The 114,720-nt window shown below is 48.5% G+C and overlaps 6 protein-coding genes across 6 annotated transcripts; 1 reads left to right on the top strand and 5 right to left on the bottom strand.

Moving 5' to 3' along the window:
- Positions 1-770: 770 nt before the first annotated feature.
- LOC306960394 (uncharacterized protein) lies at positions 771-8,499 on the bottom strand (the record flags this gene model as incomplete). Its single annotated transcript, XM_079552827.1, has 3 exons — positions 771-2,207; positions 5,293-5,364; positions 6,869-8,499. The coding sequence occupies 3 exons, from the start codon at positions 8,497-8,499 to the stop codon at positions 800-802; spliced, it is 3,111 nt and encodes a 1,036-aa protein (XP_079408953.1). The 3' UTR covers positions 771-799.
- A 6,208-nt stretch (positions 8,500-14,707) lies between these two features.
- Positions 14,708-44,469, bottom strand: ndufaf5 (NADH:ubiquinone oxidoreductase complex assembly factor 5). The gene is made up of 12 exons (XM_079554107.1): positions 44,320-44,469; positions 42,474-42,643; positions 38,936-38,976; positions 38,810-38,873; positions 38,689-38,736; positions 33,912-34,015; positions 32,967-33,006; positions 15,631-15,828; positions 15,437-15,497; positions 15,049-15,132; positions 14,885-14,967; positions 14,708-14,826 (listed from the first exon to the last, which is right to left on the bottom strand). The coding sequence occupies exons 1-12, from the start codon at positions 44,384-44,386 to the stop codon at positions 14,743-14,745; spliced, it is 1,044 nt and encodes a 347-aa protein (XP_079410233.1). The 5' UTR covers positions 44,387-44,469; the 3' UTR covers positions 14,708-14,742.
- A 3,472-nt stretch (positions 44,470-47,941) lies between these two features.
- On the top strand, positions 47,942-71,970 carry esf1 (ESF1, nucleolar pre-rRNA processing protein, homolog; the record flags this gene model as incomplete). The annotated part of the gene is made up of 13 exons (XM_079552825.1): positions 47,942-48,278; positions 50,682-50,977; positions 51,040-51,153; positions 54,009-54,118; positions 60,063-60,215; positions 60,291-60,405; positions 61,766-62,084; positions 62,194-62,324; positions 62,415-62,511; positions 62,605-62,699; positions 70,584-70,736; positions 71,607-71,748; positions 71,822-71,970. 13 exons carry the CDS (start codon positions 47,942-47,944, stop codon positions 71,968-71,970), a joined length of 2,211 nt encoding a protein of 736 aa, XP_079408951.1.
- Positions 60,419-60,574, bottom strand: LOC306960393 (uncharacterized protein; the record flags this gene model as incomplete). Its single annotated transcript, XM_079552826.1, has 1 exon — positions 60,419-60,574. A coding segment is annotated over one exon (156 nt), but the record flags the coding sequence as incomplete, so codon positions are not given.
- A 4,889-nt stretch (positions 71,971-76,859) lies between the features above and the next one.
- Positions 76,860-91,915, bottom strand: acaa1 (acetyl-CoA acyltransferase 1). The gene is made up of 12 exons (XM_079554090.1): positions 91,728-91,915; positions 89,522-89,615; positions 89,393-89,450; positions 86,894-86,973; positions 86,776-86,818; positions 86,590-86,688; positions 85,254-85,334; positions 83,127-83,317; positions 81,997-82,176; positions 81,199-81,254; positions 77,074-77,219; positions 76,860-77,012 (listed from the first exon to the last, which is right to left on the bottom strand). The coding sequence occupies exons 1-12, from the start codon at positions 91,902-91,904 to the stop codon at positions 76,937-76,939; spliced, it is 1,281 nt and encodes a 426-aa protein (XP_079410216.1). The 5' UTR covers positions 91,905-91,915; the 3' UTR covers positions 76,860-76,936.
- A 3,180-nt stretch (positions 91,916-95,095) lies between these two features.
- btbd3a (BTB (POZ) domain containing 3a) lies at positions 95,096-102,655 on the bottom strand (the record flags this gene model as incomplete). Its single annotated transcript, XM_079554086.1, has 6 exons — positions 102,411-102,655; positions 102,228-102,318; positions 101,907-102,025; positions 100,697-100,888; positions 97,381-97,704; positions 95,096-95,612 (listed from the first exon to the last, which is right to left on the bottom strand). Exons 1-6 carry the CDS (start codon positions 102,581-102,583, stop codon positions 95,096-95,098), a joined length of 1,416 nt encoding a protein of 471 aa, XP_079410212.1. The 5' UTR covers positions 102,584-102,655.
- Positions 102,656-114,720: the final 12,065 nt, after the last annotated feature.

Genomic DNA, 114,720 nt, shown 5'->3' with positions numbered 1-114,720 from the left:
TCACATAGTCTGCTGTAGATGGTGACAATGAAGCGACTGATTATGAATTAATAGCAACAATAATAATAAAATAATAGTATAATAAATTAATCAATAATGATATAATAGCATAAAATATAAAATAAATTACATTTATTAATCATATAATGTGGTCGTAATTAATATAATCAATAATATTGTGTCCATTAAAAGTACTTAACTAAAAACAAAAAAACAACAAGGAACAAATGTTCAACTTAAGATTGGTGACTCGTTGTTATTGGCAGTGATGGGTATTTGTAATTATTGAGTTTTCTTTCCCTGTCTTGGAATCAGCAGAATGTTGTAACATAAATATTGATGATTGTAAAGTCACTGGAATATGATAAAATGACTATATGTCATATCTTCTTTGTGCATAGTTAATGAATGTATCTATTTCTTAAGTACGAAAGGGGGAGGCTCTAACAAGCTGAAGCTTCTGCCTCCTCCTTTTGAGCATCATATCCACGTTATTTATTTATCTATTTGGCTATTCACCTATGCATGTATCTTTCTTTTGCTTGATTACTGTGCTGAACTCTGTTCCTATGAAGAACTTTGTGGAGCTCAGATGCTCAAATAAAAAAGATGAATTGAATTGAATTGAATTGAACCCTGATCCGTTTAAAGTGGACCAAACAGTGCAGGTCTGAATACACCCTAAGTGTTGGTATTGTAAACCAAGAGTTATTTAAGAAAAAATAATTTACGGTGCCAACCCTAACCATGGGCAGTGAGTGCAGTTTGGACACAGTGATCAGGAAGAGTTCGGTGTCGATTACTTTGTCTCCACAGCTGAGATGATCAGAGGAGCTGAGTTTGTTCCTCCGTCATTGGGTTCAGGACTGAAAAAAGGAAAGAGTTTCTCCCTGAAGCTGCAGCCAGTGAAGGAGTAGAGGAGATCTGCAGAATCTACGTCATAAAAGGAGACCAGACCTGCTCCATAGTCCACAAACACCCCGACCTTCTGAGGAGGCCTCAGTGGAGACAGACGGACAACAGGGCCGACACAAGCTTTGTACTGATCTCTGTTTCTCAAGATAATGGTCCAGAATCCGTTCTTTGGGCTCACAGTGATCTCTCCCTTCCTGTTCACAGACTCTCGAGTGACTCCTAAAGACCACTTCGTTTTCTCTTTGACCTGAACCTCAAAGTAGAACGTGCCTGAGGAGAAACTCTGTTTTCCTAAAACTATAGGACATTTATCAAACCTCTGAGGAGAGTCTGGGAGCTGCTTCTTCACATCACCACAATGAACCTGTTTTAGATCTTCAGACAGAACCAAACGAGGATGAGCAGAGTCTGGGTCCAGAGTGACGTCCACAGCAAACGTCTGAACTCTCCTCAGCTCAGCCTCATTAGAAAGTTGTTTAAAGATGTTGTTAAACTCCTGTGAGAGCCTTGTCTCCAGCTCAGACAGAGCTCGGGCCGCACTGCCCTCACACGTCTGCGGCTCAAAGCTCACGCTGCTCCAGTCCTTCAGGCCAGCAGGGGGCAGTGCAGGGCAGCGCTGTAGAAAGTGGAGGGGGTCTGTAGAGAGTGAGAGCTGCTGGGCCTCAGTGCTGCTCTTCTCCAGCTCACACATCTCCTGCTGCAGCTGTTGGATCAAGGCCTGAGCGCGCTCCTTATATTTAGAAAGACTTTGTTCCATGACCTCGAGGTGATGGTCCAAACATCTCTGCACAGACTCCATGATGTCACTGAAGACCTTCACCATCTGCTGTGTCTCTCTCTGAGCCTCTCTCTCACTGAGCTCCAGGGCAGCTGTGATCTCCTGGACCTTCAGCCTCCTCTGCTCCACCAGACGCTGGTTCTCAGCCACAGTCTGCTCCAAGGCTTCGTCCAGAGGAATCAGTGTGTGGTTCTCGTGCTCCAGAGCAGAACATACCACACAGATGGCCTTCTGATCAGTGCTGCAGTAGAGGTCGAGCGGCCGGTCGTGTGTGGGACACATCCTGTCACTCTTCTTCTTCAGTGTGGCATGTGAAACTACCTCAGAGAGTAAGGTGTTGACGCAGAGCTCAGGTCTGATGGAGAAGCTCTTGTTACACAGTGGACATTTACAGATGACTTTAGAGTCCCAGTGCTGAGAGATGCAGCGTTTGCAGAAGTTGTGTCCACATGGAGTGGAGACGGGCTCAGAGAACACCTCCAGACAGATGGAGCACAGGAACTGCTCCTCAGAGCTTCCAGCAGCAGACATGGCTCACCTGAGGACACACAGGGACAGAGTCAGAGACTTCCTGTCACTCAGAGAATAGAATTGGCAAAACATGGCACTCGAACACCCCCACTCACATTTTCTATAGCACTAGTTACCAAAAATGTTTTCAGTTGGACCGCGCACCAAAACAACTTTACCTGTAACACATTGGACCTGCTGACATGATACTGACTGTCCACATGTTTGCTTCTGTGACGGTTCACAGGGTTCTTTGCGAGGCATATTGTCCCCTGGTTATCCTCAAAAACGTTTGTCGGTTGCTTAAAACTGTGGTCCATGTCCTTTAACAGTTGAGTAAGATGGAGCTTCTGGAACAGTAGCTGCCAGAGCTGCATATTCCACTTCACATGTCGACAGCGCCACTGTTTGTTGTTTCTTTGTTTTCCAGGAAACAATAGCACCATCCTGACTTAGGCTAAAGCAGTAGCCTGTAGTACTCTTTCTGTCATTCGCCCAGTCAGCATCGGAATACCCTGGAGTACCCTGGAGTACCCTGGAGTACCCTGGAGTACCCTGGAGTACCCTGGCTATAACACAGTTCAGAGTCCTTAGTCCCTTGTAAGTACCTGTACACATGCTATAACGCTGTCATGTGTTTCTCTCTGGGATCCCACATGTTCTGTGACAGTCTCCTCACAATCACACTGATGTCAGGCCTAGTGCAGGTCAGGATGTAGACGAGGCTGCCCAACATCTCACTGTACTTTCTTTGATCAGCTTTATCCCCTTTATCACATTTGGTCTCACCGGGTGTGGCTCTGGCTTTACACTCGGCCAAACCAAACCTTTCCAGTGTTTTCTTAATGTACCTGGTTCATTTTGACAGTGCCTCTTTTTGTGTGAAATCAATCCCAATGAAGGGAGTGAGATGTCCGAGGTCATTCATTTCAAACTTGCTCTTTAGTTTCTCTTAAACACTACATCATCGACCCACAATAATAAAATCACTTTTTCTTTGTCCGACAGTTTAGTGTAGATACAGGGGTCCGCTTGGCTCTGCACAAGTTCATTCTCAATCAAACATTCATGGAGCTTCATGTTCCACTTCCTGCCAGACTGTTTAAGTCCGTAGATAGATTTGTTTAACTTGCACACAAGTTGTACACTGTTCTTTAACCTCCGGGTTGTTCCATGTATATTTTGCAGTCAATAGGCCTTAACGTCCATGTGGTTTAGTGTAAGGTGGTGCTGTAATGTCCAGCTGCATCAGTGCTCGTAGTGATGTTAGGTTTGCAGTCGGAGAGAATGTCTCACAGGAGTCACGTCCTTCTACCTGACTGTATCCCTTTTCTACATACCGAGCTCTGTATGTTTCATTCCCTTTGTCATCCTCTTTGAGAGCATATACCCACCTTCCCCCCACTGTCTGTCTACCCTCTGGTAACGGCACAAGTGAGAAGGTGTTGTTCTCTTTAAGTGCAGACATTTCATCTCTCATTGCGTTTTTCCACTTTTCAAATGTTGATGATGCCGTCGCCTCCTTAAAGGGATATTTCAGGATTTTTGACATAGGGCCTCATTTCCTAGTTATCCGGAGTGTTGCTGATACCTGGAGATAGAGGTAGCGCAGTGTTAGCGCCTCCGCTTCACAGCTAGAAGGTCCCGGGTTCGATTCCCACCAAGACGGGGCCTTTCTGTGTGGAGTTTGGATGTTCGCCTCGTGTCTGCGTAGGTTTCCTCCGGGTACTCCGGTTTCCCCTACCACTAAAACATGTACAATAGGTGAATCCTCCAGCCAGGTGATTCTGACCATCAGCCTGGCTCCACATCATGGAGATGGGTCCCCGGGCGCAGCACTGCCGTCGACCACTGCTCCTTACAGGTCGCCCCAGCGGCATCGAAGGATGGGTTAAATGCAGAGGACAAATTTCCCTACGGGGACAATAAAGTAAACAAACAAACAAATAAACAAACAAACAATAATTCATGCAGTTCTTATGTTTGAAGAGTTTCGTGGTGCTAGGCTAATGCAAGGCTAGTGCATGTCTATGGTATCAGCTAGCCTGCATTAAAAACAGTCTGACCCGCTCCACAGAGCACCTGAGGCAAATCACTTATAACACCAGACTAACCATATAAATGTCTGTGCCCATAGAGTCATTTTAACCATTTTGCATTTAAAATACCTTATATTTGAGCAGCATCAGCTTCGTGGCTGTTTAAGCTACGCGGCGGCGGAGTGATCTGCTAGAAAATAGTCCCTCAAAATGCGATCATTCATGTGATGCAGGTCAGTTATATTCCAAACATGATTCTATGGACACAGACATTTATATGGTCAGTCTGGTGTTATAAGTGATTTGCCTCAGGTGCACTGTGGAGCGGGTCACACTGTTTTTAATGCAGGCTAGCTGATACCATAGACATGCACTAGCCTAGCATCACGAAACTCTCCAAACATAAGAACTGCAAAAAATATCTCCAGAAATCAGCAACACTCTGGATAACTAGGAAATGAGGCCCTATGTCAAACATCCTGAAATATCCCTTTAAAGGTCTGTGGTCTGCTCTTGGTTTTGAAATGTTTTGGCAGTAGCCACACTGCCCCGGTGCTTGTGCTGAACTGAACAGCATGGGAAGTAGTGCCCATAAAATAACAGTGGCTAAACATGGCACTCTAACAAAGAAACACTCATGTGATCTCACAAATTAAAGAAACACAAAACAACAGATACAAACCTTCCATACTTTACTTAACCTCTAAACCCCCGCCTGAACCCAGCAGATTTTCTCCAGTTTGGCTTTACCCAAATCTAGAATTCTCTTGAAAAAAAAATAACAGAAATAAGACAAAAAACAAGGATCAAAAAAGAGCGTCGAAAAAAGCAATAAAGAAGGGACAAAAAAGTGTGACAAAAACAACAAGAAAAGATATGGAGAAAAAAAAGTCAAAGAAGTGACGACAATGTGGCAACGAAAGAGATTTGTTTTAATTGCTTTTGTCGGTCTTAGCTTTCAAATGAGGCGTCCCTCTGGTGTATCATCTGTAAACTCCAGCTTTAAGATTTGGGTAAAACAGAGGCTGTAACAGAAACACTTTGTCTCACCTGATGTGGAGTTTGGGAGTTTTCTCAGAACAATCTGTCGGCTCCAAGTCTCCGCAGACGACGTGACTTGATCTGGATGGAGTCAGAGAAACACAGGAACATAAACGTTTATGTCCCTGATCCGCCTGATCCGCCTGATCTGACCCAAGTCCACGTTTTACAGCCGTGATAAAGACGCTCACAGTTATACATTACTGAGGAGGAAACAAGACATTTAGAAAAGAACTAAACCAGGACAAAACCTGTTGGTAAATAATGAGTGAAGTGCAGAGGTGTCAGGGTCAGAAAGAAGGCGCTGTGGTGCCACAAATATCATGAAGAATGGTCTGGATTGTTGTTGGCACTCATGGAGGATGGGCGGGCCACTTACAAGCCACTTACAAGCCACTTACAAGCCACTTACAAGCCACTTACAAGCCACTTAAAAGACAATTTAAAGGCATTTTTGGCCATAGCGGCTGCCTGTGCACACCATTAGGTCCAGGTCGGGAATGAGCATGTGCGCCAGATTGGGTCCGGTCCAATCCGACAAAGGCTGAAAATTATGAGACTTTGAAATTTGCTAAAAATGGCCTCTCAGTTGCGGCCTTGTCATGAACACGCCCAATAATATGTAAAAAAGTAATTGATGATTTTGAAAGGCACATGGGTTTGGGACATGTTGGCCAAAATTTGAGGCTTTCCATTGATAACTCGGGGATCAGGGGCTAGAAGTTCAAGAGGTACGATTTTGAAGGTTTGAGGTTCGTGCCAAGAGGCTGACTTCCTGTAGCATTTAGGGCGGGGTCATAATATCATTTTTTTTACATGTCCTGACGTGGTCTATGTCCCTGGCCAATGTCACTTTTGTGCGATGATTTTTTGCGACCGGTCGTCCATTGAGTCAATGCAAACCGCCTGTTTGAGGGGGCGCCACAAAGCCAACTTTTATTATTTTCTCTCGCGAACTCCACCCAAAATTAGAGCTTGCAGAGCACTACGTTTTGACCCCTGTTACTTGCATATCGGTTCACTGCGTGTCCGTTGCTCGGGCCAAATAATGTCATAAACTTCATAGTTCAGAGTTTATTGATCTTTTATCTCCCGAACACAATCATTTACATTTACAGATTGTTCCATTAATAGTTTGTTTAAAGAACATAATAGTTCAAGATTTCTTATTCAACACAGACAATCCTCCTGTACCCGATCAGCATTTCAACTTCCTTCATTTAAAACAACTTTTAGAAAAGTAGAGCAAACGTGAATTACATATGATTTCTGTCTGATTACTGCAGTGAAACAATAATACACATAAACTCTTTCAGCAGAGACAATCAGGACTTCAAACTAAATGGGAGTCTGCACTAAACAAATGTCCCAGAAACCATCAGCAGTGAGTGCAGTTTGGACAAAGTGATCAGAAAGAGTTCAGTGAAGCTTCGTGGACTTTAAAACCACAGCTCCACCTCGTGACATCATCAGGTGGAGACAGACGGAATATGCAGATTAATCCAGAGAAAAGGACAGATTAATTAAACAGAACGTCGTGTGAAAATTGGCTTCAAGACCTTCACAAACTGTTGTTGTCGATTACTTTGTCTCCACAGCGGAGATGATCAGAGGAGCCGAGTTTGTTCCTTCTTCATTGACTTCAGGACTGAAAAATGGAAAGAGTTTCTCCTTGAAGCTGCAGCCAGTGAAGGAGTAGAGGAGATCTGCAGAATCTACATCATAAAAGGAGACTAGACCTGCTCCATAGTCCACAAACACCCCGACCTTCTGAGGAGGCCTCTGTGGAGTCAGACGGACAGTAGGGTCAGCACAAGCGCAGTACCTATCGCTGTTTCTCAACGCGATGGTCCAGAATCCGTCCTTTGGGCTCAGAAAGATCTCTCCCTTCCTGTTCACAGACTCTCGGGCGACTCCTAAAGTCCACTTAGTTTTCTCTTTGACCTGAACCTCAAAGTAGAACCTGCCTGAGGAGAAACTCTGTTTTCCTAAAACTATAGTATGATGCTTAAACCTCTGAGGAGAGTCTGGGAGCTTCTTCTTCACATCCGTGTGATAAACCTTTTTGAGATGTTTAGACAGAACCAGCTCAGGATGAGCAGAGTCTGGGTCCAGAGTGACGTCCACAGCAAACGTCTGAACTCTCCTCAGTTGATCCTTTGGAGGAACTTCTCTAAAGACTTTGTTGAACTCCTGTGAGAGACTCGTCTCCAGCTCAGACAGAGCTCGGGCCACACTGCCCTCACACGTCTGCGGCTCAAAGCTCACGCTGCTCCAGTCCTTCAGGCCAGCAGGGGGCAGTGCAGGGCAGCGCTGTAGAAAGTGGAGGGGGTCTGTAGAGAGTGAGAGCTGCTGGGCCTCAGTGCTGCTCTTCTCCAGCTCACACATCTCCTGCTGCAGCTGTTGGATCAAGGCCTGAGCGCGCTCCTTATGTTTAGAAAGACTTTGTTCCAGGACTTTGGTGTGATGGTCCAAACATCTCTGCACAGACTCCATGATGTCACTGAAGACCTTCACCATCTGCTGTATCTCTCTCTGAGCCTCTCTCTCACTGAGCTCCAGGGCAGCTGTGATCTCCTGGACCTTCAGCCTCCTCTGCTCCACCAGACGCTGGTTCTCAGCCACAGTCTGCTCGAACGCCTCCTTCAGAGGAATCAACGTGTGTTTCTTGTGCTTCAGGACAGAGCAAACCACACAGATGGCCTTCTGATCAGTGCTGCAGTAGAGCTCGAGCGGCCGGTCGTGTTTGGGACACATCCTGTCCTCCAGGTCGTCCACAGGCTCCATCAGCTGGTGTCTCTTCAGTCTGGGCGCGCTCAGATGAGGCTGGAGGTGGCTCTCACAGAACGAGGACAGACAGACCAGGCAGGACTTCACTGCCTTCAGTTTGGGCTCAGAGCAGACGTCACACTGGACTTCACTGAATGTGGGCATGTGGTTCGTAGAGTTATTTAAACTGGAGAGGAACCTCTTCTCCAGTTTCTTCAGTCTAGCCTGAGAGACCACCTCAGAGAGTAAGGTGTTCTTCTTGAGCTGTGGTCTGATGGTAAAGACCTCTTTACACAGGGGGCAGAAGCAGCGGCTGCTGGTGTTCCAGTGTTGAGAGATGCAGCGTTTGCAGAAGTTGTGTCCACATGGAGTGGAGACGGGCTCAGAGAACACCTCCAGACAGATGGAGCACAGGAACTGCTCCTCAGAGCTTCCAGCAGCAGACATGGCTCACCTGAGGACACACAGGGACAGAGTCAGAGATGAGTTTCAGGTTCAGAGGGAAACTCTCCTCCTGCTGCCTCAGAGTTACCTGATCCTTCTGTCCACCCTCGTCAAAGCCTCTCCCTGCCCTTTCCCCACTCTTTCAGATTCTGTCAGCAAAAGCAAATAATGAACCATACAGATGTTTTCACCTGTTGTCAACCCATCGACCACATTCAGGAGGGTCAGTGCTTTGTTAAAAGTCATTCATGAATGTACAGACTTTACTTAGATACAAATTAGCATCTAAACGTGTCCGCCGAGCTAAATGCTAAATCACGTTCATGTTTTTGCTTTTCATGGGTCGGATTCACAAACACACGTCCAACATTAAACATCACCTGATGGTCCATGATCAAGAAACCAGAGGTGGAGTAAGTCACTAAATGGAAGTCTTGAGTCAAGTCCAAGTCGTGAAGGTCATGGGGTCAAGTCAAGTCAAGTCTTGCTTTAGCCGACAAGTCACCTCAAGTCACAAACGCCAGCATGTCTACTTTTCAGAATGTGTTTAATCTTGAAAATAACAAGTGCTTTCTCAAGATATAGTAATTTTGAACATTTAGGCTAAAATCAAACTTTTTAAAATCTCATGGATTTGGATTTAAAGTATAATTAATATTTAATCGCCACAACATTCAAAATATATGTCTATGTACAACATATGTACACAATTACTGGGACAGCATTTTAAGGAAGGGGGCGACTTAAAAAAAAATGAAACAGAGTCTTTTAAACATGAGCTGCTTTCCCTGCAGTCTGAAACATAAATATAAAATAATATTTTTGTTTTTGTTAGTCTCTGGCCGTTTTTCTGTCAGTGGTTCCCCTGTGCTGCCCCAGCCCCTGTATACTCGGATTCACCCCTGCTCTGAGGCCTTCAGTCCTGCTGTCACTGGGCTCTGTGTGTGGATGTGTAAAATAACCTCTAAATGCTGTAAACTTTGTGTTAACGCCTTAAAACATCGAAAAGCCCCAAGATTCCTGTTGGTTAATCAGCTCTTACATGGTGGTTCTGGCGGCTCCGTCTGCGCTGTAGGTCCAGAACATTGTTTCAAACGTTTTCCTGTCTGTAAATCTCCTCCTCTTCACTGTCTTTAGAAAACTTTCAATGCACGTATTTCGACATCGTATTTCCTCTTGTCTTTTCGCGCTGTATTGATTGGAAGCGCTGTGTCGGGAAACCGAACACGCATGAGTCTAATTACCATAATGTAAACAAAGATGCGCCGCTTTTACGAAATGAATCCTGATCTTTCGACAGTTTCATTCAAATAAATAAATAACTATAAAGCAGGGGCGGACTGGGACTGAAAAACAGCCCTGGACTCTGACCAGCCTGGCCCAAATTAGCGTAATTGTGACACTTCCACAAATAAATATTTTAACCTCTTACCCCCCGCCTTAACCAAATGCATTCTGTCCTCTTTTGGCTGTGTAGCACCTCATTTGAAAGCTAAGACCCACAAAACTGACCTTTTTCCTCGTGTTGTTGCCGTGTTGTGTCACCTTTTGTATGTTTTTTTTGTCCGTGTTTTTCTCATGTTTTTGTTGACTTTTCATCCTCTTTTTCTCGCTATTTTGATGCTTTTCTTTTTAGCTTTTAGATTTGGGTAAAGCTGGGTTGAGGCGGGACCGGTGGCCCTGGAGCCAGTGGCCCTTCTGTGCGCCAGGTCACGTGTCAATCTATGCTCATTAAAACAACTGTTTTATGAATAACAGAGGCCAGGAAACTGTTTATGTGGAACACAACTTTTTTAAAGTGAGTTCAAACTAATAAAGTTTTGCGAGAAAATAAAAAAGAAACTATGCTGCAGTGCATCATGGGTAATTTCAGCTCTCCGAGGCAGCGGAGGATCCACTGCTGTATCCTTCGTGAATGAGCCAAACGGAGGAGTCGAGCTGCGAGGGGGCGAGTGGTCCAGGTGAAATGGAACCACTTGGCGGCGCCGTGACGACGCGAATGACGTCCGAAGTGGTCGAGACGCCGAGGATCCTGGACATTGGGAAACAGCCATTGTGTGCTGAACCCTTTGTTTGTTTTTAAATGTGACTGTGGAAGTCCTCGACAGCCATTGGTGGACTGTCTCTGAGCCTGGTTCCTGACTGGATAATGGTCCTACTGCTTCCCTGGCCTGTGATTGGTGCACCGCTCCAGAGTCAGGCCAACCCTGGGCTCCCACCTGAACGGCCACACCCTTAAAGGACCTGCCAACATGCCATTCGGGGCTGCTGGGATCTGACGTGAACAGCAGTGTTTTTGAACGTGTTGTAAAGACACTCGTCGTCCTTAAGACTTAGAGACTGGTTTTGCTTTTGCCTTTGGTTATTAGTTTGAGCTTTGTTTTGGAACCCTTTTTGAAAACTTTGTTCAATTTACCTTTGCATTCCTTTTTAAATATACCATTAGTTTTACCATTTCACATCTTGGTTTTGTTACTTCCCCTTCACCTTGGCTGAGCCGGGTCGTAACAGCCCATTAGTTCAAAAGTTCAAATATACGGAGCCCTGGAAGTGACATCAGACAAAAACTCATTTGAGGGGAAGAAATATTAAAAAATCCCCTAGTTCCGGCTCCGCTCGCAAGAGAATGAGAGCCTGAGTTGCGAGCTCCCCACACATCTGTGCTAACTTTAGCCGCAAAGGGCGTGAATTCACCTGAGCCCACGCTGCTTCTAAAAGAAAAGATAACAATGACCAATACTCAGACATCAAACACGAGCTAAAGAGGGTAAACGATCGAGTGGAAGAGGCAGAATGTCGAAATGAGGAGTATCAGGGCTAATCTGGAGGCTAACGGAACGCCAGGTTAGCCCAGAGGCAGGGGCGGACTGGCCATATGTCCATTCTGGAAGAGCACAGGGGGGGGGGGCACCGGCTCTAGGGTCAGTCCGGCCTCTCCATGTTCTCCTCTCATCCCCCGCCTTAACCGAGCTTTACCTAAATCTAAAAGCTTCAAAGAAAAGCATCAAAATAGCGACGAGGATGAAAACGGAACAAAAACGTGCCGGAAAAGCAGCAAAAAACGTGACAAAAAAGCAACGATAAAAAGCTGTGAAAAACCAACAAGAAATCCACAAAAACACAACAAAAATGTGACAAAAATGTGACAAAAAGTGACAAAAACTCAACAAAAATGTGACAAAAATGTGACAAAAACTCAACAAAAATGTGACAAAAATGTGACAAAAACTCAACAAAAATGTGACAAAAAGTGACAGGGTTAGGCTTCTATTGACGGAAGTGAGCGGGGGAAGTCTTTAGGAGTTACTGCGCGGACGTTTTACTCCTCGTATCATTACGCCTCACAATATAGTCCCCCTTTTTATTTGCTTATAAAATCCACATGCTACATTTCTGGGTAAATATACTTCGCATGAAAACACTTCATGTAACTTTATTTAAATAGGGAACACGTGGAAGAGCTTGGTAGCTTCTATCGTGAGCTTTTTCGGAGCTATGTGACATTTGGGAGAGGCTGCGTATGTGTGAGCGCACGGACAAAGACCAGACGGGGATATATTAACTCGACTAAGGTTAGGTAAGAGCATATCTCAGTATGTAAAAACGGTGGCCTATTCATTTAAAAAAGGTACTTTTGTCAAATTATGGAGCAAATGGGTTAGATATATTCAGCCCTTACGACCAGATTTTGTTGAGGTTAGAATGTAGAATTTTTTTTTAAATTTTATTATCATTTTTTTTATTTTATTTTATCCCCCTTCTGCATAGGCGTTTTTTTAATGTGTATATATATATATACACATATATACACACACATATATATACTCTTTATTTTCTTTTGTGAATAAAAGAAAAGAAAAGTGGATTATGTCTGGACATGTCTTACTGTTAACATATTGTTTTGCTCCACCTTTTGAAAAAAAAGAAAATAAAAAAAGATCCCCTGAGATAATTATCACGTTCCCCCGTGATCATTTGTTGGGGGGGGGGCTATTTTTTAGATTTTATCTCGTTCCCTCTCATTAACTTGTGGTGCAATTTATTATTATTTTTTTACGTTTTTATATTTCTTCCCAAACATTTTTTTTTTTTTCATCCCTCAAATTTTTTTTGTCTGATGTTATTTCCAGGGCTCCGTACAAAGATGATCTCAGCCTTTAAACCTTTGCCCCCCACCTGAACCGAGTGCATTTTCTCCAGGTCGGCTTTACCCAAATCTAAAAACTTCTTGACTGGAGGTTACAGTCTATAGGTCAGAGCAACACTTCACTTTAAAGCTACAAAACACATTTAAACAGTCACTTTTTAAGCACTTTTTTGTCCATTTTTTTAATCACATTTTGGTAATTTTTCTGTTATATTTTCATCACTTTTTTCATGTTTTCATCCTCGTTTTTGTCGCTAGCCTTTTCGTGAAGCTTTTAGATTTGGGTAAAGCCAAACTGGAGAACATGTGCTTGGTTCAGGTGGGGGTTAAGAGGTTAAACACTTCAGTTCTGCTGTAATGCTTCTCCACCACCAGCACAGACATGAGTTTCTAACATTATCTGGACACAAGTGAATGATTGACCTGGACTGAGCCGGCTCTGAACTCACGTGATCTCACAGTTTACTCACTTTGATTTTCATAAAAACATCAACTTATCAAAAACACGTTATCCCAAAGAACCTCTGATCCTCCATCGCCCACAGCAGCACATGAAGCATCAACACATTAAAGAAACACAACATAAACACAAAGACACAAAGACACAAAGACACAAAGACACAAAAACACCGACTACAGCCCAGAGTTAAAGCTAAAAACATGTAGAACAGAAACACTTTGTCTCACCTGATGTTTGGGAGTTTTCTCAGAACAATCTGTCGGCTCCGAGTCTCCGCAGACGACGTGACTTGATCTGGATGAAGCTGAACATTAAAAGCTTTATCGAGTCAGAGAAACACAGGAACATAAACGTTTATGTCCCTGATCCGCCTGATCCGCCTGATCCGACCCAAGTCCACGTTTTACAGTCGTCATAAAGACACAGTTAAATATTACTGAGGAGGAAATAAGACGTTTAGAAAAGAACTGAACCAGGACATTAGTGTGTATTGGTGACTCCGACCTGGAGGCAGGGAAGTTACAATTGTGGTTTTCTGGCCAGAGACACCAGATGAAAGACCCCCCACTCATCCCATTAACACCTGTATTACCCTCAGAGGGAGAAAGGATTTATTAACCTCTGACCTCCCGCCAAAAACAGATGCATTCTCTCTTCTTTGCCGTCACTTTTTATTTCCCTTTTGTGTTTTTGTCACTTTTTTAATGGCACTTTTGTTACTTTTTTTTGTTACTTTTTTGACGCATTTTTGTCACATTTTTTGCTGATTTTTGTCACATTTTTTGCTGATTTTTGTCTTTTTTTTGCTGGATTTTTATCTTTTTTTTTGCTGGATTTTTGTCTTTTTTGCTGGATTTTTTTCACTTTTTTGCTGGATTTTTTTCACTTTTTTGCTGGATTTTTGTCTTTTTGGTCAGTTTACATCCTCATTTTCTTCTCGCTTTTTGTTGCCATTTTGAAGAAGCTTTTAGATCTGGAGAGTTTGGAGAACAGGAGAAGACATGTTCAGGTGGGAGTTAAGAGGTAAATGCAGCCGAGTGGGGCTGATGCTGAAGAGTTTGTTGGAATAAGATGATGTTTCCACAAGGCCACACATGTTTTACTTGAGTTCTTGATTCAAAAGTTGATTCCGGAGCAGATTTACAGACAGAGAAGTGCTTTTAGCGCAACAGGACATACGCAACTACATAAACAAGTTACTTAGTGCAGCTTTCAAATAAAAATGACAAATCCAAACTTCTTCAGTCATTTATTTAAATAAAAAAGCATTTTAATATTTCACACAGACACAGGTTTATAGAGAGACCCTTATGTTATATTATATTATATAATATATATTATGAGAGACCAACAGGCCCGGTTAGAACCATGAGGCGCCACAACCCGGCAACGGACAAGTGGAAGAGGATGGATGGATGAAGTGTCCGGTCCAGGTCCAGTCCTGGTTTTATCTGGTCTCAGAGGGTTTGAGTCCGGTCCAGGTCCAGTCCTGGCTTTATCTGGTCTCAGAGGGTTTGAGTCCGGTCCAGGTCCAGTCCTGGTTTCAGCTGGTCTCAGAGGGTTTGAGTCCGGTCCAGGTCCAGTCCTGGTCTTAGCTGGTCTCAGAGGGTTTGAGTCCGGTCCAGGTCCAGTCCTGGTCTTAGCTGGTCTCAGAGGGTTTGGGGCTGATCTTGGATAAATCTCCGAAAGACACGTCTGCAGACCCGCGTTTGGCTGGTTTGGCCTGAGGACAGAAGTTCATCTGTGACGTCTGTGATCTGTGAACATGATCCTGTTTGTACCTGAGAGCCGTGCGGTTTCCAGCCGATCATGTACAGGATGTCAAAGGTGGCCGGGACTGACCCATCCGGGTTTCCGTACATCTCTGAAACAGAACACAGAGTCTGAACAAAGAGTCTAAACCAGGTCTAAACCAGGTCTGAACCAGGTCAGGAGCCGGTGGTACCTTTGTAGACAGCGGCAGCAGCGAGGATTGTGTCTCGATTCAGCAGAGATCGTCTGTTCCAGGCGCAGTTACTCTCCCCCATCGCTGAAACACAAGCAGGTCTAAACCAGGCCTAAACCAGGTCTAAACCAGGCCTAAACCAGGTCTAAACCAGGCCTAAACCAGGCCTAAACCAGGTCTAAACCAGGTCTAAACCAGGTCTGAACCAGGTCTAAACCAGGCCTAAACCAGGCCTAAACCAGGTCTAAACCAGGTCTAAACCAGGTCTAAACCAGGTCTGAACCAGGTCTGAACCAGGTCTAAACCAGGCCTAAACCAGGTCTAAACCAGGTCTGAACCAGGTCTAAACCAGGTCTGAACCAGGTCCACAGACAGTGTGTGTTTGTACCTTGTAAGTCGGTCATGAGCTCCATGATCCCAGGATAAAACACCTGCAGCTCATCTGTGTCCTGCAACAAACAGTCATCAGACTCTGCCCACACTGGTCATATTTTAGATAGAAACTCCCCACACTGGTCAGGTTAAAGCCTCTGCAGCCCACCCTGGTCATGTATCCGTAAACCCCTGAGTCCCGGGCCGTACCACGGTGAGCAGGCTGAAGCCGGCCCGGCCCAGCAGGTTGCCCAGGTCGGTGACGGCGGTGAGGGGGGACACGTGGGGGGAGAACCCGCCCTCTCGCTCCGTCTGAGCCAACTGAAGCGAACAGCGCAGCTCGAACAGGGAGTCTCCACCAGGGAGCGCCGCGATGAAGGCGCCGTCCGGCTTCAGCACTCGCCACACCTGAGGAAGAGGGGAAGTCAGACTCCTCCCACACTGTCAGACTCCTCCCACACTGTCAGACTCCTCCCACACTGTCAGACTCCTCCCACACTCCGTACGTCAGACTCCTCCCACACTGTCAGACTCCTCCCACATTCCGTACGTCAGACTCCTCCCACATTCCGTACGTCAGACTCCTCCCACACTGTCAGACTCCTCCCACACTGTCAGACTCCTCCCACACTGTCAGACTCCTCCCACACTCCGTACGTCAGACTCCTCCCACACTCCGTACGTCAGACTCCTCCCACACTCCGTACGTCAGACTCCTCCCACATTCCGTACGTCAGACTCCTCCCACACTCCGTACGTCAGACTCCTCCCACATTCCGTACGTCAGACTCCTCCCACACTCCGTACGTCAGACTCCTCCCACACTCCGTAAGTCAGACTCCTCCCACATTCCGTACGTCAGACTCCTCCCACATTCCGTACGTCAGACTCCTCCCACATTCCGTACGTCAGACTCCTCCCACACTGTCAGACTCCTCCCACACTGTCAGACTCCTCCCACACTGTCAGACTCCTCCCACACTCCGTACGTCAGACTCCTCCCACATTCCGTACGTCAGACTCCTCCCACACTCCGTACGTCAGACTCCTCCCACATTCCTTACGTCAGACTCCTCCCACATTCCGTACGTCAGACTCCTCCCACATTCCGTACGTCAGACTCCTCCCACATTCCGTACGTCAGACTCCTCCCACATTCCGTACGTCAGACTCCTCCCACACTCCGTACGTCAGACTCCTCCCACATTCCGTAAGTCAGACTCCTCCCACACTCCGTACCTCAGACTCCTCCCACACTCCGTACGTCAGACTCCTCCCACATTCCGTACGTCAGACTCCTCCCACATTCCGTACGTCAGGCTAATCCCACATTCCGTACGTCAGGCTAATCCCACATTCCGTACGTCAGACTCCTCCCACACTCCGTACGACAGACTCCTCCCACAATCCGTACGACAGACTCCTCCCACACTCCGTACGACAGACTCCTCCCACACTCCGTACGTCAGACTCCTCCCACACTCCGTACGTCAGACTCCTCCCACATTCCGTAAGTCAGACTCCTCCCACACTCCGTACGTCAGACTCCTCCCACATTCCGTAAGTCAGACTCCTCCCACACTCCGTACGTCAGACTCCTCCCACATTCCGTACGTCAGACTCCTCCCACACTCCGTACGTCAGACTCCTCCCACACTCCGTACGTCAGACTCCTCCCACATTCCGTACGTCAGACTCCTCCCACATTCCGTACGTCAGACTCCTCCCACACTCCGTACGTCAGACTCCTCCCACACTCCGTACGTCAGACTCCTCCCACACTCCGTACGTCAGACTCCTCCCACATTCCGTACGTCAGGCTCCTCCCACATTCCGTAAGTCAGACTCCTCCCACACTCCGTACGTCAGGCTCATCCCACACTCCGTACGTCAGACTCCTCCCACATTCCGTACGTCAGACTCCTCCCACACTCCGTACGTCAGACTCCTCCCACACTCCGTACGTCAGGCTCCTCCCACACTCCGTACGTCAGGCTCCTCCCACATTCCGTACGTCAGGCTCCTCCCACACTCCGTACGTCAGACTCCTCCCACACTCCGTACGTCAGACTCCTCCCACATTCCGTAAATCAGACTCCTCCCACACTCCGTACGTCAGACTCCTCCCACACTCCGTACGTCAGACTCCTCCCACACTCCGTACGTCAGGCTCCTCCCACACTCCGTACGTCAGGCTCCTCCCACACTCCGTACGTCAGACTCCTCCCACATTCCGTACGTCAGACTCCTCCCACACTCCGTACGTCAGACTCTTCCCACACTCCGTACGTCAGGCTCCTCCCACACTCCGTACGTCAGACTCCTCCCACACTCCGTACGTCAGACTCCTCCCACATTCCGTACGTCAGACTCCTCCCACACTCCGTAAGTCAGACTCCTCCCACACTCCGTACGTCAGACTCCTCCCACACTCCGTACGTCAGACTCTTCCCACACTCCGTACGTCAGACTCCTCCCACACTCCGTACGCCAGACTCCTCCCACACTCCGTACGTCAGACTCCTCCCACACTCCGTAAGTCAGACTCCTCCCACACTCCGTAAATCAGACTCCTCCCACACTCCGTACGTCAGACTCCTCCCACATTCCGTACGTCAGACTCCTCCCACACTCCGTACGTCAGACTCTTCCCACACTCCGTACGTCAGGCTCCTCCCACACTCCGTAAGTCAGACTCCTCCCACATTCCGTACGTCAGACTCCTCCCACACTCCGTACGTCAGACTCCTCCCACACTCCGTAAGTCAGACTCCTCCCACACTCCGTAAATCAGACTCCTCCCACACTCCGTACGTCAGACTCCTCCCACATTCCGTACGTCAGACTCCTCCCACACTCCGTACGTCAGACTCCTCCCACATTCCGTACGTCAGACTCCTCCCACACTCCGTAAGTCAGACTCCTCCCACACTCCGTACGTCAGACTCCTCCCACACTCCGTACGTCAGACTCCTCCCACACTCCGTGCGTCAGACTCCTCCCACATTCCGTACGTCAGACTCCTCCCACACTCCGTGCGTCAGACTCCTCCCACACTCCGTACGTCAGACTCCTCCCACACTCCGTGCGTCAGACTCCTCCCACACTCCGTACGTCAGACTCCTCCCACACTCCGTACGTCAGACTCCTCCCACACTCCGTGCGTCAGACTCCTCCCACATTCCGTAAGTCAGACTCCTCCCACATTCCGTACGTCAGACTCCTCCCACACTCCGTGCGTCAGACTCCTCCCACACTCCGTACGTCAGACTCCTCCCACATTCCGTACGTCAGACTCCTCCCACATTCCGTACGTCAGACTCCTCCCACACTCCGTACGTCAGACTCCTCCCACACTCCGTGCGTCAGACTCCTCCCACACTCCGTACGTCAGACTCCTCCCACATTCCGTAAGTCAGACTCCTCCCACACTCCGTACGTCAGACTCCTCCCACATTCCGTAAGTCAGACTCCTCCCACATTCCGTACGTCAGACTCCTCCCACATTCCGTAAGTCAGACTCCTCCCACATTCCGTACGTCAGACTCCTCCCACATTCCGTAAGTCAGACTCCTCCCACATTCCGTACGTCAGACTCCTCCCACATTCCGTACGTCAGACTCCTCCCACACTCCGTACGTCAGACTCCTCCCACATTCCGTACGCCAGACTCCTCCCACACCGTCAGACTCCTCCCACACTCCGTACGTCAGGCTCCTCCCACATTCCGTACGTCAGACTCCTCCCACATTCCGTACGTCAGGCTCCTCCCACACTCCGTACGTCAGACTCCTCCCACACTCCGTACGTCAGACTCCTCCCACATTCCGTGCGTCAGGCTCCTCCCACACTCCGTGCGTCAGACTCCTCCCACATTCCATACGTCAGACTCCTCCCACACTCCGTACGTCAGACTCCTCCCACACTCCGTACGTCAGACTCCTCCCACACTCCGTAAGTCAGACTCCTCCCACACTCCGTACGTCAGACTCCTCCCACACTCCGTACGTCAGACTCCTCCCACACTCCGTCTGTCAGACTCCTCCCACACTCCGTACGTCAGACTCCTCCCACACTCCGTCCGTCAGACTCCTCCCACACTCCGTACGTCAGACTCCTCCCACACTCCGTCTGTCAGGCTCCTCCCACACTCCGTCTGTCAGACTCCTCCCACACTCCGTACGTCAGACTCCTCCCACACTCCGTACGTCAGACTCCTCCCACACTCCGTACGTCAGACTCCTCCCACACTCCGTACGTCAGACTCCTCCCACATTCCGTACGACAGACTCCTCCCACACTCCGTACGTCAGACTCCTCCCACACTCCGTACGTCAGACTCCTCCCACACTCCGTACGTCAGACTCCTCCCACATTCCGTGCGTCAGACTCCTCCCACACTCCGTCTGTCAGACTCCTCCCACATTCCGTGCGTCAGACTCCTCCCACATTCCGTACGTCAGACTCCTCCCACACTCCGTACGTCAGACTCCTCCCACACTCCGTGCGTCAGACTCCTCCCACATTCCGTGCGTCAGACTCCTCCCACACTCCGTCTGTCAGACTCCTCCCACATTCCGTGCGTCAGGCTCCTCCCACACTCCGTACGTCAGACTCCTCCCACATTCCGTGCGTCAGACTCCTCCCACACTCCGTCTGTCAGACTCCTCCCACATTCCGTGCGTCAGACTCCTCCCACACTCCGTACGTCAGACTCCTCCCACACTCCGTACGTCAGACTCCTCCCACACTCCGTACGTCAGACTCCTCCCACATTCCGTACGTCAGACTCCTCCCACATTCCGTACGTCAGACTCCTCCCACATTCCGTACGTCAGGCTCCTCCCACACTCCGTACGTGAGGCTCCTCCCACACTCCGTACGTCAGACTCCTCCCACATTCCGTACGTCAGACTCCTCCCACATTCCGTACGTCAGACTCCTCCCACATTCCGTACGTCAGACTCCTCCCACACTCCGTACGTCAGACTCCTCCCACACTCCGTACGTCAGACTCCTCCCACACTCCGTACGTCAGACTCCTCCCACACTCCGTACGTCAGACTCCTCCCACATTCCGTGCGTCAGACTCCTCCCACATTCCGTACGTCAGGCTAATCCCACACTCCGTACGTCAGACTCCTCCCACATTCCGTACGTCAGACTCCTCCCACATTCCGTACGTCAGACTCCTCCCACACTCCGTACGTCAGACTCCTCCCACACTCCGTACGTCAGACTCCTCCCACATTCCGTACGTCAGACTCCTCCCACACTCCGTACGTCAGACTCCTCCCACACTCTGTACGTCAGGCTCCTCCCACATTCCGTACGTCAGGCTCCTCCCACACTCCGTACGTCAGACTCCTCCCACACTCCGTACGTCAGGCTCCTCCCACATTCCGTACGTCAGACTCCTCCCACACTCCGTACGTCAGGCTCCTCCCACACTCCGTACGTCAGACTCCTCCCACACTCCGTACGTCAGACTCCTCCCACATTCCGTACGTTAGGCTCCTCCCACACTCCGTACGTCAGACTCCTCCCACACTCCGTACGTCAGACTCATCCCACACTCCGTACGTCAGACTCCTCCCACACTCCGTACGTCAGACTCCTCCCACACTCCGTACGTCAGACTCCTCCCACACTCCGTACGTCAGGCTCCTCCCACACTCCGTACGTCAGGCTCCTCCCACACTCCGTACGTCAGACTCCTCCCACATTCCGTACGTCAGACTCCTCCCACACTCTGTACGTCAGACTCCTCCCACACTCCGTACGTCAGGCTCCTCCCACACTCCGTACGTCAGACTCCTCCCACACTCCGTACGTCAGGCTCCTCCCACACTCCGTACGTCAGACTCCTCCCACACTCCGTACGTCAGGCTAATCCCACATTCCGTAAATCAGACTCCTCCCACACTCCGTACGTCAGGCTCCTCCCACACTCCGTACGTCAGGCTAATCCCACATTCCGTACATCAGGCTCCTCCCACACTCCGTACGTCAGGCTCCTCCCACACTCCGTACGTCAGACTCCTCCCACATTCCGTACGTCAGACTCCTCCCACACTCCGTACGTCAGACTCCTCCCACACTCCGTACGTCAGGCTCCTCCCACACTCCGTACGTCAGACTCCTCCCACACTCCGTACGTCAGGCTCCTCCCACACTCCGTACGTCAGACTCCTCCCACATTCCGTACGTCAGACTCCTCCCACACTCCGTACGTCAGACTCTTCCCACACTCCGTACGTCAGGCTCCTCCCACACTCCGTACGTCAGACTCCTCCCACACTCCGTACGTCAGACTCCTCCCACATTCCGTACGTCAGACTCCTCCCACACTCCGTAAGTCAGACTCCTCCCACACTCCGTACGTCAGACTCCTCCCACACTCCGTACGTCAGACTCCTCCCACACTCCGTACGTCAGACTCCTCCCACACTCCGTACGTCAGACTCCTCCCACACTCCGTACGTCAGACTCCTCCCACATTCCGTACGTCAGACTCCTCCCACACTCCGTACGTCAGACTCCTCCCACACTCTGTACGTCAGACTCCTCCCACACTCTGTACGTCAGACTCCTCCCACACTCCGTACGTCAGACTCCTCCCACACTCTGTACGTCAGGCTCCTCCCACACTCTGTACGTCAGGCTCCTCCCACATTCCGTACGTCAGACTCCTCCCACATTCCGTAAGTCAGACTCCTCCCACACTCCGTACGTCAGACTCCTCCCACATTCCGTAAGTCAGACTCCTCCCACATTCCGTACGTCAGACTCCTCCCACATTCCGTAAGTCAGACTCCTCCCACATTCCGTACGTCAGACTCCTCCCACATTCCGTAAGTCAGACTCCTCCCACATTCCGTACGTCAGACTCCTCCCACATTCCGTACGTCAGACTCCTCCCACACTCCGTACGTCAGACTCCTCCCACATTCCGTACGCCAGACTCCTCCCACACCGTCAGACTCCTCCCACACTCCGTACGTCAGGCTCCTCCCACATTCCGTACGTCAGACTCATCCCACATTCCGTACGTCAGGCTCCTCCCACACTCCGTACGTCAGACTCCTCCCACACTCCGTACGTCAGACTCCTCCCACATTCCGTGCGTCAGGCTCCTCCCACACTCCGTGCGTCAGACTCCTCCCACATTCCGTACGTCAGACTCCTCCCACACTCCGTACGTCAGACTCCTCCCACACTTCGTACGTCAGGCTCCTCCCACACACCGTACGTCAGGCTCCTCCCACACTCCGTGCGTCAGACTCCTCCCACATTCCGTGCGTCAGGCTCCTCCCACACTCCGTACGTCAGGCTCCTCCCACACTCCGTACGTCAGGCTCCTCCCACATTCCGTACGTCAGGCTAATCCCACATTCCGTGCGTCAGGCTCCTCCCACACTCCGTACGTCAGACTCCTCCCACACTCCGTACGTCAGACTCCTCCCACATTCCGTCAGACTCCTCCCACACTCCGTACGTCAGACTCCTCCCACACTCCGTACGTCAGGCTAATCCCACATTCCGTACGTCAGGCTCCTCCCACACTCCGTACGTCAGACTCCTCCCACATTCCGTCAGACTCCTCCCACACTCCGTACGTCAGGCTAATCCCACATTCCGTACGTCAGACTCCTCCCACACTCCGTACGTCAGGCTAATCCCACACTCCGTACGTCAGACTCCTCCCACACTCCGTACGTCAGACTCCTCCCACACTCCGTACGTCAGACTCCTCCCACACTCCGTACGTCAGGCTAATCCCACACTCCGTACGTCAGACTCCTCCCACACTCCGTACGTCAGACTCCTCCCACACTCTGTACGTCAGACTCCTCCCACACTCCGTCTGTCAGACTCCTCCCACACTCCGTACGTCAGACTCCTCCCACACTCCGTACGTCAGACTCCTCCCACATTCCGTCTGTCAGACTCATCCCACACTCCGTACGTCAGACTCCTCCCACACTCCGTACGTCAGACTCCTCCCACACTCCGTACGTCAGACTCCTCCCACATTCTGTACGTCAGACTCCTCCCACACTCCGTACGTCAGACTCCTCCCACACTCCGTACGTCAGACTCCTCCCACACTCCGTAAGTCAGACTCCTCCCACATTCTGTACGTCAGACTCCTCCCAAACTCCGTACGTCAGACTCCTCCCACATTCCGTCTGTCAGACTCATCCCACACTCCGTAAGTCAGACTCCTCCCACACTCCGTACGTCAGACTCATCCCACACTCCGTACGTCAGACTCATCCCACACTCCGTACGTCAGACTCCTCCCACACTCCGTACGTCAGACTCCTCCCACACTCCGTACGTCAGACTCCTCCCACATTCCATACGTCAGGCTCCTCCCACATTCCGTCTGTCAGACTCATCCCACACTCCGTAAGTCAGACTCCTCCCACACTCCCTCAGACTCCTCCCACACTCCGTACGTCAGACTCCTCCCACACTGTCAGACTCCTCCCACACTCCGTACGTCAGACTCCTCCCACACTGTCAGACTCCTCCCACACTCCGTACGTCAGACTCCTCCCACACTGTCAGACTCCTCCCACATTCCGTACGTCAGACTCCTCCCACACTCCGTACGTCAGACTCCTCCCACATTCCGTACGTCAGACTCCTCCCACACTCCGTACTACAGACTCCTCCCACACTCCGTACGTCAGGCTCCTCCCACACTCCGTACGTCAGACTCCTCCCACACTCCGTACGTCAGGCTCCTCCCACACTCCGTACGTCAGACTCCTCCCACATTCCGTACGTCAGACTCCTCCCACATTCCGTACGTCAGACTCCTCCCACACTCCGTACGTCAGACTCCTCCCACACTCCGTACGTCAGACTCCTCCCACACTCCGTCAGACTCCTCCCACACTCCGTACGTCAGACTCCTCCCACACTCCGTACGTCAGACTCCTCCCACACTCCGTACGTCAGACTCCTCCCACACTCCGTACGTCAGACTCCTCCCACATTCCGTACGTCAGACTCCTCCCACACTCCGTACGTCAGACTCCTCCCACACTCCGTACGTCAGACTCCTCCCACACTCCGTAAGTCAGACTCCTCCCACACTCCGTACCTCAGACTCCTCCCACACTCCGTACGTCAAACTCCTCCCACACTCCGTACCTCAGACTCCTCCCACACTCCGTACGTCAAACTCCTCCCACACTCCGTACGTCAGGCTCCTCCCACACTCTGTAGGTCAGACTCCTCCCACACTCCGTACGTCAGACTCCTCCCACACTCCGTCAGACTCCTCCCACACTCCGTACGTCAAACTCCTCCCACACTCCGTACGTCAGACTCCTCCCACACTCTGTAGGTCAGACTCCTCCCACACTCCGTACGTCAGGCTCCTCCCACACTCCGTACGTCAGGCTCCTCCCACACTCCGTACGTCAGGCTCCTCCCACACTCCGTACGCCAGACTCCTCCCACACTCCGTCAGACTCCTCCCACACTCCGTACGTCAGGCTAATCCCACACTCCGTACGTCAGACTCCTCCCACACTCCGTACGTCAGACTCCTCCCACACTCCGTACGTCAGACTCCTCCCACGATCCGTACGTCAGACTCCTCCCACACTCCGTACGTCAGACTCCTCCCACACTCCGTACGTCAGACTCCTCCCACACTCCGTAAGTCAGACTCCTCCCACATTCCGTACGTCAGACTCCTCCCACACTCCGTACGTCAGACTCCTCCCACATTCCGTAAGTCAGACTCCTCCCACATTCCGTACGTCAGACTCCTCCCACATTCCGTACGTCAGACTCCTCCCACATTCCGTAAGTCAGACTCCTCCCACATTCCGTACGTCAGACTCCTCCCACACTCCGTACGTCAGACTCCTCCCACACTCCGTACCTCAGACTCCTCCCACACTCCGTCAGACTCCTCCCACACTCCGTACGTCAGACTCCTCCCACACTCCGTACGTCAGACTCCTCCCACACTCCGTAAGTCAGACTCCTCCCACACTCCGTACGTCAGACTCCTCCCACACTCCGTCAGACTCCTCCCACACTCCGTACGTCAGGCTCCTCCCACACTCCGTACGTCAGGCTCCTCCCACATTCCGTACGTCAGACTCCTCCCACATTCCGTGCGTCAGACTCCTCCCACACTCCGTACGTCAAACTCCTCCCACACTCCGTACGTCAGGCTCCTCCCACACTCCGTACGTCAAACTCCTCCCACACTCCGTACGTCAGACTCCTCCCACACTCCGTACGTCAAACTCCTCCCACACTCCGTACGTCAGACTCCTCCCACACTCCCTCAGACTCCTCCCACATTCCGTGCGTCAGACTCCTCCCACACTCCGTACGTCAGACTCCTCCCACATTCCGTACGTCAGACTCCTCCCACACTCCGTACATCAGACTCCTCCCACATTCCGTACGTCAGACTCCTCCCACACTCCGTACATCAGACTCCTCCCATATTCCGTACGTCAGACTCCTCCCACATTCCGTGCGTCAGACTCCTCCCACATTCCGTACGTCAGACTCCTCCCACACTCCGTACGTCAGACTCCTCCCACACTCCGTACGTCAAACTCCTCCCACACTCCGTACGTCAGACTCCTCCCACACTCCCTCAGACTCCTCCCACATTCCGTGCGTCAGACTCCTCCCACACTCCGTACGTCAGACTCCTCCCACATTCCGTACGTCAGACTCCTCCCACACTCCGTGCGTCAGACTCCTCCCACATTCCGTACGTCAGACTCCTCCCACACTCCGTACGTCAGACTCCTCCCACACTCCGTACATCAGACTCCTCCCATATTCCGTACGTCAGACTCCTCCCACATTCCGTGCGTCAGACTCCTCCCACATTCCGTACGTCAGACTCCTCCCACATTCCGTGCGTCAGACTCCTCCCACATTCCGTACGTCAGACTCCTCCCATATTCCGTAAGTCAGACTCCTCCCACATTCCGTACGTCAGACTCCTCCCACACTCCGTACATCAGACTCCTCCCACACTCCGTACATCAGACTCCTCCCATATTCCGTAAGTCAGACTCCTCCCACATTCCGTACGTCAGACTCCTCCCACACTCCGTACGTCAGACTCCTCCCACACTCCGTACATCAGACTCCTCCCATATTCCGTACGTCAGACTCCTCCCACATTCCGTGCGTCAGACTCCTCCCACATTCCGTACGTCAGACTCCTCCCACATTCCGTACGTCAGACTCCTCCCACACTCCGTACGTCAGACTCCTCCCACACTCCGTACGTCAGACTCCTCCCACATTCCGTACATCAGACTCCTCCCACACTCCGTACGTCAGACTCCTCCCACATTCCGTACGTCAGACTCCTCCCACACTCCGTACGTCAGACTCCTCCCACACTCCGTACGTCAGACTCCTCCCACACTCCGTACGTCAGACTCCTCCCACATTCCGTACGTCAGACTCCTCCCACACTCCGTACGTCAGACTCCTCCCACACTCCGTACATCAGACTCCTCCCATATTCCGTACGTCAGACTCCTCCCACATTCCGTGCGTCAGACTCCTCCCACACTCCGTACGTCAGACTCCTCCCACATTCCGTACGTCAGACTCCTCCCACACTCCGTACGTCAGACTCCTCCCACATTCCGTACGTCAGACTCCTCCCACACTCCGTACGTCAGACTCCTCCCACACTCCGTACGTCAGACTCCTCCCACATTCCGTACGTCAGACTCCTCCCACACTCCGTACGTCAGGCTCCTCCCACACTCCGTACGTCAGGCTAATCCCACATTCCGTGCGTCAGGCTCCTCCCACACTCCGTACGTCAGACTCCTCCCACACTCCGTACGTCAGACTCCTCCCACACTCCGTACGTCAGACTCCTCCCACACTCCGTGCGTCAGACTCCTCCCACACTCCGTACGTCAGACTCCTCCCACACTCCGTACATCTGGCTCCTCCCACACTCCGTACGTCAGGCTAATCCCACATTCCGTGCGTCAGGCTCCTCCCACACTCCGTACATCTGGCTCCTCCCACACTCCGTACGTCAGGCTAATCCCACATTCCGTACGTCAGACTCCTCCCACACTCCGTACGTCAGACTCCTCCCACACTCCGTACGTCAGACTCCTCCCACACTCCGTGCGTCAGACTCCTCCCACACTCCGTACGTCAGGCTAATCCCACATTCCGTAAGTCAGACTCCTCCCACACTCCGTACATCTGGCTCCTCCCACACTCCGTACGTCAGGCTAATCCCACATTCCGTACGTCAGACTCCTCCCACACTCCGTACGTCAGACTCCTCCCACACTCCGTACGCCAGACTCCTCCCACACTCCGTACGTCAGACTCCTCCCACACTCCGTACGCCAGACTCCTCCCACACTCCGTACGCCAGACTCCTCCCACACTCCGTACGTCAGACTCCTCCCACACTCCGTACATCAGACTCCTCCCATATTCCGTACGTCAGACTCCTCCCACATTCCGTGCGTCAGACTCCTCCCACATTCCGTACGTCAGACTCCTCCCACACTCCGTACGTCAGACTCCTCCCACACTCCGTACGTCAAACTCCTCCCACACTCCGTACGTCAGACTCCTCCCACACTCCCTCAGACTCCTCCCACATTCCGTGCGTCAGACTCCTCCCACACTCCGTACGTCAGACTCCTCCCACATTCCGTACGTCAGACTCCTCCCACACTCCGTGCGTCAGACTCCTCCCACATTCCGTACGTCAGACTCCTCCCACACTCCGTACGTCAGACTCCTCCCACACTCCGTACATCAGACTCCTCCCATATTCCGTACGTCAGACTCCTCCCACATTCCGTGCGTCAGACTCCTCCCACATTCCGTACGTCAGACTCCTCCCACATTCCGTGCGTCAGACTCCTCCCACATTCCGTACGTCAGACTCCTCCCACACTCCGTACGTCAGACTCCTCCCACATTCCGTACATCAGACTCCTCCCACACTCCGTACGTCAGACTCCTCCCACATTCCGTACGTCAGACTCCTCCCACACTCCGTACGTCAGACTCCTCCCACACTCCGTACGTCAGACTCCTCCCACACTCCGTACGTCAGACTCCTCCCACATTCCGTACGTCAGACTCCTCCCACACTCCGTACGTCAGACTCCTCCCACACTCCGTACATCAGACTCCTCCCATATTCCGTACGTCAGACTCCTCCCACATTCCGTGCGTCAGACTCCTCCCACACTCCGTACGTCAGACTCCTCCCACATTCCGTACGTCAGACTCCTCCCACACTCCGTACGTCAGACTCCTCCCACATTCCGTACGTCAGACTCCTCCCACACTCCGTACGTCAGACTCCTCCCACACTCCGTACGTCAGACTCCTCCCACATTCCGTACGTCAGACTCCTCCCACACTCCGTACGTCAGGCTCCTCCCACACTCCGTACGTCAGGCTAATCCCACATTCCGTGCGTCAGGCTCCTCCCACACTCCGTACGTCAGACTCCTCCCACACTCCGTACGTCAGACTCCTCCCACACTCCGTACGTCAGACTCCTCCCACACTCCGTGCGTCAGACTCCTCCCACACTCCGTACGTCAGACTCCTCCCACACTCCGTACATCTGGCTCCTCCCACACTCCGTACGTCAGGCTAATCCCACATTCCGTGCGTCAGGCTCCTCCCACACTCCGTACATCTGGCTCCTCCCACACTCCGTACGTCAGGCTAATCCCACATTCCGTACGTCAGACTCCTCCCACACTCCGTACGTCAGACTCCTCCCACACTCCGTACGTCAGACTCCTCCCACACTCCGTGCGTCAGACTCCTCCCACACTCCGTACGTCAGGCTAATCCCACATTCCGTAAGTCAGACTCCTCCCACACTCCGTACATCTGGCTCCTCCCACACTCCGTACGTCAGGCTAATCCCACATTCCGTACGTCAGACTCCTCCCACACTCCGTACGTCAGACTCCTCCCACACTCCGTACGCCAGACTCCTCCCACACTCCGTACGTCAGACTCCTCCCACACTCCGTACGCCAGACTCCTCCCACACTCCGTACGCCAGACTCCTCCCACACTCCGTACGTCAGACTCCTCCCACACTCCGTACGTCAGACTCCTCCCACACTCCGTACGCCAGACTCCTCCCACACTCCGTACGCCAGACTCCTCCCACACTCCGTACGTCAGACTCCTCCCACACTCCGTACGCCAGACTCCTCCCACATTCCGTACGTCAGACTCCTCCCACACTCCGTGCGTCAGACTCCTCCCACACTCCGTGCGTCAGACTCCTCCCACACTCCGTACGTCAGACTCCTCCCACACTCCGTACGTCAGACTCCTCCCACACTCCGTAAGTCAGACTCCTCCCACATTCCGTACGTCAGACTCCTCCCACACTCCGTACGTCAGACTCCTCCCACACTCCGTACGCCAGACTCCTCCCACATTCCGTACGTCAGACTCCTCCCACACTCCGTACGTCAGGCTCCTCCCACACTCCGTACGTCAGACTCCTCCCACACTCCGTACGTCAGACTCCTCCCACACTCCGTACGTCAGACTCCTCCCACACTCCGTACGTCAGACTCCTCCCACATTCCGTCTGTCAGACTCATCCCACACTCCGTAAGTCAGACTCCTCCCACACTCCCTCAGACTCCTCCCACACTCCGTCTGTCAGACTCCTCCCACATTCCGTACGTCAGACTCCTCCCACACTCCGTACGTCAGACTCCTCCCACATTCCGTCTGTCAGACTCATCCCACACTCCGTACGTCAGACTCCTCCCACACTCCGTACGTCAGACTCCTCCCACATTCCGTCTGTCAGACTCATCCCACACTCCGTAAGTCAGACTCCTCCCACACTCCGTACGTCAGACTCCTCCCACACTCCGTACGTCAGACTCCTCCCACACTCCGTACGTCAGACTCCTCCCACACTCCGTACGTCAGACTCCTCCCACACTCCGTACGTCAGGCTCCTCCCACACTCCGTACGTCAGACTCCTCCCACATTCCGTCAGACTCCTCCCACATTCCGTCAGACTCCTCCCACACTCCGTACGTCAGGCTAATCCCACATTCCGTGCGTCAGGCTCCTCCCACACTCCGTACGTCAGGCTAATCCCACATTCCGTGCGTCAGACTCCTCCCACACTCCGTACGTCAGACTCCTCCCACACTCCGTACGTCAGACTCCTCCCAAACTCCGTACGTCAGACTCCTCCCACATTCCGTACGTCAGACTCCTCCCACACTCCGTACGTCAGACTCCTCCCACACTCCGTACGTCAGACTCCTCCCACATTCCGTCTGTCAGACTCATCCCACATTCCGTACGTCAGACTCCTCCCACACTCCGTACGTCAGACTCCTCCCACACTCCGTACGTCAGACTCCTCCCACACTCCGTCAGACTCCTCCCACACTCCGTACGTCAGACTCCTCCCACACTCCGTACGTCAGGCTCCTCCCACACTCCGTACGTCAGACTCCTCCCACATTCCGTCAGACTCCTCCCACATTCCGTCAGACTCCTCCCACACTCCGTACGTCAGGCTAATCCCACATTCCATACGTCAGGCTAATCCCACATTCCGTACGTCAGACTCCTCCCACACTCCGTACGTCAGACTCCTCCCACACTCCGTACGTCAGACTCCTCCCACACTCCGTACGTCAGACTCCTCCCACACTCCGTAAGTCAGACTCCTCCCACATTCTGTACGTCAGACTCCTCCCAAACTCCGTACGTCAGACTCCTCCCACATTCCGTCTGTCAGACTCCTCCCACATTCCGTACGTCAGACTCCTCCCACACTCCCTCAGACTCCTCCCACACTCCGTCTGTCAGACTCCTCCCACACTCCGTAAGTCAGACTCCTCCCACACTCCCTCAGACTCCTCCCACACTCCGTACGTCAGACTCATCCCACACTCCGTACGTCAGACTCATCCCACACTCCGTACGTCAGACTCCTCCCACACTCCGTACGTCAGACTCCTCCCACACTCCGTACGTCAGACTCCTCCCACACTGTCAGACTCCTCCCACACTCCGTACGTCAGACTCCTCCCACACTGTCAGACTCCTCCCACACTGTCAGACTCCTCCCACACTCCCTCAGACTCCTCCCACACTCCGTACGTCAGACTCCTCCCACACTCCGTACGTCAGACTCCTCCCACACTCCGTACGTCAGACTCCTCCCACATTCCATACGTCAGGCTCCTCCCACATTCCGTCTGTCAGACTCATCCCACACTCCGTAAGTCAGACTCCTCCCACACTCCCTCAGACTCCTCCCACACTCCGTCTGTCAGACTCCTCCCACACTCCGTACGTCAGACTCCTCCCACACTCCGTACGTCAGACTCCTCCCACACTCCGTACGTCAGACTCCTCCCACACTGTCAGACTCCTCCCACACTCCGTACGTCAGACTCCTCCCACACTGTCAGACTCCTCCCACACTGTCAGACTCCTCCCACATTCCGTACGTCAGACTCCTCCCACACTGTCAGACTCCTCCCACACTGTCAGACTCCTCCCACATTCCGTACGTCAGACTCCTCCCACATTCCGTACGTCAGACTCCTCCCACACTCCGTACGTCAGGCTCCTCCCACACTCCGTACGTCAGGCTCCTCCCACACTCCGTACGTCAGACTCCTCCCACACTCCGTACGTCAGGCTCCTCCCACACTCCGTACGTCAGACTCCTCCCACACTCCGTACGTCAGACTCCTCCCACACTCCGTACGTCAGACTCCTCCCACACTCCGTACGTCAGACTCCTCCCACACTCCGTAAGTCAGACTCCTCCCACACTCCGTCAGACTCCTCCCACACTCCGTCAGACTCCTCCCACACTCCGTACGTCAGGCTCCTCCCACACTCCGTACGTCAGACTCCTCCCACACTCCGTACGTCAGACTCCTCCCACATTCCGTACGTCAGACTCCTCCCACATTCCGTACGTCAGACTCCTCCCACACTCCGTACGTCAGACTCCTCCCACACTCCGTACGTCAGACTCCTCCCACATTCCGTACGTCAGACTCCTCCCACACTCCGTACGTCAGACTCCTCCCACACTCCGTACGTCAGGCTAATCCCACACTCCGTACGTCAGACTCCTCCCACATTCCGTACGTCAGACTCCTCCCACACTCCGTACGTCAGACTCCTCCCACACTCCGTACGTCAGACTCCTCCCACATTCCGTAAGTCAGACTCCTCCCTCCCTCAGACTCCTCCCACACTCCGTACATCAGACTCCTCCCACACTCCGTAAGTCAGACTCCTCCCATATTCCGTCAGACTCCTCCCACATTCCGTAAGTCAGACTCCTCCCATATTCCGTCAGACTCCTCCCACATTCCGTCAGTCAGACTCCTCCCACACTCTGTACGTCAGGCTCCTCCCACATTCCGTACGTCAGACTCCTCCCACATTCCGTACGTCAGACTCCTCCCACCCTCCCTCAGGCTCCTCCCACTCTCACCTGTCTTAGAGCTCCCGGCAGGTCGTTGACCCAGTGCAGACTGAAACAGAGGAAAGAGCATTTGTAAAAGACAGAAACGGGACAGTCCGGCTCTGCTCCTCGAGTCCTGCTGACGTTACTGTTCATTTACTGAGGATTTAGGAGGCAACGTCAGGCCCTCCTTCACCAAACTCTGGCCCTCCAGATGATTTTGAGAACTATTATGACCCAAATCAGAGATAAAACGCCTGTTAACCTTTTAATTCCCGCCTGAACCGAGGGGATCTTTTTCCTCACGTCATCAGATTTTTTTTTCATCATTTTTTTGGAGGGTATTCAACTCATTTTTGTAACTTTTTTTCATTTTTTGTAAATTTTTTGTCAAATTTTGTCCTTTTTTTGTCACATTTTTGTCATTTTTTCGTCCAATTTTTGTCACATTTTTGTCCATTTTTTGTCTTTTTTTCGTCCAATTTTTATCACATTTTTATCACATTTTTGTCAATGTTTTCTCGCTTTTTTGTCACATCTTCATCATTGTTTTCATCTCAGTTCTGTCACTATTTTCACAGCTTTTTTCCAGAAGCTTTTGGATTGGGCTAAAGCCAAACTGGAGAAAATGTGCTTGGTTCAGGTGGGAGTTAAGGGGTTAAAGCACTCTAGAAATGTGAAAAATACTGTAAATTCCTTAAAATGTCTCGGCAGAGCACCCTTTCAGGCCATAATCCTAAAAGAACTCTCATCTACAGGTAGAAATGACTTAAATCTACTTGAATTTAGAGATTAAATCTAAAGATTGAGTGGATTTGGATAAAACCTATTCTTGCCAATGGAACAAGCACAAGTCTTTTCTTAATTCAGATTATTTTGTATAATTTCAAGTGAATAATACATATTTTTTTGCAGTAAAAGCTCATTTGTCTGATTTCCAGTGGGATTTCTGTTTGTCCCGTTGGCATTGCTCACCTCATGCCGCTCAGGACCAGGTCGAACGTGTCGTCTTTGAACGGAAGGAACTCCTCGTCGGCCAAAACGCAGCGAGACGGGATTTCAGCGTCTCGGAGCCGGCCCTGGAAACGGCACTGGGTTAGTCCAGGTTTAGTCCCGGTTTAGCCCCGGTTTAGCCCCGGTTTAGCCCCGGTTTAGTCCCCGTTTAGTCCCGGTTTAGTCCCCGTTTAGCCCCGGTTTAGCCCCGGTTTAGTCCAGGTTTAGCCCCGGTTTAGCCCCGGTTTAGTCCCGGTTTAGTCCAGGTTTAGCCCCGGTTTAGCCCCGGTTTAGCCCCGGTTTAGCCCCGGTTTAGCCTCGGTTTAGCCCCGGTTTAGCCCCGGTTTAGCCCCGGTTTAGTCCAGGTTAGCCCCGGTTTAGTCTCGGTTTAGCCCCGGTTTAGCCCAGGTTTAGTCCAGGTTTAGTCTCGGTTTAGCCCCGGTTTAGCCCCGGTTTAGCCCCGGTTTAGTCCCGGTTTAGTCCCGGTTTAGTCTCGGTTTAGCCCCGGTTTAGCCCCGGTTTAGCCCCGGTTTAGTCCAGGTTTAGCCCCGGTTTAGTCCAGGTTTAGTCCAGGTTTAGCCCCGGTTTAGCCCCGGTTTAGCCCCGGTTTAGCCCCGGTTTAGCCCCGGTTTAGCCCCGGTTTAGTCCAGGTTTAGCCCCGGTTTAGTCCCGGTTCAGTCCCGGTTTAGCCCCGGTTTAGCCCCGGTTTAGCCCCGGTTCAGTCCAGGTTTAGTCCAGGTTTAGTCCAGGTTTAGTCCAGGTTTAGTCCAGGTTTAGTCCAGGTTTAGCCCCGGTTTAGTCCAGGTTTAGTCCAGGTTTAGTACAGGTTTAGTACAGGTTTAGTCCCGGTTTAGCCCCGGTTTAGTCCAGGTTCAGCCCCGGTTTAGTCCAGGTTTAGCCCCGGTTTAGCCCCGGTTTAGTCCCGGTTTAGTCCCGGTTTAGTCCAGGTTTAGCCCCGGTTTAGCCCCGGTTTAGTCCCGGTTTAGTCCAGGTTTAGCCCCGGTTTAGCCCCGGTTTAGCCCCGGTTTAGCCCCGGTTTAGCCTCGGTTTAGCCCCGGTTTAGCCCCGGTTTAGCCCCGGTTTAGTCCAGGTTAGCCCCGGTTTAGTCTCGGTTTAGCCCCAGTTTAGCCCCGGTTTAGTCCAGGTTTAGTCTCGGTTTAGCCCCGGTTTAGCCCCGGTTTAGTCCAGGTTTAGCCCCGGTTTAGCCCCGGTTTAGCCCCGGTTTAGTCCCGGTTTAGTCTCGGTTTAGTCTCGGTTTAGCCCCGGTTTAGCCCCGGTTTAGCCCCGGTTTAGCCCCGGTTTAGTCCAGGTTTAGCCCCGGTTTAGTCCAGGTTTAGCCCCGGTTTAGCCCCGGTTTAGCCCCGGTTTAGCCCCGGTTTAGCCCCGGTTTAGCCCCGGTTTAGCCCCGGTTTAGTCCAGGTTTAGCCCCGGTTTAGTCCCGGTTCAGTCCCGGTTTAGCCCCGGTTTAGCCCCGGTTTAGCCCCGGTTCAGTCCCGGTTTAGCCCCGGTTTAGCCCCGGTTTAGCCCCGGTTCAGTCCCGGTTTAGTCCAGGTTTAGTCCAGGTTTAGTCCAGGTTTAGTCCAGGTTTAGTCCAGGTTTAGTCCAGGTTTAGTCCCGGTTTAGTCCCGGTTTAGTCCAGGTTTAGTCCCGGTTTAGCCCCGGTTTAGCCCCGGTTTAGCCCCGGTTTAGCCCCGGTTTAGTCCCGGTTTAGTCCAGATTTAGCCCCGGTTTAGTCCAGGTTTAGTCCAGGTTTAGCCCCGGTTTAGCCCCGGTTTAGCCCCGGTTTAGCCCCGGTTTAGCCCCGGTTTAGTCCAGGTTTAGCCCCGGTTTAGCCCCGGTTTAGCCCCGGTTTAGTCCAGGTTTAGCCCCGGTTTAGCCCCGGTTTAGCCCCGGTTTAGTCCAGGTTTAGTCCAGGTTTAGTCCAGGTTTAGTCCAGGTTTAGTCCAGGTTTAGTCCAGGTTTAGTCCCGGTTTAGCCCCGGTTTAGCCCCGGTTTAGCCCCGGTTTAGCCCCGGTTTAGTCCCGGTTTAGTCCAGGTTTAGCCCCGGTTTAGCCCCGGTTTAGTCCAGGTTTAGCCCCGGTTTAGTCCCGGTTTAGCCCCGGTTTAGCCCCGGTTTAGTCCAGGTTTAGTCCAGGTTTAGCCCCGGTTTAGCCCCGGTTTAGCCCCGGTTTAGCCCCGGTTTAGCCCCGGTTTAGTCCAGGTTTAGCCCCGGTTTAGCCCCGGTTTAGTTCAGGTTAGCCCCGGTTTAGCCCCGGTTTAGCCCCGGTTTAGCCCCGGTTTAGTCCCGGTTTAGCCCCGGTTTAGCCCCGGTTTAGCCCCGGTTTAGCCACGGTTTAGCCCCAGTTTAGCCCCGGTTTAGTCCAGGTTTAGCCCCGGTTTAGCCCCGGTTTAGCCCCGGTTTAGCCCCGGTTTAGTCTCGGTTTAGTCTCGGTTTAGCCCCGGTTTAGCCCCGGTTTAGCCCCGGTTTAGTCCCAGTTTAGCCCCGGTTTAGTCCAGGTTTAACCCCGGTTTAGCCCCGGTTTAGCCCCGGTTTAGCCCCGGTTTAGTCCAGGTTTAGTCCCGGTTTAGCCCCAGTTTAGCCCCGGTTTAGCCCCGGTTTAACCCCGGTTTAGCCCCGGTTTAGTCCCGGTTTAGCCCCGGTTTAGTCCAGGTTTAGCCCCGGTTTAGCCCCGGTTTAGCCCCGGTTTAGCCCCGGTTTAGCCCCAGTTTAGTCCCGGTTTAGTCCCGGTTTAGTCCAGGTTTAGCCCCGGTTTAGCCCCGGTTCAGTCCCGGTTTAGCCCCGGTTTAGTCCCGGTTTAGTCCCGGTTTAGTCCAGGTTTAGCCCCGGTTTAGCCCCGGTTTAGTCCCCGTTTAGCCCCGGTTTAGTCCAGGTTCAGCCCCGGTTTAGTCCCGGTTTAGCCCCGGTTTAGCCCCGGTTTAGCCCCGGTTTAGCCCCGGTTTAGCCCCGGTTTAGTCCCCGTTTAGCCCCGGTTTAGCCCCGGTTTAGTCCAGGTTCAGCCCCGGTTTAGTCCCGGTTTAGCCCCGGTTTAGCCCCGGTTTAGCCCCGGTTTAGCCCCGGTTTAGCCCCGGTTTAGTCCAGGTTCAGCCCCGGTTTAGCCCCGGTTTAGCCCCGGTTTAGTCCAGGTTTAGTCCAGGTTCAGCCCCGGTTTAGCCCCGGTTTAGCCCCGGTTTAGCCCCGGTTTAGTACAGGTTTAGTCCAGGTTTAGTCCAGGTTTAGCCCCAGTTTAGCCCCGGTTTAGTCCAGGTTTAGTCCCGGTTTAGTCCAGGTTTAGTCCCGGTTTAGTCCAGGTTTAGTCCAGGTTTAGTCCAGGTTTAGCCCCAGTTTAGCCCCGGTTTAGTCCAGGTTTAGTCCCGGTTTAGTCCCGGTTTAGTCCCGGTTTAGCCCCAGTTTAGCCCCAGTTTAGCCCCGGTTTAGTCCCGGTTTAGCCCCGGTTTAGCCCCGGTTTAGCCCCGGTTTAGCCCCGGTTTAGCCCCGGTTTAGCCCCGGTTTAGTCCAGGTTTAGTCCAGGTTTAGTCCAGGTTCAGCCCCGGTTTAGCCCCGGTTTAGCCCCGGTTTAGCCCCGGTTTAGTCCAGGTTCAGTCCAGGTTCAGCCCCGGTTTAGCCCCGGTTTAGCCCCGGTTTAGTCCAGGTTCAGTCCCGGTTTAGTCCCGGTTTAGTCCCGGTTTAGCCCCGGTGTAGCTCCGGTTCAGTCCTGGTTCAGTCCTGGTTCAGTCCCGGTTTAGCCCCGGTGTAGCTCCGGTTCAGTCCTGGTTCAGTCCTGGTTCAGTCCTGGTTTAGCCCCAGTTTAGCCCCAGTTTAGCCCCAGTTTAGCCCCGGTTTAGTCCAGGTTTAGCCCCGGTTTAGCCCCGGTTCAGCCCCAGTTTAGTCCCGGTTTAGCCCCGGTTTAGCCCCGGTTTAGCCCCGGTTTAGCCCCGGTTTAGCCCCGGTTTAGCCCCGGTTTAGTCCCGGTTTAGTCCCAGTTTAGCCCCAGTTTAGCCCCGGTTTAGCCCCGGTTTAGCCCCGGTTTAGCCCCGGTTTAGCCCCGGTTTAGCCCCGGTTTAGCCCCGGTTTAGCCCCGGTTTAGTCCAGGTTTAGCCCCGGTTTAGCCCCGGTTCAGTCCTGGTTCAGTCCCGGTTTAGCCCCAGTTTAGCCCCGTTTTAGCCCCGGTTAAGCCTCAGTTTAGCCCCGGTTTAGCCCCGGTTTAGCCCCGTTTTAGCCCCGGTTAAGCCTCAGTTTAGCCCCGGTTTAGCCCCGGTTTAGCCCCAGTTTAGCCCCAGTTTAGCCCCGGTTTAGCCCCGGTTAAGCCTCAGTTTAGTCCCGGTTTAGTCCCGGTTTAGTCCCGGTTTAGTCCCGGTTTAGCCCCGGTTTAGCCCCGGTTTAGTCCCGGTTTAGCCCAGGTTTAGCCCCGGTTTAGCCCCGGTTTAGCCCCGGTTTAGTCCAGGTTTAGTCCAGGTTTAGTCCAGGTTTAGCCCCAGTTTAGTCCCGGTTTAGCCCCGGTTTAGCCCCGGTTTAGCCCCGGTTTAGCCCCGGTTTAGCCCCGGTTTAGCCCCGGTTTAGCCCCGGTTTAGTCCAGGTTTAGCCCCGGTTTAGCCCCGGTTCAGTCCTGGTTCAGTCCCGGTTTAGCCCAGGTTTAGCCCCAGTTTAGCCCCGGTTTAGCCCCGGTTAAGCCTCAGTTTAGTCCCGGTTTAGTCCTGGTTTAGTCCCGGTTTAGTCCCGGTTTAGTCCCGGTTTAGCCTCAGTTTAGCCCCGGTTTAGCCCTGGTTTAGTCCCAGTGCTCACCAGACAGTTGGAGGAGACGTCCGCGAGGTAAAGCTGCTCCACCACGTCCTGAAAAACAAAGCAGCGTCAGGGAAAGTCCGTGATCTCCAGCAGAAGTTCCTCAGCGAGATCTCGGACTCACCGTGGTCAGATGCTCCGCGATGAAGCTCCGCCCACAGCCCAGGTCCAGCGCCAGAGGGAACGTCCTGCAGAGAAACCAGGGTCAGACAGGGAAAACACAGAGAGCGGATCCTGCTGGGACACTGACCGCGCCACGTCGTAGACTCTGTCGGCCACGCGAGCGCCGACCTGCACAGACACACAGAGACATGAGCTCCAGCTGGAAGACCCACAGACGCCCCCATCAGGCGCTTAAAGCGATAGAGCGTGTGGTTTCTACCTCAACCCAGAGTGAACAATGGGAGGGTTCTGTTTCTCACATTCTGCAGACACAACATGGAGTTCCTCAAGGGTCCACACTTGGGCCTCTGCTTTTTACACTGTATATAAATGATTAGGGATGCACGATAATTATCGGCATTTTGGCGCCATCCCCGATAAAGCTGATAAAAACAAATTCGGCCGATAATTCTAAGCTGAAATGACGTTGAATCTGCGGCTCCAGCTCGCTGCCTTTCTCTCGGCGCCGCTCGTCCTGCAGCCCGGAGCTGCTGCAGACTCAGGACAGCACGTTTACAGCAGCAGATACTCGCTCTCCACGGCCGACTGCACGGATTTAGCTGGAAAACACGGCCAGTTTTCCAGAGAAACAGCTGTGCAGGCGCTCACGTGAAGGAAGAGTTTTTACACTTTTTACATCGATGTAACTTCAACATTAGCACCGCAACAAAATGAGAAAAAGACGAGGAAATGCGAACCTCTGACCCGCTCACGTGAGTTACTGGAGCAGGGCGGGGCCTAAACACATGTATTATCTTAGTATTTCTGATCAAATAAACAGGACAGCCCCGCGATTAAAGCGCCATGAACGAGAGGAGTTTTACTTTGATGAAATGAGCCTCGTCACAAATGCATAAATGAGGCCAGTGCAGGAGAGTAGGGCTGCTCGATTAGAGAAAAATAATAATCACGATTATTTTAGTAATAATTGAAATCACGATTATTCAAACGATTATTTGTGGCCTTAAAAATCTTTATTTTATTTATTCATTTTTATTATTATTTTAAAAAACAACTATGGACTACATTTTCTTTGGACAATAAGAGCATTTAAAAAAAAAAATATGCTCACGTTTCTAAACTAATCCTATAGGGACACCTGCCCCCTGCTGGCCAGCCCTCACACAGCGCTAATGTTTTTATGTCAAACCAAAGCCTGAGCCTTTAGCTCGTGAAATGCGAAGGGAACAGAAACAATCATCTCAGCAGCAGGAAGTAATAAGAGTTTGTTTGAGCTGCGTTGATCTGCTCCTGAAGAAGAGTTTTAGACTTTTCTACTAAACAAAACCAGTGTCTGAGCAAAGGATGTCGAGGCTTCTGAAACAACGGTGCTTCTTTCAGCACAAGGTGAGCTCTGAACAGTGGCGTTATCTCAAGAGTTGGGTATAAAAAACATTAGTATGATGTTATTTACAGTTCTGTCAGGCTGCGCTGGTGTTTCAGCTGATCAGACGCGTCACACAAACCGCGCAGGACGGACTTTTTGTGCTTTGGATGGACGAGCGGGAGCATCCTTAATAATCGTTTGTTCTCCATTATGCTATTTTTGTGATCGTCTAGTGTAATAATCGAAATCGTAATCGAATTTCGATTAATTGCACAGCCCTACAGGAGAGTCTTGTTTTTGTGCTGTAGGATCAGATTATTAGTCAGAATCTGTCACAGATTTGGCATCACTTCTCTCTCATGTCAGAGACGCCTCTAGACTCAGTGAAATACTGTAATACTGTCTATATTCCAGTATTGTAAATATGAATTCATTAGTAAGATGTCAACATTTCTTTTGCAAAAGTCGTGTTCCATGACTCTGTTCAAATCATGTTTAGTTTAGATCCATTCATCCTGCAATCTCACATTTTCCTAACATACATAGTAATATGCAGCTTCTATATAGGCTGTGTAAATGTCTTTAAAAAATGCTTATAATGAGAAATGGACGATATCATCGTCCATCACGATGGTTCACTGTAAACATCGTCAACGACCAATTAAAGGAATAGGCCACCGTTTTTACATACTAAGATATGTTCTTACCTCACTTTAGACGTGTTAATATATCCCCGCCTGGTCTTTGTCCGTGCGCTCACACATACGCAGCCTCTCCCACATGTCACATAGCTCCAAAAAAGCTCACGATAGAAGCTACCAAGCTCTTCCACGTGTTCCCTATTTAAATAAAGTTACGTGAAGTGTTTTCATGCAAAGTATATTTACCCAGAAATGTAGCATGTCGATTTTATAAGCAAATAAAAAGGTGGACTATATTGTGAGGCGTAATGATACGAGGAGCAAAGCGTCCGCGTAGTAACTCCTAAAGACTTCCCCCGCTCACTTCCGTCAATAACCTTTAGGAGTTACTGCGCGGACGTTTTACTCCTCGTATCATTACGCCTCACAATATAGTCCCCCTTTTTATTTGCTTATAAAATTGACATGCTACATTTCTGGGTAAATATACTTCGCATGAAAACACTTCACGTAACTTTATTTAAATAGGGAACACGTGGAAGAGCTTGGTAGCTTCTATCGTGAGCTTTTTTGGAGCTATGTGACATGTGGGAGAGGCTGCGTATGTGTGAGCGCACGGACAAAGACCAGACGGGGATATATTAACTCAACTAAAGTGAGCTAAGAACATATCTTAGTATGTAAAAATGGTGGCCTATTCCTTTAAGGGAACATCGGCCAACCCTAGTAGGAAGGAAGTAGTAGTAATATTATTATTCTTTTTTTAAACAAGATGTGACACAGACGAGCAGAGTCAGACCTGCTCAGATGATGGAACTGTAAAAAACCAGAGCTTTAGAAAAAGGTGGAGACTCAAACCCAACTCATTGATTGACATGTTCCGCATGTTGAGGAGAAGGTGCTATTACTTTTGGGACTTCTGCAACTTACGTTTTTTCCGCAATCGGCCGAAATGTCGGAGATTTTTCCCATTGACTTATAATGGGGCTGCCGCAAATCCATGCTTTTCTGCACTTTTTTCTGCATTTTATGCAATTTCTGCACTTTGTGCATGTTCAGCTTCTGCAACTTGTGGGTTTTGAGAAAAAATTGGCCTTCTGCAGATTTCCAGTTTTTTTATACGAGAGTTTGAAATGTTTGCATTGGTGTGTATGGGGGAATCCAGCCAATGGGGAGACTCCAGGACTTTCAGCCATTTGTGCAGCTTCTGCCAATCAAGCCCTGAGGCCATTTCAACAGTTTGACCAGTTTATGGAATATAAAAGTTTATGCAACATTAACCCATTCATGCATTTTACCACTTTATGCAAATTTGATTATGCAATTTGAAGAGTTTATGCAATTTCTGAATTTGCTTCCCGCATTTCCGCAATCAATCGCAATGGTGCAGCCATTGCATTTCTAGTTATATTTATACACTTGTATTTTGCTTGGTAAAGTTATACACTTTAGGCAGAACTGTGAACTGTTACAGTGAGTTCTTGTCACAAAATAAAGTGCAAATATATATATACAATTATCGGTGTCATTATCGGTTATCGGTTCAAATTGGCATCATCGTGCATCCCTATAAATGATAATTCAAAGATACTATAATTCATCAGCTCTGTGTTTTGGACGGTGTGGATCACGGAGCTTCACAAGTGTTGATTCCTGACCTCTTCTCGGACGTACTCGAACTGCTCGGCGTTGCTGAGAGACGCCGCCCAGTCCCTCTGTCTGCGCTTCATCTGACGGTCAAACACGTTCACGCCGGACCCAGAGCCGGACTGAGCCGAGCGAGACCTGGCCTGGACCTGGACTCTGGAGCCGAGACACGAGCGAACAGCTGTCGAGAGGAAACAGACGAAAGTGTAGTTACTTAAAGGATGTTACGCTGAGAAAATGGCTTCGTATTATTATTGCTGTGACGACCTAATGACGTCGTGTCCTTGGGCAAGACACTTCACCCTCCGTCAAAGAATTATAGCAACTTAGAACCCCCTACATATAATATGAACAATGCTACTATTTGTTTAACCCCTTAACTCCCACCTGAACCGAGCACATTTTCTCCAGTTTGGCTTTACCCCAATCCAAAAGCTTCTGGAAAAAAGGTGTGAAAATAGCAACAAAACTGACGAAAACAATGATGGAAATGTGAAAAAAAATTGATAAAAATTGACAAAAAAATTACAAACAAATTACTAAAAATTACTAAAAAATTACAAAAAAAATGACAAAAATTTGATAAAAATTGATGAAAAAATTACTAAAAAATTACTAAAAATTACACACACAAAAAAATGACGAATTTTTTTTACAAAGATTAATAAAAAATGACGAAAAAATGAAGAAAAAAATTACAAAAAATTTATAAAAAATGACAAAAATGTGACAAAAAATGACAAAAAAAAAGACAACAATTGGATAAAAAATGACAAATGTGACAAAAAATTATAAAAAATGACAGAAAAAGGGGAAAAAAATGACAAAAAAAAGACAAAAAAATTACAAAAAAAAAGACGAAAAAAATGACGAAAAAATTACAAAAAATTACAAAAAAAATTTAAAAAAAAAGACGAAAAAATGAAAAAAAAAAAAGACAATAATTTTTTTTTTTAAATGATTAAAAAATGACAAAAAAGTTACAAAAATGAGTTGAATATCCAGCAAGAAAATGATGGAAAAAAAATCTGCTGACGTGAGGAAAAAGATCCTCTCGGTTCAGGCGGGAGTTAGAGGTTCATTATTTATTTTTGTTTGGGGGGGGGGGGGCTCAGCCTGCATCTAAACGGAAAAACGACCTTGCGATCAAGCAAAAACTTGCGCACCTCCCGCTATAAACATTCGACATTGTAAAATGTGTTGCCGCCCCAGAAATGATCCCTGACCCTGCTTGCTACCCCGTGATTTCATTACTAGATCTAGATCCGCCCCAATTGCTAATGGCAAAGATTTAGATGTAAACAAAGAATCAGATTTAATGATGTTTAGTGCCAATTTCACCAATTTTTTTTTAAACCAGCATTTTAAAACATATGAAAATGTCTGTAAATATCAAAATAATGTATTTATGTTAAACTGTTTTTACACAAGATCCACCAAAGGAAAAAGAGGCACATCTTCCCCCACTTTATATAACCAGGGGAGTTTATAAGGCAGCACAAAGTAAAATGTTGAGCTTTTAGATGTTATTTTAAAGCACAAATACTATGTTTTTAACGCCATCAAACAGAGGAATGATGGAAATGTGAATATTCCAAAGGACGAGAAACTCCTTAGTAAAACATGTAATAAAAAAACTGCAAATAAAGTAATTTAGAAAATGATTTCGTGCTTTAGGTGAATTCATGCAGGAAAAACAGGTGAGCCATGCCAGTATATTCCAGGATATTTACATTTAAGGCCAGTTTGACTCGTATCGAATGGTAGTAATGACCTGTACCATTGTCGTTTGTACCCCGGGTCTCGCTCACCTGTCCCCGGGTCTTAGACTCACCTGTCCCCCGGTCTCAGACTCACCTGTCCCCGGCTCGGTGCTCCTCCAGAGCCGCTGCAGGAGCCTCAGGGCCGGTCCGCAGCTCATCATGGTCCCGGTTCGTCCTCAAAGTCCTCCCTGTTATCACACTCTGGCGCAACGAGCCGCCATTTTGGATATTCGCGCTGCGGTTTGTCCCTCCGCGCTGTCCGTACCCCGGAAGTGAGTGTAAACACGTGCACAGGAGCAGCAACACGGCGGTAAATATCTGTTTTTACTGGATTCTAAACGTTTCACTGACGGACAGAGGCTTTAGTTTCCCCACAGGCCGCGCTCAGACGGAAACACTTATATTAGTTTATAATTCTGAGGAAAAGAGAAGGATTTGTGACGTTTTACCCGCGGAGGGAAATGTAAACAAGACAAAACTAAACAGATTAAACTAGAATTAAGACGTGACGCGAGAAAAAACAGACTGAAAACAAAACATTTTCTGCTTTGGAAGTTCTTGTGTGAAAATAAAATCAGGATATATCCGTTCAGAGACGTTTGATGATGTTTTGTATCTGATTATATACTCTGGAACATGTGGTTTAAATACAGGAGAAAACTTTACTTTTAAACTGAGATATTTTAAATAAGCATGTTGTATTTCTGGTCACGTGCTCCACTTGCAGGTTGTTTATTTATTACATGTGTTGATTTCCATATTTGTATCATCCTGTTGTAATACTTCAATATAACCTGAACCTCCTTAACCCCTTAACTCCCACCTGAACCGAGCACTTTTTCTCCAGTTTGGCTTTACCCAAATCAAAAAGCTTATTGGGAAAAAACACCAAAACAGCCACAAAAAATGAGAAGAAAACAAGGATGTAAACTAGGGCTGCAACTAACGATTATTTTGTAGTAGATTAATCTATCGACTATTTTTTACGATTAATCGAAAACTTTTATTTTTTGTATTTTTTATCACATAAGTGTCACAAAAGTGGATCCGCTTGAGGACGTGTTGATGGAGTAAACGTAAAGTAAATGTTTGTTGGAGGCTCTTGGTGCTAATTCTGCTTCTGATTGGATGAGACACAAACAGATAATCATGAAATTTACAATGTACAAAGTGAACTACATACACAAAACAAAACAAAGTAGGTTTTCATCAAAAATACTACATTAATCGATTACTATAATTGTTGTCAACTATTTCAATAATCGATTAGTTGTAGATTAATCGATTAGTTGTTTCAGCCCTAATGTAAACTCAACAAAGATGTGACAAAAACTCAACAAAAAAAATGACAAAAATTCAACAAAAAAATGACAAAAATTCAACAAAAAAATGACAAAAATTCAATAAAAATGTGACAAAAACTCAACAAAACAATGACAAAAACTCAACAAAACAATGACAAAAACTCAACAAAAAAAATGACAAAAATTCAACAAAAAAATGACAAAAATTCAACAAAAAAATGACAAAAATTCAATAAAAATGTGACAAAAACTCAACAAAACAATGACAAAAATTCCCAAAAAAAAAGACAAAAAATTCCCAAAAAAAAAGACAAAAACTCAACAAAAAAATGACAAAAACTCAACAAAAAAATGACAAAAACTCAACAAAAAAGTGACAAAAATTCAACAAAAAAATGACAAAAACTCAACAAAAAAGTGACAAAAACTCAACAAAAAAGTGACAAAAACTCAACAAAAAAATGACAAAAAATCAACAAAAAAATGACAAAAACGCAACAAAACAATGACAAAAACTCAACAAAAAAAAGACAAAAATTCAACAAAAAAAAGACAAAAATTCAACAGAAAAAAGACAAAAATTCAACAAAAAAATGACAAAAACTCAACAAAAAAAAAGACAAAAATTCAACAAAAATGTGACAAAAACTCAACACAAAAAAGACAAAAATTCAACACAAAAAAGACAAAAATTCAACACAAAAAAGACAAAAATTCAACAAAAAAAAGACAAAAATTCAACAAAAATGTGACAAAAACTCAACAAAAAAAAGACAAAAATTCAACAAAAAAAAGACAAAAATTCAACAAAAATGTGACAAAAACTCAACAAAAAAAAGACAAAAACTCAACAAAAAAATGACAAAAAATCAACAAAAAAATGACAAAAATTCAACAAAAAAATGACAAAAACGCAACAAAACAATGACAAAAACTCAACAAAAAAAAGACAAAAATTCAACAAAAAAAAGACAAAAATTCAACAAAAATGTGACAAAAACTCAACAAAAAAAAGACAAAAATTCAACAACAAAAAAGACAAAAATTCAACAAAAAAATGACAAAAACTCAACAAAAAAAAAGACAAAAATTCAACAAAAAAAGACAAAAATTCAACAAAAATGTGACAAAAACTCAACACAAAAAAGACAAAAATTCAACAAAAAAAAGACAAAAATTCAACAAAAAAATGACAAAAACTCAACAAAAAAAATGACAAAAATTCAACAAAAAAAAGACAAAAATTCAACAAAAATGTGACAAAAACTCAACAAAAAAAAGACAAAAATTCAACAAAAAAAAGACAAAAATTCAACAAAAATGTGACAAAAACTCAACAAAAAAAAGACAAAAATTCAACAAAAAAAAAGACAAAAATTCAACAAAAATGTGACAAAAACTCAACAAAAAAAAGACAAAAATTCAACAAAAAAAAGACAAAAATTCAACAAAAAAATGACAAAAAATCAACAAAAAAATGACAAAAATTCAACAAAAAAATGACAAAAACGCAACAAAACAATGACAAAAATTCAACAAAAAAAAGACAAAAATTCAACAAAAAAAAGACAAAAATTCAACAAAAAAAAGACAAAAATTCAACAAAAAAATGACAAAAACTCAACAAAAAAAAGACAAAAATTCAACAAAAAAAAGACAAAAATTCAACAAAAATGTGACAAAAACTCAACACAAAAAAGACAAAAATTCAACAAAAAAATGACAAAAACTCAACAAAAAAAAAGACAAAAATTCAACAAAAAAAAGACAAAAATTCAACAAAAATGTGACAAAAACTCAACAAAAAAAAGACAAAAATTCAACAAAAAAAAGACAAAAATTCAACAAAAATGTGACAAAAACTCAACAAAAAAAAGACAAAAATTCAACAAAAAAAAAGACAAAAATTCAACAAAAAAATGACAAAAACTCAACAAAAAAAAAGAGAAAAATTAAACAAAAAAAAAGACAAAAATTCAACAAAAATGTGACAAAAACTCAACAAAACAATGACAAAAACTCAACAAAAAAATGACAAAAATTCAACAAAAACTCAACAAAAAAAAAGACAAAAATTCAACAATGTGACAAAAATGAAAAAATAAATAAGAAAAAAACATACAAAAGGTGACTCAACACAGCAACAACGCGAAGAAAAAGATCAGTTTTGTGGGTCTTAGCTTTCAAATGAGGTGTAACACAGGCCTATATAATGGCCAAAGAGGACAGAATGCATTTGGTTTAGGCGGAAACCTCCACCTGAACCGAGCACATTTTCTCCAGATTTACCCAAATCTGAAAGCTTCTTGACCGGAGAGTTTACAGCCTATAGGCCAGGGGAACACCGCATTTGAAAGCTAAGACTCCCCTGTTGACTCTTTAATGACGTGTTTGTTTGTCTCAGTGTCCGAGATGCCGTCGTCTCAGAGAAAACGCGGCGGCGGCCATGATGCGGCGGCGGTGGACGAGCGTTTCTCGCGTGTCCAGAAGGACCCGCGTTTCTGGGAAATGCCCGAGAAACAGAACAAGGTGAAGATCGACAAACGCTTCCAGTCCATGTTCCACGACGCCCGCTTCAAAGAGCGCCACACGGTGGACAAGCGAGGCCGCCCGGTGCAGCACAGCACCAAGGAGGACCTGAAGAAGTTCTACCAGCTCTCAGACTCTGAGGACGAGGAGGAGGAGGAGGAGGAGGAGAGGGGGGTGAAGAGCAAGAAGGAGGGAGAGAAACCCCAGCGCTCTGCAGGAGGTGAGACACTTCCTGATCTGATCCAGGTGTTTTAGTATCGTACTGGAGCAGATTTAACGACTGGATCTGATTAGTTAAGATTTCAAACTCTATTTTGATACTGACTTCAATCCCACGGAAAAAGATAAGAAAAGATAAGAGAAGTCATTCACATTCAGCTCTTAGAAATACTCAGTGCAAATAGGCAGAAAATGTGGGGAAATAAACAAAAAAAACAATATGTACAATGACGACCAAGGACCCCGTGGGGACAAAAATATAAACAGTAAATAATTAAGTAAACAGACTATAAACAAAAATGTTAGAATCAGAGTTAGCGGTGCAGGTTCACATCATAGAGCTGTGGCTGATGAAGGGATTTAAATACAGGATTATTGCACATGTGACTTCACAGTCTGTTGTTCAGTCTGACAAAAGTGGGGATGAAGGACCTGAGGGTCTTATGCTCCGTCCACACCAAACTCGATTTGGCGCCTCCAAAGCGTCAGGTTTACATTTAAAATACATGGAGGACGCGCCTCCGGGGGCGTCAAGATGTCCCGCAGCGCCTCACGCGCCTCCTCCGCGGCGCGTTTTGAGGTTTTTCGCGCTTGGTGAGCGTTTGACGCGCCTCCAGGGCGTCGAGCGCGGCCGACGCTCGAGATGGGAAATGTTGAACTTTTTGGCGAAATTCGCGAGCGTCGACCAATCAGGAGCTTTCTCCCCATAGTGACGTTGTAGCTGAGCCACCGGGGCAGATTCTACGCCAGCCCCACAGATGTAAACAAGTCACAAGTCACGGACGTTTAGCTTCTTTGTGAACCGGAGCTACAGCAGCTCTGGGACTTTTACAAAGACACATCAGTGCTTCTTTATCTAAACACCAGGATTAAAAGCGGCGGAAGTACCGTTGAAAGCGACTCTCGTCCGAGCGCAGCTCCTGGAGCAAATGGTGAAACTCGCCAAACTGAGAACGCCTTCGGACGATCTCATGAATCCAGACACGGCGCCGACGAGCCCGTAGACGACGTTGTCTGGCTTTATGAAGCAATAACAGCCAAGCCACTCTCTCTATGTCATCCATGTTGATAACTGACAACGGCTCCCAACGCGCTCCATGACGACGCTCTTGACGCGCGTCGAGAGCGTCTTGACGCTTGGTTACGAGCGTCTGACTTGAATGAGCACAGGCGTCCAACAACGGGCGTGACGCGCGTTTTTGACGCCCAAATCGAGTTTGGTGTGGACGGAGCATTAGTCTTCCACTGAAAGAGCTGCTCAGCTCCTCTACAGTCAGTGCAGTGGGTGGGAGGTGTTGTCCATGATGGAGGTGAGCTTGGCTAACACCCTCCTGTCCCCCAGGGGGCAGCACAGGACAGAGCTGGCCCTCCTGTTCTTGTCCCGCTCTGTGCGGCCCTAACCATGATTGAAAAAATACTTTTTAAGTTATCTGTAATATTGTTGAAATATAGTCAATCATCGTCCGGCCCAAAGTGTCACATCAGATCAGGACGTTACGGCAACTTATTGCATTCATTTGAAAAAAAAAATAATAGTTTCTGTTTTTATGAGCAAAATAAATCATTATGTCGGGTGTGCCTGTGGTGAAGTTAGATGGACATTCAGCCTATTCAGATGTTCAACATTACGTTGACTGAATCCGACACTACTCACGGCTTTAGTTGGTCAAAACTAGCCTAGCCTTCGAACAAGCCCTGCACAGGTCGGGGTAATAGTGTGAGCCGGTGGGAGGGATGCTTGTGATTGCTACTTGCTGACGGTGCTCGGTGATGGTTTTCCGCATAACCGCCCTATTAAGGGACCGTCAACAAATGACTATGCTAAACTCGATGGAAACTTTGTTTTTAGGGCATTTGACTCACTATAGAATATTGGGACGCCTTATGGGCCACTTGGCAAAGAGATACTAGTAATTGTAAAGTGATTTGAGATCACTGGGTAAAATACCCATAAAGCAAAAAAAAATTACACATTGTTTTTCCATGGAGTCTAGTATAGTAACTTATTTACAGTCCCTTAATAGAGCAGAAAGTGCCAGCACCACCGAGCACCGCCAGCATGGACTAAGCATCTCTCCCTGCCGGCTCACGCTAGAGCAGGACCCGGGGCTGTTCTTGTTCAAAGGGGAGTTTTGATCAACTATAGCCGTGAGCAGTGTTTCTCGGGTTAGGTCAACGTAATGTTGAACATCTGAATAGGCTATATCTGAATGTCATCTAACTTCAACACGCAGATGCACACCCGACATAATGACCCTCACTCATGTCACCTACTGGGCTTAGTCATTTTGTTCATAAAAACAGACCTTTTCTCGTGAAAACAGACTTTTATTTTTTTGTGTGAATGCTATTGGTTGCCGTAGAAAGTTCATTGTTTTGACGTCTTTAAATCCTTTTATTTCAGTTGACGATGACGAGGGTTTGTCTGAGGACAGTGAGGAGGAGGATGAGGAGGAGGAGGAGGAGGAGGAAGAGGAGGAGGAGGATGAGCGCTCTGCAGGAGGCGCGGCCTCAGAGGAGTCCGGCTCAGACTCCGGGGACTCGGACTCAGACTCCGGTCCGGACTTGGCTCGAGGTAAAGGGAACGTGGAGACGAGCTCTGACGAGGACGACGACGTGGACGCCATTCTGAGGCGCGAGGAGCAGGAGATCCAGCACGACTGGGGCGACCTGTGCAAGGACGCCCCGCGCGCAGAGCAGGTACTCTCAGCACTCAAATTACCTCCACTCCTCAGAGTGTCATGCATGTGTTTTGTCTCCAGGTTTCCCGTCGTCTGGCCGTCTGTAACATGGACTGGGACCGGATCAAAGCCAAAGACCTGCTGGCCCTGCTCACCTCCTTCTGCCCTAAAGGGGGCGCCGTGCTGTCGGTGCAGGTCAGTCTGAGGCGGCGGCGTTAAACCTGTGTGTCTGTGGTGCGTTCAGGAGCAGCTTTGTTAACCCTGTGTGTCTGTGGTGCGTTCAGGAGCAGCTTTGTTAACCCTGTGTGTCTGTGGTGCGTTCAGGAGCAGCTTTGTTAACCCTGTGTGTCTGTGGTGCGTTCAGGAGCAGCTGTGTTAAACCTGTGTGTCTGTGGTGCGTTCAGGAGCAGCTGCGTTAAACCTGTGTGTCTGTGGTGCGTTCAGGAGCAGCTGTGTTAAACCTGTGTGTCTGTGGTGCGTTCAGGAGCAGCTGTGTTAAACCTGTGTGTCTGTGGTGCGTTCAGGAGCAGCTGTGTTAAACCTGTGTGTCTGTGGTGCGTTCAGGAGCAGCTGTGTTAAACCTGTGTGTCTGTGGTGCGTTCAGGAGCAGCTGCGTTAAACCTGTGTGTCTGTGGTGCGTTCAGGAGCAGCTGTGTTAAACCTGTGTGTCTGTGGTGCGTTCAGGAGCAGCTGTGTTAAACCTGTGTGTCTGTGGTGCGTTCAGGAGCAGCTGTGTTAAACCTGTGTGTCTGTGGTGCGTTCAGGAGCAGCTGTGTTAAACCTGTGTGTCTGTGGTGCGTTCAGGAGCAGCTGTGTTAAACCTGTGTGTCTGTGGTGCGTTCAGGAGCAGCTGCGTTAAACCTGTGTGTCTGTGGTGCGTTCAGGAGCAGCTGTGTTAAACCTGTGTGTCTGTGGTGCGTTCAGGAGCAGCTGTGTTAAACCTGTGTGTCTGTGGTGCGTTCAGGAGCAGCTGTGTTAAACCTGTGTGTCTGTGGTGCGTTCAGGAGCAGCTGCGTTAAACCTGTGTGTCTGTGGTGCGTTCAGGAGCAGCTGCGTTAAACCTGTGTGTCTGTGGTGCGTTCAGGAGCAGCTGTGTTAAACCTGTGTGTCTGTGGTGCGTTCAGGAGCAGCTGCGTTAAACCTGTGTGTCTGTGGTGCGTTCAGGAGCAGCTGTGTTAAACCTGTGTGTCTGTGGTGCGTTCAGGAGCAGCTGTGTTAAACCTGTGTGTCTGTGGTGCGTTCAGGAGCAGCTGTGTTAAACCTGTGTGTCTGTGGTGCGTTCAGGAGCAGCTGTGTTAAACCTGTGTGTCTGTGGTGCGTTCAGGAGCAGCTGTGTTAAACCTGTGTGTCTGTGGTGCGTTCAGGAGCAGCTGTGTTAAACCTGTGTGTCTGTGGTGCGTTCAGGAGCAGCTGCGTTAAACCTGTGTGTCTGTGGTGCGTTCAGGAGCAGCTGTGTTAAACCTGTGTGTCTGTGGTGCGTTCAGGAGCAGCTGTGTTAAACCTGTGTGTCTGTGGTGCGTTCAGGAGCAGCTGTGTTAAACCTGTGTGTCTGTGGTGCGTTCAGGAGCAGCTGCGTTAAACCTGTGTGTCTGTGGTGCGTTCAGGAGCAGCTGCGTTAAACCTGTGTGTCTGTGGTGCGTTCAGGAGCAGCTGTGTTAAACCTGTGTGTCTGTGGTGCGTTCAGGAGCAGCTGCGTTAAACCTGTGTGTCTGTGGTGCGTTCAGGAGCAGCTTTGTTAACCCTGTGTGTCTGTGGTGCGTTCAGGAGCAGCTGTGTTAAACCTGTGTGTCTGTGGTGCGTTCAGGAGCAGCTGTGTTAAACCTGTGTGTCTGTGGTGCGTTCAGGAGCAGCTGTGTTAAACCTGTGTGTCTGTGGTGCGTTCAGGAGCAGCTGTGTTAAACCTGTGTGTCTGTGGTGCGTTCAGGAGCAGCTGCGTTAAACCTGTGTGTCTGTGGTGCGTTCAGGAGCAGCTGTGTTAAACCTGTGTGTCTGTGGTGCGTTCAGGAGCAGCTGTGTTAAACCTGTGTGTCTGTGGTGCGTTCAGGAGCAGCTGCGTTAAACCTGTGTGTCTGTGGTGCGTTCAGGAGCAGCTGCGTTAAACCTGTGTGTCTGTGGTGCGTTCAGGAGCAGCTGCGTTAAACCTGTGTGTCTGTGGTGCGTTCAGGAGCAGCTGTGTTAAACCTGTGTGTCTGTGGTGCGTTCAGGAGCAGCTGCGTTAAACCTGTGTGTCTGTGGTGCGTTCAGGAGCAGCTGTGTTAAACCTGTGTGTCTGTGGTGCGTTCAGGAGCAGCTGTGTTAAACCTGTGTGTCTGTGGTGCGTTCAGGAGCAGCTGTGTTAAACCCTTAACTCCCACCTGAACCGAGCACATTTTCTCCAGTTTGGCTTTACCCCAATCCAAAAGCTTCTGGGAAAAAGCTGTGAAAATAGAGACAGAACTGAGACAAAAACAATGATGAAAAAGTGGCAAAAATTTGACAAAAATATGACAAAAAATTGATAAAAAATGACAAAAAGAAAAAGAAAAAATATCGCTAAAAAATGACAGAAATGACCCAAAAAATGAAAAAAAAATTGACAAAAATTTGACAAAAAATTGATCAAAAATGACCCAAAAAAATGACAAAAAATTGACAAAATGTGACAAATAAATCGATAAAAAACGGACAAAAAAAGAAAAAAAAACGGATGAAAAAATGCGACAAAATGTGACAAAAAAATGACAAAAATCGATCAAAAATTTACAAAAAAAATGAAAAAATGTGATTAAAATTAGACATAAAAATGTGACCAAAAATATTTAAAAAAAAAAGACTAAAAAAATGATATAAAAATGAAAAAAAAAAAAGACAAAAAATGACAAAAATGTGACAAATAAATCCATAAAAAACTGACAAAAAAATGACCAAAAATGACCAAAAAAATATCTATAAAAAAAATTACAAAAAAATGTGACAAAATGTGACAAAAATGTGATACAAATTTGACTAAAAACTGACGGCGGTTTCACCTGAAGAAGAAGTGATTAAAGTGAAGGTTTGTGACGTTTCAGATCTTCCTGTCGGACTTCGGGAAAGAGCGACTGCGGCAGGAGCAGAGCGAGGCCCCGCCCGAACTCCAGGCCCTGCCCGAGGACTCGGACGAGGACACGGAGGAGGACAGGTACTTTACTCACTCAGATGTACTCGAGTACTCCCACACAGAGGAGGACAGGTACTCTACTCACTCAGATGTACTCGAGTACTCCCACACAGAGGAGGACAGGTACTTTACTCACTCAGATGTACTCGAGTACTCTCACACAGAGGAGGACAGGTACTTTACTCACTCAGATGTACTCGAGTACTCTCACACAGAGGAGGACAGGTACTTTACTCACTCAGATGTACTCGAGTACTCCCACACAGAGGAGGACAGGTACTTTACTCACTCAGATGTACTCGAGTACTCTCACACAGAGGAGGACAGGTACTTTACTCACTCAGATGTACTCGAGTACTCTCACACAGAGGAGGACAGGTACTTTACTCACTCAGATGTACTCGAGTACTCCCACACAGAGGAGGACAGGTACTCTACTCACTCAGATGTACTCGAGTACTCCCACAGAGAGGAGGACAGGTACTTTACTCACTCAGATATACTCGAGTACTCCCACACGGAGGAGGACAGGTACTTTACTCACTCAGATATACTCGAGTACTCCCACAGAGAGGAGGACAGGTACTTTACTCACTCAGATATACTCGAGTACTCCCACAGAGAGGAGGACAGGTACTTTACTCACTCATATGTACTCGAGTACTCCCACACAGAGGAGGACAGGTACTTTACTCACTCAGATGTACTCGAGTACTCTCACACAGAGGAGGACAGGTACTTTACTCACTCAGATGTACTCGAGTACTCACAGAGAGAGGAGGACAGGTACTTTACTCACTCAGATGTACTCGAGTACTCCCACACAGAGGAGGACAGGTACTTTACTCACTCAGATGTACTCGAGTACTCTCACACAGAGGAGGACAGGTACTTTACTCACTCAGATGTACTCGAGTACTCTCACAGAGAGGAGGACAGGTACTTTACTCACTCAGATGTACTCGAGTACTCCCACAGAGAGGAGGACAGGTACTTTACTCACTCAGATGTACTCGAGTACTCCCACAGAGAGGAGGACAGGTACTTTACTCACTCAGATGTACTCGAGTACTCCCACAGAGAGGAGGACAGGTACTTTACTCACTCAGATATACTCGAGTACTCCCACAGAGAGGAGGACAGGTACTTTACTCACTCAGATGTACTCGAGTACTCCCACAGAGAGGAGGACAGGTACTTTACTCACTCAGATGTACTCGAGTACTCCCACAGAGAGGAGGACAGGTACTTTACTCACTCAGATGTACTCGAGTACTCCCACAGAGAGGAGGACAGGTACTTTACTCACTCAGATATACTCGAGTACTCCCACAGAGAGGAGGACAGGTACTTTACTCACTCAGATGTACTCGAGTACTCCCACAGAGAGGAGGACAGGTACTCTACTCACTCAGATGTACTCGAGTACTCCCACAGAGAGGAGGACAGGTACTTTACTCACTCAGATGTACTCGAGTACTCCCACAGAGAGGAGGACAGGTACTTTACTCACTCAGATGTACTCGAGTACTCCCACAGAGAGGAGGACAGGTACTTTACTCTCTCAGATGTACTCGAGTACTCTCACACAGAGGAGGACAGGTACTTTACTCACTCAGATGTACTCGAGTACTCCCACAGAGAGGAGGACAGGTACTTTACTCACTCAGATGTACTCGAGTACTCCCACAGAGAGGAGGACAGGTACTTTACTCTCTCAGATGTACTCGAGTACTCCCACACAGAGAGGAGGACAGGTACTTTACTCACTCAGATGTACTCGAGTACTCTCACACAGAGGAGGACAGGTACTTTACTCACTCAGATGTACTCGAGTACTCCCACAGAGAGGAGGACAGGTACTTTACTCACTCAGATGTACTCGAGTACTCCCACACGGAGGAGGACAGGTACTCTACTCACTCAGATGTACTCGAGTACTCCCACACAGAGGAGGACAGGTACTTTACTCACTCAGATGTACTCGAGTACTCCCACAGAGAGGAGGACAGGTACTTTACTCACTCAGATGTACTCGAGTACTCTCACACAGAGGAGGACAGGTACTTTACTCACTCAGATGTACTCGAGTACTCTCACACAGAGGAGGACAGGTACTTTACTCACTCAGATGTACTCGAGTACTCTCACACAGAGGAGGACAGGTACTTTACTCACTCAGATGTACTCGAGTACTCTCACACAGAGGAGGACAGGTACTTTACTCTCTCAGATGTACTCGAGTACTCTCACACAGAGGAGGACAGGTACTTTACTCACTCAGATGTACTCGAGTACTCCCACAGAGAGGAGGACAGGTACTTTACTCACTCAGATGTACTCGAGTACTCTCACAGAGAGGAGGACAGGTACTTTACTCACTCAGATGTACTCGAGTACTCCCACAGAGAGGAGGACAGGTACTTTACTCACTCAGATGTACTCGAGTACTCCCACAGAGAAGAGGACAGGTACTTTACTCACTCATATGTACTCGAGTACTCCCACAGAGAGGAGGACAGGTACTTTACTCACTCAGATGTACTCGAGTACTCTCACACAGAGGAGGACAGGTACTTTACTCACTCAGATGTACTCGAGTACTCCCACAGAGAGGAGGACAGGTACTTTACTCTCTCAGATGTACTCGAGTACTCCCACACAGAGAGGAGGACAGGTACTTTACTCACTCAGATGTACTCGAGTACTCTCACACAGAGGAGGACAGGTACTTTACTCACTCAGATGTACTCGAGTACTCCCACAGAGAGGAGGACAGGTACTTTACTCACTCAGATGTACTCGAGTACTCCCACACGGAGGAGGACAGGTACTCTACTCACTCAGATGTACTCGAGTACTCCCACACAGAGGAGGACAGGTACTTTACTCACTCAGATGTACTCGAGTACTCCCACAGAGAGGAGGACAGGTACTTTACTCACTCAGATGTACTCGAGTACTCTCACACAGAGGAGGACAGGTACTTTACTCACTCAGATGTACTCGAGTACTCTCACACAGAGGAGGACAGGTACTTTACTCACTCAGATGTACTCGAGTACTCTCACACAGAGGAGGACAGGTACTTTACTCACTCAGATGTACTCGAGTACTCTCACACAGAGGAGGACAGGTACTTTACTCTCTCAGATGTACTCGAGTACTCTCACACAGAGGAGGACAGGTACTTTACTCACTCAGATGTACTCGAGTACTCCCACAGAGAGGAGGACAGGTACTTTACTCACTCAGATGTACTCGAGTACTCTCACAGAGAGGAGGACAGGTACTTTACTCACTCAGATGTACTCGAGTACTCCCACAGAGAGGAGGACAGGTACTTTACTCACTCAGATGTACTCGAGTACTCCCACAGAGAAGAGGACAGGTACTTTACTCACTCATATGTACTCGAGTACTCCCACAGAGAGGAGGACAGGTACTTTACTCACTCAGATGTACTCGAGTACTCCCACACAGAGGAGGACAGGTACTTTACTCTCTCAGATATACTCGAGTACTCTCACAGAGAGGAGGACAGGTACTTTACTCACTCAGATGTACTCGAGTACTCCCACAGAGAAGAGGACAGGTACTTTACTCACTCAGATATACTCGAGTACTCCCACAGAGAGGAGGACAGGTACTTTACTCTCTCAGATGTACTCGAGTACTCCCACACAGAGGAGGACAGGTACTTTACTCTCTCAGATGTACTCGAGTACTCCCACACAGAGGAGGACAGGTACTTTACTCACTCAGATGTACTCGAGTACTCCCACACAGAGGAGGACAGGTACTTTACTCACTCAGATGTACTCGAGTACTCCCACAGAGAGGAGGACAGGTACTTTACTCTCTCAGATGTACTCGAGTACTCCCACACAGAGGAGGACAGGTACTTTACTCTCTCAGATGTACTCGAGTACTCCCACAGAGAAGAGGACAGGTACTTTACTCACTCAGATGTACTCGAGTACTCCCACACGGAGGAGGACAGGTACTTTACTCACTCAGATGTACTCGAGTACTCTCACACAGAGGAGGACAGGTACTTTACTCTCTCAGATGTACTCGAGTACTCCCACAGAGAGGAGGACAGGTACTTTACTCACTCAGATGTACTCGAGTACTCTCACACAGAGGAGGACAGGTACTTTACTCACTCAGATGTACTCGAGTACTCCCACAGAGAGGAGGACAGGTACTTTACTCACTCAGATGTACTCGAGTACTCTCACACAGAGGAGGACAGGTACTTTACTCTCTCAGATGTACTCGAGTACTCCCACAGAGAGGAGGACAGGTACTTTACTCACTCAGATGTACTCGAGTACTCCCACAGAGAGGAGGACAGGTACTTTACTCACTCAGATGTACTCGAGTACTCCCACAGAGAGGAGGACAGGTACTTTACTCACTCAGATGTACTCGAGTACTCCCACAGAGAGGAGGACAGGTACTTTACTCACTCAGATGTACTCGAGTACTCCCACAGAGAGGAGGACAGGTACTTTACTCTCTCAGATGTACTCGAGTACTCTCACACAGAGGAGGACAGGTACTTTACTCAGTCAGATATACTCGAGTACTCTCACAGAGAGGAGGACAGGTACTTTACTCACTCAGATGTACTCGAGTACTCCCACAGAGAGGAGGACAGGTACTTTACTCACTCAGATATACTCGAGTACTCCCACAGAGAGGAGGACAGGTACTTTACTCACTCAGATGTACTCGAGTACTCCCACAGAGAGGAGGACAGGTACTCTACTCACTCAGATGTACTCGAGTACTCCCACAGAGAGGAGGACAGGTACTTTACTCACTCAGATGTACTCGAGTACTCCCACACAGAGGAGGACAGGTACTTTACTCACTCAGATGTACTCGAGTACTCCCACAGAGAGGAGGACAGGTACTTTACTCACTCAGATGTACTCGAGTACTCCCACACAGAGGAGGACAGGTACTTTACTCACTCAGATGTACTCGAGTACTCCCACACAGAGGAGGACAGGTACTTTACTCACTCAGATGTACTCGAGTACTCCCACACAGAGGAGGACAGGTACTTTACTCACTCAGATGTACTCGAGTACTCCCACACAGAGGAGGACAGGTACTTTACTCACTCAGATGTACTCGAGTACTCACAGAGAGGAGGACAGGTACTTTACTCACTCAGATGTACTCGAGTACTCCCACACAGAGGAGGACAGGTACTTTACTCTCTCAGATATACTCGAGTACTCCCACAGAGAGGAGGACAGGTACTTTACTCTCTCAGATGTACTCGAGTACTCCCACAGAGAGGAGGACAGGTACTTTACTCTCTCAGATGTACTCGAGTACTCCCACACAGAGGAGGACAGGTACTTTACTCACTCAGATGTACTCGAGTACTCCCACAGAGAGGAGGACAGGTACTCTACTCACTCAGATGTACTCGAGTACTCTCACACAGAGGAGGACAGGTACTTTACTCACTCAGATGTACTCGAGTACTCCCACACAGAGGAGGACAGGTACTTTACTCACTCAGATGTACTCGAGTACTCACAGAGAGGAGGACAGGTACTTTACTCACTCAGATGTACTCGAGTACTCCCACACAGAGGAGGACAGGTACTTTACTCTCTCAGATATACTCGAGTACTCCCACAGAGAGGAGGACAGGTACTTTACTCTCTCAGATGTACTCGAGTACTCCCACAGAGAGGAGGACAGGTACTTTACTCTCTCAGATGTACTCGAGTACTCCCACAGAGAGGAGGAGATTTTAAGTCAGCTTGAATCAATGTAACGGCCTTCATTTTTGCCCAGTTCTGGTTCTAACCCGGTCTTTCAGTCTCTGGCTCTGACCCTGGTCTCTGGCTCTAACCCGGTCTCTCTCTCTGGCTCTGACCCTGGTCTCTGGTTCTAACCCGGTCTCTGGCTCTAACCCGGTCTGTGGTTCCAGGTCGTACCGTGAGCGCATGAGGCAGTACCAGTTCCGGAGGCTGAAGTATCATTACGCTGTGGTGGAGTGTGACTGCGCGCAGACGGCTGCGCAGATCTACTCCGACTGCGACGGCTTCGAGTACGAGAGCAGCGGCTCCGTGCTGGACCTCAGGTCAGTCTCACAGAGTCTCAGAGTCTCAGAGTCTGACCCGGACTCGGCTAAACGTCTCCTGTGTGTGTGGGGCAGGTTTGTTCCTGAGGACATGCAGTTCGAGGACCAGCCCAAAGACGTGTCCACAGACGTGACCCTGACGTCCTACACCCCCAAACTGTTCACCTCCACCTCGGCCTCCACCTCCAAGGTCTGTGACAAGACTCAGGAACGTAGACACGCCCACAACCCCACCCATAACCCCGCCCACACCCGTAACCACACCCATAACCACACCCATAACCCCACCCATAACCACACCCGTAACCACACCCACACCCGTAACCCCACCCATAACCCCGCCCACACCCGTAACCACACCCACACACCTGCACTCACGAGCCGACAAATAATGATGATGTTCAGGAGCGGCTGTTTAACCTCTTAACTCCCGCCTGAACCGAGAGGATCTTCTTCCTCACGTCATCACATTTTTTTTTTTCCATCATTTTTTGTTGGATATTCAACTCATTTTTGTAACTTTTTCGTCAATTTTTTATCACATTTTTTGTTTTTCTTTTTTGTTTTTTTTTTGGGTCAATTTTTTGTCATTTTTTGTCACTTTTTGTCATTTTTCGTCAATTTTTTTATCACATTTTTTGTTTTTCATTTTTCATTTTTTTTTTGTCAATTTTTTGTCACTTTTTTTTCTTATTATTTTTTTGTCAATTTTTTATGAAATTGTTGTCTTTTTTTTTGTTAAATTTTGGTCATCTTTTTGTCACATTTTTGCCACTTTTCCATCAATTTTTCGTCAGTTTTTTGTCACATTTCCGTCATTGTTTTCGTCTCAGTTTTGTTGCTATTTTCACAGCTTTTTTCCGGAAGCTTTTGGATTGGGGTAAAGCCAAACTGGAGAAAATGTGCTTGGTTCAGGTGGGAGTTAAGGGGTTAAATCTGTGTGTCTGTGGTGCGTTCAGGAGCAGCTGTGTTAAACTCTGTGTGGCAAAAAATTGATAAAAAATGATAAAAATTTGACAAAAAAAATAACAAAAATGTGAACAAATGTGATTAAATTTTTTTTTAAAATGTGATAAAAAATGAAAAAAATGTGACAAAAAATGGAAAAAAAAATGATAAAAACTGACGAAAAATGTGGCAAAATGTGACAAAAAATGACAAAAAACTAACGAAAAAATGACTAAAATGTGATTAAAAAACGACCCCCAAAAAATGACCAAAAAATGACAAAAATGTGACAAAATTTGATAAAAAAAAGAAAAAAAAATGATAAAAACATTGACAAAAAAATAACACAAATTTGACAAAAAATGACAAAAAATATGATTTAAAAAATTGACAAAAAAATGACAAAAATGTGACAAAAATGAGTTGAATGCCCAACAAAAAAATGATGGAAAAAAATTTGACGTGAGGAGAAAGATCCTCTCGGTTCAGGCGGGAGTTGAGAGGTTAAACCTGTGTGTCTGTGGTGCGTTCAGGAGCAGCTGTGTTAACCCTGTGTGGTGCGTTCAGGAGCAGCTGTGTTAAACCCTGTGTGGTGCGTTCAGGTGCAGCTGACATGGGACGAGACGGACCACGACCGCGTCACGGCTCTGAACCGAAACTTCAGCAAAGACGAGCTCCTCAACATGGACTTCACCGCCTACTTAGCCTCGTCCTCCTCCAGCGACGAGGGGGAGGAGCCTGTGGAGGAGGGGGAGGAGCCTGTGGAGGAGGGGGAGGAGCCTGAGGAGGAGGAGGTGAAGGGTCAGAAACACAGCGACCGGCAGATGGAGAAATACCGTGAGCTCCTGAAGGGGATCCAGGAGCGAGAGAGACAGCAGAAAGAGGAGAGGGGCGTGGAGATGGAGGTCACATGGTTCCCAGGTACCGCCCCCAGACACGACCATAACCCCGCCCACCTGCAATCAGACACGCCCATAACCCCGCCCACACCCCACACGCCGGGTTTAACGTCTGTGTTTCCGTTGTCCAGGTCTGAAGGAAAACGTGGAGCAGCGCGTGAAGAAACGCCTGGAGTCGACAGAGAAGTCCAGCCCCTGGGAACAATATCTACAACGGAAACAGGAGCAGAGGAAGGAGAAGAGGAAACTGCGGAGGAACAAGGTCAGGATCAGGACTTGACTCTGGGGCTGATGATCCAGGACTGGATCAGGATCAGGACTTGACTCTCTGACGCTGACGCTCATGTTTCAGGACTCGGAGGCGGGGCTCAGCGATGATGATGATGATGACGTTCCCTCAGACGTGGACCTGAGTGACCCGTTCTTCAGGGACGAGCTGTCTGCTGCAGGTCAGTGTTTTTCTGCTGCAGGTCAGTGTTGGTTTGGAGAGCGTCCTGTGTGGGAGGAGGATCAGCTGTTGGATGAACTTCTCTGCTCCTCAGACGTGAAGAAGAGCCAGAAGAAGAAGAAGGAGAAGAGGAGGAGGCAAGGGAGTGATGCAGAGGAGGAGGAGGAAGAGGAGCAGCTCAGGCAGAAGGTAAAACTAAACTGGTTATTTTTATTCTTTTATTTACATTTTACTGCATTTTTCTTCTTCTTTGAACAGTTTGTTCATTTTTCTCACTCTGGTCTCACTCTGGTCTGACTCTGGTCTCACTCTGGTCTGACTCTGGTCTCACTCTGGTCTCACTCTGGCCTCACTCTGGTCTCACTCTGGCCTCACTCTGGTCTCACTCTGGCCTCACTCTGGCCTCACTCTGGCCTCACTCTGGTCTCACTCTGGTCTCACTCTGGCCTCACTCTGGCCTCACTCTGGCCTCACTCTGGTCTCACTCTGGTCTCACTCTGGCCTCACTCTGGTCTCACTCTGGCCTCACTCTGGCCTCACTCTGGTCTCACTCTGGCCTCACTCTGGTCTCACTCTGGCCTCACTCTGGTCTCACTCTGGTCTCACTCTGGTCTCACTCTGGCCTCACTCTGGTCTCACTCTGGTCTCACTCTGGCCTCACTCTGGCCTCACTCTGGTCTCACTCTGGCCTCACTCTGGTCTCACTCTGGCCTCACTCTGGCCTCACTCTGGCCTCACTCTGGCCTCACTCTGGTCTCACTCTGGCCTCACTCTGGTCTCACTCTGGCCTCACTCTGGCCTCACTCTGGCCTCACTCTGGCCTCACTCTGGCCTCACTCTGGCCTCACTCTGGCCTCACTCTGGCCTCACTCTGGTCTCACTCTGGCCTCACTCTGGTCTCACTCTGGCCTCACTCTGGTCTCACTCTGGTCTCACTCTGGTCTCACTCTGGCCTCACTCTGGTCTCACTCTGGCCTCACTCTGGTCTCACTCTGGTCTCACTCTGGTCTCACTCTGGCCTCACTCTGGTCTCACTCTGGCCTCACTCTGGTCTCACTCTGGCCTCACTCTGGCCTCACTCTGGCCTCACTCTGGTCTCACTCTGGCCTCACTCTGGTCTCACTCTGGCCTCACTCTGGTCTCACTCTGGTCTCACTCTGGTCTCACTCTGGCCTCACTCTGGTCTCACTCTGGCCTCACTCTGGTCTCACTCTGGTCTCACTCTGGTCTCACTCTGGCCTCACTCTGGTCTCACTCTGGCCTCACTCTGGTCTCACTCTGGCCTCACTCTGGCCTCACTCTGGCCTCACTCTGGTCTCACTCTGGCCTCACTCTGGTCTCACTCTGGCCTCACTCTGGTCTCACTCTGGCCTCACTCTGGTCTCACTCTGGTCTCACTCTGGTCTCACTCTGGCCTCACTCTGGTCTCACTCTGGCCTCACTCTGGTCTGACTCTGGCCTCACTCTGGTCTCACTCTGGTCTCACTCTGGCCTCACTCTGGCCTCACTCTGGCCTCACTCTGGTCTCACTCTGGTCTCACTCTGGCCTCACTCTGGCCTCACTCTGGTCTAACTCTGGCCTCACTCTGGCCTCACTCTGGCCTCACTCTGGTCTCACTCTGGCCTCACTCTGGTCTCACTCTGGCCTCACTCTGGTCTAACTCTGGCCTCACTCTGGTCTCACTCTGGCCTCACTCTGGTCTCACTCTGGCCTCACTCTGGTCTCACTCTGGCCTCACTCTGGTCTCACTCTGGTCTCACTCTGGTCTGACTCTGGCCTCACTCTGGTCTCACTCTGGTCTCACTCTGGCCTCACTCTGGCCTCACTCTGGCCTCACTCTGGTCTAACTCTGGTCTCACTCTGGCCTCACTCTGGTCTCACTCTGGTCTAACTCTGGCCTCACTCTGGCCTCACTCTGGCCTCACTCTGGTCTGACTCTGGCCTCACTCTGGTCTGACTCTGGCCTCACTCTGGTCTCACTCTGGTCTCACTCTGGCCTCACTCTGGTCTCACTCTGGTCTCACTCTGGTCTCACTCTGGTCTCACTCTGGTCTCACTCTGGTCTCACTCTGGTCTCACTCTGGTCTCACTCTGGCCTCACTCTGGTCTCACTCTGGCCTCACTCTGGTCTCACTCTGGTCTCACTCTGGCCTCACTCTGGTCTCACTCTGGTCTCACTCTGGTCTCACTCTGGTCTCACTCTGGTCTCACTCTGGTCTCACTCTGGTCTCACTCTGGCCTCACTCTGGTCTCACTCTGGTCTCACTCTGGCCTCACTCTGGTCTCACTCTGGTCTCACTCTGGTCTCACTCTGGTCTCACTCTGGTCTCACTCTGGCCTCACTCTGGTCTCACTCTGGTCTCACTCTGGTCTCACTCTGGCCTCACTCTGGCCTCACTCTGGTCTCACTCTGGTCTCACTCTGGTCTCACTCTGGTCTCACTCTGGTCTCACTCTGGCCTCACTCTGGTCTCACTCTGGCCTCACTCTGGTCTCACTCTGGTCTCACTCTGGTCTCACTCTGGTCTCACTCTGGTCTCACTCTGGTCTCACTCTGGTCTGACTCTGGTCTCACTCTGGTCTCACTCTGGTCTCACTCTGGTCTCACTCTGGTCTCACTCTGGTCTGACTCTGGTCTCACTCTGGCCTCACTCTGGTCTCACTCTGGTCTGACTCTGGTCTCACTCTGGTCTCACTCTGGCCTCACTCTGGTCTCACTCTGGTCTCACTCTGGCCTCACTCTGGCCTCACTCTGGCCTCACTCTGGTCTCACTCTGGTCTCACTCTGGCCTCACTCTGGCCTCACTCTGGCCTCACTCTGGTCTCACTCTGGTCTCACTCTGGCCTCACTCTGGTCTCACTCTGGCCTCACTCTGGCCTCACTCTGGTCTCACTCTGGCCTCACTCTGGTCTCACTCTGGCCTCACTCTGGTCTCACTCTGGTCTCACTCTGGTCTCACTCTGGCCTCACTCTGGTCTCACTCTGGTCTCACTCTGGCCTCACTCTGGCCTCACTCTGGTCTCACTCTGGTCTCACTCTGGCCTCACTCTGGTCTCACTCTGGCCTCACTCTGGCCTCACTCTGGCCTCACTCTGGCCTCACTCTGGTCTCACTCTGGCCTCACTCTGGCCTCACTCTGGTCTCACTCTGGCCTCACTCTGGCCTCACTCTGGCCTCACTCTGGCCTCACTCTGGCCTCACTCTGGCCTCACTCTGGTCTCACTCTGGCCTCACTCTGGTCTCACTCTGGCCTCACTCTGGTCTCACTCTGGTCTCACTCTGGTCTCACTCTGGCCTCACTCTGGTCTCACTCTGGCCTCACTCTGGTCTCACTCTGGTCTCACTCTGGTCTGACTCTGGCCTCACTCTGGTCTCACTCTGGCCTCACTCTGGCCTCACTCTGGTCTCACTCTGGTCTCACTCTGGCCTCACTCTGGTCTGACTCTGGTCTCACTCTGGTCTCACTCTGGCCTCACTCTGGTCTCACTCTGGCCTCACTCTGGTCTGACTCTGGCCTCACTCTGGTCTGACTCTGGCCTCACTCTGGTCTCACTCTGGTCTCACTCTGGTCTCACTCTGGCCTCACTCTGGTCTGACTCTGGCCTCACTCTGGCCTCACTCTGGTCTGACTCTGGTCTCACTCTGGTCTCACTCTGGTCTGACTCTGGTCTCACTCTGGTCTCACTCTGGTCTCACTCTGGCCTCACTCTGGTCTCACTCTGGCCTCACTCTGGCCTCACTCTGGTCTCACTCTGGTCTCACTCTGGTCTCACTCTGGTCTCACTCTGGCCTCACTCTGGTCTCACTCTGGTCTCACTCTGGCCTCACTCTGGCCTCACTCTGGCCTCACTCTGGTCTCACTCTGGTCTCACTCTGGCCTCACTCTGGTCTCACTCTGGCCTCACTCTGGCCTCACTCTGGTCTCACTCTGGTCTCACTCTGGTCTCACTCTGGTCTGACTCTGGTCTCACTCTGGTCTCACTCTGGTCTCACTCTGGTCTCACTCTGGTCTCACTCTGGTCTGACTCTGGTCTCACTCTGGCCTCACTCTGGCCTCACTCTGGTCTCACTCTGGTCTCACTCTGGTCTCACTCTGGTCTCACTCTGGTCTCACTCTGGTCTCACTCTGGTCTCACTCTGGTCTCACTCTGGTCTCACTCTGGCCTCACTCTGGTCTCACTCTGGTCTGACTCTGGTCTCACTCTGGTCTCACTCTGGTCTCACTCTGGTCTCACTCTGGTCTGACTCTGGTCTCACTCTGGTCTCACTCTGGTCTAACTCTGGTCTCACTCTGGTCTGACTCTGGTCTCACTCTGGTCTCACTCTGGCCTCACTCTGGTCTCACTCTGGTCTCACTCTGGTCTCACTCTGGCCTCACTCTGGTCTCACTCTGGCCTCACTCTGGTCTCACTCTGGCCTCACTCTGGTCTCACTCTGGTCTCACTCTGGTCTCACTCTGGCCTCACTCTGGTCTCACTCTGGCCTCACTCTGGTCTCACTCTGGTCTGACTCTGGTCTCACTCTGGTCTCACTCTGGTCTAACTCTGGTCTGACTCTGGCCTCACTCTGGCCTCACTCTGGTCTCACTCTGGTCTCACTCTGGTCTAACTCTGGTCTCACTCTGGTCTCACTCTTGTCTAACTCTGGTCTCACTCTGGTCTGACTCTGGCCTCACTCTGGTCTGACTCTGGCCTCACTCTGGTCTCACTCTGGTCTCACTCTGGTCTAACTCTGGTCTCACTCTTGTCTAACTCTGGTCTCACTCTGGTCTCACTCTGGCCTCACTCTGGTCTGACTCTGGTCTCACTCTGGTCTGACTCTGGCCTCACTCTGGTCTCACTCTGGTCTGACTCTGGCCTCACTCTGGCCTCACTCTGGTCTAACTCTGGTCTCACTCTTGTCTAACTCTGGTCTCACTCTGGCCTCACTCTGGCCTCACTCTGGTCTAACTCTGGCCTCACTCTGGTCTCACTCTGGTCTGACTCTGGCCTCACTCTGGCCTCACTCTGGCCTCACTCTGGCCTCACTCTGGTCTCACTCTGGTCTCACTCTGGTCTCACTCTGGCCTCACTCTGGTCTCACTCTGGTCTCACTCTGGCCTCACTCTGGTCTAACTCTGGTCTCACTCTGGTCTCACTCTGGTCTCACTCTTGTCTAACTCTGGTCTCACTCTGGCCTCACTCTGGTCTCACTCTGGTCTCACTCTGGTCTCACTCTGGTCTCACTCTGGCCTCACTCTGGTCTCACTCTGGTCTCACTCTGGCCTCACTCTGGTCTGACTCTGGCCTCACTCTGGTCTCACTCTGGTCTCACTCTGGTCTCACTCTGGTCTCACTCTGGCCTCACTCTGGTCTCACTCTGGCCTCACTCTGGTCTCACTCTGGTCTCACTCTGGTCTCACTCTGGTCTCACTCTGGTCTAACTCTGGTCTCACTCTGGTCTCACTCTGGTCTCACTCTGGTCTAACTCTGGTCTAACTCTGGTCTCACTCTGGTCTCACTCTGGTCTCACTCTGGTCTCACTCTGGTCTCACTCTGGCCTCACTCTGGCCTCACTCTGGTCTCACTCTGGTCTCACTCTGGTCTCACTCTGGTCTCACTCTGGTCTCACTCTGGTCTCACTCTGGTCTCACTCTGGTCTGACTCTGGTCTCACTCTGGCCTCACTCTGGCCTCACTCTGGTCTCACTCTGGTCTCACTCTGGTCTCACTCTGGTCTCACTCTGGTCTCACTCTGGTCTCACTCTGGTCTCACTCTGGTCTCACTCTGGTCTCACTCTGGCCTCACTCTGGTCTCACTCTGGTCTGACTCTGGTCTCACTCTGGTCTCACTCTGGTCTCACTCTGGTCTCACTCTGGTCTGACTCTGGTCTCACTCTGGTCTCACTCTGGTCTAACTCTGGTCTCACTCTGGTCTGACTCTGGTCTCACTCTGGTCTCACTCTGGCCTCACTCTGGTCTCACTCTGGTCTCACTCTGGTCTCACTCTGGCCTCACTCTGGTCTCACTCTGGCCTCACTCTGGTCTCACTCTGGCCTCACTCTGGTCTCACTCTGGTCTCACTCTGGTCTCACTCTGGCCTCACTCTGGTCTCACTCTGGCCTCACTCTGGTCTCACTCTGGTCTGACTCTGGTCTCACTCTGGTCTCACTCTGGTCTAACTCTGGTCTGACTCTGGCCTCACTCTGGCCTCACTCTGGTCTCACTCTGGTCTAACTCTGGTCTCACTCTGGTCTCACTCTTGTCTAACTCTGGTCTCACTCTGGTCTGACTCTGGCCTCACTCTGGTCTGACTCTGGCCTCACTCTGGTCTCACTCTGGTCTCACTCTGGTCTAACTCTGGTCTCACTCTTGTCTAACTCTGGTCTCACTCTGGTCTCACTCTGGCCTCACTCTGGTCTGACTCTGGTCTCACTCTGGTCTGACTCTGGCCTCACTCTGGCCTCACTCTGGTCTAACTCTGGTCTCACTCTTGTCTAACTCTGGTCTCACTCTGGCCTCACTCTGGCCTCACTCTGGTCTAACTCTGGCCTCACTCTGGTCTCACTCTGGTCTGACTCTGGCCTCACTCTGGCCTCACTCTGGCCTCACTCTGGCCTCACTCTGGTCTCACTCTGGTCTCACTCTGGTCTCACTCTGGCCTCACTCTGGTCTCACTCTGGTCTCACTCTGGCCTCACTCTGGTCTAACTCTGGTCTCACTCTGGTCTCACTCTGGTCTCACTCTTGTCTAACTCTGGTCTCACTCTGGCCTCACTCTGGTCTCACTCTGGTCTCACTCTGGTCTCACTCTGGTCTCACTCTGGCCTCACTCTGGTCTCACTCTGGTCTCACTCTGGCCTCACTCTGGTCTGACTCTGGCCTCACTCTGGTCTCACTCTGGTCTCACTCTGGTCTCACTCTGGTCTCACTCTGGCCTCACTCTGGTCTCACTCTGGCCTCACTCTGGTCTCACTCTGGTCTCACTCTGGTCTCACTCTGGTCTCACTCTGGTCTAACTCTGGTCTCACTCTGGTCTCACTCTGGTCTCACTCTGGTCTAACTCTGGTCTAACTCTGGTCTCACTCTGGTCTCACTCTGGTCTCACTCTGGTCTCACTCTGGTCTCACTCTGGCCTCACTCTGGCCTCACTCTGGTCTCACTCTGGTCTCACTCTGGTCTCACTCTGGTCTCACTCTGGTCTCACTCTGGTCTCACTCTGGTCTCACTCTGGTCTCACTCTGGCCTCACTCTGGCCTCACTCTGGCCTCACTCTGGTCTCACTCTGGTCTCACTCTGGCCTCACTCTGGCCTCACTCTGGCCTCACTCTGGTCTCACTCTGGTCTGACTCTGGCCTCACTCTGGCCTCACTCTGGCCTCACTCTGGCCTCACTCTGGCCTCACTCTGGCCTCACTCTGGTCTCACTCTGGTCTCACTCTGGTCTCACTCTGGCCTCACTCTGGTCTCACTCTGGCCTCACTCTGGTCTCACTCTGGTCTCACTCTGGTCTCACTCTGGCCTCACTCTGGTCTCACTCTGGCCTCACTCTGGCCTCACTCTGGCCTCACACTGGTCTCACTCTGGCCTCACACTGGTCTCACTCTGGTCTCACTCTGACCTCACTCTGACCTCACTCTGGCCTCACTCTGGCCTCACTCTGGTCTCACTCTGGTCTCACTCTGGTCTCACTCTGGCCTCACTCTGGTCTCACTCTGGTCTCACTCTGGTCTAACTCTGGTCTCACACTCTGGCCTCACTCTGGTCTCACTCTGGTCTCACTCTGGTCTCACTCTGGTCTCACTCTGGTCTCACTCTGGTCTAACTCTGGTCTCACTCTGGCCTCACTCTGGTCTAACTCTGGTCTCACTCTGGTCTCACTCTGGTCTAACTCTGGTCTCACTCTGGTCTCACTCTGGTCTCACTCTGGTCTCACTCTGGTCTCACTCTGGTCTCACTCTGGTCTCACTCTGGTCTCACTCTGGTCTCACTCTGGCCTCACTCTGGTCTCACTCTGGCCTCACTCTGGCCTCACTCTGGTCTCACTCTGGTCTAACTCTGGTCTCACACTCTGGTCTCACTCTGGTCCTGGTCCAGGCGCAGATGGAGCTGCTGATGGAGGACGGTCCAGACGAGGACCGGCGACAACACTTCGACTTCGACCGAATCGTGGAGGAGCAAAACCTGAGCAAGAACAAGAAGAAGAGGCTGAAGAAGTCGGGCCTGGAGCCCAAGGACGACCAGTTTGAGGTACGGGTCCCGGGCCAGTCCGGGTTTAGCTCCTCCTTTAGCTCCTCCTCTCTGTCCCGGTTTAGCTCCTCTGTCCCGGTTTAGCTCCTCCTTTAGCTCCTCCTCTCTGTCCCGGTTTAGCTCCTCTGTCCCGGTTTAGCTCCTCCTTTAGCTCCTCCTCTCTGTCCCGGTTTAGCTCCTCCTCTCTGTCCCGGTTTAGCCCCTCCTTTAGCTCCTCCTCTCTGTCCCGGTTTAGCTCCTCCTCTCTGTCCCGGTTTAGCTCCTCCTTTAGCTCCTCCTCTCTGTCCCGGTTTAGTTCCTCCTTTAGCTCCTCCTCTCTGTCCCGGTTTAGCTCCTCCTTTAGCTCCTCCTCTCGTTCCCGGTTTAGCTCCTCTGTCCCGGTTTAGTTCCTCCTTTAGCTCCTCCTCTCTGTCCCGGTTTAGCTCCTCCTTTAGCTCCTCCTCTCTGTCCCGGTTTAGCTCCTCTGTCCCGGTTTAGTTCCTCCTTTAGCTCCTCCTCTCTGTCCTGGTTTAGCTCCTCCTCCTTTAGCTCCTCCTCTCTGTCCTGGTTTAGCTCCTCCTCCTTTAGCTCCTCCTCTCTGTCCCGGTTTAGCTCCTCCTCCTTTAGCTCCTCCTCTCTGTCCTGGTTTAGCTCCTCCTCCTTTAGCTCCTCCTCTCTGTCCTGGTTTAGCTCCTCCTCCTTTAGCTCCTCCTCTCTGTCCTGGTTTAGCTCCTCCTCCTTTAGCTCCTCCTCTCTGTCCCGGTTTAGCTCCTCCTCTCTGTCCCGGTTTAGCTCCTCCTCTCTGTCTCGGTTTAGCTCCTCCTTTAGCTCCTCCTCTCTGTCCCGGTTTAGCTCCTCCTCTCCGTCCCGTCCTGACTCTGTCTCCTCCAGGTGGACGTCCGTGACCCGCGCTTCGAGGCCGTCTACACCTCGGCCCTGTTTAACCTCGACCCGTCCCACCCCAGCTTTAAGTCGACCCGAGGCACCCAGAGCCTGATGCAGGAGAAGCAGCGCCGCCGCAAGGACACACACGGTACTGCAGCCTCAGATCTGTGCATTTATTTTCACATTTCAGAGTCTCATAAACCCTGTTCTCTCCCTCGTAGCACCAGGCTCCGCCCCCACGGCCACACCCACACCTGTCTCCACGGCGACGGTGAAGAGCGGCGCCGACCCCGCCCTGTCGCAGCTCGTCAAGTCCATCAAGTCCAAGACGCAGCGACACCAGGAGAAGAAGAAGAGCCGCCCACAGTGACCACGCCCCATAATTTACCTTTAATAACTTTAATAACACCAGGAGAAGAAGAAGAGCCGCCCACAGTGACCACGCCCCATACTTTACCTTTAATAACTTTAATAACCCAGGAGAAGAAGAAGAGCCGCCCACAGTGACCACGCCCCATACTTTACCTTTAATAACTTTAATAACCCAGGAGAAGAAGAAGAGCCGCCCACAGTGACCACGCCCCATACTTTACCTTTAATAACTTTAATAACCCAGGAGAAGAAGAAGAGCCGCCCACAGTGACCACGCCCCATACTTTACCTTTAATAACTTTAATAACACCAGGAGAAGAAGAAGAGCCGCCCACAGTGACCACGCCCCATACTTTACCTTTAATAACTTTAATAACACCAGGAGAAGAAGAAGAGCCGCCCACAGTGACCACGCCCCATACTTTACCTTTAATAACTTTAATCACGGACACAAAGCCTCACCTGGAGGAAATAAATGTTCTTCACAACGACGTCTTTAAATGTTTCAGGTTATTTGGGAAAAAAGCCGTTTTCTCTCGAACACATCTGGACGTTTTACAGATGTGATTCTGAACGATCATTCTTCTCCCTCAGACTCGGCTGTAACTGTTTAGCCCTCGTGTCGTCCCTGGGTCGATAATGACCCTCTGTCACAGCCTGGTGCCTCTGCAGGTGGAGCAGTGGAGCAGCTCTGGCCCTGTGGAGCATATTTAAGTGTATATTTAAATAAAGTGATGGATTTGGAGTTGAAGTGAAGTTTGTGTGAAAGGCAAAAGTCCAAAGTCAAGCTGGAATCACCGACATGGAGGAAACTGCCATTGACATGAATGGAGCTGCTGCTGTTTTCAGGCTTTAGGCCGATTATTTTGGTAATCGATTAATCTACCGATTATTTTTCCGATAAATTGATTAATCGCTCGGCTGTGAAAGGTGATGGAAATTGTATTTTTTCATTTTTTTTTACCACATAAGCTAAAGTGCCGCCGCTTGAGGACACGTGGATGGAGTAAACTTAAAGTAAACGTTTGTCGGAGGGTCTTTGTGCTAATTCTGCTTTCTGATTGGACGAGACAAAGACAGATATTTATGAAATTTACACTGTACAAAACACTGCAGACCCTCACTTTAAAAACAAAGTAGGTTTTCATCCAAAATACATCATTGTCATATCTTTTTTGCTAAATTTTAGTCTGTGTTTACTAGAAAACGATTAATCGATTACTGGAATAGTTGACAACTATTTTAGTAATCGATTAGTTGTCGATTAATCGATTAGTTGTTGCAGCCCTACCTATAACTAAAGATAAGAATTCAGAATCTGGTGAATGTGCCTGTAGAGGAGGTCCTCTGGGATGGAAACATAATAATGGTTTCATATTTGAAGCACAAATGAAGTCTGTACTAAAGGTCAAAGACAGAAAACCTGCAGGATCGGCTCATGTCCATTGAAATGAATGGGATTTTGCCCCAGAGACCACGAGTGTAACTATTTGCTCTCATTCAAAAATGAAACATTTTTCAAAAACAGAACCTGCTCTACCTTTGAGCCTCTCCCAGTGCCCACATCAACAAATACTTGGAGTTACATCCACTTCAGGATTTTCAGTGTTACAGGGCCATTTTTGCCTCAAAATTTGACTTTTTTTACATAAACATGTCCCACCGACCCAAAAAATAATAATAAACTGGTAAATTTACTATCAGTGCATTTTTATGAAGTCAAACTAAAGATAGAACCCACTTTTATTTCAAAATGTTATTTTATGAGTGAAATATTAGAGAAACAAAATGGTGACCACGAGTGTCACTATTTGTTCTCATTCAAATGTGTGAGAAAATTCAAAAATTGCATTAACACAAAATTTGGACTATTTCCATTTGGAAACTGACCAGATAGTCCGAGTTATCCTCAGAATTAGATTTTTGATATTTTATGACTGTTGTTTGTTCAGGATTTGGTGTTTTTTTTACATAAACGAGGCCTACAAACTGAATTTTTTATTTTTTAAAACACAAAAATTTAGTATCAGGCCATTAGTCTGAAGTTACACTAAAGACAGAACCCAAACTTATTGAAAAATGTTATTTTATGAGTGAAATATTAGAGAAACTAAATGTGACCCCGAGTGTAACATTATGGGGACACAAGGGTAAAGTGTCGTTAGCCCACAGTTAGCTTAGCCCGTTAGCCTGTTAGCTTCTTCTGCGTGATTCCATTAGTGTGTATTGGTGACTCCGACCCGAAAGCAGGCAACTTGCAATTGTGGTTTTCTGGCTAAAGACACCAGGGGGAGATGATCCAATCATCCCATTACAGGGCCGGAGTTAAAAATGGGCCCCGGGGCTAAAGTTTATTCAGGGCCCCATAAACTGTCTGTCTCTGTCTCTACAATGAAAAGATCAATGTTTTTATTAAAGTTGCAGAGGAACTTCTTAAACACAGGACTAGTTTAAACAATGACACATTTGTGGAAAAGGGGGTCTGGGGGGGTCTGGGGCTCCTCCCACTGAGAAAAAAATACATTTACAGATATCAATTTGAAACTGTCGATCACTGACATAAATGTGAGAAAAAAATACATGGCAAGTTTTCTGTCATTTATCTTTTCATAGAAACAGAACAAGGTGTTTTATGCCTAAAAATGCCCCAAATTTCCCATCTTTTCGGCGACGAAATCTGAATAATGGCCAGAGCTACGTTCAAATTTATGGTTTCATTTTATTGGTAAATGAGTTTCCAAGACTTTCTCAGAGCGGATTTTGGATTTCTTGTTTAGTTGTAAAATAAGCTGTTTTTTAGTGTAAAAATGTGTAAAAATGTAATTTTCGCCTTATCTTTTGACATTCAAAACTCAATAAATGGGGCTTAAGGGATTAAATAATAAAAAATCCCTCTGAAAAAATCTTCCAAATATTGTTCAGTCCAAGGCTGGAAAATGTGAAGTCTTTAGGTCCGACTGACGTGGACATAGTGTCGCCACAATGACAGAAACATGTGTTTGGAGAAAAAGGCCCTTGAAATTGTGTTCTCCCATATAAGTCTATGGGGGAACATTGAATCAGCGCAATATTTAAACATGTCATTGTGAAGATTAGGCATATTTTCTGTTTCCGGGTGAAAGCTTATATGTTCAGAGACCAATTTAGCCCAAAACATGAAAACTGAAAAAGTGAGTTTTGCCTGTAGTGTCTCCCCTTAAAGGTTCAATTTGGTGCATTTTAACAGATCAATAAGTACAGATTTATTTTCCCAATGACAACTCAATGAAAACCTGGTTTAGTCCTGGTTTAGTCCTGGTTCAGTCCTGGTTTGGTCCTGGTTTAGTCCTGGTTTAGTCCTGGTTCAGACCTGGTTTAGTCCTGGTTTAGTCCTGGTTTAGTCCTGGTTTAGTCCTGGTTTAGTCCTGGTTCAGACCTGGTTCAGACCTGGTTTAGTCCTGGTTTAGTCCTGGTTTAGTCCTGGTTCAGACCTGGTTTAGTCCTGGTTTAGTCCTGGTTTAGTCCTGGTTTAGTCCTGGTTCAGACCTGGTTTAGTCCTGGTTTAGTCTCGTGTACAAAGTCCTCTGATTAAGCCGTACATGTGAGGGAGTCTGCAGAGGGAACTCTCCTTTTCTCCTGAAGCCCAGGGGCCCCTCAGCCTGCAGGGCCCCTGGGCAGGGCCCCTGTGAGCCCTGCATAGATCCGGCCCTGCCCATTAACCCTTGTTTTACCCCCAGAGGGACGACGGAGGATTTATTAATGTAAACAAGTTACTCAGTTCTGCTTTAACCTTATTTTGTCATAATTTAAAGCAGAAGTTTCAGATCGATGTCTCTACATTTCATTTTATTACCTTTAAATCCATCAGTAAAGTTATTTCCTAAAGATCCGCCTGAGCAGCTTCTTCTGTGCACAGTGAACGTCGGGATGTTTTAATACTTTTATTTTCTCTTTGTGGAAAAACAAAGCAGCTCAAACTTTATGATCAGTTTGTTTTAATCAAAAATACAAAACTACAGATTTACAGAAAAGCATCATTTACATGTTTATCTGTTGGTCGTTAGTGAAACAGAACTGGAGCTCCGCCCCTTTTTACCGCCATCATCAAGTCATTAGTGAAACATCTGGTTAAAGGAACAGGCCAGTGTGTTTACATTAGACGAGTTCATGCGCACCTGTCTGCTCTTCACGCGTGTCCTCAGTCACGTAAACACAGCACACATGAACTCATCTAATGTAAGAACATCTCAGTCTGGAAAACTCTGGCCTTTAAACTCAGGAGGTCAGTGTTAAACATCATTATGTAGAATTCACAGCTTTAATGAGAGAGAGTCAGGTGGATCGTGGTCGTCATGGCGGCTCAGGGTCGTCATGGCGGCTCAGGGTCGTCATGGCGGCTCAGGGTCGTCATGGGGGCTCAAGGTCGTCGTGGCGTCTCAGGGTCGTCATGGCGGCTCAGGGTCGTCATGGCGGCTCAAGGTCGTCGTGGCGTCTCAGGGTCGTCGTGGCGGCTCAGGGTCGTCGTGGCGGCTCAGGGTCGTCGTGGCGGCTCAGGGTCGTCGTGGCGGCTCAGGGTCGTCGTGGCGGCTCAGGGTCGTCGTGGCGGCTCAGGGTCGTCATGGCGGCTCAGGGTCGTCATGGCGGCTCAGGGTCGTCATGGCGGCTCAGGGTCGTCTTGGCGGCTCAGGGTCATCATGGTGGCTCGTGGTCGTCGTGGCGGCTCAGGTGGATCGTGGTTGTCGTGGCGGCTCAGGGTCGTCGTGGCGGCTCAGGTGGATCGTGGTTGTCGTGGCAGCTCAGGGTCGTCGTGGCGTCTCAGGGTCGTCGTGGCGGCTCCGGGTCGTCGTGGCGGCTCAGGGTCGTCGTGGCGGCTCCGGGTCGTCGTGGCGGCTCAGGGTCGTCGTGGCGGCTCCGGGTCGTCGTGGCGGCTCAGGTGGATCGTGGTCGTCATGGCGGCTCAGGTGGATCGTGGTCGTCGTGGCGGCTCAGGGTCCGGGACACTCGAACACGGCGGCCGCCCCCATCCCGGTGCCGATGCACATGGACACGACCCCGAAGGCCCTGGAGGAACTCAGGTTTCAGGTCTGAGGCTCAGAGACATGACTCAGATCTGAGATGTTACCGTTTGTTCCTGCGCCTCAGCTCGTGCAGCAGCGTGACCACCTGCCGCGCCCCCGTGCAGCCCAGGGGGTGGCCCAGGGCGATGGCCCCCCCGTTAGGATTCACCTTCTGCTGCGGGATGTTCAGCTTCTCCACGCAGTACACGGCCTGCTCACCAGAGGAGAGGAGCATTCAGAGGAGCATTCAGAGGAACATTCAGAGAGGAGAGGAGCATTCAGAGAGGAGAGGAGCATTCAGAGGAGCATTCAGAGGAGCATTCAGAGAGGAGAGGAGCATTCAGAGGAGCATTCAGAGGAGCATTCAGAGAGGAGAGGAGCATTCAGAGAGGAGCATTCAGAGGAGCATTCAGAGAGGAGAGGAGCATTCAGAGGAGCATTCAGAGGAGCATTCAGAGAGGAGAGGAGCATTCAGAGAGGAGCATTCAGAGGAGCATTCAGAGAGGAGAGGAGCATTCAGAGGAGCATTCAGAGGAGCATTCAGAGAGGAGAGGAGCATTCAGAGAGGAGCATTCAGAGAGAAGAGGAGCATTCAGAGGAGCATTCAGGGAGGAGAGGAGCATTCAGAGGAGCATTCAGAGGAACATTCAGAGGAGCATTCAGAGAGGAGAGGAGCATTCAGAGGAGCATTCAGAGGAACATTCAGAGGAGCATTCAGAGAGGAGAGGAGCAATCAGAGGAACCTGACAGATTACAGTCTGACCTGACAGATGACAGTCTGACCTGACAGTCTGACCTGACAGAGTACAGTCTGACCTGACAGATGACAGTCTGACCTGACAGTCTGACCTGACAGATTACAGTCTGACCTGACAGATGACAGTCTGACCTGACAGTCTGACCTGACAGATTACAGTCTGACCTGACAGATGACAGTCTGACCTGACAGAGTACAGTCTGACCTGACAGATGACAGTCTGACCTGACAGATTACAGTCTGACCTGACAGTCTGACCTGACAGATTACAGTCTGACCTGACAGTCTGACCTGACAGATTACAGTCTGACCTGACAGATTACAGTCTGACCTGACAGTCTGACCTGACAGATTACAGTCTGACCTGACAGATGACAGTCTGACCTGACAGTCTGACCTGACAGATTACAGTCTGACCTGACAGATTACAGTCTGACCTGACAGATGACAGTCTGACCTGACAGATTACAGTCTGACCTGACAGTCTGACTTGACAGATTACAGTCTGACCTGACAGTCTGACCTGACAGATTACAGTCTGACCTGACAGATTACAGTCTGACCTGACAGATGACAGTCTGACCTGACAGATGACAGTCTGACCTGACAGATTACAGTCTGACCTGACAGTCTGACCTGACAGATTACAGTCTGACCTGACAGATTACAGTCTGACCTGACAGATTACAGTCTGACCTGACAGTCTGACCTGACAGATTACAGTCTGACCTGACAGATTACAGTCTGACCTGACAGATGACAGTCTGACCTGACAGATTACAGTCTGACCTGACAGTCTGACCTGACAGTCTGACCTGACAGATGACAGTCTGACTTGACAGATTACAGTCTGACCTGACAGTCTGACCTGACAGAGTACAGTCTGACCTGACAGTCTGACCTGACAGTCTGACCTGACAGTCTGACCTGACAGATTACAGTCTGACCTGACAGATTACAGTCTGACCTGACAGATTACAGTCTGACCTGACAGATTACAGTCTGACCTGACAGATTACAGTCTGACCTGACAGATGACAGTCTGACCTGACAGTCTGACCTGACAGATTACAGTCTGACCTGACAGTCTGACCTGACAGATTAGTCTGACCTGACAGATGACAGTCTGACCTGACAGATTACAGTCTGACCTGACAGATTACAGTCTGACCTGACAGATTACAGTCTGACCTGACAGTCTGACCTGACAGATTAGTCTGACCTGACAGATGACAGTCTGACCTGACAGAGTACAGTCTGACCTGACAGATTACAGTCTGACCTGACAGTCTGACCTGACAGATTACAGTCTGACCTGGCAGATGACAGTCTGACCTGACAGATGACAGTCTGACCTGACAGATTACAGTCTGACCTGACAGATTACAGTCTGACCTGACAGATTACAGTCTGACCTGACAGATTACAGTCTGACCTGACAGTCTGACCTGACAGATTACAGTCTGACCTGGCAGATGACAGTCTGACCTGACAGATTACAGTCTGACCTGACAGATTACAGTCTGACCTGACAGTCTGACCTGACAGATTACAGTCTGACCTGACAGATGACAGTCTGACCTGACAGTCTGACCTGACAGATTACAGTCTGACCTGACAGATGACAGTCTGACCTGACAGATTACAGTCTGACCTGACAGTCTGACCTGACAGATTACAGTCTGACCTGACAGTCTGACCTGACAGATTACAGTCTGACCTGACAGATTACAGTCTGACCTGACAGATTACAGTCTGACCTGACAGATGACAGTCTGACCTGACAGATTACAGTCTGACCTGACAGTCTGACCTGACAGATTACAGTCTGACCTGACAGATTACAGTCTGACCTGACAGATTACAGTCTGACCTGACAGATTACAGTCTGACCTGACAGTCTGACTTGACAGATTACAGTCTGACCTGACAGTCTGACCTGACAGATTACAGTCTGACCTGACAGATTACAGTCTGACCTGACAGATTACAGTCTGACCTGACAGTCTGACTTGACAGATGACAGTCTGACCTGACAGATTACAGTCTGACCTGACAGATTACAGTCTGACCTGACAGATTACAGTCTGACCTGACAGATTACAGTCTGACCTGACAGATGACAGTCTGACCTGACAGATTACAGTCTGACCCGACAGATTACAGTCTGACCTGACAGATTACAGTCTGACCTGACAGTCTGACCTGACAGATTACAGTCTGACCTGACAGATTACAGTCTGACCTGACAGATTACAGTCTGACCTGACAGATTACAGTCTGACCTGACAGATTACAGTCTGACCTGACAGATGACAGTCTGACCTGACAGATGACAGTCTGACCTGACAGTCTGACCTGACAGATTACAGTCTGACCTGACAGGCTGACCTGACAGATTACAGTCTGACCTGACAGATTACAGTCTGACCTGACAGAGTACAGTCTGACCTGACAGTCTGACCTGACAGATTACAGTCTGACCTGACAGTCTGACCTGACAGTCTGACCTGACAGATTACAGTCTGACCTGACAGTCTGACCTGACAGATGACAGTCTGACCTGACAGATTACAGTCTGACCTGACAGATGACAGTCTGACCTGACAGATGACAGTCTGACCTGACAGTCTGACCTGACAGATTACAGTCTGACCTGACAGATTACAGTCTGACCTGACAGATGACAGTCTGACCTGACAGATTACAGTCTGACCTGACAGTCTGACCTGACAGATTACAGTCTGACCTGACAGTCTGACCTGACAGATGACAGTCTGACCTGACAGATTACAGTCTGACCTGACAGATGACAGTCTGACCTGACAGATTACAGTCTGACCTGACAGTCTGACCTGACAGATTACAGTCTGACCTGACAGTCTGACCTGACAGATGACAGTCTGACCTGACAGATTACAGTCTGACCTGACAGTCTGACCTGACAGATGACAGTCTGACCTGACAGATTACAGTCTGACCTGACAGTCTGACCTGACAGATGACAGTCTGACCTGACAGATTACAGTCTGACCTGACAGATGACAGTCTGACCTGACAGATTACAGTCTGACCTGACAGATGACAGTCTGACCTGACAGATGACAGTCTGACCTGACAGATTACAGTCTGACCTGACAGATTACAGTCTGACCTGACAGATTACAGTCTGACCTGACAGATTACAGTCTGACCTGACAGTCTGACCTGACAGATTACAGTCTGACCTGACAGTCTGACCTGACAGTCTGACCTGACAGATGACAGTCTGACCTGACAGATTACAGTCTGACCTGACAGATGACAGTCTGACCTGACAGATTACAGTCTGACCTGACAGATTACAGTCTGACCTGACAGATTACAGTCTGACCTGACAGATTACAGTCTGACCTGACAGAGTACAGTCTGACCTGACAGATTACAGTCTGACCTGGCTGGCGAAGGCCTCGTTGATTTCGAACACGTCGATGTCGTCGACCGTCAGCCCTGAAACACACAGGTGCATTGAGTCAAGGGGGGAACCTGTGACCCCCGTCATGTGAACCTGTGACCCCCGTCATGTGAACCTGTGACCCCCGTCATGTGAACCTGTGACCCCCGTCATGTGACACGGACTGTTCTGGCCCTATTTGCTCCCACCGACAATTTGGGAATAATAAAAGTCATGGGGTGGTGACCGCAGGTGACCTCCTTCACTCCCCCCCCGCTCCCACTGCGAGCTGCAGCTGCAACCTGGCGTCTGCTCTGAGATCTCCACAGGCTTCTAGCTTGGTTTAATGCCTCTGAAATCAGCTGTAGATACAATCCATCTCAGCTTCAGGTTTTTAGTACACCCTGAAACTCCCATGACCTGAACTGATGGCGAGCTGGGAGGAACCACCTTTTGGTTTGTTTGACCTCGTGGGTCCTTGGATTATGGACTTGGATTACAAACTACAAACTGAACATTTGAACCACACTTTCCTACATTTTCTTGGTCGCTCTTTGCTTTCTGACACTATTATTTGAACTGAACTTCATTTGTGGTTTAAAGTCCACATGATTAATATTTTCTTTATTTAATACTTCTTGGTCTGTCGTTTTTCCATAACCCCTAAACTCCATAAACAACTGGTTCTCCTGAGTACAGTCACACTGCCATAACCATCTAGTGCTTAAACATATAGTGTTACATGCAGTTTTCAGAGGCGTGTGGTCGTGTGGTCGTGTGGTCGGAGGCGTGTGGTACCTGCTCGCTCCAGCGCCGCCGGGATGGCCAGGGCCGGACCGATGCCCATGAGGTCAGGGGGCACCCCCACCACAGCGCTGCCCCGGAGCACCCCCAGGACCCCCAGCCCCAGGGCCTCCACCGCAGAGCGACGCCCGAGGAGAACCGCCGCCGCCCCGTCACTCACCTGAGAGCTGTTACCTGCAGGGGGCGCCAGAGAGACTCCAGTCATTAAAGCATGAACACAAGGAAAGGAAAGGCTTTAAACAGCACCACAGGGGGCGCCAGAGAGACTCCAGTCAGTAAAGCATAAACACAAGGAAAAATAAAATAAAGAAAACCTCTCACCACCCGCCTGAACCAAATGCATTCTGTCCTCTTTGGCTATAGGCCTGTGTAACACCTCATTTGAAAGCTAAGACCCACAAAACTGATCTTTTTCCTCGCAGTGTTGCTGTGTTGTGTCACCTTTTGTATTTTTTTTTCCTTTTCTTCCCATTTTTGTCATTTTTTTTGTCAATTTTTTGTTGAATTTTTGTCACTTTTTGTTGAATTTTTGTCACATTTTTATAGAATTTTTGTTGAAATTTGTCACATTTTTGTCGATTTTTTGTCACTTTTTTGTTGAATTTTTGTCAATTTTTTTTTTGAATTTTTGTCACATTTTTGTCACATTTTTGTCGATTTTTTGTCATTTTTTTGTCGATTTTTTTGTCGATTTTTTGTTATTTTTTTGTTTAATTTTTGTCATTTTTTTGTCAATTTTTTGTCAAATTTTTGTCACTTTTTGTTGATTTTTTGTCACTTTTTGTTGCGTTCACATCCTTGTTTTCTTCTCATTTTTTGGTGCTTTTTTCCCAGGCAGCTTTTTGATTTGGGTAAAGCCAAACTGTAGAAAATGGGATCTGTTTAGGTGGGAGTCAAGAGGTTAAACAGCACCACAGGGGGCGCCAGTGAGGTGGAGAACGATAAATGTTTAAAAATGTGCTGCAAACATCTACATGTACATGGTTTTGTTGCTCAAATAGACATTTATGTTTTAACCTAAGTTTCCTTTTATTTTTCTCCATTTCCCTCATTTTTTTCAAATGTTAATGTTTCAGTGAGTTTTTCTCCAATGGGAAGAAAGTGGAAACTCTGTGACCTCTGACCTGCCGTGGTGCAGCCGTCGGGTCTGAAGGCCGGTCTCAGGCGGGACAGTCCTTCCATGGACGTCCCGGGTCTGACCCCCTCGTCCTCAGAGACCAGCACCTCCACCTCTGCCCCCGACCCGTCCACCACCCGGGTCTGGACCGGGACGATCTCCTCCTTAAAGAGGCCCAGAGCCTGAGCCCGGGCGGCCCTGAAACAGCAGACACATGGGTTCAGTTCAGCCTCTCTGAAACAGCAGACACACGGGTTCAGTTCAGCCTCTCTGAAACAGCAGACACACGGGTTCAGTTCAGCCTCTCTGAAACAGCAGACACACGGGTTCAGTTCAGCCTCTCTGAAACAGCAGACACACGGGTTCAGTTCAGCCTCTCTGAAACAGCAGACACACGGGTTCAGTTCAGCCTCTCTGAAACAGCAGACACACGGGTTCAGTTCAGTCTCTCTGACACAGCAGACACACGGGTTCAGTTCAGCCTCTCTGAAACAGCAGACACACGGGTTCAGTTCAGCCTCTCTGAAACAGCAGACACACGGGTTCAGTTCAGCCTCTCTGAAACAGCAGACACACGGGTTCAGTTCAGCCTCTCTGAAACAGCAGACACATGGGTTCAGTTCAGCCTCTCTGAAACAGCAGACACACGGGTTCAGTTCAGCCTCTCTGAAACAGCAGACACACGGGTTCAGTTCAGCCTCTCTGAAACAGCAGACACACGGGTTCAGTTCAGCCTCTCTGAAACAGCAGACACACGGGTTCAGTTCAGCCTCTCTGAAACAGCAGACACACGGGTTCAGTTCAGCCTCTCTGAAACAGCAGACACACGGGTTCAGTTCAGCCTCTCTGAAACAGCAGACACATGGGTTCAGTTCAGCCTCTCTGAAACAGCAGACACACGGGTTCAGTTCAGCCTCTCTGAAACAGCAGACACACGGGTTCAGTTCAGCCTCTCTGAAACAGCAGACACACGGGTTCAGTTCAGCCTCTCTGAAACAGCAGACACACGGGTTCAGTTCAGCCTCTCTGAAACAGCAGACACACGGGTTCAGTTCAGCCTCTCTGAAACAGCAGACACACGGGTTCAGTTCAGCCTCTCTGAAACAGCAGACACACGGGTTCAGTTCAGCCTCTCTGAAACAGCAGACACACGGGTTCAGTTCAGCCTCTCTGAAACAGCAGACACACGGGTTCAGTTCAGCCTCTCTGAAACAGCAGACACATGGGCTCAGTTCAGCCTCTCTGAAACAGCAGACACACGGGTTCAGTTCAGCCTCTCTGAAACAGCAGACACACGGGTTCAGTTCAGCCTCTCTGAAACAGCAGACACACGGGTTCAGTTCAGCCTCTCTGAAACAGCAGACACACGGGTTCAGTTCAGCCTCTCTGAAACAGCAGACACACGGGTTCAGTTCAGCCTCTCTGAAACAGCAGACACACGGGTTCAGTTCAGCCTCTCTGAAACAGCAGACACACGGGTTCAGTTCAGCCTCTCTGAAACAGCAGACACATGGGTTCAGTTCAGCCTCTCTGAAACAGCAGACACACGGGTTCAGTTCAGCCTCTCTGAAACAGCAGACACACGGGTTCAGTTCAGCCTCTCTGAAACAGCAGACACACGGGTTCAGTTCAGCCTCTCTGAAACAGCAGACACACGGGTTCAGTTCAGCCTCTCTGAAACAGCAGACACACGGGTTCAGTTCAGTCTCTCTGACACAGCAGACACACGGGTTCAGTTCAGCCTCTCTGAAACAGCAGACACACGGGTTCAGTTCAGCCTCTCTGAAACAGCAGACACACGGGTTCAGTTCAGCCTCTCTGAAACAGCAGACACACGGGTTCAGTTCAGCCTCTCTGAAACAGCAGACACACGGGTTCAGTTCAGCCTCTCTGAAACAGCAGACACACGGGTTCAGTTCAGTCTCTCTGACACAGCAGACACACGGGTTCAGTTCAGTCTCTCTGAAACAGCAGACACACGGGTTCAGTTCAGTCTCTCTGAAACAGCAGACACACGGGTTCAGTTCAGTCTCTCTGACACAGCAGACACACAGGTTCAGTTCAGCCTCTCTGAAACAGCAGACACACGGGTTCAGCTCAGTCTCTGACTCGTCTCTCTGGGGGGGGGACGTACTTCTGGTGGGAGCTGACGGCGAAGGCGTCCTGCTTCTCTCGGGAAATCCCAAACTTCTCTGCCACGTTTTCAGACGTGATCCTGGAACAGAGGCCGGTCAGACGTCACAGTCGGTGAAGCACGTTCATTCATGCAAAAGGAACACAATATTCAAACTCTTTTTAAGTTCTTTAGAAATGAGAAAAACATCCACAATGAAACTCCTCCCCCTGATGGCGCCTCAGGGGGAGGAGTTCAGTGACTCAGGTCGAGTTCTCAGTGAGGGATGGAGTGTGAGATCGACAGACGGATCAGTGAAGAGGGAGCGGAGTCCATTCACGCTCCTGCTCCTCACCTTTGGTCATGAGTTCATGAGGTCATGAGGTCATGAGGTCATGAGTTCATGAGGTCATGAGTTTATGAGGTCATGAGGTCATGAGGTCATGAGTTCATGAGGTCTTGAGGTCATGAGGTCATGAGTTCATGAGTTCATGAGGTCATGAGGTCATGAGTTCATGAGGTCTTGAGGTCATGAGGTCATGAGTTCATGAGGTCATGCCCGTAATGATGACATCAGGGCGGTGTTGGATCATTCACTCAGGAATAGGAGCCGGGATCAGGCCGTCGTGAGAGATGTGAGTTGTTGTAATAGTAATAACTGCTGGCCGGGAGGATCGCAGTCATCAGGGAGGAGCTCGGAGTAGAGTCGCTGCTCCTTCACGTCGAGAGGAGCAGCTGAGGCTCAGGCATCTGTTCCGGAGCCTCTTGGTCGCCTCCCTCTGGAGGTGTTCCAGGCATGCCCTAGAGGGACAAGGCCTCGTGGAAGGCCCAGGACACGCTGGTGGGACTATGTCTCCGAGCCTGGTGTGGCCTCAGGGTCAGGGAGGAGGTCGGGGTCCCCCCAGAGCAGCTGGAGGAAGTGTGTGAGGATCGGGGAGTCTGGGCGTCTCTGCTCAGACTCTGCCTCTGTGACCCGGCCCCAGATAAAGAGGAAGAAAAGAATGACTAAGCACAAAGTTCAGCCATGTTCATGAGGAAACATGAAGATATATCGGTTTGGCTGGTGGTTCCAAACACGCGTCGCCGCCTCACTGTGGTCGATCAGCTGCACTGACCCCGGGGGTAGAAGTATTTATTTATGTATTACTTTATTTGACAGGGACAGTACACAGTTCTGTAAATGTGTCAGTATTTGCTACAGTTAGTGACACAAATACATTTGTTCAAACAGTGACAACGTCCGAACGTTCCTGATGTGACTCACACAGGTCAGGGTAGTGGTAGTAGTAGTTGAAGTAGTAGTAGTAGTAGTAGTAGTAGTAGTAGTAGTAGTATTTGCAGTATTTGCAGTACTGACCCCATGGGGATGAGGCAGTCCCGGGCCTGGTCCACGTCCGTGACTCTGGAGCTCAGGTCTCCAGGGTTGGCCATGTCCCTGAGGGACATGCTCTCCACTCTGCAAACACAGAACCCACAAAGATGTGAGGGACGTGAGGGACGAGCAAAGACTTCTCCATCAGACCAGAGGAGGAGAGACACTGACCCGCAGGCGAGGCCCAGGTCGATGGTTCCGCTCCGGATCGCTCCTGAAACACAAAGCATCATGGGAAACTCCGGAACCGTTTCATGAAGAACAGAGTCAGAGAGAGAGAGAGAGTTACCGGCGATGTTGAGCAGCGCCTGCAGCCCAGAGGAACACTGTCTGTTCACCGTGAAGACCGGGACCTCCTCCGGGAACCCGCTGGAACCAGAGACAACCAGAGAGACAACTGAGAACCAGAGACAACCAGAGATACAACTGAGACCTTAAAGAGTCTGAGAAACCACTGGAACCAGAGACAACCACAGAGATAAAACTGAGACCTTAAAGAGTCTGAGAAACCACTGGAACCAGAACAACAACAGAGATAAAACTGAGACCTTAAAGAGTCTGAGAAACCACTGGAACCAGAACAACCACAGATAAAACTGAGACCTTAAAGAGTCTGAGAAACCACTGGAACCAGAAACAACCACAGATAAAACTGAGACCTTAAAGAGTCTGAGAAACCACTGGAACCAGAACAACCACAGATAAAACTGAGACCTTAAAGAGTCTGAGAAACCACTGGACCAGAAACAACCAGAGATAAAACTGAGACCTTAAAGAGTCTGAGAAACCACTGGAACCAGAAACAACCAGAGATAAAACTGAGACCTTAAAGAGTCTGAGAAACCACTGGAACCAGAAACAACCAGAGATAAAACTGAGACCTTAAAGAGTCTGAGAAACCACTGGAACCAGAAACAACCAGAGATAAAACTGAGACCTTAAAGAGTCTGAGAAACCACTGGAACCAAAACAACCACAGAGATAAAACTGAGACCTTAAAGAGTCTGAGAAACCACTGGAACCAGAGACAACCAGAGACAAAACTGAGAACCAGAAACAATCAGAGATAAAACTGAGACCTTAAAGAGTCTGAGAAACCACTGGAACCAGAACAACCACAGATAAAACTGAGACCTTAAAGAGTCTGAGAAACCACTGGAACCAGAACAACCACAGATAAAACTGAGACCTTAAAGAGTCTGAGAAACCACTGGAACCAGAAACAACCACAGATAAAACTGAGACCTTAAAGAGTCTGAGAAACCACTGGAACCAGAAACAACCACAGATAAAACTGAGACCTTAAAGAGTCTGAGAAACCACTGGAACCAGAACAACCACAGATAAAACTGAGGCCTTAAAGAGTCTGAGAAACCACTGGAACCAGAAACAACCACAGATAAAACTGAGACCTTAAAGAGTCTGAGAAACCACTGGAACCAGAAACAACCACAGATAAAACTGAGACCTTAAAGAGTCTGAGAAACCACTGGAACCAGAAACAACCACAGATAAAACTGAGACCTTAAAGAGTCTGAGAAACCACTGGAACCAGAAACAACCACAGATAAAACTGAGACCTTAAAGAGTCTGAGAAACCACTGGAACCAGAAACAACCACGGATAAAACTGAGACCTTAAAGAGTCTGAGAAACCACTGGAACCAGAACAACCACAGATAAAACTGAGACCTTAAAGAGTCTGAGAAACCACTGGAACCAGAAACAACCACAGATAAAACTGAGACCTTAAAGAGTCTGAGAAACCACTGGAACCAGAAACAACCACAGATAAAACTGAGACCTTAAAGAGTCTGAGAAACCACTGGAACCAGAAACAACCACAGATAAAACTGAGGCATTAAAGAGTCTGAGAAACCACTGGAACCAGAAACAACCACAGATAAAACTGAGACCTTAAAGAGTCTGAGAAACCACTGGAACCAGAAACAACCACAGATAAAACTGAGACCTTAAAGAGTCTGAGAAACCACTGGAACCAGAAACAACCACAGATAAAACTGAGACCTTAACCTCTTACCTCCCGCCTGAACCGAGAGCATTTCCTCCAGTTCAGCTTTACCCAAATCCTGTAGGCCAGTGTAACGCCTCAAGCTAAGATCTACAAAACTCATCTAAATGGATCTTTTTCCTCACATCATCAGATGTTTTTTCCATCTTTTTTTTGAGGAGGGGGTTTTCAACTCATTTTGTAACTTTTTTTTGTCCTTTTTTTTTCTCATTTTTTGTCCTTTTTTTTCTCATTTTTTGTCAATTTTTAGTCATTTTTTGTCACTTTTTAGTCCTTTTTTTTCTCATTTTTTTTGTCACATTTTTGTCTCATTTTTTGTCACTTTTTGTCACTTTTTTGTCATTTTTTCTGTCATTTTTTATCATTTTTTTGTCATTTTTAGTCACATTTTATGTCATATTTTGTCATTTCTTTGTCAAATTTTTGTTATGTTTTTGAAACGTTTTTGTCATTTTTTGTCTGTTTTTGTCATTTTTTTGGTCACATTTTTTGTAATTTTTTGTGGCACATTTTTTGTCATTTTATTGTCTTTTTTTTGTCGTCTCAGTTTTGTTGCTATTTTCACAGCTTTTTTCCAGAAGCTTTTGGATTGGGGTAAAGCCAAACGGGAGAAAATGTGCTCGGTTCAGGTGGGAGTTAAGGGGTTAAAGAGTCTGAGAAACCGCTGGAACCAGAAACAACCACAGATAAAGCTGAGACCTGAAAGAGGAAAGTCACACATTTCTTCTGGCCTGAAGCTGATGAAGGAACATCTGACCTGAGGAAGTGGGCGACTCGGGCCACCAGAGCGCCGGCGCCGGGCTGCAGAACGTTCCCTGAAACAAACAGCTCAGTTAAAGAGGGCGTGCGGATGATGTCACCAGCTCCAGATGGACCCAGGTCTCACCCACACAGACGTCTCCGAGCTTGTGAGGGCTGAGCTTCACGTCTGAGAGGACGGTCTTCATCACGGCGCTCAGCAGCTCGTCCGGAGTCGTGTCCTGGACAAAACATGGAGCAGAATTAAAGAATGAACTGAGCTGTGTTTAGAAGATAAAACAACCACCTGAGGATCTTCAGGACCTTTAACCAGTGTCCTGACGGGAGAGGAGCTTTGTGTGACTCGTTTAGGCTCAATCCAAGCGTAAATGCTCTAATATAGGCCGGGGCCTTTATTTACTCAAGAGCATCTGGGACCAGGCCTTTATTGGAACCAGGCCACAGTTAGAGACAGGCCTTTATTTCTATTTGAGCAAAACGGACGACCAGGAAAACGAAGAAAAAGGAGATTTGTGTCCATTTGCACCTAAAATATTAGGTTCATTTATTAATGAACATTTCAAACCCTCTCCCAGCGGCTGGAACATTGACGCCTTTTATTTTGTCGGGACAACAGGAAGTGTTTCGTTGCTGTTAGCGGAGCTTTGACATCAGTGTCACTGCAGGTTTCTGTTTCGTTTTTACCGCAGACCGGATTATTTGTTGTTATCTTGTGTAAAAGGCGAGTTTAGACGGAGCGTTTGTGTTTGTGATCGATCATGAGACTGACCCGAGAGAAGACGAGACGCTCGCGCTGATGGGAGGAGTTATTTTGAGGCGTGGGACTGACCTGCACACGGAGCAGCTGGACGTGCTTTGAAGACGCGATGGAGACTTTATTAAAACCCTGGAGGGTCATAAACATTTGCCCTGTTTCCAAATATAATCACAGGAGGTTTGAAAAGTGTCTAAATCTGTGTCAAAGTTACGCTGGGATCAGCTCCTCCGCAGCGTCCCCCTCGGCCCGGGTTCAGTTTGTTACTTCCTGCACGTGAGTTTTCATTTACACCAGTATGAGACAAATTCCTAACATGGGGAATATTTCTACTGATATAGTTTCTGGCGTCTGTCGGAGACCCGGCCGCTAATGAAATACAGGCCAGTATTAGAGAAGTAACGGTGATTCTAATCAAATATGAGGTTATTGTGACGTTGCTGCAGCTCCACCTACAGGTGAGGAGGTTCTTATTCAGAGGAACATATGAGTCATGATTCTCAGAGTCAGCGCCGGGAAAACAAAACCAGCTCTGAGGAACTTCTTCTTCTGCAGCTCTTAGGAAGTAAAGCAGATGTTCCTCAAACACAAGTACAGACGACATTAACAGTGTTTATCAAGTAAAGGCGTTAAAACAAACTACGTCTCTGTTTCAGTTCAAAAACATTTACAAGAATATTTAAGAGAATAATAATGAAAAAAGTTCAACAGAATGAAAATGAACTAAAATGCTCCTGGTGTGGACAGATGTTTTCATGTCCCGGTCATTTATTCTCCTGCACGTTTTCAATGATCTGTAAATGATCAAAGTGTGTGTTGGATTTCTCTGTCTCTACAATGAAAGATAAATCAATGATTGTTTTATTACATTTGCAGAAGTAACTTCTTAAACATGGACAAGTCTTTTCCTTTAAACAACATGAGGCTGTTTCACACGGTGTCACTGAAGTTCACAGGTTTTTTATTCAGTTTTTAAGAGTCAAAAATAAAACATCTGCAGATTTTAGTCACAGTTTAGTCTCATAAACCACTTTTACTTTAGTTTAGTTTAATAAAGACAAACAAGCCCCGAGTCACAGAAACACGGCCTTAAACAAAGAGTAAACAAAGAGTAAATAAAGAGTAAATAAAGAGTAAATAGAGTTCGGGAATGTGACGTCATAAGCATTATGGGATTAGCAGCCATTGTAAAGTAATGGAGATTTTAAAAGTTAAAATACTGAAGTTATTAACACTTGGAGACCACAGTGAGTTAGACATATTTACCAGCAGTGACTCATCAGGTAATGCAGTTGTTCCACGGCCTTTTCTCCACTTTTTAAACAGTTTTTTAGCTAATGTTAGTCAGTGCAAATGTATGCTAACAGCTGCAAAGATGGCGGATCTCCATGGTAACTGTGGACTTTCCCGAACTCTATAAAGAGTAAATAAACCTTGAAAAAAAGTAAATAAAGAGTAAATAAACTTTATATAAAGAGTAAATATAACTTAAATAAAGAATAAATAAAGAGTAAATATAAAGCTGGAATAAAGCTTAAATAAACCTTAAATAAAGTTTATATAAATAGTAGATATAAACCTTAAAGCTGCCTCTCTTCGCCCGCCCTATCGCGGTCCTCCGCCCGTGCACGATCACCACGTCCTCGGGCCGGTCCCGGAGCGCTGCGGCCCCGCAGACGGAGCCCCTGAGGCGGGGGGGGTCTGCGGGGGGGCCGGGGGGGCGGAGGTGTCCGGACAGGACCTGCAGGCGGTGCATGGCGGAGGAGAGAGGAGGAGAGGAGTCTGTGGAGGCGCAGGAGCCAGAGCAGGAGACGCACCCGGAAGTGGACTTTGATTTGTTTACGAAATACGACGGAGCGCGCGCAGGGACAAACTTCAGAAACGCGGAAAACTGAGAATTAATATATAAAACATGTTATATATAAAACATGTAATATATAGAACATGTAATATATAGAACGTGTACTATTTTTATAACATGTACTATATTAACCTGCAGGTTCATCACAGCAGCTCAGAGCTCTTCTACACTATAATGTAGATTATATAAACATTTTATTTTTTATTATTTAAATATGTTCCTTTGGGCAAAACAAGTCATGTGTTATTATATAGTTATATTTGTATGTGACAAAACTGAAATATTTTTGAATTATTTTTGAATTTATTTAATTTCCAGACCTTTTTTTGTTATTATATTTGACCTTTATTTAACCAGGAAAGTCCCGCTGATTTTACCCTCTGACCCCGCGCCTGAACCGAGCACATTTTCTTCAGTTTGGCTTTACCCAAATCTAAAAGCTTCTTCTAAAGGCGTCAATACAGAGAAAACGAGGATGAAAACACAACAAACACGTGACCGAAAAGCGACAAATGAGCAACAAAACTGTGACATTTGACAAAGTGACAACGTGAGGCCTCGTCCGTCCAGTGAGGCTTAAAGGCGGGGGTTAAGAGAGAGTCCTGGGCCCAGAGGGGGCGCTATAGACCCTTTAATTGTTTGTAAACATTCCGGGCTTAGCTGGAGGCAGGAAGTGAGATTCCGATCTATTTCCATTGTAGCTGTTGTCATAGTAACAATAAACAAATGTTTAACTGTTTTTGGAAATGTCAGATAAACCTTATTTTATCGTCTCAAATGTCGTTCTTCTTGTTCTTGCACTTTAAGCCTCAACACGACCACATTATTTTACACTTATAATCACTAGTTTTAGTTTAATGTTATTTCTCTTGATCACTTCCTGCCTCAAGCTGATGTCACTGATGATGTCAGCAGTTAAAGGGTCTATTGTACATGTTTTAGTGGTAGGGGAAACAGACCGGGGAACAAACGCACACACAGGGAGAACATGCAAACTCCACAGGACGGCCCTGTACTGGTGGGAATCGAACCCGGGACCTTCAAGCTGTGAGGCACGAGCGCTAACCACTGAGCCACCGTGTGTTAAAGAGGGTGTATTCTGCTTTTTTCAGTCACATAGCACCAGTCTATATCACACTACAATGATGACAAACCTTCTGTTGGTCTGTAAATGCAGTAAATTAGAATAACTGCCTTGTATAAAATGTCTCTCTCAAAATGGCTGTAGTGAATGTCTTGAAATAGGCCTCTGTCTCTTTAAGAACCTCTGAGCCTTTAGACACGCCCCCTCCACACGCTGTCTGTGGCATCAGTGGGGAGGGGGTTCTGCTGAGGAGCAGTGGTTGGTTACTCGGCTGGTGACGAAAGCTCGGAGGCGTCTCCAGGAGGTGGGGGCGTTCCTAGGAGGACTCAGGCAAACCTATCCCTAAAATGGCCGCCATCAGAGTTTTTACAGATTACTCAAAAATACGTGAATGTGCCAAGGCAACACTTCAGCCATGTTTTTAATGAGGGAGTGACAGAATAACAGGATGGAAAGCTGGAAAAAGTCCATTTTGTATAATACCCCCCCTTTAAAGAATGTTATAAAGTGTAACTTTAACACTGTAACTGTAACACAGTCCAGACGCAGAGTGAGTAAAATAGTTTTTATTGAACAGATTAAGGCCACGGTCTCACATTCAGATCAAACATCAGGGAAACGAGGAAAAGAAAAATAACTTTGATTTGATCAAAAGCTGCTTCACAAACGACAAACAAACGACAGGAAAAACATTTAAAACCAGGAGTTAAAGATAAAGTTTATAGAAAAAGGAGAAGATTGTACTTTTTTTTTTCTTAGAAGAAATGTCTCGACACAAATGTTTTGAGTCTGTTCTTCATGAGACGAGGCTTCAAGTCTTTAGGGTCAACGTTTAAAAAGACCCTGGATTTACCAGAAACTTCATGTTTACCAAGTCCAGAGCGAGAGAGGGGAGGGGGAGAAGAGAGGGGAGGAAGAGGGAGAGGGGGAGGAGAGATACCAGAGAGTAGGTGCAGAGTAGAATGAGTCAGTTTTAATGACACATTTTCAAACCCAGAGCTGCTCCGTCTGTGACCAAGAGAGAAAAGAGCATCGTTCTTCTCTCATGAGGAACATCAGCTGCAGGTCTGGATCACCAGAGCTTTGGATTTCAGACCAGGGTTTTGTCTTGGGGCAGATTTGTCGACAGACACCGGGGCACCGGGCACCCTGGGCAGAGTCCAGTCGGTTTGTAGTGGACGTCGTAATCGGTCTGTGGTCAAAAAGGTGATTGTCAGGGTGAAAGAACAGCAGACGTTTGGCTAATTTTACAAAGACAAGAGGGCTCCGTCCCGTTGGTCTTTGTAGAAGGTTCATACTGTCTTCTTAGGTTAAGACTATTACAGTTTTGTTTCTTATAGTAAGACAGAAAGTTTAGTTTTACCTGCTTGACTAGTTTCCATCACTTCCTGTGATCTTCCTCAGAAGCGCCCCCTGGTGGTGGAGGTGCCGTGTCGTAGCAGCTTACATGGATTTTCCAGTCAGTAGGGAGAGCTTACGTCCCCTACTGACTGGCGCCTTCTCCAGGACGACATCCCAAGTGTGGGATAAGGTGTATGAACCGGGACGAGGGAGCGTACAAATCCATGTAAGCTGCTACGACACGGCACCTCCACCACCAGGGGGCGCTTCTGAGGAAGATCACAGGAAGTGATGGAAACTAGTCAAGCAGGTAAAACTAAACCTTCTGTCTTACTATAAGAAACTAAACTGTAACCGTCCCGTTGGTGCTGTGGTCGGTCTGTAGGGGGCGCTGTGGTCCTCTCCTCTCTGTAGTGATCCTTTCAGGCGTAGAAGATGAGCTCCGGGATCTTCCCCCCCTGTGGTTCGTCTGTAGGGGGCGCTGTGGTCCTCTCCTCTCTGTAGTGACAGTCTCAGGCGTAGAAGATGAGCTCCGGGATCTGCCCCCCCTGCACCCCCGTCCCGTTGGTGCTGCGGTCGGTCTGTAGGGGGCGCTGTGGTCCTCTCCTCTCTGTAGGGGGTGCTGTGGTCGGTCTGTAGGGGGCGCTGTGGTCCTCTCCTCTCAGGCGTAGAAGATGAGCTCCGGGATCTGCCCCCCCTGCACCCCCGTCCCGTTGGTGCTGTCGGACGAGCACTGGAACTGGAAGGTGACCCTCCCGCTCTGCACCTCCGTCATGCCCTCCTGGCCGAAGTAGCTGAGCTCGTTGCCGTCCAGCACCACGCTGGCGGTGTAGAAGGCGTCGGGCTCGATCTGGACGGGGTTGTCGAAGAACACGGGGAAGGTGCTGCTGGAGCCGTCGGAGAAGTACTTGATGACGCGCTGGGCCACGGCGGCGCCCTGGCGTTTGAGCTCGATGCGGGCGCTGTACTCGGCCGAGCCGCAGCTGGAGCCGTACAGGCCGAAGCCGGCGATGAACACGCGCTTGTCCACCGCGAACTGGATGCTGTCGCAGCGCCCCCTGTAGCGCCACTGGTTACTGCGGTAGGCGCAGGACTGGAAGCGGTGGCAGCGCTGCGGAGCCAGGCCTTTGCGGGGTTTGGTGCAGAACAGCAGCTCCGGTTTGTTGGCCGCCGTGTACCTGCGGGACACATTCTTTGTCAATTTTTTGGTATTTTTTTGTCACATTTTTTGTCATTTTTTTGTCGTTTTTGTATTTTTTTGGGGTCGTTTCTTGTCACTTTTTTGTCATTTTTTCGTCACATTTTTTGTCAAAGCACGGGAGGACAGACAGTTAGAATATAGAAGATCATAGACAGCAAAGGACTTCATTTAACCTCTTAACTCCCGCCTGAACCGAGAGCATTTCCTCCAGTTCAGCTTTACCCAAATCCTGTAGGCCAGTGTAACGCCTCATTTGAAAGCTAAGACCTACAAAACTCATCTGAATGGATCTTTTTCCTCAAGTCATTTTTTGGTCATTTTTTTGGTCACATTTTTGTAATTTTTTAGTAATTTTTTTGTTTTTTTTTGTCAATTTTTTGTGTCTTTTTTTGGTCATTTTTTTGTCTTTTTTTGTCACATTTTTTGTCGTGTTTTGTCAAATTTTTTGTCTTTTTTTTGTCTTTTTTTTGGTCTTTTTTTGTCGTTTTCTGTCACATTTGTCATTTTTTGTCTTGGTCACATTTTTTTGTCTTTTTTGTGTCAATTTGTCATTTTTTTGTGTCTTTTTTGTCACATTTTGTGTCATTTTTTTGTGTCTTTTTTGTCACATTTTGTGTCATTTTTTTGTCTTTTTTTGTCACATTTTTTGATGTTTTTTTTTGTCATTTTTTGTCACATTTTTTTGTCACATTTTTTGATGTTTTTTTTGTCATTTTTTGTCTTTTTTTGTCACATTTTTTTGTCACATTTTTTGATGGTTTTTTTTGTCATTTTTTGTCTTTTTTGTCTTTTTTTGTAACATTTTTTGGGTAATTTTTTGTCACATTCTTTGTCTTTTTTTTCACTTTTTTTGTCTTTTTTGTCAAAGCACGGGAGGACAGACAGTTAGAATATAGAAGATCATAAACAGCAAAGGACCTCATTTAACTCCCGTCTTAACCGAGAGCATTTTCTCCAGTTCAGTTTTACCCAAATCCTGTAGAACTGTGTAACACATCATTTGAAAGCTAAGATCTACGAAACTCATCTAAATGGATCTTTTTCCTCACGTCATCAGATTTTTTTCCATTTTTTGGGTGGTATTCAACTAATTTTTGTAAATTTATTGTCATTTTTTTTGTCAATTTGTCACATTTTTTGTCACATTTTTTGTAATTTTTTTAATCTTTTTTTGTCACATTTTTGTCACATTTTTTGTAATTTTTTTTATTATCTTTTTTGTCACATTTTTTGTAATTTTTTTTATTATCTTTTTTTGTCACATTTTTGTCTTTTTTTGCGTCTTTTTTTGGTCATTTTTTTTGTCGTTTGTCACATTTTTTGTCAATTTTTTGTCATTTTTTGTAAATTTTTTGTAAATTTTTTGTCTTTTTTGTGACATTTTTGCCTCTTTTTCATAATTTTTTTGTCACATTTCCATCATTGTTTTCGTCTCAGTTTTGTTGCTATTTTCTCACCTTTTTTCCAGAAGCTTTTTGATTGGGGTAAAGCCAAACTGGAGAAAATGTGCTCGGTTCAGGCGGGAGTTAAGGGGTTAATAGTGAAAAAATCTGTAAAAAAATCAATTTTCTCCTAATTTCTTTGGTTCAAAGCTCAAGAAATCTGTCAGAATCAGATCTGTAAAAATCCTTCTATGTAAAATCCTTCCTCATATGGTTGTGGAGTCTTATGGAGCGACTCAAGTGTAGATGTTGTTTCAGTTTAGTCTTTGTCTGCACATACGCCTCTCGCCTTCATAAACGTACCAGAGGAAGATGTCGTTGGTCTCGGTGAGCGTGAGGACTCCGGACTGCGCTGCTCCGTTGGCGAAGTCCTCCAGGGCCATGGTGGGAACTCGGATCATGTAGATGGCTTTGCCCAGAACCTGCCGCTTGTTCTCGATGGTGGGGCTGAGCTCCTGCCGCCCGCACTCCGCCTCCGCCCAGCTCAGCGCCGCCTCGAACACCACCATCTCCTTAGCGTTCAGCGTCTCCCTCTGCAGGATGCTCTCCAGAGTCGCCACGTCGATGTCACAGAAGCCCTCAGAGCGAAGGGAGAGCTCCGCCTGGGCGTCGATCACCTCCCAGCACCTGGAACAGAGGAGACACTGATCAAACACCTCCTACACCTGGAACAGAGGAGACCGTCACCGTGGTTACATGGACACAGACCTGGTCAATATCAACAAAAACTAAGATCTCAATATTTCCGTTACAGCTTTCTAGCTTCCGTTACTTCTCTTTAGTTCCCGTTACCTCTACTCTCTAGTTCCCGTCACTTGTCTCTAGTTCCCGTCGCTTGTCTCTACTTCCCGTCACTTGTCTCTACTTCCCGTCACTTGTCTCTACTTCCCGTCGCTTGTTTCTAGTTCCCGTCACTTGTCTCCAGTTCCCGTCACTTGTCTCCAGTTCCCGTCGCTTGTTTCTAGTTCCCGTTACTTGTCTCCAGTTCCCGTCACTTGGCTATAGTTCCCGTCACTTGTCTCTAGTTCCCGTCACTTGTCTCTAGTTCCCGTCACTTGTCTCTAGTTCCCGTCACTTGTCTCTAGTTCCCGTCACTTGTCTCTAGTTCCCGTCACTTGTCTCTAGTTCCCGTCACTTGTCTCTAGTTCCCGTCGCTTGTCTCTAGTTCCCGTCGCTTGTCTCCAGTTCCCGTCGCTTGTCTCTAATTCCCGTCACTTGTCTCCAGTTCCCGTCAGTTGTCTCTAATTCCCGTCACTTGTCTCCAGTTCCCGTCACTTGTCTCTAGTTCCCGTTACTCCTCTCTAGTTCCCGTCACTTGTCTCTAGTTCCCGTTACTTGTCTCTACTTCCCGTCGCTTGTCTCTAGTTCCCGTCGCTTGTCTCTACTTCCCGTTGCTTGTCTCTAGTTCCCGTTACTTGTCTCTAGTTCCCGTCACTTGTTTCTACTTCCCGTCACTTGTCTCCAGTTCCCGTCACTTGTCTCTACTTCCCGTCACTTGTCTCTAGTTCCCGTCACTTGTCTCTAGTTCCCGTTACTCCTCTCTAGTTCCCGTCACTTGTCTCTAGTTCCCGTCACTTGTCTCTAGTTCCCGTCTCTTGTCTCTAGTTCCCGTCACTTGTCTCTACTTCCCGTCTCTTGTCTCTACTTCCCGTCTCTTGTCTCTAGTTCCCGTCACTTGTCTCTACTTCCCGTCGCTTGTCTCTACTTCCCGTCGCTTGTCTCTAGTTCCCGTCTCTTGTCTCTAGTTCCCGTCTCTTGTCTCTAGTTCCCGTCACTTGTGTCTAGTTCCCGTCACTTGTCTCTACTTCCCGTCTCTTGTCTCTAGTTCCCGTCACTTGTCTCTACTTCCCGTCTCTTGTCTCTAGTTCCCGTCACTTGTGTCTAGTTCCCGTCACTTGTCTCTACTTCCCGTCTCTTGTCTCTAGTTCCCGTCTCTTGTCTCTAGTTCCCGTCACTTGTGTCTAGTTCCCGTCACTTGTCTCTACTTCCCGTCTCTTGTCTCTAGTTCCCGTCTCTTGTCTCTAGTTCCCGTCACTTGTCTCTACTTCACGTCGCTTGTCTCTAGTTCCCGTCTCTTGTCTCTAGTTCCCGTCGCTTGTCTCTACTTCCCGTCTCTTGTCTCTAGTTCCCGTCGCTTGTCTCTACTTCCCGTCTCTTGTCTCTAGTTCCCGTCTCTTGTCTCTAGTTCCCGTCACTTGTCTCTACTTCCCGTCGCTTGTCTCTACTTCATGTCGCTTGTCTCTAGTTCCCGTCTCTTGTCTCTAGTTCCCGTCGCTTGTCTCTACTTCCCGTCTCTTGTCTCTAGTTCCCGTCACTTGTCTCTACTTCCCGTCACTCGTCTCTAGTTCCCGTCGCTTGTCTCCAGTTCCCGTCACTTGTCTCCAGTTCCCGTTACTTGTCTCTAATTCCCGTCACTTGTCTCTAGTTCCCGTTACTTGTCTCTAGTTCCCGTCACTTGTCTCTACTTCCCGTCTCTTGTCTCTAGTTCCCGTCACTTGTCTCTACTTCCCGTCTCTTGTCTCTAGTTCCCGTCTCTTGTCTCTAGTTCCCGTCACTTGTCTCTACTTCCCGTCGCTTGTCTCTACTTCACGTCGCTTGTCTCTAGTTCCCGTCTCTTGTCTCTAGTTCCCGTCGCTTGTCTCTACTTCCCGTCGCTTGTCTCTAGTTCCCGTCACTTGTCTCTACTTCCCGTCACTCGTCTCTAGTTCCCGTCGCTTGTCTCCAGTTCCCGTCACTTGTCGCCAGTTCCCGTTACTTGTCTCTAATTCCCGTCACTTGTCTCTAGTTCCCGTTACTTGTCTCTAATTCCCGTTACTTGTCTCTACTTCCCGTCGCTTGTCTCTACTTCCCGTCTCTTGTCTCTAGTTCCCGTCACTTGTCTCTACTTCCCGTCACTTGTCTCTAATTCCCGTCACTTGTCTCTAGTTCCCGTCACTTGTCTCTAGTTCCCGTCACTCGTATCTAGTTCCCGTTCCCTCTCCTCTCTAGTTCCCGTTCCCTCTCCTCTCTAGTTCCCGTTCCCTCTCCTCTCTAGTTCCCGTTCCCTCTCCTCTCTAGTTCCCGTTCCCTCTCCTCTCTAGTTCCCGTTCCCTCTCCTCTCTAGTTTCCGTTACCTCTCCTCTCTAGTTCCCGTTCCCTCTCCTCTCTAGTTCCCGTTCCCTCTCCTCTCTAGTTCCCGTTCCCTCTCCTCTCTAGTTCCCGTTCCCTCTCCTCTCTAGTTCCCGTTCCCTCTCCTCTCTAGTTTCCGTTACCTCTCCTCTCTAGTTCCCGTTCCCTCTCCTCTCTAGTTCCCGTTCCCTCTCCTCTCTAGTTCCCGTTCCCTCTCCTCTCTAGTTCCCGTTCCCTCTCCTCTCTAGTTCCCGTTACCTCTCCTCTCTAGTTCCCGTTCCCTCTCCTCTCGAGTTCCCGTTCCCTCTCCTCTCTAGTTCCCGTTCCCTCTCCTCTCTAGTTCCCGTTCCCTCTCCTCTCTAGTTCCCGTTCCCTCTCCTCTCTAGTTCCCGTTCCCTCTCCTCTCTAGTTCCCGTTCCCTCTCCTCTCTAGTTTCCGTTACCTCTCCTCTCTAGTTCCCGTTCCCTCTCCTCTCTAGTTTCCGTTACCTCTCCTCTCGAGTTCCCGTTACCTCTGCGTGAGCTCGGGCTCCTCGAACAGGCAGCTCTGGCTCAGTAACACGCAGGCGTTCTTGGCGCTGAGGCTGGTCTCCAGGAAAGTGACGCAGGCTCGAGCCAAGTGCGGCACGATGTACTTCTTAGCGGCGTAAAGCGTGGCCAGCACGGTGTCGGCGCAGAGGTCGATCTCATCGCAGTAAATGTACCTGAGGAGGAAGAGGAAGAGCGAGGTCTTCAGCATCGTCACCGTGAGAGCCTGGAAATTCATTTACCTGGCAGAGGTAAATGAATTTCCCCACGGGGACAATACATTTTCTACTACTACTACTACTGGTTTATTCTAACCCAGACTCACTTTAACCCAGACTCACTTTAACCCAGACTCACTTTAACCCCTTAACTCCCACCTGAAGTGAGCACATTTTCTCCAGTTTGGCTTTACCCCAATCCAAAAGCTTCTGGAAAAAGGAAATGTGACAAAAAAGTGACGAAAAATTGATGAAAAAGAGGCAAAGATGTCACAAAAATGTCACAAGAAATGGACAAAAAATGACAAAAAAATGACAAACATTTGATGAAAAATTGACGAAAAAATGCAAAAAATATGACAAAAAATGACAAAAATTTGCTGAAAAGTTTACGAAAAAATGACAGAAATGTGACAAAATTTGATTAAAAAAAATGTGACAAAATTTGATTAAAAAAATGACAAAAATGTGAGAAAATGTGACCAAAAAATGACAAAGATGCGACAAAAAAATGACAAAAAATGACAAAAAATTGACGAAAAATTGACAAAAATGTGATAAAAATCTGACAAAAATAATGATAAAAATCTGACAAAATATGACCAAAAAAATGACAAAAATGTGATAAATATTTGACAAAAAATTACAAAAAAATATGACCAAAATGTGATTAAAAAATTTACAAAAAAAATGTGACAAAAAATGACAAAAAAGTTACAAAAATGAGTTGAATCCCCAACAAAAAAATGATGGAAAAAAAATCTGATGACGTGAGGAAAAAGATCCTCTCGGTTCAGGCGGGAGTTAAGAGGTTAAAGCACTCACTTTAACCCAGACTCACTTTAACCCAGACTTACTTTAACACTTTATTCTATTACAGACTTACTTTAACACTTTATTCTATTACAGACTCACTTTAACCCAGACTTACTTTAACACTTTATTCTATTACAGACTTACTTTAACCCAGACTTACTTTAACATGGCGAGGAACGACGGCGGCTCCACGTCCGGGATCCGGATCTCTTCCTGGTCCTCGGCCAGTTCTCCGTAAAACATGGCATGGAACACGGAGCTGCCCACGGCCAGGACGTACTGCAGGGACACATACTAATACTTCAATACTGCAGGGACAGGAGGGGAGTCACATACTAATACTTCAATACTACAAACAGGCAGAATAAACACTTTTCCCCATTTAAAAAATAATAATTTTCCCATTTGTATAGTTTTCATACTCTCTACACATGACATGACATTGTGAACCGGACTCTGTAGATGTGGACCCTGTCAGTACCTTGTGGCCCGGGACCCTCTGCGTTCCCCCTGGAGGCCCCACCACAAAGTGCACGTCCGCCATCATCTCGTTGTTGAACATGACCGAGTTCCTGAACAGAAGGTCAAATGTATTTGAGTCTTCTGTCATTTTAGGCATAATAACTGACATATCATAACAATGTGCAGAGCCCGGGTGAGTCACCTCTCTCTGATGGTGGGGTAGAGGCCCTGCCAGCTGGAGCCCGCCCCGCCCGCGCTGCCCGCGCTGGTGCTGCTGACGCTGGGGGAGAGGCTGTGGCTCTGGCTCGGGGTCTGAAGGGTGCAGCCGCTCTCAGATGGGACCAGCTTCTTGGAGGGGTACAGCTCTCCGGCCATCCTCCTCCGCCCGGGGCCTCGCCGCTCGGGGCCCTCAGAGCAGCAGGGGCCCTGGGGACATGGCTCCACCCACACTCAGTCTGGGATGATGCTTCACTGGGATCAGACGAGGAGTCAGGGTTTCAGAAGAACTGGCTCTTTCAATTCAAAAGGTCATCGACTCCTGAAAAACATTCACTCACGATGTCACTTCTACGTTTTTAAGCTGTATCAGGGCAGAAAAATATTAATTATGACTTTCCAGAGAAACCTTTTAGTGTAAAAGTCTGATCTTTGTTTTAATAATGATGTCACCAGACAGACCATGAAGAGAATAAAGATAAAATTCTAGGGAGGCACCGATACCACTTTTCCTAAAACTGGTACGAGTACTTTGATTTAAGTACTCGCCGATACCGAATACCGATACGAGTACAAGGCATTTTCTTCAACATTCTTACTTTTTTCACAGCAGATTGGTTTGTAATTAGTAAATTTACTCATGTACATTTCCTTAAGTGAAGTAGGCGACACATTTAAGAGCCGTTATATTAGAATTGTGCTGATGTCATTTATTTATTTATTTATTTTCATTCAAAATAATGTTTTATTTTTATGTCTCTGTCCATCATAGACAGAAAAGCCCATGTCCTAAAGCTCCCAATGCCTGAGCTTTATTCATTTATGTGTTTTTATTTAACAATAGTATTGAGATGTTCCTTAAATGGTCTCTTTCCGTCTTTACTTCAGCTCCTGTAGATTTTCTCGTGTGTTTGTAGTAACTTAGCGAGAAGCTACAGCGTTTTCATTGTTCTGCTGCAGCTCATTTTCCCTCAATATAAACATGCTGTATGTCTTTATTTGGATTTTCTGAGGACTTTTTAGTCGCTGGGTTAGTTTTTCAGATGAATAAACCCCTGGGCTTAAAACGGTGTCAGAATGGCCAAAACTGTTAGCCGCGAGTTAGCATCGTTAGCCTGTATGTTGTAAACACTGCAGACGCTGCAGCTCTAACAACATTAAGCTCTGGTTAAATCCAGCTCAGACTCTGGTTTAGAGAGCGCAGTCTGTAATAAAGTCAGCTATGTGGAATATTGTGTTTACACTAAACTATTCTACAGTTTGTTGCTTCTTCTCTCCTCAGCTGAGAGCTGCGCCTCGTAGCTGCGCCTCGTAGCTGCGCCTCGTAGCTGCCCCTCGTAGCTGCGCCTCGTAGCTGCTCTGGCCTCGAGTCAAATGGTCTCGGTTTCTGGTATCGGGACCTCATGAATGAGTACGAGTATGAGTACAAGCATGTGGTATCGGCCCGATACCCGATACTGGTATCGGTATCGGTGCATCCCTATAAAATTCTGATGATTTCCCCAAAACTCAATCAAAAAGAATAATTGTTGAAGCCACATCACATTAATCCTTTGACCTCTTAAGATTTTTTTTCATCACTTTTTTTGTTGGGCAGTCATCAAATTTTTGTGACTTTTTTGTCACTTTTTCGTCAAATGTTTCGATTTTTTTGGGTCAGATTCTTATCACTTTTTTGTCCATTTGTTCTCAATTTTTTGTAAAATTTTTCTCACTTTTTTGTCAATTTTTCGTCAATTTCTTCTCACTTTTATCACATTTTATCCTTGTTTTCGTCTCAGTTTTGTTGCTATTTTCACCAATTTTTTCCAGAAGCTTTTGGATTGGGGTAAAGCTGGAGAAAATGTGCTCGGTTCAGGTGGGAGTTAAGGGGTTCACCCCCACCTTAACCGAGCACATTTTCCACAGTTCAGTTTTACCCAAATCTAAAAGCTTCTCGACCTCACAGCCCATAGGCCAGTGTAACGCCTCATTTGAAAGCTAAGGCCTCAGCTCTTCCCTGATGATTTCAGTGGCTTCATCACAGCTACTTTACTCTAAAAGTCTAAATGTGGCCAAAACGTTACAAAAAAGCCATTAGAACATGACAAAAATGAGCATCGTAGGCCTTAGCTTTCAAATGAGCCTATGGGCTGTACAAAACGTGCTCGGCTACAGGGGGGGGTTAAGGGGCTTCTCCAGTTTGACTTTACCCAAATCTAAAAGCTTCTTGAACAAAGCATCAAAATAGCAACGAAAACGAGGCTGAAGATACGACAAATAAGGAACAAAAAAGAGCCACAAAAAAGCAACAATAACACAATAAAATGGACTAAAAAGTGATGCAAAGGCAAAAAAAAAGAGCCACAAATGAGCGACAAAAAAGCATCAAAAAAACAAAAAAAACAACGAAAACAAGGGAAAAAAAGTGACAAAAAAGTGACAAAAACATGGCCACCAAAAAAGTTACCATCACTTTTGTAGGTCTTAACTTTCAAATAAGACGTTACTCTATAGCAAACCGGCCCCTCCATCATCAAACTGTGGCCCTCGAGATGATTTTGAGAAATCAAATGCCTGTTAAAGTCAATGTGAAAAATACTGTCAATTCCTTAAAATGTCTTAGCAGAGCAGCCATTAAGTCCATAATCCTGAAAGAAGACCCTAAGAATACTAAAACATGACTTAAATCTACTTGAATTAAGAGATTAAATCTAAAGATTGAGCAGATTTGGATAAAACCTACTCTTGCCAATGGAACAAGCACAAGTTTTTCTTAATTCAGATTATTTTGTATAATTTCCAGGGGAAAGTACATATTTTTACAGTAAAAGTTAATGTGTTTGATTTCCAGTGGGATTTCTGTTTGTTCCATTGGCTTTAGCGATAGTTCAAACATTCAGAGACTCAAATTTAACATAGAAAAAAACTTTATTCAAGCGATTTTAAGTCATTTATCTAATTTACGATGGACATGTTTCCAGTATATGATGCACAACACTGGCATATGTAGAAAGTGATGATTTACTTCAGTTGGAGGGTCCGGCCCTTGGTCTTTTGACCATGAAGAAAACCGGCCTCCACAGAGCAAACTCGCCTCCCCCTGCTCTACAGGGTGTAAGCTCCAGTCGAGAAGCTTTAGATTTGGGTAAAACTGAAGTGGAGACTGCACTCGGTTAGGGCAGGGTTTAAGAGGTTAAGAACACGTTTATTTTATTTAACTTACAACAGTAGAATCCACAATATTAGGCACAAGAAAAGCAAACCACAAGTTTTTAATCACCTTCCTCCAATGACCAGCACTTAAGTAGAAGAAGAAGAAGTGTGTGATAAATACTATTGTTTGTTCAAGTACATGGACCTGGACATTATAATACACGGTAAATGATAACAGTAAAGGTAATGGTCTCAACTTACAGCGCTTTAATGTAATATAACTATTAATAAAAAGAGCAGAAACAGAAACAGTCCTGACTGCATTGTTTAGTCCTGGTTCAGTCCTGGTTTAGTCCTGGTTTAGTCCTGGTTTAGTCCTGGTTTAGTCCTGGTTCAGACCTAGTTCAGTCCTGGTTCAGTCCTTGTTCAGACCTAGTTCAGTCCTGGTTCAGTCCTGGTTTAGTCCTGGTTTAGTCCTGGTTTAGTCCTGGTTTAGTCCTGGTTCAGTCCTGGTTTAGTCCTGGTTTAGTCCTGGGTCTGATCCTGCTCTGGCCTTGTTTATTTTCTACAGAGCAAACTCTAAAAGCCTCATAATAAACACTTGAGTGGGGTTTTGTTGTTGCTAACTAGCATTAGCCACATAGCATCTTTATCCTCAAACCTCAACGTTTCACTTCCTGCGTTTCATTACACATTAATATAGTGAACCAAACCAAAAGGAGCCGCAGAGAGACTGGACTGAAGAGGCACGACTGACATCTCACCAGGGGAACAGGAGAACTGAGGGATTTTAAACTTTAAGCATCGCTAGCTGTTGACTGTAGCAGCAGGCTCGGGCTAATGCTAAAGCTAAAGAGTCCCGTAAACATGACTTTTTTAGGCGCCAGAGTCGGTTTAAACTCACCGAACCAGGAGGGCAGACCGCGGGGAAAGTCCGCTTGTTCTGGAGTCGGTGATTCTGAAGTTATTTCATGTTTTATTCCGTTAAAAGTGTTTGTTTTTAGCTTCAGCGGAGCCTCGGAGTTCCCTCTGCACTTTCCCCGCCAGAGAAACACACAGCGCCGCCAGCAGGCGCGGAGGCGAAGGGAACTGCAGCGCGAGGAAGAGTGGCTTCAAAATAAACCCCAAAAACTGTTTCTTTGCTGTTTTAACCATGATTTTATCCCAGTCCCTGCGCGTACGGACAGCCTCCCGTGAAATAATATGAAATGCATTAACTTAAGACATTTACAGCTTCTTCTTACACCAGTTTAAGCCGAGACACTGATTGTGATTATCAATAAATACATAGGGAAGGGAAGGAAATCTTATTAGTTCAACTCATTTTTGTAACTTTTTAGTCATTTTTTTGGGTCATTTTTTGTAAAAAAAAAAAAAAGAAAAGAAAAATTGAATTTTTTGTCATTTTTTTTGTTGTTGTCCTTTTTTCAGCAATTTTTTATGACATGTTTGTCACATTTTTGTCATTTTTTGTCACATTTTTGTCAATTTTGCGTCAATTTGTCGTCAATTTCTTGTGACATTTTTGCCACTTTTTCATCAATGTTTTCTCACATTTTTGTCACATTTCCATCGTTGTTTTCGTCTCAGTTTTGTTGCTATTTTCACAGCTTTTGTCCAGAAGCTTTTGGACTGGGGTAAAGCCAAACTGGAGGAAATGTGCTCAGTTCAGGTGGGAGTTAAGGGGTTAATGACTAAGACTGATCTATATGGATGTTTACTGTTGGTCACTGACATAAATATAAGGGGGAACATGTAGTTACATTTTCTTTTACTCAAAGCTTTTACATGAAAACAAAGTGTTTAACAGGAAATAATAATAATCCTGAATATGCATAATGGATAGAGCCAGGTGTTATTTATCCATCTTATTTTCCCACATTGTACCAGCCCCTCATGGCGCCCCCTGCAGGTGGTGGGTCCACAGAAGGACGGCCTCATGTTCTCAGGCCTGTGGGTCTCTCATGAGGAGCGTCTGACCCGTCACCTGTAGCAGTGGTTCCCAACGTTTATTGTCTTTCGCACCCCTCAGTGGTCAACCGTGTGCCCCCTACCTCAAGGGTGTTACACTTTATTTAGAAAGTAATTACTTAACCCTTGTGCTGCCTTCGCGGGTCAAATATGTGGTAAAAACATAATAAATGGAAAATTATTATTACAACTACAAAAAGAAAAATATTTGAAATTCCTATATCTAATCAAAAAAATAGTTTTTTTTTTAATTTACTCTCATTCTAAAAAAGAAAACCCAAACAAACCCTTGTAATCTGTATCTGCTGTAAAGTCATGTTTGTCCCAGTTCCTCTGAGTCGTGGTGGGTCATGATGGACCATGACAGATGTGGACAGGACTGTGGTAGATCTACTTTTACTTTGGATAAAATAGTTACTATAGTAACTGTTGAAGAAATGAGCCTCATGAGCTTCTTCTGTAACATCTGTCCACATCAGTCCTGCTGCACCACGACTCAGAGGAACTGGGACACACATGACTCTACAGCAGATACAAATGACGTGGGTTTGTTTTTTGTTTTGTTTTTTAAATAAGTAAAAATAGTAAATAAAAAACGAATATTTTGATTTGATATATGATTTTCAAATATTTTTCTTTTTGTAATTGTAATAATAATTTTCCATTTATGTTTTTACTGCATATTTGAGTTTCAGAATATGATATGACTCTTACCTGCAGCTGAAGTCTGAAGTTCTGTCTAAAGCAGAAGCTCCATGACTTCCTTCCTCACTTCTCAGTCTGTGACTGAAGAGCAGTGAGGCCTCAGCCTTTTTACTGGAAACAAAGAGCTCACTGTATTTAGCCTCATGTTACTGGCTGTTTCCCAATGTCCAGGATCCTCGGCGTCTCGACCACTTCGGACGTCATTCGCGTCATCACGGCGCCGCCAAGTGGTTCCATTTCACCTGGACCACTCGCCCCCTCGCAGCTCGACTCCTCCGTTTGGCTCATTTACGAAGGATACAGCAGTGGATCCTCCGCTGCCTCGGAGAGCTGAAATTACCCATGATGCACTGCAGCATAGTTTCTTTTTTCTTTTCTCGCAAAACTTTATTAGTTTGAACTCACTTTAAAAAAGTTTTGTTCCACATAAACAGTTTCCTGGCCTCTGTTGTTCATAAAACAGTTGTTTTAATGAGCATAGATTGACACGTGACCTGACGCAGCCGCTCCGGAGGCCGTTCCATTTGAGCTCAAAGGCGGCGGAGACGCTCTGGAGGAGCCGCCACCGAGGACGTCAACGAAGTGGCCAAACGGAGGACGGATCCTCGCAATTGAGAAACAGCCAATGTCACTCATGGTGTCTGACCTAAAGTCTAACTCTGAAGAAAGTCAACTCACATTTACACTGAGAAGGTTGGAAGGGCGCCCCCTTGTGTCACCTGGCATCCAAATGCCCGGAACATGACAGCGGGTCTAAAAGACCCGCGAAGGCGACACAAGTGGTATTTGTAAGAAAAGGGACAATGTTGCACAATAAACACAAAATTCTCCCAAAGCAACACATTTTACTGAAAAATATACATTTTCACATAAAAATGATCTTACATTTTCCATTTTTTCAATCTGAAACAGTTCCAAGCACCCCTGGTTGGGAAACACTGACCTATAGGACCTGTGTTGTCCTGGGAGACCCTACAGGGGCACGAAGCCCCGACACCAGAGCTCCAGGATCATCAGGCTCAAACCCCCCCACGTCCAGGAGGGGCGGGTTATTTAATGATTTCAAGCTCAATAAACCAGTGAGGAATTAGAACCAAATCATCAACTTCAGAATCTCCTCCAAAAGAAACAAAACCTGGATCTACAGTAACGAGAACTCAGAGTGGGCTTTTGTAAACAGTCAACATTTATTTACAGAAAGTGCAGTTTGTACAAATGTTTTTTAAATATGTGGATTTCCATCTAAAACTAAACGTTTCCAAGCGTCTCTCGTACACGGTTTCAAATATCACCACAGTAAAAACTACTTTCCTCAGAGTCAAAAATACTTCAGTGCAAAGTTTAATAAACACAAGAAAAAAGGCTTTCATCAATGTAAAGGTCACAAAGTACAGTATTTGGCACGAAAACCCAAAGAACCGTAACAAAGTTCACATCGAGCTCCATAGAAAGGATAAATAGATAAATAAATAAATAAGGTTTATATTCTGGATTAAGTTCCATTCCCCTGAACTCCACATTTACAAAAGAAGAAGAACATTTCACACGAGCCAAAACATTATGACCCAGAGAAGAAACGAGCCCCCACTGGTCATAACGTTTCGTCAGCAAAAACAGAACTATTCTGTGTAAATGATCCACGGTTACGGCTAATGTTATTGCAGCTCTACACGCTGCGTTCACGGGCGCTCGGAAACTCGGGAACTTATGAATGAACAGGCCATAAACAGTGGCCACGAAACATCATCTCATGTAAACCTCTTAACTCTGAACCGAGAGGATCTTTTTCCTCACGTCATCACATTTTATTCCCATCATATTTTGTTGGGTATTCAACTCTTTTTTGTCATTTTTTTCCCACATTTTTGTCATTTTTTTGTCCGATTTTTTTGTCAAATTTTTATCACATTTGTGTCATTTTTTGTCACATTTCTGTTCTTTTTTCGTACATTTTTAATCAATTTTTAGTCATTTTTTTGCCACATTTTTGTCATTTTTTTCGGCCATTTTTTGTTCATTTCTTGTGACATTTTTGACACTTTTTCATCACTTTTTTCGTCACTTTTTTGTCCCAATTCCGTCATTGTTTTCGTCTCAGTTCTGTCGCTATTTTCACAGCTTTTTTCCAGAAGCTTTTGGATTGGGGTAAAGCCAAACTGGAGAAAATGTGCTCGGTTCAGGCGGGAGTTAAGGGGTTAATGAAACCACAGAAATAAATATAAATGCCTCCCCATACGTGAGCATTGGGCCTGGCTTCTCTTTTGTTTGGGGCATGGATGGAACGTTCAATTTAATCTGGATTTAAACAGAATGTGCACGTTTGCATGGACAGGCTAAAAGCTAAACACATTTCTTATGTAATGGCGCTAATCAGGCCAAGCTAGGTCTGTTTCCATGGATACGGCCCAAAGAAAAGGCCAGACGTTCGTTATGTGGTGACGTCATGGATTTGTCCCATTATGTATTTTGGTTATTTATAAAAATGTGACAAAAATTCAACAAAAATGTGACAAAAATGAAAAAAAAAGAAAGAAAAAAACAAACATAGAAAAGCAGCCAAAGGAAACTGGAGCCGTCAAAGCCACTGTTCGAACCATCATGGCCGGTCCGGACCGGAGCAGCAGGACTGCAAGGGGCGGGACTGTGGAGAGGAGGCGGGACTGTGGAGAGGAGGCGGGACTGTGGAGAGGAGGTGGGACTGTGGAGAGGGGGCGGGACTGTGGAGAGGAGGCGGGACTGTGGAGAGGAGGCGGGACAGTGGAGAGGGGGCGGGACTGTGGAGAGGAGGCGGGACTGTGGAGAGGGGGCGGGACTGTGGAGAGGGGGCGGGACTGTGGAGAGGGGGCGGGACTGTGGAGAGGGGGCGGGACTGTGGAGAGGGAGGAGGCGGGACTGTGGAGAGGAGGCGGGACTGTGGAGAGGAGGCGGGACTGTGGAGAGGGGGCGGGACTGTGGAGAGGAGGCGGGACAGTGGAGAGGGGGCGGGACTGTGGAGAGGAGGCGGGACTGTGGAGAGGGGGCGGGACTGTGGAGAGGGGGCGGGACTGTGGAGAGGGGGCGGGACTGTGGAGAGGAGGCGGGACTGTGGAGAGGAGGCGGGGCTGTGGAGAGGGGGCGGGACTGTGGAGAGGGGGCGGGACTGTGGAGAGGAGGCGGGACAGTGGAGAGGGGGCGGGACAGTGGAGAGGGGGCGGGACTGTGGAGAGGAGGCGGGACTGTGGAGAGGGGGCGGGACTGTGGAGAGGAGGTGGGACTGTGGAGATGAGGCGGGACTGTGGAGATGAGGCGGGACTGTGGAGATGAGGCGGGACTGTGGAGAGGGGGCGGGACTGTGGAGAGGAGGTGGGACTGTGGAGAGGGGGCGGGACTGTGGAGAGGAGGCGGGACAGTGGAGAGGAGGCGGGACTGTGGAGAGGAGGCGGGACTGTGGAGAGGGGGCGGGACTGTGGAGATGAGGCGGGACTGTGGAGATGAGGCGGGACTGTGGAGAGGAGGCGGGACTGTGGAGATGAGGTGGGACTGTGGAGAGGGGGCGGGACTGTGGAGAGGAGGCGGGACTGTGGAGAGGGGACGGGACTGTGGAGAGGAGGCGGGACTGTGGAGAGGAGGCGGGACTGTGGAGAGGAGGCGGGACTGTGGAGAGGGGGCGGGACTGTGGAGAGGAGGCGGGACTGTGGAGATGAGGCGGGACTGTGGAGAGGAGGCGGGACTGTGGAGAGGAGGCGGGACAGTGGAGAGGGGGCGGGACTGTGGAGAGGAGGCGGGACTGTGGAGAGGGGGCGGGACTGTGGAGATGAGGCGGGACTGTGGAGATGAGGCGGGACTGTGGAGAGGAGGCGGGACTGTGGAGATGAGGTGGGACTGTGGAGAGGGGGCGGGACTGTGGAGAGGAGGCGGGACTGTGGAGAGGGGACGGGACTGTGGAGAGGAGGCGGGACTGTGGAGAGGAGGCGGGACTGTGGAGAGGGGACGGGACTGTGGAGAGGGGGCGGGACTGTGGAGAGGAGGCGGGACTGTGGAGAGGGGACGGGACTGTGGAGAGGAGGCGGGACTATGGAGAGGGGGCGGGACTGTGGAGAGGGGGCGGGACTGTGGAGAGGAGGCGGGACTGTGGAGAGGGGACGGGACTGTGGAGAGGAGGCGGGACTGTGGAGAGGAGGCGGGACTGTGGAGATGAGGCGGGACTGTGGAGAGGAGGCGGGACTGTGGAGATGAGGCGGGACTGTGGAGAGGAGGCGGGACTGTGGAGAGGGGGCGGGACTGTGGAGAGGGGGCGGGACTGTGGAGAGGAGGCGGGACTGTGGAGAGGAGGCGGGACTGTGGAGAGGAGGCGGGACTGTGGAGAGGAGGCGGGACTGTGGAGAGGAGGCGGGACTGTGGAGAGGGGGCGGGACTGTGGAGAGGAGGCGGGACTGTGGAGATGAGGCGGGACTGTGGAGAGGAGGCGGGACTGTGGAGAGGAGGCGGGACAGTGGAGAGGGGGCGGGACTGTGGAGAGGAGGCGGGACTGTGGAGAGGGGGCGGGACTGTGGAGAGGAGGCGGGACTGTGGAGAGGAGGCGGGACTGTGGAGATGAGGCGGGACTGTGGAGAGGAGGCGGGACTGTGGAGAGGGGGCGGGACTGTGGAGAGGAGGCGGGACTGTGGAGATGAGGCGGGACTGTGGAGAGGAGGCGGGACTGTGGAGAGGAGGCGGGACAGTGGAGAGGGGGCGGGACTGTGGAGAGGAGGCGGGACTGTGGAGAGGGGGCGGGACTGTGGAGAGGAGGCGGGACTGTGGAGAGGGGGCGGGACTGTGGAGAGGAGGCGGGACTGTGGAGATGAGGCGGGACTGTGGAGAGGAGGCGGGACTGTGGAGAGGAGGCGGGACAGTGGAGAGGGGGCGGGACTGTGGAGAGGAGGCGGGACTGTGGAGAGGAGGCGGGACAGTGGAGAGGGGGCGGGACTGTGGAGAGGAGGCGGGACTGTGGAGATGAGGCGGGACTGTGGAGAGGAGGCGGGACTGTGGAGAGGAGGCGGGACAGTGGAGAGGGGGCGGGACTGTGGAGAGGAGGCGGGACTGTGGAGAGGAGGCGGGACTGTGGAGAGGGGGCGGGACTGTGGAGAGGAGGCGGGACTGTGGAGCTCTATAACGGCCCGGTCTGACTTCCCGAGTTTCCGACGTTTCCGCGGCAGCTCGACCTAAACAGGAAGTGACATCACACTGCGGCGTGACGTCGACGTTTCAACACGACATGTTCACGTTTACACGATGGTGCAGTGGTTGGTGCTCTCGCCGCACAGCAGGACGGCCCTGGGTTCTATTCCCGGACCACGAGTTTTTCCTCTATCACTAAAACATGTACAACAGCGCCCTCCAGGACTCAACTGGACTTTTGAAACACTTTGGAATGCTTTAAAGTGATCGTGTGGAAGATAAACGAGGAGAGAGAGAGACATTTCAAAAGTAAACAATGTAGATCCCTCCCCCTCCTCCTGATTGGACCTGACAGGCCGCTTCACAGGAAGCTCGTCTCATTGGTCGAAGTGATGGCAGGAGGATTCTGATTGGTGTCTGAGATCAGTAAAGGGAGGAGCTTTACAAAAATATTATTAATAGTATTACCTCCGTTACGTCAGACTGCAGGACCTTTCACAAAGCCCCGCCCCCAAAACTGTCATCGTCCAATCACGCCTCATAGCAACCGTTGCTACCCGACATGCCCCGGATCCTCCCAGAGAAACGAACACACGAGAAAACCCCGCCCGCTAACTGGAGCTAAGCTAACGCTTGCGTACCGCCGTTTCCCCGGTGACGGTGAGAGAGGAGGGGGCGGGACCAGGCCATTGGGGGAGGGGCTTTGTCAGTGAACTCCCTTTTCAAACTCATTGTTTGGGCGGCGCCTGGACAGAGGAGGTCAAAGTACTACTCGAGTAAAAGTACAGATACTAAAGATATTACTTCAACACAAGTGAAAGTGGCTCAATCCAAAAAGGTGAAAGTACTGAGGGGTGAAGACGCTGGACCGGAGGGTCAGGGGTCGTTTGCATCACCCACAGGTCGCCATGGATTTTTATTTTTGCTAGTTTATTTTAAATGTATGGAAGCCCGTTTCCGCCATGTTAAAAAATAAAACGGGAAGTCGAAATTACAAGTTTAAATCTCGAAATTACGACTTTTAAAACTCAGAATTTGGAGTTTTTCAGATCCGTGATCATAGACGTGGGTTCGGCAGGACAGATGAACCACTGGTGCAGATGTAAACAAACATGGAGGATTAGCTTCATCGTGTTGTGAACCGGAGCTACAGCCACTCTGGGACTTTTACAAAGACAGAAGTGTTTATTTTACCTCAACACCAGGATTAAAAGCAGTGACAAGAAAAGTTATTAAAATGTCTGTATCCACGATAGGAATGTGTTTAGGCCTTGATGACGCAGGGCATTCCCAAAGATAATGCTACGATCGTAGCATCATGAACTTCCATGAATGAATGCATGAATAAA

This window comes from Gobius niger (assembly GCF_951799975.1).
Source record: "Gobius niger genome assembly, chromosome: 3".
NCBI lineage: Eukaryota > Metazoa > Chordata > Actinopteri > Gobiiformes > Gobiidae > Gobius > Gobius niger.
This window is presented reverse-complemented; position numbering and strand designations above follow the sequence as displayed.

Excerpts from the sequence above, each read along its gene's own strand:
- acaa1 (XM_079554090.1), bottom strand. The coding sequence starts at position 91,904 with ATGCACCGCCTGCAGGTCCTGTCCGGACACCTCCGCCCCCCCGGCCCC. Across the intron at positions 89,451-89,521 it reads GCTCGGAGACGTCTGTGTGG|GGAACGTTCTGCAGCCCGGC; the intron begins GTGAGACCTGGG and ends TGTTTGTTTCAG. Across the intron at positions 85,335-86,589 it reads GACTGCCTCATCCCCATGGG|GATCACGTCTGAAAACGTGG; the intron begins GTCAGTACTGCA and ends CCTCTGTTCCAG.
- ndufaf5 (XM_079554107.1), bottom strand. The coding sequence starts at position 44,386 with ATGATGAGCTGCGGACCGGCCCTGAGGCTCCTGCAGCGGCTCTGGAGG. Across the intron at positions 38,977-42,473 it reads TCGAGTACGTCCGAGAAGAG|GTCGGCGCTCGCGTGGCCGA; the intron begins GTCAGGAATCAA and ends GTGTCTGTGCAG. Across the intron at positions 14,827-14,884 it reads GGAAACCGCACGGCTCTCAG|GCCAAACCAGCCAAACGCGG; the intron begins GTACAAACAGGA and ends TTCTGTCCTCAG.